The sequence below is a fragment of the Nipponia nippon genome, unplaced genomic scaffold (genome assembly GCF_047370975.1).
Source record: "Nipponia nippon isolate SJK-2023a ecotype South Korea unplaced genomic scaffold, ASM4737097v1 scaffold_3, whole genome shotgun sequence".
Classification (NCBI taxonomy): domain Eukaryota; kingdom Metazoa; phylum Chordata; class Aves; order Pelecaniformes; family Threskiornithidae; genus Nipponia; species Nipponia nippon.
Window position 1 is genome coordinate 55,533,455 of NW_028262347.1, and position 117,821 is coordinate 55,651,275.

At 40.8% G+C, this 117,821-nt stretch overlaps 3 protein-coding genes and 1 non-coding gene across 9 annotated transcripts; 3 read left to right on the forward strand and 1 right to left on the reverse strand.

Annotated features, from left to right (window-relative positions):
* Positions 1–4,623: 4,623 nt before the first annotated feature.
* On the forward strand, positions 4,624–62,183 carry UBN2 (ubinuclein 2). Of its 2 annotated transcripts, none has more exons than XM_087765273.1 (17): positions 4,624–5,185; positions 9,816–9,908; positions 15,921–16,022; positions 27,888–28,025; positions 29,218–29,330; positions 30,363–30,861; positions 34,375–34,445; positions 35,146–35,275; positions 36,601–36,719; positions 37,352–37,465; positions 38,835–38,978; positions 42,742–42,792; positions 44,168–44,210; positions 44,877–46,415; positions 50,437–50,683; positions 51,456–51,545; positions 52,761–62,183. In XM_087765273.1, the coding sequence occupies exons 1-17, from the start codon at positions 4,712–4,714 to the stop codon at positions 52,808–52,810; spliced, it is 4,017 nt and encodes a 1,338-aa protein (XP_087621399.1). In that variant the 5' UTR covers positions 4,624–4,711; the 3' UTR covers positions 52,811–62,183. The 2 variants fall into 2 exon arrangements, with proteins under 2 accessions (XP_087621399.1, XP_087621400.1); XM_087765274.1 differs by having other exon boundaries at positions 9,819–9,908.
* A 378-nt stretch (positions 62,184–62,561) lies between these two features.
* On the forward strand, positions 62,562–62,634 carry TRNAR-CCU (transfer RNA arginine (anticodon CCU)). Its single transcript has one exon. It is a non-coding gene; the product is annotated as a tRNA-Arg (tRNA).
* A 402-nt stretch (positions 62,635–63,036) lies between these two features.
* LOC104021715 (putative RNA-binding protein Luc7-like 2) lies at positions 63,037–102,428 on the forward strand. Of its 5 annotated transcripts, XM_087764605.1 has the most exons (12): positions 66,530–66,941; positions 75,209–75,279; positions 76,467–76,572; positions 77,003–77,097; positions 88,015–88,113; positions 89,010–89,120; positions 89,796–89,939; positions 90,992–91,168; positions 93,439–93,530; positions 94,412–94,441; positions 95,355–95,549; positions 100,831–102,428. In XM_087764605.1, exons 5-12 carry the CDS (start codon positions 88,018–88,020, stop codon positions 101,021–101,023), a joined length of 1,038 nt encoding a protein of 345 aa, XP_087620731.1. In that variant the 5' UTR covers positions 66,530–66,941; positions 75,209–75,279; positions 76,467–76,572; positions 77,003–77,097; positions 88,015–88,017; the 3' UTR covers positions 101,024–102,428. The 5 variants fall into 5 exon arrangements, with proteins under 5 accessions (XP_087620734.1, XP_087620730.1, XP_087620731.1 ...); XM_087764608.1 differs by lacking the exons at positions 66,530–66,941; positions 75,209–75,279; positions 76,467–76,572 and adding exons at positions 63,037–63,399; positions 63,544–63,670; XM_087764607.1 differs by lacking the exon at positions 76,467–76,572 and having other exon boundaries at positions 66,905–66,941.
* Positions 102,429–111,224: 8,796 nt separating this feature from the next.
* LOC104021660 (cytoglobin-1) lies at positions 111,225–115,034 on the reverse strand. Its single transcript, XM_009475258.2, has 3 exons — positions 114,940–115,034; positions 112,648–112,879; positions 111,225–111,393 (listed from the first exon to the last, which is right to left on the reverse strand). Exons 1-3 carry the CDS (start codon positions 115,032–115,034, stop codon positions 111,265–111,267), a joined length of 456 nt encoding a protein of 151 aa, XP_009473533.1. The 3' UTR covers positions 111,225–111,264.
* Positions 115,035–117,821: the final 2,787 nt, after the last annotated feature.

The following is a 117,821-nucleotide window of genomic DNA, read 5'->3' on the forward strand; positions in this document are numbered from 1 at the left end:
TTTTGAATTAAAAGAATAAAAAAAAAAAGATGAGGGGGAAGGATCCTGTAGATAAAAAAATTAGTTTTCCAAATGGTTTGCAGGGCATTGGTGCTTGGTTTTGGAATGCGAGGAGTTTTTTTATTCCTCGATTCTGGACCTGGCAGGAAGCAACTTAGTAAAACTGCAGGAGGGAAGACAAATTCAAAAAAAAGCACACTTGAATTCAAAGAGCCTCATTAAATAGAAAACGAGCAATGCCAGCCACATTGTTGGTGCAGTGGATTCTTGTAATGCAACAGCAGTTCTAGTAAAAGCTACACAAACACCATCCTACCTGCAGCTGTATCCTCTCCTGACACAGCAATGGAAGTTGCAGCTGCTGTGGCAGCAGTTTCAGTGAAAGGACCATGAGGATCAACAAGATGCCTGGTTGGACCATAAGAAACCAAGCTACCAGGAGGATATAGTGAGGAAGCAACCTGTGGAAAATGAGGATATTCTCACAAAAAAAAAAAAAAAGCCCAAACCTGGTAGAAGTATCTCTTGGAGACTTTTGAGTGGCTGAGACGTGACTGGCACAGGCATGAGCTGGCTACCAGTATAGCTCCTACCTCAACGTAGGTCCCAGTGCTCACCTTAAGCAAAGCAGAAGACAGACTGCCATCCCGTGCCACCTAAGCTTGAGTGGGGAAACTTATTATTGATATAAGCAGAACATGTTTTCCCCCACATTCCCATCCTAGGGCAACAGCCTCACAGCTCAGGGAAGTAAAGTATTCAGCCTTTGAAACTGAAAGCAAGCTCCCTGGAGACAGACACAACTGATCATAAGGACAGCTCTGCCTTCCGATGGGACCCTGGGCCAGCTGCTGTGGGGCGTCCAGCCCAGAGGAAGCCGTACAGGCAGGACAGCAGCTTCCATTAGGTCCAGGAGAGCAGCTAGCACTGGTCTGTAACGAAGCGGAGCATAGCTCTGACTCTAACACAATGAACAGCCCAAAAAGAAGAGAGAGTGCTAGAGGTTTGTCTCCCTGACAGAGAAGCCATCCCAAGCCAGAGCAGGAGGATGCCACCTGCACAAGGGTAGAGGCCTCTGGTGGCTCACTGGGCTGTCTCCGTCGTTTTCTGTATCTGAAACAAAGTCAGACCAAGAAACTTCCACTCACTGATGTGGCTGTAGCACCTGTAGTTCTGAGCATCCACTTTGTATGATCTGCTCATACTGGCTTTCACCAATGAAATAAAAAGCAGCTTCAAATTCACCTCAAAATTACTCTCTTTCTGCAGTTGTTACATTTTTTTTAAAGTCTTAACATGGCTCTTTCAAGAGACACTTTCATTATTAAGTGTCCTTCAGATAACATACAAAAGGAAGGAATCTGTATTCTATGTTGGACTATTTTAGCATGGTCATATCCTGACAGAAAGCAAAATAACTGGCAAAACATATCTAATTACTTTTTTTTTTTCTTAAATTTGTGCTCCCCTGACAAGTGCAGCACATTATACTATGTACAAACAATACCTGAGACAGAGCTTAATGCCAAAGAACAAAACAGGTAGCAGAACAGAAAAACAATGATGAAAAAATACAAAACTAACTCCTCTTGAAACTGTTTGATATGGCACAAGCCTGGAACTCTTCTGGTGTGTTCAAAACTAAATTCTTGGAGAACTTAGGATCTGGTGGATTTGGTTTGTTTCTTGGGAGTCTTTCCTGAGTACTTCCAGTATCTTAGAGCAAATGTAATGATAACATATTCCAGTAAATGCCATGCTTGGATCTGCTGCCAAGTTTCTTCATGATTTAGTTCAGATACTCAGATCCAGAGCAAGCTGTCTTTGGTAACTTCACTTTAAATTCAAAGATCCAGAACTACTGTTTGTCTAGTTGCATAAACAAATGTTGAGCCTCGTAAAAAAGATGTGTGCTCCAGATGCTCAGAGGTTAAATAACATATAAATATGAGGGTTTATTTGTCTAATTAAACTCCCAGAAGAGCAAGAGGAAGGGGGGGTATATAAACAAACCAGTAAGTATCTACGAAAACCTTAGATGTGAAAGGCTGCTTCTACTATCAAAGTCTGCAATCTCATAACTTAGAACAAATGGCTACCTGGAACTATTTCCAAGAACTACTTCTGTTTTTCTCTGTAACCCTATCATGGGTCAGATGAGTTATTCCTATCCAGCTTATTTTTTTCCTTCTTAAAAAGCATGTTAAAAATCTGACTGGGATTTGCTTCCAGGTGTATCTACACTACAACCAAGATAATTCAAAGTACTGAATTCAGATACTTGCAAAACTCATTTTCTTGTGGGGTACCTGTCCTACATTCATTACTTCAGAATACATATCTTAGGGGACTGAAAGACAGAACTGAGTTTTAGGTTGGATACTTAAAACGCACATCTTCATCCCTTTCCAAGGATATGTCCAAGTATTACCTGCGAACATAAATTGTTGTGTTCCTGTTATTATTTCAATGTCTAGTCTCCCATCTGGTAATTGAAAACAAGCATTCAGCAGAGCTGCAGAAGAGCCCATGCACATAAGACTTTTGTTTGCTGAGCAATAAATTGCTCTTTTGTTGAGGAAAGCCCCCTTTCTACCATCACAAGGTTTAATGACATAGACTACCTAGAAACTTTGATGAGAACTAGAATTTTCCTGGTAGGATCTGCAGGTCTGGAGCTTAGCGATACTCACTCAGTGTGAATCCAGAAATACATTGCCTATTATGCACATCATCAGAGAGCTCTGTGCAATTCTCACCAGGAGAACAAGTGGGATTTCCAAATAATTTCATTATAACACTGAAAGTAAGTTTTTACAAATACGTTTATATTTGAGCTTGCTAGTCATACTAGAACATGCATGGTTTTAAGATAAAACAAGTCCCTTTGACTATAAAGCTCAACAAAGACTTTCACCCTTCAAAAGGAGACAGCCTACGTTTCTCAGATCAGGTCAGTCATTCCACTGACTTCCTGCTGTAAGCAGTATTCTGGAATGTCATCCATTCCCTGTTAGTGAAATCATAACTTTCAGTAACACCGTTCTAGTGCCACAGATCTTCTCTGGAGTCTAGATGAAAGTAATCAGTCAAGTCAAAAGACTTCACACGCAATGAGAGGAAAACATCAAGCAATCTGATGAATGCAGTTTGGAAAGTGGAGTAATGTGCTGCACAGAATGGTCTGCTATAATTATCCAAAATGATATAGATATGTAAATTGTTTGCTTTGCATAACATGAGTACCTTTTTAAAAAGAGAACAAAACCCCTCCTACCTAGTATTTCTGAGGCTACAAAAGAGCAAAAAATGACACCGCCTTTCTCTCTGCTCCAATGAAGCTGGGGAATACAATGCACATGAAGATGTTCATAGCTTCCTGAAACTTAGCAGTGCCTCGGTGGCACACCTCCATCTGGAACTACCAGCCACCAGTCTGTCAGTGTAGGTGGTGAGACTGAAACACTTGCGCTGTTTGCAGGCAGCTCTCGCTCATGAAGGAAGTCTCGCTGCTGCTCATACCCTGCCTTCCTTGCGTTGTCCCCTGTCTGGAGGACAACTCTTCCTCACCAATCCACAACCAGAACTGGTACCCTACCGCCCAGGCATGGCCGCAGAACAAGCTACCTTCCCTCAGAGGACAGCCTGGCTACCAGAGCAGCGCCCGCTCTTCTGTAGGAGCAGGCTGGGGCTCAACCCCTTACGGAGCAATGTTGTCAAACCCTCATCTCCTCAGCCGATCCGGCAGCGCTTCGACGGTGCGCGCGGATGCCGCTGAGACAAGACGCGTTCATACCGTCGCCCTTGCAGCCTGGAAACAGCCGGTCTGCCCCGCAACTGAACTCTCGGTCGTGCTTAGGATTCAGGGGTGCTTTTTTCTGGTGACCGACCCACAGCTGCTGAACTCAAGAGGCCTCAGAGCGCCTTCCTCTAAGCAGGCCCGCGGGCCCGGCAGCCATCCCGCGCTCCCCCGAGAGGACGCGCATTGCACGGCCCCGCCAAGCGCCCGCTGCCGGCGGCGGGGGCAGCTCCCGTCCCGCCGAGGGCTCCCGCCGCCCCGCCAGCAGCGCCGAGCGGCCCGGGCCGGGGCTGCCCCTTCCTCCCGCCCCGCGCCTCAGGGGAGGGGGGGATCCCCGCCCCGGCCGCTCCCCTGGCGCCAACGGCCGCCCCGGGGAAGCCGCGAGGCGGAGGGGGAGGGGAGGGGAGGCGGCGGCGCGGCCGCCATTACCCCGCGACGCTCTGCCGGCGGGCGGGGGCGCCCCGGGGCGGCCGGGAGGGTGGCGAGCGGCCCGGCGGGCCGCGGGCCCTTTAAGGCGCCGGCGGCGGGCGGCGTGCACATCGCCAAGGCAACTGGGGGCGGACGCCGGCGGCGGCGGCGTGTAGGCGCCGGCGGCCGCGCTGACGTCGGGGGGAAGCCGAGCAATAACAACAGCGACGCGGGGCGGCGCGCCGGCGTCCATCTCGGCGGTGCGCCTGCGCGGCCTGCGGGCCTGCTTCTATTTATGTGGGGGGGCGCCAAGATGGCGGGGGCGGAGGCGGCGAGGAGAACGTAGGGGGCAGCTCCGACCGGGCGGCGGAGGGGGGAGGGGAGAGGGAGGAGGAGGAGCCGGTGGGAGGGAGCGCGGAGAGCGGTGTCACCGGGCGCGGGAGGCGGGGGCCGGCGAACGGGGGGCGGGCGGGCGGGGGGTGGGGGGGGCGGCGGAGGAGGAGGATGGCGGAGCCGCGCCGGGTGCCGTTCATTAGCCTGTCACCCGTGAGGCGCCGCGAGGGCGAGAGCCCGGCGCTGGAGCGGGAGCCGGGGGGCCGCGAGCCGGAGCCGCCGGCGGCGGCGGGCCGCGAGGCGCCGCTGTTGGCGCCGCCGGAGCCGCCGCACGAGCTCTCCCGGCCGGAGCCGCCGCCGCCCCGCGAGAGCGCCGCCCGCCCGGAGCTGCCCCGCGAGACCGGCCGGCCCGAGCAGCAGCCGCCGCAGCGGGAGCCCCCCCGGCCCGAGCCGCCGCCGCTGCCGCCGCCGCCGCAGCTACCGCCGCCGCCGCCGCGCCAGAGCAGCCGGCAGGAGCCGCCGCCGCCGCAGGAGGCGCTCCCGCTCCGCCAGACGGTCCGCCTGGAGGTGGTGCTGAAGGACCCCACCGAGGAGGGCTGCGTGGAGTTCAGCTACCCGGAGCTGCTGCTGTGCGGGGACTCGCGGGTACGGGACCTCCCCTTCCCCCTCCCCTCCTCTCCCCTCCCGCCGGGCCGGGCCCCGCCGCGCTTCCTCCTCCCCGCCCAGGGCCCGGCGGGCAGGCGCCCGCCTCCCCGGCCTTGCCGGTAGCGTTATCGGTCGCCCCGTCCTGCTCGGGGGTGGTCCCGGCCCGGCGGGGCGGCGCCCTGGAGGGGCAGTCCGGCGGCCTCGCCGTCGCTGCGGGCTCCTGCTGGGGCTGAGGGTGCGCCTGTGCCCGTGGGGGGCAGGGGAGGCTTCGCGCTTGTCGCCCCTGAGCTGGCCGAGGGCTCCCGGGTGGCTTTTCCGGGAGCTGCCGGCGTTTGCTGCGAGCAGGGGCGGGGGAGCGCCGGTGTCCTGTGCCCCGCTTGCCCCAGCTCTGCCCCCCGCGCCTTGCCCGCCCCGGGAGCGGTGGTGGTGCATCCTCCCTGCCTGGGAGCTCTTTCCGGCAGCTGAACGAAACTGTTCCCGTGCCGGTCTGTTTTCCGGATTGTTTGTAGGCTGTGTGCAGGTTAATGAAGAGTTATTAGCCTGGCTCTGCTGCAAGCTCTGAGAAGCAGTCAAGTGAGCATTAGCAGACTTGGAGATGAGTTTCTGCAGTGTTGGGGGGGCAGGGATGAATGAGAGTTAATGTTGAAACTATAACCTCACCTGTGACTGTTATGAACTTCATTCAAGAAAAAAAGTACTTTCCTTTTTCCTGTTCCTCCCAACCAGAAAATATGTGGTACTCGAACTACTTTTGAGTTTAAAGGAGAAAAGCTTGTGCAGACAACTTTAAGAAGCAAGCAGCATTAGCCAGTCAACTGGACCCAGTGTTCAAGTAAGGAGGAGAGGAGCGTGCCCTTAAGCTGGTCACACTTAAGCCACTCATTCTTAGTGAGTTGAGGATACCGGTGAAGTTGCACTTGATTTAAATAGTTGTGGCTCCTCTTAATTCTGGTATACAAACAATTTTAGAGAAAGTTTACATCATCTTGGAAAGGGCAGAGGGTAAGGAAATAACTGCTACTGAGAAGGTGGTGATAGCTCTGGTGATAAAAGCAAACCTCAGATACCAGTACTGATATCGCCATTGGATTTTTACATCCAGCACAAACTCAAGAACGATTAAAACCTCTGTTTTATGAACCAAAGTGTTTCTAGCTCATGATGATGCCGTAACTATACTTAGCAGCCTGCTCGCTTTTTCATTGTATAGTAGGAGGGATGTAGAACTGGATTGTTTTCAAATGTGGAAGGCAGAAAAATCAAATGACTCTGACTTTAATCCCTCTGAGATCTTCTGATGCAAGTTAAAAGGTTCCTTCTGCTCATCCTGTCCTACAGCTATTGTGGGCAAAAGTGCCAGTTATGACTCCTCTGAGTTGTTGTCGCAGTCGTCTGCTGCTCTGTGAAGTGCCATCTTTCTGAGCAGTTCCTTTATGAAGGTGAAAATTGTGTTCGTGTTTAGAAGTGATTCAGTATGTGGAGGTTGACTTTGCCCCTTGGCAGTTCCCAGTTCTGTAACTGCCTTTTTCTGTAGGTTGGTAATATGTTAATTACATAATCAGGGAAAAATGACTATGTAGTTCTGATGCAAATTTTGTATCTTCTGGGGGGCAGCATTGATTTAGGGGATTTGTGGTGTAATTGGGATCAGAGACTGCTTTCAAGGTAGAAATAGTGACTGAAATGCTTTATAAGAAATTGTGGAAGTTTTTCAGCTCTCTGTACAGTCCAAATTGAAATGAATGGATCATAGTGGCTTCTCTGTTGCTGCACTGTGTGGAACAATCAGCTGATTACGTAAAACAGTGTTATAAATTGTCATCTTTTTAAAAGTGATTCTGCACTTTTATTCTCGTTTAAAAACTGATGTGTACTTGGCCTGTCAGTAACTTCTTGTTATATGGTAGAAGCTGGAAAAGCTACTCTGACATGGTAGGGAGGACTTAAAATCTTGTATTAATCAGCATGGAAAGAGAGGGGAAACACATTTTATCCAGCAATAATATTACTGCATACTGGTTCCTTCATAGTTAAAGCGAATACAAGAGGAGAATTTGCTCTCCACAATGCAGGAGGCTTAGGATGACAGACATCTGTCTTTTTACCCTCAGACCAACAAATTATGTAACCTGTTCAAAGTCCTAAATAGAAAAAAAATTGTGAATGGAAAACTGATCTTGCTTGTGGAGTAGAATAGCTGTGGTGATTTATACCAGTTAATGCAGCTGAGAAAACTACCTTGTTAAAATGAAGCTTGACCAAGAAATGCCTGGCCTCTACCACTTCTCTGCAGAATCTGAGATTTGCTCTTTCCAAGGAGGTAGTAACTAGTCAGCAGTTAATGCTGTGGTTTTAAGTGGAGTTTTAGGTTTCTAAATTGGTTGTTGTTTTAGTAATGATTCAGTTTAAAATGAACCGTTCATATAAACTTAGCTACGCAAACTGTTCTTGTAGGGTGAAGATTGATTGGGTTTTCTGAAAGGTATTGTTGACTCCTTATCTTTTACAACAAATTGCTCAACTTCCTTATAACTATTGCCATTAAAGTTCAACATCACAAAATTAGGAGCTTGTCTTTCTATCTTGTAGTGTTGCTTGGAACTGGAGCAGCCAAGAAAGGTTCTCCAGAGGCAGGCTGTTCTGGGAAGGCAAGGACTGGTGCACAGGAATAACTTCAAACCTTGCTTTAATAGGTCTCTTAATTAAACAGTAGACAATCCCAAAACTTATTTGACAGGATGAGTGCAACTTCTATTTTTTTTTTTAATTCCAAATTTGGGTTTCTAGCCTGAATCAGAAGCTAGTGGAAATGTTTGTTAGAAACTCATACTGTCCCTGTCCTGCTTTTTGCCTTGATAAAGATACCATCCTTTGATAGGGCTGTTGGTAGAGTTCATCTTTTTGTAGGAATTAATTATGTAAAGTTTTTGGATGTGAGTAGTAAATTAGTGTGGTTGAAGAGTTTATTTGCCTCTTAAACTGGCAGAAGTGAAAGTGCTCTCCCTTTTCTGTTGGTGCCATTGAAGCGTGGTGCATAAAACTTAGCTCAAAGCAGGTGAGCCAGAAGCCCAAGTCGGCTTCTGTCAAGCGGGCTGTAAAGATGCTGAACTAGTAATGTCTAAAGTTACTGGAAAGTCTGAGAGCCATCCATCAGAGCCCTCAGAAACTGTCAAAACTAAAATTTGCTTGAATTTGAGATTCCAATAGTGCTTAACTAATCAAAGTGATAGTCAGCTCCAGCTTTGAGAGTTTGGTGGAGAGAAGCAAGTTAACACTTAAGTACTAAATTTTGCCTGACCTCTGGCTTCAACCTTGTCTCATTTCACAATTTAAAAAAATACGTTTGCCTAGAAGACGACGTGGAATAGGTTTTCCCAGCTAAAAGCAGAGAAAACGGTGTTGCGTGAATTGAGCAGTATTTTATATTTATGCCTGCAGGAAATATATGTGTAACTTAAACTTATGTTTCAGGATTAACTATAACCTCTATTAATTTTTTCTCTAAGTACTCAGTTTAGAAAATGTAAGATAATTATGTGGCGTTTGCAGTTTTGCTCAGCTTACCTTCCTCATTACATTGGTCTTGATACTGTTGAGCTAGTTTGTTGTTATTTGGTCATGTTTAGTCAATATATTGGCTTTTCATACTGTGGAGGAAGGATCTTGCTTTTCTGAACTTAGCGTTGCTTTTTGTTCTGTCTTAGTCTACCATAAATCTTCGTTTATTCATTGATGAGTGGTCCGTGTGCAGTAAAGTTAGTTGCCATCCATAAAGTTCCATAAAATGGAACTCCATTCCACCATATTTTAGCATCCTAGTACCTTCCCCCCCTTTCCAATAATTACTGTATTCTATGTGAACTCTTAACTTGAAGAAGGTACCCCTGCTTTTCTGCCATACCTTATTTCAAAAAAAAAAAAAGCACTATGTATACCCTTGATTACTGTTCATTGACAGGAATTGTGTCAGTGAAAACCTCTTTCTCAAAAAAAAAGGGGGGGGGGGGTACTTCCTACTTACTTGTACAGCTGGAATATTAAATCTCTGTTGTCCTTTTGGCTGCCGTAGTGGCAATCTTGTAGAATTCGTGCTATGATTACTGAAACTACCTGAAGAGAAAAATAACGCTACAAGAGTTAAAGGAGTTACATTACTTATGGTTGTAACTTACTGAGCTTTTTAGTCTTGTGGCTGCCTCCCTGCTGATTAGCGTACCAGGTACATCTTGTGTGTTGTAGCTAGAAGGATCACAGTGCCAATGAGAGGCACCAGTGGAAGCAGAAGTGAAAAGGAGCTGTATTTACAGAGAGTTCTTTCTCTTTGAACCTCAAATTGCCATAGTTCTCTCTTATGCTTATACTTTCACTTGAGGTTGTAGTGGAATGCTTGGGAAAATATAAATCTGAGTCTTAACTTTTCTGTTTGTGTTCTCATTAGAAGAAAAGTAACTGAATGATAACTGAATGGGTCAAACTAATTTTTAGAGAATAAAGTAAGTATTTGGACTCTCTTAGTATAAATTCTGACTGCTTAGTCATCAGCATTGTTTATTGACATTTATTAGGTTTTTATTAGATGCATTCTGTATGTTTCTTATGGAATGAAAATATTAACTTCTGTGTTTTTCAGAAGAAATCGGTTCACTCGGAAGATCCGTTTAATGATGAACAACGTGAGCGGCATGAAGTAGAAATGCTAGCCAAGAAGTTCGAGGCAAAATATGTGAGTTACTGTACCTGTATTAAAATATACAAATATTTAATAGTGATAACTTATGATGCTGTAGAGATGTTAACATAAGGGTTTTTTCCTGAATAGGGTTGCTAATGTAGTGTCAAATGACTTCTGTATGTTTCGGAGCTGACTGTCTCATTATATTTCATTTAAGCAGCTTGAAGCTGCTACAAGCTTATTAGGCAAGTCTGCTAAATAGATTTGTCTATAGGATGTTATAGCTTGTGAAGCTATTCTTGGAAAAGCTTCCTATATAAAAACAACTGAGTAATAGATGCAGGTCAATATTCATGATAAATACTGTGCTGGAGAAAATTTTTATGTAATGCTGTTGTGCACTATTGAACAGCTCTTCTGTTTGGGCTAAATACTGATGAATCTTGATGAATTTCTGACTAGTTTGGAATGCTTCCATAGGAAGTTATTGGTGAATAATAAGTCATTGCTTGATGAGTTTATCTTGTAGCTGTCAGCTGCCTAAAGATACTCTGCACCTGAAGGTGCAGCATGAATGACTTGAACAACACTAGGTAGTAACATAAAGAGGCTTTCACTAATAAATGAGGGTAGAAATCAGAAAATGTTAACTAAAACCACACCCAAACAGGTCTTTAAGAATTCATATGGGTAGGGTTGGGTGATTAATTCTAAGCTGGCAATCAAAACTCATCATCACGCTTAGGCATGTTGATATTCTGGATTGCTAATAGAGCACCTCAATAATAAAGAAGGGAAACAAGAACAGTCATTTGTATCTCTTGACATTAATATACATATTAAAATCTTTCTTGTCTGATTTATTTGGATTTTTCTTTCTGGCAAAGGCAGATTTCTCTGAGTACCCAGTCTATACGTTTTGTAGAAGTAATTACTATTTCAGGGCATGTTAGCTGTGACACATAACAAAAGAAACCCTTAAACTGAAAAGAATAGTCTTCGTTTTTTGGAGGGATTGACGGAACCCAGTATACCCAGTGAATTGAGAAGGCAGTTCCAGAATACTGTTTGCTTTTCATTTGAATGATAAATTGTTTTTTGAATGTGAGAGAAAAATGTTTCCACTGTACTTTTCTAGAAAACTCATTTCCATAATACAAGTTAAGGATTTTATAATGTCCTGAAACAAGTTGCTTAACTACAGCAGATGAAAGTCAGTGTAGAGCATGTAAAGCAATATATGTAGGAGGGAGTGGTAGTGGAAGCGATCTAATTTTACATATACATTTATGCATACATCAAAGCTAAACATGTACATTTGTGGACAAAACATGGTGTTATTAGACTTATGAAAACTTGAGTTCAATGCTCATTAATCGTAAAAAGGGGCAAATAGATACTTTTAACTATTAGAAAGCAGTAGGTAACAGAAGCTATTCTTTTACAACAGTTTAAATTCATGGTGCACTTGTGTCTTGATTACTATTTGCCCTTCTGATTTCTTGCCTTTCTCTCATTCCTGCCATACCTTATGTCCCTCGGCTCTACAAAATTCCGGGAAGGGGAATGTTTTCTATATAAAGAATAACTTATTAGGTTAGGGCCACTAGGCATGGCGAGTGGCAAGGGATTAATATTCTTGTGTTAGATACTCCGTGTCCTTTCTCTCTTCCAACACGAGAACCATCAGTCTCTACTTAGCATCCATGCTTAGAGGAATTGCATCTCTGGACACTGACCCAGTGCAATTGATCATGTTCTGACAACATCCAGCCATTTTCTGATTCTTGTGGTGAGATGTTCACTCCTTAGCTTAAATTTGAACGGGGATCCCATGACGTAGATACCTGTTCTCTTCTCTTGAACAGTGCTTTAGTGTAAAAGTAATTATTGGTTGCATGAGAAAGAAATATAGGTTTTTTCAGATTTGCAGCAAGTACTATATCCTCCTTAAACTAATTAGGTATTACTTACCTATATCCATTTTAAAAATGGAGTCAAACAACCTTTTTAATCCTAGCATGTGTAGCAGTACTTCTGAAAAAATTGATGCGTGAAGAACAGTCTTCCTTGAAGACTTCTTACTTATTTTCAGATAAATTCCTGTACTCATAAGCAAATCACTACAGTATTGGATGTATCTTGCAGATACTAAGAAAAAGCCTATGAATATATATATATTTTTGTAAAAGAAGATGCATAAAGTTAATATACCATTTGTTTACTTGATTATTCAGAACTTCTTTGAAATTTCTGCACTTTTTAAACACCAGCATAAAAATCTGTTCTGAATGGTTCCCATTTTCATTCTTTTGATTACTGTTATTCTCTAGACAAAGTCAAACACTGTTGTAAAAACATGATATTGAATCTCAGACGATACTGTACATAATATAAGAATTTTTATTGGATCAAAACAAAGGTCCATCTAATGGATGGTAGCATAGTCGTCTGACATGAGTGGAACCTCATACTTGAAAGTGTAACAGAGTAATTGTGCATTGATATTACTTCACTGTGCCTGTCTAGCAATCTGTGGCTTAATTTCTCCCAAAGCCAAAGGCTACGTGTTTAACTACCCTTCGTATAGCTTTCTGCCATAAATTTCCCAGATCGTTTTGCATTCACTGAATTTCACGTTGTGTTCTATAGCACTGAGTACCATGATGATTATGACGTATGAAAACATGCTTTGTGTTTAAACCTGATGAGTTCACTTGGTGCTCCATAGTTTCTGTAGTATAAGAAACAGTGAAATATTTCCTGTTCTTCAGCATGCTGCATGTGATTCTGATGCTATCATTTAAATTCAGTCCTTTCGTTCCGCAGCTGAAGCATCTTCACATTCTGTTATTGTACAGAAGCAGTGTTTTTTACCTTTAAACATCCTTGTTGGCTTACTGTTCCCTTTTTTTGTTCCAATTTCTTTTTTTAAATGAAAGTATATTAATGGTAGGATGCCCTGGTTTATCAGTGATATAATGATGACTTCTGCTTTTGTTCTCTGTTTCTTTTTTTTTTCTCCCGTAAGTCCCAATTCTGTTCTTTTTTGACCACTCTTGATTGTTGAGCAAATGTCATAGAACTGTGTGTAACAACTCCAGTGTTTCCTGAGCAGCATAACAAATTGGGAGCACACTGTATTTTTTTCTTATTTGGGTTGTATTTCCTTTGTATGGATTACCTTGCTTTTATTGATACTGAATTCAATTGATGATTTATCATACTAAGTTTCGAGCAGCTGTGAGGTCTTTCAGTGATTCTTCAGTTGTCTTTTTTTATTTACTATCCTCAGTAATTTCTGTCATCTCCCCCCCCCCCAGCTGTTAGCCCTCTCTGTTGCTTCTAAAGATGAATGAATACATATTCCTTAGTGATTTAACTGATTACTCTCTTTGCCAAAATTAAATATTTATTCCTACCCTTTCTTTTGTAGCCTTAAGCCAGACATTAATTTGAGTGGACCTTCCTTCTTATCCCGTGATATGTTCTTGTCTTTAAAGATCTTTGGACCTTTCTCGAAGCATTTAAAGTACTGCTTCCTTCTACCAAAATTCTTTCCTGCTCTGGAATGTATATTCTTGTGCCTAATGGTTCTGTTCTTTGTAACGTCTATTAATTTGCCCAATACAGAGATTGGGTTTACTGGTTCACAGACTCTGCTGTGGCCCTTGGAAGATTCTTCAAAAATCGGCATTGTATTGGCCACCTTCTAGTCCTGTTTGGCAAAGGTTAAGTTACATGCCACAGTTAATTTGTTGAACTCATATTTGAGTTTTCTGAATACTTGCATGAGTATAGCCTCTGGAACTAGACATCTTAATTTGCTCTAGTATCATGACTGCTTATGTTCTGAGACAAAAAGGCTGGAGGAACTCTTGGGAAAGGTGAAAAGCTTCAGTGGTAAAACTTCCCTGAACTGCTGCGTAGTAAACACCGATGCAGATAATCCCTTCAGTTCTTCTGCTGTGGTCTTGCATCCTTAACATCTTGATCATATGGACTCTAAACACACTTCCTTAAACGTAACTGGGCAGAACCAGGCCTGAAAGAAATTCTCTAACTATACATACAATGGTTCAGATATTTTCATATGTTGGAATACAGGTTACTATTTTAATCTTGCTTTTATCCATTTGGCTGAGACTTCTTTTTTATTAACTTTGTTCCATATCTGCACTATGGTTTTTATGAATAACAGGCAGTCAGAATGTATTGAGAATTTTAAAATTTTTTTAATACCCATGCACTGAAATCATAGAATCATAGAATAGCCATTGCTGCAAAAGAATTTAGGACTTGCAAACAAGGATGTTGATGGTTACTTGGGCTTAGCAAGAGATGTGGCACAGAGACGGATTGCATTACACATCAGTGAGATCAGTAGAGGTAAAGTATAGTTTATGTAGCATTCTTCAGACAGCTTGCTGGTACCTCAGTCAGAATCATGAGAATTACAAAAGCTTTTGCACTGGAGTTTTAACAGAATTCTTAAGTGCTACCTTTATTTTTCTACGATTTTTTTTTTCTTCTCTCATCCAAACTTTTTTTAAAAAGGAAAAAAAAAGTACTGCGTGTTTTGGGAATATGCAGTCATTTAGGTGGTTTACAAGATGAGTGACTGTAAGGGATGATAGGACTGATAGGAAAAATTAGGAATACTTAGCTTGGAAACCTGAGGCTTTGAATATAGCTTGGAAACCTGAATTAAAACCGGAATTCACTTTTGAGTTTTTTTTTCTTAGGGCTATTGCATTTGTTATTTAATTATACTTGAGAGATTTCTGTTTTCTTGCAAGAGCACATGCTTTACTTGAATAAGTTAAATAAATAGTTAATAAGTTAAATAAATAGTTGAATAAGTTAAATAAATTCACAAACTTGAATTCTTGCAAAATGTTAAAATGGAGGTGTTCAGATGCTTACGCTTCTCATAAAAGAGCAAGGATGGAACCTCTTTTGAACAGTGTCTGCATACTCATAGTAACAAGTGGGTTGTGATATTTGGATGTCACAACTGAAAAGACTCGTACTTATGCTAAACATGCTTAGAACTGTAGAGTACAGGCAGAGAAGTTTCAGGAGCAAGTCGTCTTGAATTCATGGAAGAACACTGGTTACCCTTTTAGTGAAGGTGGTGCCTTTTGGAGAATTTTATCTTTGAAGACTTTTATGTTGACAATTTTGACAATATATGGGAGTCAGAAAACTTAGGCCTTGTATACTAAGCAGATTCCCATTTGTATAACTACGTTTAGATTCCCTGAATGTTTGAGCTGGGTGTGAGTTTTTATTTGACTTGATTTAACAATAAAACTTTCATATGAGAAAAGTACTTATAGGTTAAAATGAAGTTTACTCTCTTCTGGAGGTAAGTGAGCCCGCAGTCTGTGATGCAGCTTCTGGCTTTAAGTTACTCAAGTAACCATTTCATGTCCAGTCCTATTGATTGAGGTGACAGCTCTTGCATTTCAAAGGATTTTATCTTAATATGTTTTTCTTCAGTTAGGTCATATGAATGCTGTAACATCTTGAAAACTTATAGACACCGTATCTGCAAGTACCAGATCAATATTTTTCTGTTTTGACTTAGGCTTTGCTTTTCTGTAGAGAAGCAATCCATCTTGTGTGGGGAAACACTTTACTGAATGCTAGGCTATCAGTATTTTCCTTCGTAGGGACTCTTAACATACTGAAAAACTTAACACTTTCTAAATTATCCCAGGCCTTCTATCAGTAAGTCCTATCACTGTTTTAAAGACATAGGACAGTGAAACATCTCTAAAGAGGAAATGTTAGGGAGATCTTGGTCATGCAGAAACCAGGTGGCTGGTGAATACCTTTCAGGGATGATTCTGGTGAGCCTGTAGTAAAGCATGTTTGCCAGAACTCGTTCCTGTATATAAGTTTTTATTAGTCATCTAGACCATCTTCAAGGAAGCATCCAAGGAAGCAAAACTGCCAATTCCCTAAATGACCATCCCTCCACTGCCTTATGTTTTGTAGACTTTAGTACTTTGCTTCCCCATTTCCCAAATGATAAAACTCTTGCTTTGTTTTCAGGGTGGAAAGCCCCACAAACATCGGAAGGATCGCCTGCAGGATCTAATTGATATAGGTTATGGTTATGATGAAACAGACCCTTTCATTGATAATTCTGAAGCGGTAAGTAGGCCTCATCAAAGCAGCAAGAAGAAATAAGACAATGCTTTATTTTTTTGATAAAGAAGAAAGGTAAGGGAAAATATTTTGTGCCCATGTATAACTGGTATGGATCCCAAGGGCATGCTACTTTGGGAATCCAACAAATGATTGTATTTGTAGTCTTATTAAAATATTATGCACTGCAAGAATTAAGAAGGGTATTGCTATATCACATAATTTTCCAGCTTTAGAAATTAAATTTATTTTTATTTGTGCCCTTCATTTACTGTGGACTGAAATTACACTGGCTCTGTTTAGTTTCTTGTACTAGCTATCTGGATTATTAATAGATTACTGGTGTTAGATTTCCTGCATTAGCTCAGGAAGCTATTCTGCTCTTAAAAACCAATAAGAATAGGATGGTTATTCTAAACATTCACTGAATATGTCTGAAAAGTTTGAGATAAAACAGCTTGGTTAAACAGCAGGATATTGCAGCTTATTTCGTCTGAATAGTTTACAGAAATGAAAACACATCTTGATGTAAAAGAAAAAGGTATTAGTTAGGTGCAGGCAACATCAGGGATATCAGGAGGTTTATAAGAGGGCATTTGAAGATATCTTAGGGGTGATATATGAAATTATGAAAATGAGGAAGAAGTTTGGAAGAGGGAGTGAATGATATAAAAGTTTGGAAACCTCCTATAATTCTCCTTTATTAGATGTCAGGAAGAAGTAGGTGTACTGTTTAGTCAAGTAAAAACGAACAAAAAAAAACCCAACAAAAAACACCTGACACTTTAGCCAGCCTTCAGTTTCCTCCACTGCTGAGTGACACTGGACAAAGCAGCAATGATCTGCTGCTCTGAACAGGAGGGAGCTAAAAGTCTGAGTGGGAGAGAAAAGATGATGAAAAGGAGTCGTAAGAAAAGAATAAGAAAAGCACAGAAGTGAAGCACATTGCTTAGCATACATTATGTCAAGCCTCCATTTGAACGTGGTAGTAGATCTGGGAAATTATAAAACTTTGTAAAGAGCTTCTGTGAACAGAGCTGTGAGTCTTCTAGCATATAGACGTTGCAATGAATGTTGCCTTATGAACTGTGTGAGTTGCACACAAGGCATGCTGAAGAACTGATACCTTCTTCAGCAAAAGAAGCTGAGCTGTTAACCACGGTGGATAGCAGGCTGAGCTCATCTGTGTGTGGTGTTAATTTTTAAAGTAGGTCTGAAGGCACATGAACAAGTTGCATGAAAAGTGAGTTTGCTGTAGATGCTTATTGTAGCTTTTATTAATTTGTCCTTTTCCTTGGTCTAGATTAAAATTTTAGTTGAACTTGCCAATATTAAACTGTCCTATCATTTTCCCTCAACTTTTGGTTGTGCTGCTGGAACAGTATTGGGGCCTAAGCCTTGGTATGTCCTTTCCAAAGGTCAGATTCTGATCTTCAGCTTAGTAGGAATAGATGTGCTTCACTCGTGCTGAGAAACCACTTGAGCCTATAGGCTCTGGTTTCTCACTGTTGGTTAAATTAACCATCCTCAGTTTTGAAATTTTATGATACAGGACTCAAGTTGTATCTTGTTTTTTCTGGATCTGTTCTGACCTATCACAGATCTGATATGTGATTCAGCTAACTTTCAGTACTTAATAGTACAGGTCTATATCAAAGATGTATGTGAGTCTAGCAGGGTTGAACACTCATGAGTGTATTGGTACTTTTCATACTGTGCCTCCTTCCAGTGCTGTTCTTGTTACCAGCAGCAGATCCATTAGATTTGCAGGAGCATTTCCTTCTGATATCTCTTGCCAGACTCCTTGCAAGAACATACAAAAGGCAGTTGTTAAAGGACCAGATGGTTGCATCATGTGGTAGCTGTGGAAGCTACTGGGTAGAATGGTGTATTCTCTGAAGATTGCTCTCCTGAACAAATCATAATGCCTTGTGTCTGCATTACAAATACAGACTAGTGAGAGGCCATCTCTGTTTTGCTTTTATTGCTATTTCTATACAGAAAAGAAGAAAAAAAAAATGCAGTGTGCCAGCTGCAGTCTAAGTTGCTGTTGCAGAGCTTAAGGGTCCTGTAATGTAGGACTTAAGTGCAACAAAACCTCTCATTCCATCTCAGATGCAAATGGGAAGTGTTCAGAAAGAAAATCTACATGTCTGGCTTGCTCATCTTCTGTGTGACCAGCTATTAAATCACCATGTACCCTGAGAAGTGTCAGAGCCAGGCCCAGCCTGGACTTACTTCCTTTTGGAAGATACACTTTCGTACATATAAAAAGCTATAATATCCTGGGCACAAACACATGAAAAATGAGTATGAGTGCCTCTTGAATTGCTCCAGGATTGGTGTCCTGTTGTCTTCCTCTGTATTCCAGAAAAAAAAATATAAAAAGCTTCCTTAGAATTTTAGTCCTTTTTCTTGTCACAGGTGTGAAAGAAATACTGAGCTCTCTGGCACTGAAACAGATTTATTCCATGGCCTTAGAGGTATTTTCCTTCTGAAACAGATTTTGAGGTAATGCCATCAAATAGTATTCAAGAAATCAAACCAATAAAACTCTAAGCCTGTTTTTATCAGACACTGTAATTGAGTTAAAGCATTCTGCTTCCTTTGGATCCATTTCCAATTAAGCAATTTTGTACATGTAACATAGGTACATATATAACAAATAGCATATGTAACAGAGCATATGGGTCCTCCAAGGATCCAGGAAGACAGTTGTTCTGCTTGTTTTCTTGAGGGCAGGGATCAGGGTCAAGTGCAGGGAATCTGCTAATGGCATGATTCTCAGGTAATGGATTTTAATGGGGTTGGAGTACAGACAGGTACAGGACTTGCTTTTCTGGAGGAAGGTTCTTGAAAAGTGTTGATAGAAGGGAGCTTCTCCTAAGCAAAAAGATTTTTCTTGTCAGACTCCTCAAAGGGCACTGGTACCTGCCCTGATGAATAAATTTTGGGCTGCTTAATAGGCTAGGTTGCCATTGTTTACCTTTTGTGAAAATGAAAACCATGCATGAGATTCTTACAGATTTGCTTTCATTGTTTACTCTGGAAAGAATCAGTAGTTTCCTACAGCATAGTAAAGACTTTAGCAGCATGGCTGCATTAAGACCATCAAAGACCTTGTGGCTACTGAACACAGAAAAGTAAGGGCTCTTCATTCAGTGGGCTCAAACATGAAGCCACCTAAAGGAAAATATTGGAGAAAGGTTCTTGGGTTTCTTGGGTACGTATTACCCTAAGCAATGCAGTCATTTCCTACCGCCCATCTTCCTTCAGACTTGTCTGCTCTTAGAGGAGTGAGTACATAGTTACAGGTTGCTGTTTGCTTTGGATGTATCTGGTGTGTATGCTATTCAGTTTTTTACCTTCCTGACCTCCTTGGAAAATTTTTAGCTGGTCCTTTTGGAAGAAATGGCTTTTCCTCTCTGAATGCCATTACAGGCAAGTGGGAAATCCATGATTCAGTCTACACAGTGTATATTTTTGAGTTGAGCATTTTGACTGTAGTCAGTGGGTTGTGAATTCTTCATTCCAGAAAAACATGTAAATCAAGACCATCTTACTGTTGTTTCTAACTGCTATGTAGTGGTTAGTCTTATGGCAAGTCCTAATCGTTGCTTATCTTAATGAACCTCTGTGGTAAATACCAGTAAATGTTCATAACCTGCAAAGAAAGCTGTCCCTCCTCAGTGTTTCTACTGCTTTGATGTTGAAAATACATTTTGCTATAGTGTAAACTGCCCAGAACTACGCTCTGTGGAATGGTATTCCTGTAGATTTCTGCTTCCCCTCTATTCTTCCTGCATGTGCACATATGCATACACATGCGTATCAGCCTGGTTTGGCTGGACTACTCGCTCTTGTGATGACCTCTGAACATTTGGTTGTTTGAATACCTTCCTGACAACGTAAGCTTTATATAGATAGAGATTCCAGGGGAATACAGTGCTCTCTGAGCTTTCTGCGATGTAATATAGAACAGGGATCTGAAGTAAGACACTGTCCTTAGTGAAAAAGTATGCAATTTTCTCTTACTCAGAGGTAATGAGACTTGCACGTCCAAAACAAAGACCAGCAAGCGCCTTCCCCCATGTTGGGCAGATGAACGCAGAGGAAGAACCATCCACCTAGAAATCTGTAAGCAGTGCAGGCTGTCTTTTGAAGCAGCGATACCAGGTAGCCACACTGACAGGAACTGAAGCAAAACATGAATGCCAAGAGCAATGAGAAGCATGCAGTTCAGTACTTCGGACACCCAGGGCCATATGTCAATATTTAACTCAGTCTACTATATTCCTGGTTCCACAGCAGCCTTCTAAACACTGGTGTAAGAGTCCTGTGCTGCTGGGTAGAGAAAACTAGCCTGCCAATGGTTTCTCATACATGGAAAGCTTCTCCAAAACAGGTACTTCAACTTAAAGGAAAGATTTCTTTTTCTTCAGCTACATCTTGCCTCGAGAGCTCAGACTGTCTTAAAAGACAGCCTTTCAAAGATTGTATGTTGATTTTAGTAATTCCGAACACATTGTAAAAGAGTTGCTCTTTTTCTGTCTGGGTTCCCTAGAATACTTTCCACAATTTAAGAGCTTAGTCTTTGCAAAAATTCTGTGTCACGATATACAGTTTTCATGCGTTTTGAGGATAAATTTGATTTACTTCATCTTGTAATCTCCAGGCTTATTAAAGGGGTGATAGATTTAATATCCTCTCCTCTCCCACCCTGGCTTCCCCTCAAGAGTTCCTGCTGTTATGATCTAAAACTTGAAGCTGATGGATTGTCACTAAGAGCATCTTGCTCAAGACTCCTGAATATCTGAGATGCTTTTTCCCAGTGAGAACGGTATCTATTTGGGGAATGGGAGAGCTCAGAGTGTTAATGGTAATTTTTACCTTTTTTTGTGAGGTTTTGGGGCAGATGTTGTTTTAGGCCAACTTGATGTTGCTCTCTCATCCTTCCTACTCAAAGGAGCTTGTTCTATGCATAGCTATGGAGAGCAGTGTTGTTGCTTGAGAAAGATAAATGTCTCCTGAAAAACAAACAAACAAAAAAAAAAACCAAGAACCCCAACAAACTATCAAGCCACCAATGTTAGAGGCATATATAGAAATATGCTACATAAGATCCATTATTAAACATACTTTCACATTGGCTTGAGAGAAAAATTTAACATTGCTGCTTTTTTCATGTGGAAAAAGCTGCCTTTGCAGACCTCTATCACAAACCTCATCCACACTGACTAGAGTGCATTAAAGCTTTTTTTTTTTTCCTTAAGGGATCCACTTACTAGCTGTTTCAATGGCTATGGATTTGTGTGCTTGTGTTACTGGTCTGTATTCCTTGTTCATTGTCACTTTGCCCAGTCTTGCAAGTTCTGTGTTTGGGGAATAGTGCTCACTTAGCTGAGTGCACCATGTCACCTTTAATAAAAGATGTCTTGCCTGCTTCCCAGGTGTCTTCAGGGTAGATCTGCCAGTTGGCACCTGACATGTCATATGCATTTGAGTGAATACAAGGGCAAATCTCAATTAGAAGATTCTTTCTTTGCTTTTTATCTCTCCTCACCCCAAGATAAATAAAGGTGTAAAGTGGAGTACCAAACAAATAAAGCAGATACTGTTCTGCTTAATGTAGAACAGGCATGTTTAAACTATATATCCAGCAGTCCTCTAGTACAAGAACCATTATGCCTAGAGGGACAAAGGTGGTTGAATTTGCAGAACAAGTCTGATGTTTGTTAAAGTAATGGTAATGTTCTCTTGCTCCTGCAACGTATCATATCCTTTTTTTAGGAAGGAATAAGTAATTTCTTATTTTTTTAATCCTGTGTTCTGGCCTAGGTTTCAATCAGGTAGTTTAGGACTGTTTATGTATTTAATGACCTCAGTGGGACAACTGGGAAACTGAAAACTCAGCATCTGCATGGTACTTGAAAAAACCCAAGACCTTTGTAGTACCATTGTTTAAATTTGTGCACATCAACAATGTAAGCATAAGAAATTATTAAGAAATAATGATGATTATAGGTGTAGCAATTTCTTGCTTTTTGCTAAATTTAATTTTTTGAAGAGCACAAAATCACTTTTCAAAGTAACCTGAGCTACTAGAGGGGTAGATCATGGCTTTGGATCAACTGTTCTTCATGGGTAGATGAATTTATTTAAGCAGCACAAGGAACTTAAGTGTTTTCCAAAAAAATATACAAACAATATGATTATTAGTATAATACAAAGGGGGGTTTATAACATGGCAAAATAACAGATCTTTGCTAAGAGCATTTGTCTTAAGTGTCATATATGGTAAGTCTGCTCTTCATGTTAAATGAATGGAAAAGGAAAGCGTAACTTTTTTCTACAGAATCTCCTAGTAATTCTGTAATATGAAACCTGGAGAGGTTAAGTAATACATTGCATATTTATTTGTAATAAAAACACTGAATCATGTTTTCAGTGGGGGTCAGAGCTCAATCTCTGAAAAAATTGAGTTGAACAGATAAAGGTGGTCACATATTTTATAACTTATTGCCTTGAAAATATTTCAGCCTAAGAATGTAATCTCGTTGCACTGAAGGTCACTTAAGCTAATAGCCTGACTCAGGTGACTGGTAGAAGGGTACAGAAGATGGTCATGGTGAGAACAAAACAGGGCAATAGAGAGAGAGAGAGAGAGGTACTTCTCTCAAGGTGCTCTGGTAGGCTGAGGGATTACAATATCCTGACTACTAAACTAGGATTCTCCTAGGAGACTATCCTATCCTAGTCTAGACTATCCTGAGCCAGGTATTGTATCTTTATTTAACAGTCTGTTATGTTTTTTTCTGTTGTGCTTTGGCTGCTGTCCTTTGCCCCAGGATTAAAAAAACAAAACAAAAAAACCACCACAAAACAAAAAAACACACACGCAAAAAAAAAACCCAAACAGCAACTTGCCTATGCACTGTGGAAGAACAACCTTCTTTACCATGGGAAAGTTCTTTCTGCTTGCTTTTTGATGTCATCTTGGATTAGAAAAGCAATATATTGTTCCCCCTTAACCTTGTTCAGGATTTCATTGTATATTCTATTATGCTATTTTTCAGAAATATAGTTCTGTTTTTTTTGTTTGAAAACTTATCCTTAAAGGATAGCAAAGCCAAAGAGTGCATTTCAGTTCTTTGTGTCTTTAAGAAGCATAGAGATCAATCAATTATGTGTGAAGTATTTTGAAGTATGTAGTGAACTGTATGGATATTCAGTCCATTTGATTGAAGCAACCATATTCGACATAACTTCAGGAGCTTGACTTTATTCAGTGGGCTAATGATGATCAAAAAATAAACAGCTCTGCGCCTTCCCCCCCCCCCCCCCCCCCAGCTGGTTAGAGTCATCTCAAAAATAAACTGAACAAGGAACAAAAATGATCTCTGCATCTCTGCTTATCTTTTATCTAAATAATGCCAGTTTCACAACAATAACGTACAGACTACATTTCTTAAAACACTTAGACATGTTTGCAGCAAATCTTGTTTCCAGGACTTAATACAGAAGTGTTAAAAAGCCTTCTCACATGTATACTTGTCCTGGGTTTTGTCCTTTGTCCTTTTATAGTATAGGCTGTTCTCTGGAAGGGAGCTGAATGAGGAGGATCATGATCAAAATATCTGAGGATAATGATCAAAATAGTTGAGGATCATGATCAAAATTTCTGAACAGAAGAAAAGACAATATAAGATACTGCTATATACTGTCAGTCTGGATTTCAGAACTGAATTGGTATAATGCATACAATTTCACTGTTCTTGATATAATAATGAAATTGAAACTGGTTAACTTTAAAAAAAAAAAAAAAACTAAATTATCTTTCACACCTAAACATTTAATTAGATTAATGGCACTAGAAGCATAGCAATGTATCTCAAGGACAATAGCTGAAAATAACTTACATACTGATCTGCTTTTAGATGATCAGATAATGTATCAGTCTTATTTTGTTACCTGCAGAATAATTCCATAATCTTTTGTGGGACAAATCCATGTTCACAGGAGTCAATCATATATGAAGTCCTGTCTGTTTGTAGGTCTGAGAATTTTAATTCTCAATCTTGGAATGTATAAGGAAGAGCAGAACCTTGTAAAGGGCTTAAACTGTTTTCCTTGATAGGATCATTTCTGTAATTTTGTACGCAGAAAAAGCTAGTGCAAAGCAAAAGTCTTGAAACCAGAAGACTTAGAAGTTGCAAGAGCCACGTTCCCTTTAACTGAGAGTCCTGAAGAAACTTCAGAATGAAGTTTAATCTAGCTGTTGCCAGTATCTTATACAATCATATTAAAATTTTCTGTTCAGTTAGGGCCCTAGAAAATAGTAAGCTTACGTCAAAGGAGGGAGTACTAGGTACACTGTGGTCTGCAGGCCCTGGTTTTAGGTAAGTTGAAAATAAAATGAAACATTGAGTTATAAGTTGTACCTTGTTCAGTAGGCTGAGGACAAATTGAATTTTTGTAGGGAAAAGTAAACTCTCAAAGGTTAAGGATAACTGAATGTCAAAAAGGTCTTTGAAAGTCTCACTAAATTCATAGTCCTCAGCAGAAGCTGTTGAAACCTCAACTGGTAAGTTACACATCCACAGCTTGCTGACCTTGTTTGCCTGCCGGCTGTTATGGGATAGTTTTGTCCATCTGTATGTTGAACGAATTTTGCCTTTCTGGTCACCTTGTTCTATGGATCTGTGCCGCATAGCATGTTGATCATTCTAATCATCTCCTGTGATTCATGGCTTCCTCACTTGTGGACTGTCTTTAATCTTTACTTTTTCTTGTATGTTCTCTGGGGCTTCCTTTACTGCTCTGCAGCCACGTCTTTACTGTGTTTCCTTTACTTGTTCTTCACTTATGATAATGGTCCCAGCTTTGACTGTGTGCTTTCTCCTTCCCACTTGGCGACTACTGTATTCTTCTGTTTTGATCCCATGCTGCCCCAGCCTCACCAATTCAGTTTACACCCTGTCGGCTCGAAAGGGAAATGCCTGCTCTGTCTGTTAAGCGCTGTGGATAATAATTTCTTTCCCTTTCATCTTTCTTGTACGTAATGAAGCTGGTTCTGAGAGCTGTGGAAAAACATCAGATTTCTCTGAAATTCTTACCCAGCCTCCACTCTCAAGTTTACTTTGTGGGATTGTCCTGGTCTCTTAAGATGAATGACAAGTCCACAGCTAAGCCACTTTGCTTTCATTTTGTCCAATTAATAGTTTCTCCTGCTTTCTTGCACTAGTCTTTCATATGATCTTAGGGTATTTCATAGATCTTGTCACCACTTTTTCCTTTCCCTTCTTGTCTTTCTGTGCTGCTTGTTAAGCCCTCCATTCCAGGAAGATAAAAGGTGATGACTCATGGAAATTTCTAACTACTTATTCAGATCAAATCCACATAGGTCTCCAGTTCAGGCTCTTTCACCAGCTTCGTTGTTGAAGTATACATTCACTGTTTTCCTCTTCCGGATAACTCTTCTTCCCATCTTAATGCTTTTGGTAGCCCAGATTTTTTTCATTCTTAAACCATTTTATCTTCAGTATATTTTGCATGGCATGTAGGGGGAAGTGAAATAAGCTGGTAGCTGACACTCCACTTTGCACTGTGTGTGTTCCCCTCATGTAGGTGATCTCAAGTCTTCAGTTAATGTTGTGGCAGTTAAAGCTGCCTACTAATTTATTCAGCCTGTTGAATTCTGTCTTGACAGACATGCAGTAGAAGGCCTGCAGGTTCAACTTCAAAATAACAAACACATTGTTTCCTTCTCAAGTATCTATCTTAATTCTTAGTCATTTGGCTGTGCTACCAAACATTTATCGCAGCTCAAAATCGACTTTTTCCTCTGCCAGAGTGCATACCTCTGAGGTGTGTCAAAATCCTACCCTTTCTTTCAGAAGAAGGGCAGAAAATTGATTCTTAGTCATTGCGCTGTTATTGTGTCTTTCTGGCACTTTTGTAACACTTTCTAGGTCCTGTAAATGCTTCCTCCTTATCTTTGTTGTGTCTCAGGCCTTCTGTTTTTATGCTTCCAGACAGACTGTAGCTTCCAGAATTGTATTTGTTGCTTATTAAGTTCACCATCTTACAATTTTCAGTATTTGAAATCTAAGACCGGTAATTCAAATTTGGAGTCGTTCAGGACAACATTGTCTTTCTGCATAGTGATAATGGCATTGTCAAGGCAACCCTCCCTCGGTTCTCTTACAAACACTTGCATGGCTTGCTTCGTTGATACTTATGCATAGAGCTAGAATGAAGCTATTCATCCTCCTAGCCTCTTTGAGAGTTTGCTATTAACAAGATATTTCCTAGAGATTAACAGTTTTCTGGTAATACTTGGGGGAGAATGTCATTCTGAGGAGGCTGCTGGTCATGAAATAATAGAATTAATATTGTCTTCCACTATACTTAGTATTGACCACTTTTCCTATGTCTTTGGATTTCAATATTTTTGAGATACAGCTTTGTAATTCTAACTTGGAAATTCCTTTATAAATACTAAGTGCTTTTCAAAATAAAATGTGTATAAGAGTTTGAAATCTTTTGTGGTTTTAAAACTGTCTAAACAGGGTGAGAATATATATCTGACCTTCAATGAAACAAGTCCTGGCATTGTGGTATTTGTATGAGGCAATGTCGTATTCAACAACCAAAATTGGAAATAAGCTAACAGATACTGTGGCTAAGTTTGTCATGTCTAGGATAGCATTTTTAACAAAAGAAAATTTCAGAGAACTTTGTAAGAGAAGTAGGTTTTTGAGCAGGGCACTGTGGCTAGAGTTGGTACTAAATGTAGCATGTGTTGGAACATATGAACACATCCAGTGCACTGCAGAGATTGATATTCACGAAAACTGTGGCAGTCTTAATGAAACAAAGCATATAATCTGAGAGGGTTTTTAGGCTTAATTTACAAAAACATCTCTACTGTCTTCAGTCCTATGCCCTGGATATAACATCCAATTCTGTAAAATTCTGATATAGATTAGGCTTCTTCCACTGTGATACAGTGATTGTTCATCTTTTTTGAAAATATGGAAGAAATAGGTTCTGAAAAGAACTGTAGCTATCATTTAGAGATAACTTAAAGGGCCTGTGATAAAAGTGTATGACTAACAGAAGGTAACTTAAACTGCACATTGTCTAATAAAACTGAAGGGTATTCAATAGAAGTATGAAACTTGAAATTTAAAACCAATAGAGGCAGGTTTTGGTGGGGTGTGGGTTTTGGGGTTTTGTGGGGTTTTTGTTGTTTTGGGGGGTTTGGGGTGTTTGTTTTTTGTTGTTGTTGTTTTTTTACAAAATTTGTTTTCAACCAGTGATGTTGCTGGTATGCCTATAAGGCTGTCGTAGACGAAAACTAATAATTCACTATGTGCCTGCCTACTTCCTGGACAAAAACAACCAGTGAAAAATCAAGTGAAGTTGCTCGTAGGCAGGAGGTGTATCATTGTTCATATGGTTTATGTATCTTGAGATCTAACATCTAGCATAATGTAACATGCTCTCAGAGACAGAATATTGGGGGGATAACGTTTAAAAGTTTTTGGTTTTGTCTTTTTTTTTTTTTCCTTGGGGAAAAGCCTCTGTGGCCATCCTCATTTCCTTCAAAAGCAGTATTTTAGTGGTGTAATCCTGCCTTCTTCTGAAAAAAGGGCATTGTTTTGAAAGTAGAACGTCTTTGTTCTGTGATATTAATGTTCTGTGCCTTGGCCAGTAAGTTTTCAATAGCATTACTATCCTGTTTCTATTCTAGCAAGCTTTGCTGTGTACTTGTATATGATTTTTCATGTATAGGGCCTGGTAAATGAAGTACGTATTCATTTTATTAAGAAATGCTGATAAACTCATTTTCTTTTTCCTGCCCAGTATGATGAATTGGTTCCTGCATCCTTGACAACCAAATATGGAGGATTTTATATCAACACTGGTACACTGCAGTTCCGCCAGGCATCTGACTCAGAGGATGAAGACTTTGCAGAAGACAAAAAGCATAGGCCACCTAAAGTGAGTTATCTTAATTATGCTTTCTATACAGAACTTACAGCTAGGTTGACATTGGGAAATATTTGATACTCTTAGAATGGCTCAGCTGAAGAGGCTGAAAGCAGAATGATGCACAGTACTGTTTTATTGGATTTTCTGTTTTGTGGCTCATGTACTAGCATTTGGGAAATAACTGTCCACAGGCTGTCCAGTCTTGTAAGACTAACCATCTGTTTAGGCAAGCTAACAAGTTGTGTCCATCCATCTTGAAGTGACAGATGATTCTGTAATTTTACAGGAATTTTATTATATGAGATAAGAACTTACATTCTCCAACACTGCTTTTATGGTTTTGCACAAAGCTCGCATGATTTGAAATTGTTCCCAATATTCAGAATAACACTTAAAACAACGTATCTGTTAAAATAAACTTGGTGCATAAGAGTAGCTATATTAAAAAGTATATATACAGTCTTTCCCAAACAGTGTGCTGTCCTGTGTACTTTGACAAGTTATGATCAATGTGAATGTAATTGCTTGTGTGTGACGTTCACAAGTTCCATGCAATTCCAAGAACTTTCTGCTTTCTGATGTCCTTTCCTGCTCTATAATTATTTAAATTTAATATAATTTTAAGGGTCTTGTATTGGATCTGACTGGGATGGAGTTAACTTTCTTCATAGCAGCCCTTATGGTGCTATGATTTGGATTCGTAACTAAAATAGTGTTGATAACGTACCAAAGTTTTGTCTGTTGCTGAATAACATTTGCACAGTGTGAAGGCTTTCTTTTTGCCTACCCTGCACCAGCAGGTAAGCTAGGGATCAGCAAGAACTCGGGAGGGGAGACAGCTCATCTGAATTGGTCAAAAAGATATTCCATACTATGTAACCTCATACTCAGTAATGAAACTGTGGTAGCAGAAGAAGGTGCGGGGCATTCAGTCTTCCAAGGTGGCCATTGCTCATACTGGCTGGGCATCAGTCTGTGTGTGCTTTAAAGTGTTTTATTGAAAACTCTGAATTCAGTAACTGTTTAAAAATGACTAATCATTGAGACTTGTCAGTAACTGCAATTGCTGCTAGGAATCCAGTGTACTGTTTGCCTTTACACACATTGAGGTATTTTTCCTGGCTCTGAATTGGAAAGTTTCTTGCTGTAAAAGTCCTTTAGGGTGGAAGAATCATTGTCCTTTAATTGATCTCTCTTCTAGATAGCAAAGTTGAAAGAAAGTGAAGATCATGGAATGAAGAAGCGCAAGCGGAAAGACGAAGGGACAGAAAAGGAGAAGAAGCCTCGGAAAATGAAAGTTCCTAAGCAGTTGGGGTAGGTTTCTTACTTTAGATGAACCTTTGAATTGTATGTAAGGTTTGGTTTCAAGATTGTGTGCCATAGCAAGATTATCACAGCTGTTCAGAACATTGTGTTTTTAAACTATAATTAATAGCTAGTAGATTTTGGTTTGGGAATTTGTGTGGGTTTTTTGCATTAAATAAGTCCTACAAGCTAATTTTTTTGTCCCCCAAAATTTTGAACAAGGAATAATAAAACAAGGAGAGACAAATTATAGAAAAGAAATTTTGAGTCTGAGTAGCACTATCCATCATTGTTCTACCCAAAGTCTTACATAGCACTAAGAATTACATCTTCGAATGAAAAATAATTTTCTTCCTAGCCCTTGGTTTTTAATCTGGAAAACTATATACACATAGCTTGATTATTCTACATGTTTCTTACGAACTTTGTGTGTGCTTTTCTGAGTTCTGAGGCTAGCATGGAAAGATTAAGGTGGTGGGTTTTTTAATTGGCTTCTAGAAAACTGTTATTGAGTGAAAGTTGTCTTATTCAAGTCGGTATTGAAAATTTACTGATAGTATTTTTCATCAAGGTGATGAATTGGTGAAAAATGCTCAGTTTAAGTAGCATATAGATGTTGAGCCTGCATGCATTCTCTTAATTAGCAATTAAGAGAATTTTTTAACATACATGGTGTGCCTAAACTTAAAAGTAACCTACCACCATTCAGGAGTCTGAGAGTCAAGTTTAAGTATTTCAGTAACAGCTGTGAGTTTAACAACTGTGCCAGCTTCTCCATAATTAAATTGAGAAGTCAAAAGTAAACAACCTTTGCCTTGATGTGTATAAAACTTAGCAACACAAATCAGTTGGAGAGCATGAAATCATGTGACCAGCAATGGTTTGTGGTAGTTGATAGAATAGTCTGAAGATGGAAGCACAAAGTACTCACTTCTTCCCCCTGATAATTTTTTTAATTGTACTAAACTCCCAGATTTTTGTTAAAGGTTACTAAGGCCTCAAAAGTCACATGCATTCTAATGAAAGATTTTTCTTCCACAGAGTAATGGCCTTAAATTCACACAAGTCTGAAAAGAAGAAAAAGAAATTGTATAAAGATTCACTCTCTCTGGCTGCCATGATCCGTAAATTTCAAAAGGAGAAGGAAGCCATGAAGAAGAAGGAATCTAGTCCAAAACCTCCAGTGACTGTTGCAACCTCTACCCCTAGTAAAATTCCTTCCTCCTCTCTCAGTGCAGGAAACGATATCTCTGACTTGAATCTTAGGATCAGTGATCCTGTCCTCTCCATTTTTGGTAGCACAAATGAACGTGAGCTCCTGCAAGAAGCTGAAAGTGCCCTGGAGATGCTGGGAGACATTGACTTTGACAAGTTGCTTGATGGCACTTCTGATGGCAGCCCAGTATCTGAGCTGTCAGGAGAAAATGGAAATGTCACTCAGGCAACCTACACCTCTCAGGTCATGACACCCAAGCAGGTGCCTGCCCTCCCAGAAGGTCTGCCTATGCTACTTGAAAAGCGCATTGGAGACCTTCGAACAGTAAGTATGAATTCACTGATACGGGATTGCATTCAAGAATCTGAGAGAACAACGAAGAATAATTAGAGCCTAGGTTGTCATCCTTTAATTGCTTGCTGAAACTCTAAAATGTAGAATTGATCTTAATGTCAGTCTTTAATGGCTGTATTGATACTTAGATGAAAATGGGCAAGGAGATGATGCAGGTCAATTGTTAAAGCAGTGTTTATTTCGCAGTGGAGACAAGGTTTTCTAAATCTGTGTACAGTAACTTGTAATGTTTGTTTGGATTTTTCCATAATGGAAATGTCAGTGTTACTTTAACTTGAATTATTAGTTGGTGAAATGGATGGGTGCTTCCTTACTTTGGAGGAGGAAACCTGAAATATATGATTGCAGCTTACAAATCAATGTCTTGAATGTTTGGCTTTGTAACATGAATGCTAACTTGCCAGTTTAAAAAACAACAACAACAACAACAGTAAAGAGCACCAAAAAACACCACCCAACTACAAAAACAAACAAACAAACAAAAAACTCCACAACCACAAAACTGAATATTTTCTTATATTTTCGTTTGGAAGGTTAGAATGGAGTCCAAACTCATCAAAAATATTAAAGTATTAAATCCACAGGTTACAAACATCCCAATAGCTTATTGAAAGGGATCAGAGCTGTTAAGGTATTATATACTCCTTGTTTCAGTTGTGGATGTTATCTTAAGTTGAGAATAAATTTGTTGTTTGATTGTCCAGGTTCTGATATATTAAAGCTTTTCCTTACTCAGAATAAAGTGCAGCTTTTCCTTACTCAGTAAGTTTTGAAAAAGCAGTTCAAGTTACTACCTTTTTGGAAAAAAACAATTTAAACAGTAGCAGAGCTTGCTTTGCTACAGGTTAGAGTAATGATAGAACGTAACGTTTATCTTACCTATATGTAAATGTCGTATAGTGTTCTTAGTTATTTTTAAATGTGCAAAGCTAAATACAGCCAAAGGGTTAATATTTACTAAAGTGAGAGAGGTGAATTTGTCTACGTTTGAATATTCAGGTTAATTTTGCTGTGAATCAGCAATAAGTTTCTAGCAAAACTGTAGAACAACTGGATTAGGCCAAAAGTCAGGAAGTGTTAGTGGCTCGCCCCAAATTCATGCTGCTTCACTGTATGACAAGCCCCACCCAGTTGGAAGAAAGCTTTAATTCAGTGGCTCTTGGAAAACCTAACTCTTTCTATCTTCTGCTGTTGATAATGTCTTCTAGAAGTTTGGTGCTGGCTGAGCAGAGCATGTCTACCCATACACCTGGGGAAAATCTAGATTGTGTGTTGATGTAAAGATTGCAACTTCCTTACCTTCTGCAAATTGCAGTCAACTGACACGTTATCAGTGGGGGAAAACATCTAACAAGCAGGAAAAAAGAAATGGGTCTTGTCAAATACCTACCAGGCACACAGCTTTAGTGCTCTTTAGTGCAAGGAAAGCTAAGAAGTTTATAAAGCTGTAGGAAAAAGCTTATGTTCCATGAATAGAGTATGATATATCTAGATAAAAAAAAAAATTTAGAAAGCCACTGACTAAATACAATAAAAACCTCCTGACTTCCTTTTGTAGATTAATATCTTCTAGTTCCCTAAGTGGGCAGTTCTGAACTACCATGACAGAAGACAATATTGTACACAAGCAGGAAAGTAATAAAATGGTTTTTTTTCTATTGTCAAGGTAACTATCAAGATAATCTGTCTGTGAGGGAAAAAAAAAAAGGAAAAAAAAAAACAGTTCAGTGATAGCAATGCAGTTTTTGAATCTGCCAATGTTGCTCTCTTCAAAAGCCAGCAACGCTGTCCAGTATGATAGTATAACGCTGAAATCGCCTTTTAAGGTCTACCTGGGACTGACATGTCAAAGCATATCTTTCCTTCCACTTTATATAAACCAGAAGATGATGATAATCCTTGTGTTAATTATGCTTAAAGATACCAGATTTAAGACTTTCAAACTTGTCTTTTTGGTATCCTGTCACTTGTAAACATCCATAACTTTTCTAATTTTTTTAGCAGGACAAATGCTTCAGTATTCTTAAGCAGTTAGTACCATCCCCTCAGCAGCTGAATTTACAGTAGAAAGTAGTGAGCAGAATGCAGTCCTTACAGGAACTTAAACTCCGGTATCAGTGTTCATAACTGAAGCAGTAAAGCATTCAGACAATGGGCTACCTTATGGTTTCTGATAAGAGTGTCACTCCTGTTTTCCTGTGCAGTGTAGAGTTTACAATTCAAGAAAATATTTTTGTTTCAAACTTAAATGGGTCAGTTACAAAGAGCAAGAACAGTGAGTATTTCATAGTAATAAAGGAATTTTATCAAGTTAACACTTGCATTTATTTGTAGTTTTTAGCTATGTTGTCACAAGTCACTAAAATTTTTTTTAAAAGGCAGAATTAGAGATTTTTAATTTATTTGAATATTCAGCCTCATAGCATGTTGGCTGCCTCTAATGTTTGTCAGTCACTATAATGATACCACACTTGCCTATTTTTCTGCATGCATATCCTTTTCCAGCTCCTTTTGGATATTCACTGTCTGGTCCCAGTGCCAGAATATAAGATGAAACTAAGCCTCTAAAAGTGGGTTTGTTTTTTTTTTTTTTTCCTCTTGACTTCTGTAAATCTGCAGAGTGGATGAACACTAGAGAGAAGATCTTACTGATTTTTGTAGAATGGTGCAGGGAATTGGCTTTCTCCTACAAGCTGTCATTGTTTGTGAAAATAAGAATCTAGGTGATAAGAACAAAGATAAAGGGATTCTGCATGGGAATTCCTGCGAGATCAGTAAAAACTTCTAATAAAAGGAAGTGTGTGTAGGAATAAGGCTGTTCTCCCCTCTCTTCCCCCCCCCCCCCCCCCCCCTCCCCCGACTCAGGAGGAGACCAGACAAACAGAGATATAGTCTAAAGATGGTGAAAATGCTGGACAGCACCAGAAAAGAGGGATGAGGTATTCCTCTAGCATACATAATCCCTTTGTAGGAATTGCAATGAAGGATTGAGATGGATCTAAAAAGGCTGGGAAGTTGTAACTGCGTGAGACACATAACAGAGGTAGAAAAGGAGCCTTTCATAGACTGAGAGTAGGGATGTGATGATGATCTTGCCTGCTTGACTTGTCAAGCAATGCTCCTCTTTTTAAAGCAAACAGGGGTAGTGGAATGTTGCTGGTGGTGAGATAATAAAACATCTCTACCATTTTCTTTCTTCCTGGTTCTTGAAAAGATAAATGTGTTAATATCAGTGATCCAGGCAGATTCTAAATGGAATGATTGTTTGCCCTAGAGCAAGGCACTTTTATTTGAGTATAATAACAACAATCCTCACCTTTTTTTCTAAACAGCTGAGTATAGTTTGGTTTTGTTTATTTTTTCCAAGTAATACTGTTCTCTGGAAAACAAGAATGTGATACATCTGTAAAAGTAAAGATACAAAGCTTGTTAGGATAAAATGCTCTATGAACTTTTGGATACTCTTTATTGCTGTATTTTCAGGCCGCCAAGATGTTTGATGAAGAAGGCAGGAAGAAGTTTTTCACGCAAGACATGAATAATATTCTGCTGGAGTAAGTGCTTATCTGTACAACCTTCCCTTTTTGGAAAGGGGGTGAAAGGAAAAGTACAGAAGAGGAAATATTATTGAGGTTGTTCCAACAAAGCCCTTAAAAGTCAATGAAGGTAGATCAGTCTAAGCTAGTTACTAGCTAAAGAGATTTATATATGAATACAATTCCTGTCATGACTATTTGTCTGTCTTTATCCAGTGTAAAGTGTTTTGTAGTGCCCTGTGTCCTTGACTTCATGTGTAAAAGTCAACAAAACTCCCATTATTTCTTCCTGTTCCCCACTTTCATAACTCAAAACACCTTCAGCTTTCGTGAAGGAAAATGCCAGCTCTTTTCACTCTGTAATCCTTCAACTAAGCATTTGATATAGAAGGTTTGTATTTTAAGAAACAAAAAATAATCTCTAGAAGACTGTAGCAGTCAAAATTGTATCAAGATTGATGTGCAATGGTGGGTGTAAACAAAATTTGAATGACGGTGTTCAGCATTGCTGGAGATGTATGTATATGAATGTTTTCTTGCCATTGATTAAGACTTCCTCCTTTTGTAAAAAAGTTTATCCGAAAGTGTCCCAAGCTGCTATTTTTAGTATGCATAGGTAGAATATATTATGCATACAAAGCTTCCTTAGGTTTTTGTTCAGGTGTCATATTCATCTTGGAGTGCCTCACCGGTTGACTGTCTCTTGTTTCTTTGTCAGTATTGAGCTACAGTTACAGGAGATAAATCCTGCCATCCGCAATGGAGTGTACTCTCACCTTGAGGCTTTTGTGCCATGCAATAAGGACACACTGATAAAGCGCCTGAAGAAGTTACACCTCAATGTCCAGGTAATAATGAGGAGATTAGCTCCAGCATGAGTCGGTTTTGTAATAGTGATGAGGACAGAATGCAGGAGAGTAGAGCAACAGCCATACAGTCTCCAGTAAAGCAAAAGATTTTTTGGATCAGTTGCTAGATCAGCTTAAAAGCTTTTTTTTCTGTGTACCTCCTATTGTCACTACTTTAGCAACAAATACTTCAAGTATTTCAGACCCTTTATTTGAGAATGAAGTGCTTTCATCTTGAAAGCTGAGTACAGGGTACATATCAAAGTAGCAGAACTAGAAAGCCACAATAATCATGATTATGACAGGCTAAAAAAAATACTATTGCATTCACTTTTGTGTCAAGAAAAAAGAAAGGCTAGATGGATAATAGATGACCTAGCCTGTACTGTTTGTGCAAGTTTGCCCTTGTGGCTAGGTCTTACAGATACTTTATATGTCACTTGCAGTTGCTTTTCTCTTAAAAGAATGTTTTCCTATTGAATAAAAAAGTTATCTGTGATCTGAAGTATCTGGCCCAATTCTTTAGCTGAAATCCAGGACTAAATCTTGCAGAGGATCTGAGGATCCTGAAAGCAGAGGTCTCAGAACTTGCTAAGAAGGCAAACAGGTGCGTTTGCTATTTCTAAGCAGTAAGACCTAATAGCACATAGTATTCTAGTTCTTCTCAATATGCAGTTATGATGAAGAACGTAAAGTCAGAAGATGTAGGAAGAGAATTTAAAACATGTAGGGAAATATATAATGTATTACTTCAAACATTAAAGTTCTTAATAATTGGAGACAATTCTAAATACATAGTCCTTACCTTTGAGGTACGTAAATTACACATAACAATAACCTAATACTCAGATAATCTAATACATATATTTTGTTCATTACCTAGGATGTTTTTATAGAACAGAGTTTTTGGAGACTTGATTAACTGGATACTTATTTGCAAGTGTTGAGATGCTCGTTGGTCAAGTCATCTTGCTTTTTCCCTCAGGTTTCCTTCCCTTCCCTATTTCAATTAAAAAGTATTGTTTAATGAGATCATACCATACTGTTTTGGGATATTCATGATATGTTTCCTTGTGACTATCTTTTCACTGTTTCTGGTCTCAACACTTACATGAGTTGTATGAGAAATTTCAAGTATGTGCATTTCCATAATGCTGTTGCACCTAACAGGATTCAAGTGCCATGTAGGAAATGGCTGTTGCAGTCAATAGTTAGTACTGGGAATATTGCCTCAGAGATGAACAGGAAATAATTTTTGTGAAACTATCTGAAACACTCTTTACACTGCATCTAATAGGACTGCTTTGGTGTTTCTCTTTTCACAGGATGACCGCTTGAGAGAACCACTGCAAAAGCTGAAGCTGGCTGTCAGTAACGTCATGCCTGAACAGTTATGCAAGTATCAAGAGGACTGTCAGGCCCGCAATCAGGCCAAGAATGCCAAGTAGGTATTTCTGGAGCCTGTGCATGCCCATTCTAGAGTCCATCTGGAAGTCTGTTTCCATGTTGTTCATTCCCTGAGCTCAGCAAAGTAGTCAAGTCCAGTTTACAGGTGTCTAAGTTTTGAATTGTACAAAATACTTAGTTTTGTGTAAATCATGTTATTGCCTGACTCTAGAAAGAAATTCCATTAACTGAATGAAATAGGTCTTGAGAGAAAGAAATTATAAACTGTGAGAAGGATACTGGAGATTCTCAGAATGCTGGATTAATGGAGGAGGATGGTGTGTTCAGGTTCTTGATATACTTGTCCTTGTTCATTGTAATAGTTTCCCTCGTAGCTAACTAATTTTAGACTTGGAAAAGCATTAATAGCTTGATAAGCATCCTGCCATTTCCCAGTAGATGAAGGTTATAGCCAGCATCCTTGGTAGCATCCATGCAGTGTGTCCTTTTCCTGTGTCTCTGAGGACCATGAAGCAGTGGGGAGAGAGATGAATGGGTTACCCTTTCAGGAAGGGTATAATGAGAATCTGGAGACAGGTCTTCCCCCCCCCCTAAAATGACACTCCTTTCTCAAGGAAACATTTTGTCTGTGTTGTATATCTATAAAGAAAACAATTATTCTAACCATAGGCTGCAAGCGGAAGATGAACGAGAGAAAAATGGATCGGAGGAAGATGATGATGAGAAACCTGGAAAGAGAGTTGTGGGACCCAGAAAGAAATTTCATTGGGATGACACAGTGAGGTGAGACAAAACTACCTTTTCCACCAAGAATTTTCACTGACTTCATAAAGGGATCTCCAAAGGGATGTTACTACATGATACCGATTAATAAATAATTGTTCTCAGAAGTACACCTCGGAAGTTTTGGTGAGTGTTGGGGCTAAATAGGCAAGCTAGAATGCTGCAATGGTAAAACACCCTTTTCGTTAACTTGAAAAGCAAGATCATCCTATGTCCAACCCTTTTTTCACTGCTTTTTTATCTGCTTTATCCAAATACATGAGAATTTTGCTCGTCCTAGGACTTAGAGCCTCTTTAAGCAAAGAACAGATGTGTAAGCAGAGTTATACCTGCTTCCCACCGTTCTAGGAATAGGTCACCAAACTCTGTCATGCAACGAGCAGTAAAGATTTCTGCCACAATAGGGCAGACCACCAAAATTGGTGATGCTCATTTGACAAGCCTCCCAGTCCCTGGGCAAGCCAGCATTGAAAATGCATGAATCTTAACCCCTCCCATCCCCTCTGAACACAAGTTCTATGTTATCTCTTAAGAGCAACACAGATTCTCGGCTGAAATGATGAATTCTTACTGTTCTGTTTCCTAGAACAGATTTTACTGAAAACTGAGGTTACTATTATTTAAATAATCTAGATAGGCTTTTAAGCAAGCTGGTCCTTCTAAATTAGTAATTTCCCATGTAAGACCTAAGGTAATTTTAGTATAAGTATGCATATTATTAAAAGGGGCTGGTGGACCTCTCACAATGAGTCTTTTTAGTATGTTAAGACAACAGGGAAGCAAGCTTCATGGAACACATACAACCAGTATAGCTTGGACTGACCTGGAGGGAGCCATATTTAAAGAAGAGATATTTAAATCTGTTGGTTTTTTTTCATTCAAGAGGCTTGGAAAGGCCAATGTTACTTAACTGTGTGCACATTTATATTTTTAAGGACAGTAAAAGGCAGCATCCCTGTCAGAAAGAATCTTCTGTTGAACTATTCAGTGTAGAATGGATTTCACTTGCTTTCAAACATTCTCCATCTTAAATGAGACAGATCACTGTGAGCAAAGTGAGAGATGTTTCAGCTATGAGGAAACCACAAAGAAAATGTAAAACCAATTACAACATGATAGTAAGGATGAAATAAAAATGAGCCATACAGTCTGTTGGAAATGGAGAAGTGACAGTGACAGGTCATACCAGTTGTAGTAGCAAACTTGTGCAGGGGCAAATGTCCAAAAACCACTATTGAAAACGAGCTTTTCCTACAACTGGCAATGGGCAGCAGCTGCATAGCATCGGTGCTTCCATTTCTAGCCTTTTTCTGCTGAGCTTTTGAAAGGATTATTTCTTTCAATGTATTTATTGTGTTTCTTTCTGCAGGTCTCTGTTATGTAATCTTGTCAAGATCAAGCTGGGATGCTATGAGCTAGAGCCAAATAGAAGTCAGTCTGCTGAAGATTACCTCAAAACCTTTATGGAAACAGAAGTGAAACCACTTTGGCCTAAAGGCTGGATGCAGGCAAGGTAAGATACCTGCTTTATATATCTATTCATTTTGGTGTTAACTATTTCTTGGGTCTTATTTACTATCATGCATGTGACTCAACCATGTGCTATTAATATTGGTTAAAACTTCAAAATATGTCAGTGGAACTGGAACATTTTAGAAGAATGAATGTTTTTCAGAAGTTAATTTTCTATCTTGTTTGCAAGTCTGAGAGCTAAAAAAAATGACTGTTTTCCTTGGAGACCTATTTGCTTTTGTCATCTGCTGGAGACTGAATTTACTAAAGTTTATAACGCAGTGCGTGATGCTTCATTTGAGGGGGAAGTATGAGGTGGGAGGTAACTGCTTGGGAAGCTCTTTCTGTGATATAGAAAGTGATAGTGATATAGAAAGCAGTTTTGCCCGTATGTTGTAAGCAGTCTGATAATGCAGTGTGACATAGACTTTAACATTATAAGCTGGAATTTCAACACCAGAGTTCACAAAATGCTAAGGTTTGTGTTCTTTATTTCCTGTATGCAATTGGGATGCTCTGTGATGCTGCAGTTAAAAATACACCAGTTTCTTAATGAAGACTTGTACTTGCTTCCTACTGACTTATTAAGAGGAAACAACCATACAAAGGGGAAAAAATAAAATTAGAGCAATGGTAATCATTGTGAAATGCAAATTTGACAAAGTTTTCAAACGCTTTGAAGTGGAAGAAGAGAAGCAAATATAGATGATGTGAGTTCTTTCCTTATGTAGCACCCATTGCAAAAGACAATTTCCTATCAAATCTTGACCTAACTGTAAAAGCTAAATGATATGACAATAGTAATCAATTTGCTCAAGAATACCTTGATTGTAGATCAGTCAAATCTGTATCAAGCTGTAAAAATAACTGTACTGAGATATTTCCTAGAATAGTCAGTGTAGAAAACGAGGGTGTAATAAGCTGCTTGTGAAATAGTAACGAAAGGAACAAATGAAGTTTTACACTTCTTGGCATACAGCTGACTTATTTCTGTTCAGGAATCTAGTTTTGTATAGTAAGTATGCTGATGAGTGAAGTGTTAATCTCTTATGAAGATTTTATTGGAGTAGACGAGACAAGGAGTCCCAGTTTAGCTTAAGAACAGATATGGAGGTCACTGATAGTGGCAAAATCGTTAAGTGATAGCGTGAGGTCATCCAAGAATACACAGAAGTGAAGCATGTTAAAACTTTGTATTTGAAAGCCATATAACATATATGGTTCTTTTCTTTCCATGCAATAAGTGTGCTGAAAATTGCCTTTTAAACTATCTATAAAAGTGGTTTCAACAAAAAAAGACAAAAAACCAAACAAAAAAAACCCCAAACAAACAAAAAACCAAAACAACCCATCTCCCCCCCAAAAAATAGAAAACAAACAAAACCCAAGAGCTGTCTGATCATAACTTTCTGTTGACCAGCAAGACTTCATTTACTAACTGGGCAGTTTTGGTACCATAATGATTTACAAATTGTCCTGTATTTATGGAGAGGCGCTTCCCCGCTTTCTGTTTAGGAAGTGATGTATTGTAATTTGTAGGCAAACAGTTATGCATGGAAAGAGGAAAAGCAAGTAATTCCTGGAGTCTGACAGTGGTAACTCCTAATACAGCACATGTTATTCATATGCTGGATGCTCATCTTTTTGGGATGTTAGCATGGGGATTATCATGCTGAAGGCTTATAATTTTTTACCTTTATATGTGGCCTCAAGTGAGAAGGAGCTATATAAACTGGAAAAAAACTTAGGCATTTAATGTTAAAAATGGCCTATGGACTAAGTATTTCATAAGGAATTCTTACTAATCAGAGTAGGTCTATGGTACCAGAACTTTGTGGGTTCAGCCCAGAGGAAAAATGTCTTGCTCTTTCAAAGTTAACTGTATTTAATATTCCTCATGGCTTAGTATAGAAGCATGAGGTAAGGTATCGATCGTAACTTTAAATTGCACCTCATTCATTTGTCCATGTGTATCACAACTACCTTTGTTGCGTGAATTTTCTGTGTGTAACAGGAGATTGTTTTATTTATATTCATAGATTTAGAGAAATACTTTTTGTCCTAAAGGATCCCGAAGCCTTTTCAGATAATGTAACAGTCTGTTTTGTAACTGGGTTGCATATTAATTCTGTTTGTGTCTGAAAAAAGCCTGCAACCTAAATATGCATATGTTCAAAAAAGAAGTGTAAGGAACAGGAAGTCTGTTTCTTTTAATCCCAAGAGTTTCATCATCTTTGGAGGTGGTCATACAGGTAGGCTTGCAGCACATTTATTTTGTACAGGTCAAACAGCACGCTTGACTTGAAATCATGATCACAGTGAAACAATCTCATACTGGTCTCTCTCATCAACTTTTACATCTAAATATATGTATGCAATGGTGGGATTATTTTCCCAGCATGTTCTTGCTTTGGAACATATACTGCCTTGTCCTTCTTAGTACCATATCTTTGACTTCTGTTCCTGTAGCAGGTACACTATTGTCTTCAACCTTTAAGGATGATACTACAAATTACTGGGGCCTGGAATTAATTTTGGATTTTCATTCCCAAATGAAAAAGACTAAGGAATAGACAAAATACCAGGAAGGAGGTGGGGAAGGAAATATGCTGGAGAAGTTGGGTAGGTCAGGAAGTGGCACATCGAACTTGTAATGAGGAGCGTTCCTTTTGCTCCATGATGTTCTTCATAGGCATTCAGTATGGAAGTTAGTATGGTGAAGAAAATGTGAAAATGGAGCTGAAAGTGGAATCTGAGAAGTAAGGCATTGGAACTGCACTGAGAGGATGTCAATGTTTTCTTACCAGATTATGTGAGATTTGTGGATACTTGAATTTTTCATAACTATTGCAGCTCTACAGGATGTGTTATCAGTGGTGAAAAGCTCATGTTTAGACAGCTGTTCGCGATGTGGTCAGTGCTAGTGTGATGGCAGTGGTATAGGAAAATCTTGTCTGTTCTAGTTTGCCTACCTGGAAACAGAGAATGGGACCAAGTTTTCATTAACTGTCTATTTAGAGCTACATTTGGGTAGCAAGCTGTAGGATAGGTACAGATCAGGAATAATTTTCATTTCCCACTTGTCAGCTCGGGAGTTGATAACATGGAAGTAAAAGCATGTGAAGTGTTGAGATCTGTCATACCAACTCTTCCCATTCATTGGCTCTGTAGTAGAATGTATGTGTAAGTCCAGTGTAATTGAAGTTGCAGAAATGGTACACAATGGCCTATACAAAACACTGAAGATAATTAGAAACAAGCTTGGCTACTGTATTCTGACTGTTTTCCTCTGTGCTTAACAAAAAAAACCCACAACAACAAAAAAACCCGAAACCAATCAAACACACCAGACTAGCCACAAAACCCAAACTGATAATCAATGTGTGGACACCTAGTGTGAAGAGTTTACAATAATCCTTAATTGGATATTTAAAATATTTCATTAGCCTTTGAGGAGAGAGAATTCAAAATGTATTTCTTCTGTCTAGCCGAAGGAGGTAATATTCTGTTATGTTGACTTCTGCTTGGCCATTTACTGAGGTATTTTGAATGTAAACCTGAAATATTTTTTTTTAAGCGTTCTTCTGTTTATGGCTGTCTGGAACTACATCATGACAGCAGTACAGACAAACTACCTACTAGCTGCTTTAGGGACAGATAATCAAAGTGTTCTTCCGAAAATTCAAGGATACTTGCTTATTTGGTGGTCATATGGTGGTTGTTCCTGTAGAATCACTTTGTTTCTTTTCTCGCCACTCTTTTAGGATGCTTTTTAAAGAAAGCCGAAGTGTTCACAATCACCTCACTTCTGCTCCGTGAGTATAATATTGACAACTTACTGGTGTCTTTAGGTTGTTGATAGGGTCTTTTCCCATCTTCATGCTACCTCTTTTTTTTTTTTTGGACAGAGGGGAGGAAAGGGAGATATTTTGGCATTTGTTTGAAGAGACTTACAATATTAATTTTTTTAATGGTTTAATTTAGACATATAACTGTAATGTTCTTGTGGCATTATATTTTAACTCAGTTATGAAGTGGCTAGATAACTTAAGTGGGTATTCATTCTTGGATTAACACGTTTTACTCAAAGCATTTCAAAGCACGATACACTACCTGAATTTTGCTATGCAGCATATTAAATTGAACTTGGAGACTGCAGTACTTCTTGCTCTTTTATTTTCCTCATAAATATCTCTGTAACCACAGAAGTCTGTGTATCTTAGCGCAATTTTACCTTCTTGATTTTCAGGCAACGCTATGTCCCTCTCGGGAGCTGCCTGCATTCAGCGGGATTCAAATAAACAATTATGACTTTGAATAACACCCAAATTGCAACCTTTGTGATAAATATGATTAACGTAGGATGTTTTTCTCCATAATAGCAAAACATGGTCTACCTACAGTAAGGTCTTTTTTTAACCAGGCATATTCCTAGTTGCTTAGGAAAGGAGAATAAATGACCTATAAGATGTAAATCTGTTGATCCTCTTGAAGAAATAGAAAGGAGAAAAGGTGTGAAATGCTTAACTTCTGATGGCTAATAATCCTTAACGCTGTTCTTGCTCACATAACTGCATTTGGTGCTATGGCGTTCACTTATGCTGCAAAAGAACCTGGTAGTTTGTTAAATGGCTTCTTGCAACAAACAGAAGTTAGATACAACTACTTCACAGTTCGTAAGCAACAAAACACTTTTTTTGGGGGGGAAAAAAGCAACTGTTTTTATGTGGTTTGAAATATAAATGAGAACACGAAGATACTCCTCAGTGACAAAAACATCAACGTAAAGTGAAATTGTGGAACTATCATAGATGACTTCAGTTTAGACAAAGCTCTGCTAAGCAGACAAACTCTTAAGATTATAAGAGGCTGAAATGACTTGATATTTTGAAGTTTCTCTAAATCAGAAAAGTAAAAAATAGTTCTCCTGATATATCAGGTTATATCAGTGATTCAGTGAATTTTGCTTCTAACTTACTTAGAGACACATGACAAAAAAATGGATTAAAAGTGTGCTTGTTCTCTTCCCCCCTATATTTTAACCCATTTTCTATTTCAAAGATATTTTATTATTAAAGCTGGACTTCAGTAGTCATCTTTCTAGTTTATTGGGATATAATCAGGGTAACAAAACTAAAATGACTTGCCTTTCTTTTGTCTTCTGATGAACATGTATCTCCTCTGTTTTAGGGCAAAGAAGAAGGTGATTCTGGCCCCTAAACCCAAAGTGAAGGTAAATGCTTATTTAGATATCTGAATTTTATATGACCATTTAATACAACCTGTTTCCTGCCTCTGATCCAGAAAAATTCTGGCAGAAGAGTTCCATCAGGAAATGCTGTAACAGCTTATTGACTTGGTGGTGTATTACTTTAAAGAAAGTACTACAAAAGACTTCTGTATAGCTTTGTAACTTTAAGCTGTATTAGTTTTTTTTAAAATTGACTAAGAAGAGGTACTAGTTCCTTTTAATGTGTGTTTTGTGTTTGTTTTCAGCTTGTATTAAATTTGGCAACACTGGAAAAATGTGTGGTTGGGAGGATAACATAGTAAGGTGATAGAGGTTCTCATTAGACATGACTAGGTGTTGTCTTAGTTCAGTAGCAATTTTACCTAGCGATCAGATTAGCTACCCTGTTCTTCACAGCACTGATTATTCTTAACTGTGTGGGGCACTTTTAGTTACGTGGAGCAACAGCACTAGGTTTTTAAATACAAATATTGAATCAGCACACAGGACTCCAACACCTAGATATCATAGGTGTCTTAATATGAAAATTTCAATAATAGATCTTCGGTTCATCTGAATGTACAGAATAATAGTATAACGCTAAAGAAGACTTTAGATCTACTCCAGAAAGGCTATTAAACCTGTCTTTTCTTATCTCTTCATTCTCAGGACTCCAGTCCAAAGAAAGAACAGAAAACCTGTATGTCTTCAGTCAATTCAAGTTGCGCTACTGTACTGAGTTCCAGCACACCTGTCTGCACCCCAGCCAGCTCTAGCTGCACACCAGCTCCAGAGACGATCTGCTTGGACGACTCACTGGATGAAGACCTCTCTTTCCACCCACCCTCACTGGACTCTATTTCTGATGCTCTGGCAGTTATAAATAATGGTGCCAAGGGATCACCTCTTGGGTCCACCATAGACACACAAACATCCAGACCTCGCCCTGGGCTGAGGGAAGAGAAACTAGCAAGCATCATGAGTAAGTTGCCCCTGGCAACTTCAAAGAAAGTAGAGCCCACTCAAACACCCCATTCATCAAGTCTTATTGCTGGTCATACAGGGCCAGTACCAAAGAAACCCCAGGACCTAGTTCACACTGGTATCTCTTCAGGCCTTATTGCTGGATCTTCAATTCAAAATCCTAAGGTTTCCTTAGAGCCTTTGCCAGCCAAACTACTTCAGCAAGGACTACAGAGGTCAAGCCAGATCCAAGCTGCTTCCTCCTCTTCGCAGACTCATGTTTCTTCCTCTAAGACCCAAGCAGCTATTTCCACCTCCTCTCAAAGAACCAAGGATGCTAATATCTTGGTATCATCTTCTGAGGCTCAAGGTGGTTCTTCCTCAACATCACAAGTGACAAAGGTGCACCAGCATTCAGCTGTACAACAGAAATATGTATCTCCTTTACAAGCAACTATTAGTAAATCACAGACCAATCCAGTGGTGAAATTGAGTAGTAATCCCAAACTGTCTTGCTCATCACCAGTCATCAAGGCTCAAGATAAGTCTGTAGTGTATCGCCTGCCTTTGTCTAATCCCTCATCTGGAAGCGGCTCTCAAGTGTCTCACCCACTGGTTTCTCGGACAACATCCAGCACCTCTACCTCTAGTAACTATTTAGCCAAGGCTATGGTGTCACAAGTTTCTTCCCAGGGTTTCAAGCCTCCCTTCTCCATGGCTGCCTCTCCCAAACCTGCTGCCTCTCCCAAGCCCACTGCATCTAAGCCCTCTGTGACACCCAAGCCCAACGCATCACCTAAATTTTCATCCAAGTCCACCTCATCCCCTAGGCCTGCAACAACACCCAGTTCTTCCAGTTCAAGTGCACTAGTTTCCCAGAGTAGTCACTCCAGCAACAACCCCCTTCATAAACAGACCAGTGGTGTAAATATCAGCAGGCAGTCTCCCACAATGAATTTGCTGCCCTCTAATCGCACCTCAGGCCTTCAGCCTGCAAAGAACCCTCAGGCTTCTTCAAAATTGCCCAACTCTTCTCCTTCTGGAACTGTTGGTAAAAATAATTTGGGTGGAGTTGGAATGAATGTACCTGCCAGCAGAGGCAGTAACCTTAACTCAAGTGGAGCTAGTAGGACTAGTCTTTCTGGGGGAGCAGGAAGTGGAACACAGGGTGCTACTAAACAATTGTCAACTCCACACAGACCATCTTCTGCCTCAGGGTCTCCAGTTGTAGCAGCCAGTGCGCAGGTACGCATCTAACGAGTTTACATTTAAACCTTACATTAATATTTATCACATACATTTTGTAAATATTCTTTCTTGCAATATCTTGATTTGAAAATGTGTCATAAATTTGAAGTTTATGCTTTACTAAGCGTTTATGCTAATACTGATGAAACTATTTCACATTAATGAATGTGTTTCCAGCTGATGTGAAATGCAAGGATCAGTGTGGAATGAATCCTCACTGTAAAATGTTGGTTGGTCTATGCTGTGGAACAGAATTCACTTTTGTTTTCTTTTTTCTTAAGAGCACTAGAAAAGGTAAGCTTTGTGTGGCCATATTTTCAGGGGATGTGGTATTTTCTTGCATTACTGGATTTGTGTATTTGTGCATATTTACTTGCGGTCATATGAAAAGGTGTCTTGGTACATTTGTTGCCAAGCTTCATGATTAACTTGAAAAACTAGAGTTCAGTTGCTTGTGGTTTGAGTATAATGCAAGACTTGTATTTAAAATTAACACTTGAAAGGGCTTTTCTTTAGTATTTGTGATTAAATGTATTTTATTTTGTAGGATCTAGTCAAATTGAATGAGACACGTCATTAATATATAAATATCCTAGACATTGTTTGAGAGAGAGCTTATGCAGAACTTTAGCACTGGAGATAAAACAAGTCATACAAAACAAATATTTTTAAAATACTGTTGTTCTAAAACCCATGCAAGCCTGTTACTTACCCAGAAGACAACCTGCTTTCCCAAGTTGTGCATTCTTCTTACTGGGAGTGATTTAATTACTGAGGTGATTTGAGGTTTTCCTTTATTGCCCTCTCTTAAGTAAAGTTAAGAAAAGCAATATTGCTGTAAATCAGAGTCTTGGTGTACAGCAAATGGAAAAGCTTTGTATTTTTCTGAAAAATGTACTTAGCTATTGCATGGTAGTGATGTATACTCAGCTTTTAGCAATGGTTTATAATCTTTTAGCTTGCTATCAACTTTTTCTTAATGCAGCTGAATAACAGGAAGAGGATGATTTTTATAAGGCATTTCTATGGTCTTTCATCATACTGTACCTTAAGTCTATTACAGTCAATAAGAAATGTCTGACAGGCTCTGACACAGCCTTCTCATTATTTTGGGTACTTTGAATGAAAAAACCCGCAACCCGTATGCTGTGTAAGGGCCACTGAGGTGCTGTGTAGGGCCTAGAGAAGAGCTGAGCCAGGTAGAGTGCAGCTTGAGTACTCTGGAAGGTGCTGTGGAGGAGACAACAAAGGCTACAGTGAATGGACTGGGAACAGAGTTGTTTCGTCCTGGTGCAATCAGCAGAATCCAGTGGCTACAATTGCTGTTATGTAGAAGAAAAAGTGAAATGCGTGTGGTAGTGCTTAAAGATGACGGACGAGGGAAATAAGTAGTATTGTGTTGGATGATGAGATCAATTCTGGCAAACCTTCCTGTAGTTAAAGGCAAGTAATGGTTTTTTTTTTTTTAGAAACACTGATCATCTGGGGAATGAAATGCATTTTGGCAGACAGTGATGTTGAGGAGGACTGGAGGGGGTGTGGTAGATAATCAAGTAACATGAGTGCATACTGTCATACAGCAAAATAAGGTGTGTTGGTACATAGGAGGAGGGAAATCGGCTAGAGGTACTGAGCAGCATATGATATCACTAAAATAATTATTGTGACTTTACATGTGGGTTTTTTGACACTTCAGGAGTTACTTTGATAACCTAGAAACGGTTTGAAAGAACGGCGCAAGGACGATAAACCATGGAATAAGGCTGTTGCTACTGTGCAGACTGAGGCTTAGTCAGTGGAGTACGTTCAAGAGAAGATTAGAATCAAATTACCTCCCAGTCCAAGTACACTGAAGGGGAAGAGATTTGTGATAACGGAGGGCTTTATTTAGCCTTAAGGATGTAATGGCTGGCTGCTGAACTTAATCAATTCCAGACTAGTTGTTAGGTACACTGTACTAAGGAGTTAGTTACCCCTCTTAAAACTTTGCATAAGACTGAAAGTGAATCTCCTTTCCATTAAGTGTTTAGGGGTTTAATTCCTATCTGAGGTGCTATTAATCAGTCAGAAGATGAGAATTGTACCTGAGTTGCTCATTAGAATATCCTGCGTCTGCTTACGTTGAAGATCAGACCAGATGATTTCATATGATAATAAAGATGTTCCTAACTAGGAGGAGTTTCCAAGAAGGGTTTCCCTCCTTTCTCCTTTTGATTGACATGGTTATTTACCAGTAATAGGCTTACACCTGCTGTAGCTCCACAGCAATCTTACTCTGGAATACTCTAAGTTACATCTTAGGAACACAAAGCCAAAGTAATGTAAAATTCAGCAATTATCGCATGTGATTTCCTTAAAAAGCTCTACCTACCATTAGTACTCTTGAGCAGAATCTGGCTGAGACTTCTAAGGATCTTTGACTCGGATTTACATGACGAGGATGAACCCTTTTATGAAGTACTATCATAGGTGAGATAGAAGCATCTGAACTGCAAGTCTTTTAGGGCATTCTCTCTACCTCTTTCCATCACTGGAATTCTCTCTCCTCCGTTTTGTGAGAATAAGCAAGGTCTTGGCAGAGCACACTACAAAGTTTCTTTCTGTTTTCAGGCATTTTACAAATCCACAGTTGCAAGAGATTGCTGTAGGGTTTTTATTTTGTTGCACAGTAAAGATTACATAGACAGTGAACAGTTGTCATTTTTTGTACATAGGCTTATTGTGAAATTAGTACTTTTAAAGGCAAAAGAGAATTATCACGTATGTTGAAGTTTTTAATCCATTTTTTTTTCTGCTTGCGGGATGGAGTATGTCTTGGAAGCTCTTACTCCTAAGATGACCAATACAAACACTTGCTACAAACATCACATCTGTAGTTGCTTACACTTACAGGGTTACTGTTTTAAAATTTTGTGTGTTCTCGTAAGCAGCAACTAACCTTTCTTTAGCTGCTTTCATCTGAACACCTTAAGACCAAAACTGGTAATAGAAACTTTATCCCCGCTAGGAGTTTTCATCACTTCGCGGTTTCTGTAAGTTGATATGACAGAACTCAAGGAGACTTCATTTTCATTTTAAGCTCACGTGTTCGTTAAAATGATTCTAAGTTTTGGTTTTAGTTAAGGCTTGCTTGTATAAATGCACAGGTTTGAAGTCCTGTTCAGTCTGAGTCTTTTTAATTCAAATATCTTAAAATATCTGAGCTTGAGTCTGATTCAAAATACTTCTATACTAACTGTTTTGTAGTAGATCATTAGAGAATTGAACATTAGCATATAAAATTACTATATGCATAGCAAAGGAAAGATTGTTAAAGAAGAATGAGCTGTTCTGGTGTTAGAGGAATTAATGCGATTTGGGAGCTGTTGTAGCTAAAATGTTCTGGCTAATCTTGCATTTTCATTTTTAAACTACAATGAATTTAACTCATGGTGACATATGTAGAGTGGAGAGATTATTTTCCTTTGCCTTGACATGTCCATACACACCTATACATATGTACGTCTGCATCTTGGTAACCTGCCTTCTCTCGAAGTGTGGGGGTTCTTATGTATGAACCTTAATGCTCAAAAATCATTGCTTCTAAGCAACCTCTTTAGAAGTAAAGCTCGTGTTCTGTTAAGACACAGATTTGGAGAGGAGAGAGTAATACTGTGCTTCTAAAGAACTTCAGATCTACATCTGAATGTCATATTATTAATCTAATAGAAGATGTTGCATTGGATTCTGATTGTAGACCCAGTGCATAATTAGAAAGCAGATAGAGGAAATTACCTGCAAGGCTGATGAGAAAAACATGAGAGAGGAACCATACTGGCATGTCTGAATCTGAGATGTAATTGTACTTGCTTAGCAGACAAACAGTGGGAAGACCTCCTAGGTGCATAAGTGGATATTTATTAATAGTTTAATACACTTCTTAATAGGGCCACGCTTAACAGAAAATAGTTGATTCTGTCTCCTTAAAGAATACAACTCAAAGCTTTAAAATCTTGAAGTACTCCTTTTCTTTGTACAGTCAACAGCAGGAGCATCATTACTGGCTAACGCCTCACCTCTGACTCTCATGGCATCACCCCTGTCTGTAACCAGTCAGAATGTGACATCTGCACCATTAACTCCTTTTGGGATGCTGGGTGGCCTTGTTCCTGTGACCGTGCCCTTCCAGTTTCCCTTGGAGCTGCTTGGCTTTGGGACGGACACAGCTGGAGTGACAACCACCTCGGGATCTACCTCAGCGGCTTTCCACCATAGCCTAACTCAGAGTGAGTGGAATTAGTTATCACACTGTGCTATAAGGCAAGATGCATCCCGAAAACAGAAATTAAGAAGGGAAGCAATAAAGCTCTAAGAAACTACAATTTGGTTCATGAGAATCCCGACAGGAGAGTAAATGCGATTTCTTTGCTGGTAAAACTTTGTTTATGTAATTATCCAAATGTTATGTATCGCCTTTGATAACTTACCTTCATTGTTACATTCACAGTACATATTTAGTTTTGAACATGCTTTTTTGGGTTAACTTTTAATCATCCCTTGTCTTTAGAAAGCAATACAGCATAAGTCTCCCAATGTCACAATACAAATAAAAGACTTAATATGGTGATTCCTCAAAACATCCTTAGGTCAGTAATCTCAGATATCAAACAGTTCTCTTAGGAGGAAGTATCAGCCAAGATGGCATTTATTTTTTCCAATTGCTTAAAAATAAATTCTTTAGGTTTTTAACCTATATCAATTTTTGGTCTTTCTGCTAAAGGAAATGATATGAAGAATTGCATCCCAGTAGCAAGGTGTGGTCCTTGCTCTGACTTTTGATTAACCTTACCTGTATAGGTCTGTTTCTGTTGACTTATTCCAGCCACCAGAATGCTATCAGGTATTTATTTTTTGTTGGTGAGATAAATCTTCAGAAATCTGTGCAAATTAGCATGCTACTATAGCTACACTATAAAAATAAAGAGTTCCTATTTGACAAAGGCTGCCTCTGTCCTTAAGATTTATTTTTAATCTTTGTTACTCTCCTTTTTTTCCCAGACTTACTGAAGGGTTTACAGCCAGGTGCTCAGCACACAGCAACGCTGTCTCACTCACCTCTGCCTGCTCACTTGCAGCAAGCTTACACAGGTAAAGACATTGTATTTTTCTTATTACTTATTTTTAACTTAAAAGCCAAATTTCTGCCCTAGAATGAAATAAAATCTACACCAGAACTGAAATTGGTTTAGAGAAGACACAACACGGACAAGCTTTGGTAGCAGCAGACAGTACGCATGCTATTGTAGCAGTATTTTTGGAACCTGAACAATTTTTTTTCTACTTGTCTTCAATGTCAGGAACAAAAGCATTCAAAAATTTCATTAATACTTTATTGTAGCAGTTCTAGAAACCAAAGTGTACATACTCAACCAGTGGGGAAAAAAGGAATACTACTTAATGGATGCTAACATGATTGTCTACAGGCTGCATAAAGTCTGTATTGGTGAGATTGTTTTTTCCACTCAATTTTAATTTCTCCTTTGGAGGAGAAACTGACCTTCCAGCTAGAAGCTTCTTCATGTTTCTTGTAAGAGTATATACATGTGTGAACAGTGTGATGGTTTCCTATGGAAGATCTGCCTTCCCTGGGAATTTTATCCTTGATAAGAATTGCATATTTCAACTGAGAAGAGAAGCTTGAAGTAGAACATCTCCTTTTTCTGTTTGCAAGGCTTAGAGCTGAAAAACTATCATAAAGCTTTAGAAGGTGCAGTTTAGAGTGTACTCCTTTCTTTGCCACCTGTAGGGTTTTTTGGGGGTGTTTTTTTGTTTGGTTGGTTTGGGTTTTGTGTTTTTTTTTGCCAGGAGAAGGAACAGGAAGGGTAGCAGTGGCTTGGTGGGGGTTCATCCTGTTCTCAGAGTCCTCAGCACCAAAAAACTGGTCAGTGTTGCTCTAAGAGGCTGTGAAAACAAACCAATTGGCTATATTTGGTACAACCGTGATTTTTTTTTGTCACAGTGAGTGCCATGGGTTGAATACTAAAAATACTTTATTAAAATATAAAGGCTTCTAAAGAAAGGCTTGATTTTAAAATTTTTTTCAGTATCCCAAGCTGCAATTTAATCTTTAGAAAGATGGTATCTTTTGGTATGAAGCCTGATATCTCAGGTTTCAACAGTGCTATTTCTGATAAATGAACTACAGAGAAGATGCAAAATCTTCCACCCCATAAAGACAATGTACTTTTTGATGATGCTAAAGCTGAATGTGCCAAATTCCTGTCTCTCTTGCTGTAAGTTATAAAAATAAAAGTTCACTCATGCTTTTGTTCTTCCCTTTCTTTTCCTGTCTCTAAACTACAGATGGAGGCCAAAGTAAAGGGGACACTAAGTTACAGCGGAAAAACCAGTGACTTCTGGACAAGCAAGGGAGCTGAAGCAGTTCTGGTTGGCTGACAGAATCTGCCCAGTTGGGAAAGTGCTTATTGTCACAGGGCTGCTGTTTCTGTCAATGTTTACATATTCTGATCCCAAGCACTGTGGTGAGAGGAAGAAGAAAACAATACTTGATCAAAGAGAGAAGGAAAAGGAGGACTGGTCCTCCTGGTCATGTAGACTGGTCATAGTTTGATCTTGCCTAAAGAAACAAGCTTTTTTATCTGCTCTGATTGGCTTTTAAAAGAAATTGATCGTCAAACCCACAGCAGCACAAACATTTTTTTTTCTGGGTGATGTCCAATGAAGAGTTGAAAGTGTGAGAGGAGCTAGAATAGGCTTCTCCATCCATTGTGTAAGGTGGAATCATCCACTTCATTTAGTGCCCAAAGTGCCCAGTGTAAGATTGTGTATAGGTCCTGAGCGTACTATGTGGTTGTGGACCAAAGGTTATGTAGAGTAGAGGTGGTGCTGGGATACTTTGCATTATAATTAAACCCTTACACAAACGCAGTTTCTGATACGGGCATTTTTCCAGCTTTACAAGGCTGTTTGGCTTTAGGGAGCCTACAGATGTATGCAGTCTCATTAGAGAGTTGTCTTCAAAAACAGATCTCCTGGTACATCGAGATGTGAGACACAGACTACTGGGAAATCCCTTGTTCCTTGTTTTGATATTTTTCTTTTAATATAAAGATTCTTATTTAAGGGAGGAAAGGCATGGAAATTTTTCCATTTACATGAAAAGGAAACCCACGTTTTATTGGTGAGACTAGCATTTCTTTCCCACATCTTTTTTTTTTTTTTTTAAAAGGCACACTGATTTTTCAGTCCTTCCATTTGTTAAACTTTCTTTTCCTTTGCCTTGTGCTTATCTGCTACTGAAATTAAGTAATGTTCTATTCATGTCTTTTATAAAACACAACCAGTTCTTTACTCATTCTAGATCTTCCTCATCTTTCATCTAACTCCTCCCAAAAGCCATGCATTATACTGATTTGCTAGTTAAAGAAAGCTGATTGTGACCTATTCCAGAGCCAGGTTAATACTGCTTCAGGCATTAGCCAAAGAGGAGTCGTTCAAAAGCGACCAGAGGTGCCTTCTCTTCTGGGGGCTGAATGGGTTGTCTCCAGCATTTTCAGCCCCTGCTGGCCTGGGGAGTTCCTGACCTGAACTCTTCCTTACATGGTAGCACAAGACTGCAAAGCTGGCTTTTTTTTTTTTTTTTTGATAGCAATACATAGACTGGTTCATTTGTAAGGTTAGGAAGTATCCAGCACATGTTGCACTTTCGACACTAGGACAGAACTTTGCTGTTGAGTCCCTTGCGCTGTCAGATAAAAGGTGAGAATGGCAGAAACTGAAACAAAGTCATAGGGGAAAGGAGCAAATAAAATGGTATGATGCCCTTCTCCTTCAACCCCGAAACATTCCTTTGATCAGAGATGCTGAAATTCGTAGTAGCTAGTCTTTCCAGTAGTTTGATTTGAGATTGAACCAGTGACTACTGGTTATCTCACACCTTCCAGAGAGACTTTGACCCATGGGTAATGAATCTTCAATGGTTTTTGCTAGATTAACTTATAGCTTTCAGGTTTCTTTTACATGTGATTTATTTTTCTTAGACCAGACGACAATTTCTTTTCTATTTAGAGCTCATTTTAATTTTATATAAATATATATACATATACGTGAATTTAAAATAATATATATTGTGTATTTAGTATAAAAATGTTGGGTTGAGCTCAGCAATAAATGTTTTTGCACAACACTTCTGTGAAAGACAGATTGAATTAAAATAAGATGCATTAGTTTGTTAATTTCACTCCACAGCATCTGCCAATTAAATGCTTTTTAGCTAGTGCTAATGTTTTGTATGTGGCATGTTGATTAGATAAGCTTGCATCTCTATCAAGGTTATTTACAGTTGAAACATACAGCTACGTAGACACTGGCATTCTTAATACTGTGCAAATTTTGTCAAAATACCATAAACTCTTTAGAATGCAAGCTTTATCTGATTTTTTTTTTTTCCTCTTTTCTCCAGGAAGGGTTGAAGAAAGACAACTTTTTGGGTTTTGAGGCCTAACAGTTCTGGGAGGATGCTAATTCTCTGAACTGTGTCAAACCTGATGCTTTTTAACAATGCATGTAGCTAAGGGAGTTGGAGCAGTGAGCCATCAGGCAGCAATATATTTAAAAGACCCTGTCCTAAGAGAGTTCTACCTCTTCTTTGTTTTCCTCATCAAGGCATCTCATTCAAATTGCCATCTTTTGTCTTCATACTTAATGAAATTTTAGATTGGGAGACTTGGATCCCTTTATAACTACAGCACAAATTTCCTTTCAACATTCCTCTCTTCTGGAAGTATGCCTCATCTTCAGTTGAAGAGTATCCTCTCTAAATCTTAAGGAGGGTAGGAGTAGTCCTGTCTGTGGCCTATCGAGCTTCTCAGTCTTGGGGAAAAAAAGTAAACTATATTTATTGTGGAAATAGTAGGATGATGAGAATAAAATTCACCGTACACTGTTCGTGAAGCCAGTTCAAACAGCGCCCCAGAGGGCAACTGTGTCCAGTCATTGTGCTCCTGAGCTTCTTTGGAATCAGCAACATAGCAATGAAAGGGTCTACATTCCCTGTTCCCTGTTCTCCCTGGTTAAACCTAGCAAGGCCAAATTAAAGGAAATAATAGGGTGGCTCCCAGAGACCTTCGCAGGTAGCATAAACAGGATGGGGAAGTGAAAGATTTCTGCAACGTCCAAATGCAAAAATAGGTTAATGTTTTACTATTTTCTGCACAGCAGCTCTTCTCAAGACATTTTCCCCCAAGTTTTTACTACTTTTTAAGGGCCTTTGTTAATAAATAAACTGTAGTTGTACATACTAAATAACCCTCAGTATTCACAAGCAATAAGAAAGCCAAGTAGACCTGTCTTTTCCAGACAGCAGGGCTGAACTTGGTTTGGGGACTGTATATGAGCTAACGCGTCAAGCTCACTGAAAGCCCCAAACAAATGCAAGCAATAATTTCAACCACAGGTTTTAGATGTTAAAACCGTCTGGGTAATATTTTCTGCTACATGATCCAAAGTCCCAAAAGTCGTGGTAGCTATTTTAAATCCTTTTGAGACACTTGCAAAGAAAGAAGGCAGGCTAGATGAAAAGCAGGCTGCAAAGTTTCCTGATACCTTCCTTGGACTATAACTGCAGCGTTCTCCCACTCCAAGACGCAAATGGCCTAAATCACTTTGTCCAGCCTTCTCTGTTGATTTGAGATACATGACTAATACTGATCAACTAAGTCACAAGTGTGGATGCTGTGGGTTTCACATCTGTTTTCTGCTAATCAGAAGTAACTTTTAATTACCTGGGTTCTGCTTCTTGTTTGAATCCGATCAAAGTTGTCTGATGCACAGATTTGGGGGTAGGACAGGTGCCAAGAGCCTGTTTCCTTCCCACAGTCCCATCACCTGACCCTTCCTCCACACTCCTTCTCCACTTGGTGCAAGACCCTTGAGGACATGAAAACAGAGAAATCCTGCAACTCTCCCAGGCTGCCATCAGTTGTGTGAACCATTAACCCTCTGGGAGTCATCTTGGACTCCAACTAACTTTATCACATTTGCTGCTACATTCGTAAAATGAACTTTTGGCTGTATTTATTAGCAAATTTTAATCTAGTTTACAGTTTGTTTGGTTTTCTTTTGAGTAGTTTTTGCCCAGATGGATTAGAAGTGTTGGGGTGTTTGGTTTTTTTTTTGTTTTGTTTTTGAGTGAATTGGTGAAGGCACAGTGGTCCCTCTTCTGCTTTTGTTTTGGACTTTTTTGAAGATGGCATTGCAGGGAAGACCTGCAGCCAAGCCAAGCTGTGGAAGGCTTCCTCCCACATCTAACTTTCATCTTCTGCTGAATTGGGGGGAAATCATTAAAGGGACACTTGCTTTTTGTTTGGGTTTGGGTTTTTTTTTTTTTCCATAAAATGAACCAGAAGGTGAAAGCAGTAGGTAAATGACTGATTAATTAACACTTTATGCAATTTTAATTTTATAGAAATTAAAAAAAGATTGGTAGATTTTGATTGGTCCTAGCTCTGGTGAAATGGCTGTTACCCTCCATGACTTACTTGATTCAGGCCTTTGTCCTTTGTTTAAGTGCCTTTTTTTTTTTTTTTTTTAATTTTATTTCCCTACCCTCTTTAAACTGTTCTCAGAGATCCTGAAGTGCTGGAAGGCATTTTGGAGGAAAATCTTAAGCTTGCCAAGATGGCTTTATGCTGTCATACTATTTTTTTCCCTTTTGTAAACAACAAAAAAAGTGTGTAACGTGTGTAACTTCATAGCTGCTGTACCATGGAGTTGGTTCTGTGTGCTTGTGCATTCTTTCTCTCTCACACTCACATACGTGCGCACACACACATATACAGCAATATTCCTGAGAAACCTGTTCATCCTTCTGCGTTCTGCTGGCTCTGTTAAACATTTTACTTAAAGGTGAACGTTTGTGCAAAGATGGCAGTACAATAAAAGAGTGTGTGTGTGTGAGTGTGCATAAATGTGCATGAGAGAAAGGAAGTGGCTAATGGGAATGAAACTTCTTGCATTTTTCTTTGAAGGTTTTAAATTTGGATCTTAATTAGGTCATGAGTAAAGCATTATGGGCCCTGTCTGGCAAACTTATTAAATACTGGACCACTTCACACCATTACTGAGTCTGAGGCAAACACGTGTGGCTGACAACCCCAAGGAGGTGGGGGGAAAGAAGTTTAAAATAGCAGTTTGCAACAAGGTTGAGTTGAGATGAATTGCAAGGAATCTTGTGTGCGGCTACTTACATCTGCTTGACACCAGTTATTGCAAGGATTCTCACATTTACCAAAGTTGTCACTTTCTACTGGGCATCGTATGTATGAAGGAATTTGGTAAAACCTGCAAGAGTGCAGCTGCTAATTGAAGTTAAACCTGGCTACGCTTCACATGCTGCCTAAATCATTCACCATGAAGTACTTTTCTAGTTGTACTTTTTCTCAATTTATTGAGATTGCATTAATGGTTTGTTCTCTTAATATAATGAACAGTAAGTTCATGTGTTGTTAGCTGCAAGTGAACCCTCATAATAGTGTCCGTGCTTGTTTCCTTGTTCTCTGACAAAATTAGCAATCTGCAATAGATTATCTAGTGATTTTAACGATTCTGTGCCGAGGATCTATCTAACTTATGGTTATTGTAAACATGCATACCTGAAATTAGCAATTCATTTGTTGACCAAATGCTAAACTGAAGGTAACATACGTACGCAGCACTAGACTATGCTAGTTCTGTGATGTGCTTCCCCTGGGGAAGATCTAATTTTGAGTTACAGGATGAAAAGGAAGCATTTACTTTCTGGAATGGGAACGGAGTGAAGAGTCCTTCATAAGCGGAGAACCCATCTAGAGAGCAGAAAACAAGATATCAAATGCAACATGTTCCTGTGGCAGAGAATGGCCTAACTGCTATTTCAGTTGTTAGCTTGTCTTCACATGTCTGAGTGAACCTGTTTATGTAAGCTAGGCCATAGGTGGATTTCTTCTACCAGTCAGAGATGATGCCAGTCAGAGATAGGACTATTGCTGGTAGCTCAGCCAGTTGGAGTGACAGTGAGGGTGCTTTGTAATCTGCCTAAGGCAGGTGCAGTAGTGAAGTTACTTCAGTGGAGGTTGCCACATCCACCTGTGGCAGTAAACTGAGCTAGCCTGGCTCTTCTGTTGCTGTTTAATTCATTTTGGGCACATGTGCTCGTTATCCTAGGCTGATTTGTGAGATGGGGAATCTACAGCTGGTGATGATGGTTGACTGTTGCAGTCTTTTTTAACAAATGCAGCTGTTGTGAAAATCTTTGTCTGCTGCTTAAGAAATCACTGCCAAAATAAGCAGCCAGAAGTATGCTTACTGGGCCACTGGAAAGATAACTGTTGTGTAGGGGAATGCTTTGTTTGTGGAAACTTCTGGTGTGGCTTCATCATCCCTTTTCTATGACCCGGTGATCCCTTGCTGCTGTAATAGCCTTTTGGGGCTATGGAAAGCCCTGCTGCTGCTGTGAGTTATGCTGAGAGATTAGCATGGCCTGGAACTGGCCCAAAACTGGGGAAGTACAAAGATTCCCTACAGCTGTTTTTGCACACTCCTCTTAAATAAAACTGTGCTAATCTTGTCAGTAGTCAAGGATATAGGTCTGTATTTTGTAGCCATTTTTGACAGCTATAATTCTACAGAGCAACTCTGGTAAAAAAAAAAAAAGTACATGTTTTGTATCTAGAAGTGAATTTCAGTCTCTTCCCTTGCTGTCATCTCCTGCTTAAATAATAACCATTAACTAGTACGTTTTTCTTTTATGATGAAGTAATCCAAAGCAAGCAGTGTATGCTATGTTTGACTCCTGTCATGCTCAATACTAAGGGGTTTTGGGTTTTTGTTTTTGTTTTCCCCAGCAGTGAGTGCAGATGTATTTCATCAACAGATAGTTATGTTTGTTACTGTCCTAGTACCAAGAGAAAAAGGGAGGGAGAGAATAAACCAAAACCAGTCAGGAGATGCCACCATCGCAGGCCAAACCAAGTAGATGCTGAGGCAGCCAGAGCTTCTTTGAGACCAGATTTCACCTGGAGAGTGGGGGAAGAAACTTTCTTTTGTTCTCAGCTTTTTCCAGATAAGGCCTTAGTTTGATTAGTAGTCACTAATATCAACTATGCAGATAAGTATTTACGTGTTTCAGTGTTACATGCATTCCTTCCCCCAGCTACCCCTCTTAACACATGTTGACGTTTTACCCAAAGAAAATGGAATATTTTTTGAATGTCTGTACTGCAGAAGTCTTTTTTGCTAACGTGAAGAAAGAAATTTGTATTTTAAAAAAGAAACCCTTTCACTGGTGCAACACCTAGTGTCAAGTGTCATGAAGTTGCTTCGAGAGGGAAGCTGAAATCACCTCTTGTGACAGGTTTTAGTCTGAGAGATTTTTTTTCTTAGAATATTCAGCTCTCAAAATTGGTTTAAGAAGCCGCAGCAATGTTTTTAATGTACAGATTGGATTTGGGGAGAAACTAATGAGACATCTCAGCTTTCCTTCCAGTATCAGAAGTGAATTAAATCAATTTCTCACTTAAATGAAGTTGCTTCTAAACGAGGGGAGTTACCAGCTACACGGTAGCTGGATCTTTAAATAAAACCTAAATCGCGATCCCCAGGTATTTATCACTGATCTTTTAGTCTTGTTGTATGTAACTACAAATAACAGTTTAGCTCAGAGGTGAGAACTGTAGTGTGTGTTTCATTGCCGGTGATTCCATCATGTAACAATTAGTACCATGTTCTTGCATAGTTCTCAAGATCCATACTGGAAATAGATGGAGAAATTTTATTTTTGGACTACTGTTTAAAAAAATTACAAAATTAACTACTACTTTTTACCCCCAAAAGTCTACTGAACAGCGTTATATTTTAGCAGTTAAACTAGTACCCTTGTTTTGTGATTTGTCTCTTGTAGTCTTCTTTTACTGAGGGTTAGAAGCATTTCATGAGTAATCCTTAAAATATTGGCATTCTCTAGCTTGAAGACAGGTGCTTATAATAAAAGGACGTCTGTGATGGTAACTTCTGATGATACAAAAGCACTATGTTCAGAATATTTCATTGGGGGAAAAAAAAAACCAGGTGTGGGTGCAAGTCCCTTTAGTTCTGCCTGATGAAGAGGCTCAGTCAAGAACAGAGCGTCCAAATACCTGCCTGCACAGCTCATGGTAGTGGGCATCATCCCCTCAACAGAGGTTTGGCCTTGGTATCCTTTTGTTTGGTGTCACTTTTAGTATAGATTTTATATATATATATATATATATATATTTTTATATATATATATATATATATATATATAAAAGCAAGTTTGGATATAGCCAGCTTAACTCTACCTGGCTTGCCGTGATCCCCAAGACAACGAAAGGCTGAAAAACAAATGGGCAGAGTGTTTTCCTGCCTTTCACTAGGTAGCTCAGAACAAACAGCTGGCCAAGTGTTTTGTTATAAATGGATGTTAATCACAGCTGGAATTCTTTGCATTCCTCGGCTTCAGACAAAGGAATGCACAGTGACTAGGAGATGGCGAACCTGTTTGAGTTGGTGATTCCTGTGATGCTACTCAGTCCAGCATGAATTTGTACGAGGTCACCTTCCTCCTGTTAATACTCGCATTATTTGGGATCATAGGGCTTAGTGATGGAGAGAGGATCCTATCAGCCGTGTGCTTACCTGATGAGCTCTCCAGAGAAACTCCCCTGTGAAACGCTCCCCTCTTGTGACAACAAGCCTGAACAACCAAATGCAGCTACATTTGGGTGGTTAGCACCGCTTTCATTTGGATTTTTAGGGAGGTGTGTTCCAATAACTTCAAGGGATACTGTGTTTTAAATGTGTGATTTCTTTTCCTCTCTCCTTATAAAACTGGACCTGAACGCAAGTTTGAGTTGTTGGGTTTTTTTTGTAATAATCTCAGGACCTGAAAGATTGTAGCATTTAGTGTGTCTTAAAAATGATGTACTGTACCAGCCATGGATTTTGTAAATACACCTGTCTCCCTTTTTTGTATTTTAATTTTTTAAAAGTGTGTAAGGCTCTTTGCCAGAGGAACTGGTGCCTGCTTAATTTCCATCCTGAACTGAAGCAGGAAAAGGAAGAAGCTGCTGCCACAAAAGCCCGCATCAGTTCCAAATGTGTATATTGTTCTGGTCAGTTTAATGGCTGTTAGTCTTTTGTTAGTTGGGAAGCCGGTTTGTTCCCCTGCACATTCCCTGTTGTGGCTAGCAGAGCCCTATAAGGGAGACTTAATTCTAACTCTCCTCTGTGTGACTACTTGATGTTTTCACTCCTTCCAGATACTCAGGTTTGCTATCCCTGAGAAGTCCGATGTTTTCAGAGGTCAGGACTATTGGCCCTCTGCAAGAACAGCTGGAGAGCATTTCTCATTTTATCAGTGCTTTGGTCCATTCACAGTGAACCTTGCAGATAATGCTGCCTCCACCTGTTCCAAGAGGGACTTGCCCTTTTATTTTCTGCTTTCCTGAAAGGAGTGCAAAGATTTTTTTGGCAGCAGACTTTGCTCTGGGATGCAACCTTGCTGGCAGACCCCTGTTCTGCAGTAGGAGCCTTACTCAATTCGGCGTAGCTGTTCCCTGTCCCTAACTGCGACAGGCTTTTTTCATGAGTGTACTTTTTTTTTTTTATGTGTCATGTGTCTGTGCTGTATTAAATAAAGAGGAATGTACATATTAGCCTTGTCTCTGTGATTTCTCACAAAAATAAAAAGGTAAAAAAAGTTTCACTTCACCCTTCTTGTTGGGTTTTTCATGGTTGGTTTGGGGGTGGGGGGTTGCTAGCTTTCCTCAGTCAGGGCAACCACGCAGGCAAGGGAAATGCTGGGAGCAAGAAGCAGCATTTTAAAACTACCGGAAGATCAGTACAAGAAGGGAGCTCTTCCCTCTTGGGGTGCGCTATTTCAAGGCGAAGCCTGGCGTCCGGGCCTGACGTACCAGCTCAAGGGAACCCACCTTTTCCCGCCCGCGCTCCCAGGGGGCTACGCGGCAGCCGCCTGCCGCTCGGCGCGCGGGGAGGCGCCACCCAGCCGGCGGCTGCGGCGCCCGCCATAAAAGGGAGGGGGCGGGGACAGGCGAGAAGTAGGCGCGCAGGAAAACGTCTCTCGCGGCAGCCCCAGTGGCCTAATGGATAAGGCATTGGCCTCCTAAGCCAGGGATTGTGGGTTCGAGTCCCATCTGGGGTGGGCGTTTTTTTTATCCCCCACCGTCTCCGGCTGAGGCGGGACGGCCGCGCTCCCCAACGCTCAAGCCGCGGCGGCGTTCCACGGCGGCGGGCCTGTCAGCCGCGGGTCGGCGTCTCCCGGGATTTCTGAGCGTCCCCCGTGGGTTCTAAGGCGCTGTAGATCGTTTTAAGACCGGAGAGCTCAGAAACAGGCGTGGGCTGCTCGGGGAGCGGAGGGGCCGCGGCCCGGCTCGGCTTCCCGCGGCGGGACGGGCCCCTCGGCTGCCTCCCAGCGATCCCGCTCCGCGGCCTTCGGCCGGCGCCAACGGCCCACGCGCGCGCCGCGCACAGGCCGCCGGCGGGTCGCTCCTCCCCCCGCCCAATGGCCAAGCGCGAGGCGGGGCGGGGCGCGCGCACGGGCCGCGGCACGGCCTCGCCGCGACGCTCGACCTCCGGCACTTGACCTCCGCTGATTGCGGGGGGGGCGGGTAGGGGGAGGCGATCGTTCCACTCGGCGCTCGATAGCCCGCCCTGGCGGAGCCGCCCCTCCACCCGCCCCGCCCCCCCGGCCCGAAGGCGCGGAGGGTGAAGCACGCGCGCGCCGGCCGCTTCCTGATTGGCCGCCGCAGCGAGGCGGCGGCGCTGGAAGATGGCGGCGCTGGGCTCTCCGCTGCGGACCTTGCGCGGGCTCCTGCGCGAGCTCCGCTACGCCAGCGGCGGGCCGGGCCGCCCCTATCGCGACACGCCCGCCTACCAGCACCTCGTCGCGGCCTTCCGCGCCCACCGGGTACGCGCCGGCTCCCTCCCCCCCCTTCCTCCCGCCCCTGAGGGGGCGAGGCGAGGCCGCGCAGCCCGGCGCGGGAGCCCGCGGTCCTCGGGGGGCGGCGGGGGGAGGTGAAGTCTCCGGGGCTTTGTTCCCTCCTCTCGGCAGGTCACCAGCGAGAAGCTGTGCCGGGCCCAGCAGGAGCTGCACTTCCAGGCTGCCACCTACCTCTGCCTGCTGCGCAGCGTCCGGGAGCACGCGGCCCTTCACCAGGAGTACCACGGCAAAGGGGAGCGCTCGCCTGAGGAGGTGGCCGGCCTGGTGGGCTTCAGGTTGCCTCAGCAGCCGGGAGGGAAGGGTTAGGATGATTGTGTTGTGTTCCCTATTTATTCCTGAATAAATGTCCTAGGCTACGGGAACGGCCTGGGCTTTCTCGTGTGTGTTTTCTGTCGGTTTTAGGTTGCGGGTGTGGTGTGAAAGAGCCATAACGGGGAATCCCGCTCTCAGTTTATCAGGCGTACCTGACACACCCGTTCAGTCTGAACGTGTGGTATGACAGGCAACCTCCACGGAGTGAGAGGAAGGTTGTTTGTAGTGGAAAAACATGACAGCCTTCACTGCTCAACTGTTTTGTCTAAGGGATTGCAAAGGTTCTTGGTTCCCCCCTCAAAATCTGTAGGTAAGAGAATTTGTCTGTTTACCGTAGGGTTTTCCAGCCATGTTCTGTGTGTAGGGAATTTTCTACTCTCCCAAGAGCAAAGGCCCTTTCTTTGGAACGTTAGTGGATTCTCATGAGCACTGCAGTAACACAAACCTCTTTCATCTTGAAGAAATGGTAACAATTCTAAGAGACAAACACTACTTAATGAATTACGTGTTTCTCAGTGTCTCTGAGCAGTCAGCTTTGTGACTGTAGGCTTCCTATGCTGTTCTTACATACTGTGAATCTCGGAAAAACTAAAGGGAACTGATGGCAGCCAGTTACATTACATACACAAAATAGGCTGCATTTTCTTGCTTATCTTGCAATCTGGAACAGCAAGTTTCTCTTTATAAGGAAAGAAATACTGGCTGGAATTGTTGCTGCCCTCTTCTCAGAAGAAGGTAGAATGGTACGCAAGATGTGTAAGAAATCTGTAATAAGGATGACTTATAATGGGTAAAAATGGGAGGCTTGTTAACATGGGGGAGAAGCTATAAGCAAGGATAACAAAAGAGTGCTTGTTTTTTTTTACTGCCAGGGAAAACAAAGTATTCTGTCAGAAAAGCATTGCAAATATAATTACTTCATCTAAATCTATATATTCTCCTTCCCCTGTATTTAAAACTCAGGGATAGTTTAATCCCCAAAGTAGAGTGGATAGGCACAATAGATCCTTAAAACTGGGGAGATCTGGGCTACTTAGGTAGCGAACTGCAAGTTTTAGGATTCTGTAGACCAAAAATCCAGCTTGCAATGCTTGCAGTGTCCCACTAGTTAAACAGTGGTGTTTTGGTGTTTTTTTTTGAAAAGTGTTGATATCACGGGTGGGAAAGTACCAACCTATTTGCAGCTCAGTAGATGAAAGTTATGGGAAGTCACCGTACCCTGAGAATGGCTGTGATGTATTTGTTGTTCTGTTATTTCATGCAGCTGCTGCATCCTGCAGTGTACTTTCCAGATGGACTAAAGGTTTGCTTCATCCAAAGCCTATAGCCAAATCTTGCTCCAGAAGAAAAATAAACGGCCCGCTGAAACCAGTTCTGGAAGAAAAGCTGATATTTGGCCAGAAAAAGATACTCTTTAAAGAGTACCTAGAGCTAAAGGTTGTATGATGTGGGTACAAATAACAGCTAAAATTTCTCAGTTTCCCCTAAACATACTAAGGTACTAAATAGAGAAAATTTTGACCAGTATCTGTATCTCTTCCAGTTACTTCCCCTTCAATCCAAAGTCATGTAATGACTAACAACAGTAAATTTATATGTTAAAAGAAAAAAACAAAGCTGGGACATGTTCTGAATAGCTGAGGAGCACTGGGTAGGGAATCTTTTCCTAAACGTGTTCTAGAAGACTCCTGTCTGAGCATTGCATCTTCTCTGCAAGTCCTTGTGAAATCCAGATAACTGGGGGTAGGTTTTTTAGTGGCTTTTTATGTTGCCTTTTCTCACTCATATTACGCTAACCTTAAAAGTCGAACACGACCCTGGTTGTGGACGATTAGAATGGACCCTCGTGACAGTCCTTGACGGCTTTTGGGCACTAGGTGGCAAGACGATGGTTAAGGAAGGGAGAGTCACAAAATGCAGGCGTTAGGGTAGACAGAAATTGTGAAAATACTTTTTTTTTTTGAGACTGGTCCTTGGTGCTCTGTAAGTTCAATTAGCTGCAACACGTAACGGTAACTTCAGTTTTAAGGGAGGTTCTCTACAAAGCGGGTATTACAGTGGCTTTTCTCACCAATGCAGCCGTAACGGCGCTTGACAGCTCGAGAGAAGAACGGAGCCGTTAAAACGGTGCTGAACGTCAGCCGGATAAAGGGAGTTGTCTTTAAGAGGCACATTCTGCCGGCGCTAGCGCAGACGCGCGTACCCGTTCACGCCCGCGCCTACCGAGCCCCCGTGCGTACGCGCACCCGCGCGTTTCCTAACTTGCTCCTGGCCCCGGGTGAGCGTCCCGGCGAAGAGCCGGCGTGCCCCTCCCGGGGGGGAGTAAGCGGGACCGGGCTGTAAGAGACGTCCGTTACATAGCCCGGGTGCCGGTTAATTTCGGCTCAGCCACGTGCTTTGGGACGTTATAGAGTCAGCCGTCATGAAACCGTTCCGGTTGGGTTTCCCCTCAGAGAGGCAAGAACCCGGGCGCTGCCCGACTTCTGCTGCCCGGCAGCGGGCCGCGGCCCCCACAGCCCCCTCCCGGAGCGCCCGGCCCGGCGCCCCGCTGCCGCGGCCGCTGCAGACGAGGCCGAGGCCGCCGCCGAGCCGGGCACCGGGACGTCACAGTAGCTCCGCGGGGCCGCCCGGCCAATCAGCGCGCCCCAGGGGCCCAGCCCGGCGAAAGGCTCGACGGCCCAATCAGGGACCTCGCCGCGCGGTGCGTCACCGGCTGAACACCGCAGGCCGTGGCCAATCAGCGGGCGCCAAGGCACGTCCGCGCTGACGTCGGGGAGCGGACGAGGGGGCCCAGGGCGCGTGCGCCCGGGTTTCCGTTACCGCTGGCGCGCGCGCGTGGCAGGCGTGAGAGGAAGCGGGAGGAGCGGAGGGGGGAGGGGTGGCGGCGGCGGCGGCGGTGGCGGCGAGGCCGGCGCGAGGCAGGTTTCCCGCTCCGCCTTCCACCGGGAGCGCGAGACAGAGGCAGCGCCCGCTTCCCGCCCCCCCCCCCCCCCCCGCGCGGCGTCGGGGGAGCGGCTCCGCCCGGGCCCGCCAGTGACGCGAGGGGGAGGGCTGAGCGCCGCGCCGGGCCTCGGGCCTTGTAGGCCGCTGTCGGCGTGACTCGGCCGGGCCGGGCCGGCCCACCCGCGCGCTCAAGATGTCGGCGCAGGCCCAGATGCGCGCCATGCTGGACCAGCTCATGGGCACGTCCCGGGACGGTAAGTGGCCCCCGGCCGGGGCGGGGGAGGGGAGGAGGGGGCGGAGCCGCCGAAGCCCCGGAGGTCACGGCGGTACCGGGCAGGCCGGGCGGCCGTTCACCGTGATTGGCAGGCCCGGGGCCCGCTCCCTACCCCCCCCCGCCGCGGGGCGGGGCCTGCCGAGGCCGTAGGTCAGCGGCGGGGTGGGGGCCTTCGGCGCTGCCGCCCCCGGGGCTCGGGGGAGCCGGGCGCCGCCTCCCGCCGCGGAGCTGCCGGCGGCAGCCGCTGTGCGGGCAGCGGGAGGCCGCGCTGCCGTTTCAGCTGCTGTCTGAGGTCCGCTCCCCGCGGTGCCCGGCGCTCGCGGCGGAGCCGCGCCGCTAAAGGCGCGCCCGCCGAGCCTTCCCGCGCGGCTCCCCTCCGCGGGGGGCGGCGGTTTGCGCGATTCACGTCACGGGGGGGACAAACCAAACAACCCCCCCCAAGCCAACAGCCGCTTCGGTAGAGCAGGGTTTTATTTTTTTGTGCGTTGTTATAGTTTTGTCTAAAGTCTGACCCAAACCATCATTTCAGTCAGCAGGTGGGCATGGTTGTTGCTTTCTGAAAGAGAGAGTGTAATTAACCCGAGTGGATGAACTCTTTTAAAAACAAACAGGCCCCAAACAGCTAACTAAAAGCTTAACGTCTAGAGGCAGTAATCCCGAGAGGGAGGTACTCGATGTACAGTCAGGTTTCAGATCGCTCTGCGGTCACGTAGTGAACTGAAGATGATCGCTGTGTAAAGCTTCTCGGGATTTTTGTCAGGGTGCACGGCGATCAGCGTGAAAGTTTGAACTGGCAGTTGCCCATAAATCCGGATAGTTTGGGGGCTGCTGCTGGAAAAGAGCAGTTCCCGTTAATGCTGTGTAGTATTTTATTTATAAACAAGAGAATACTGCACCCGAGGGCAGAGAGCAATTAGAGATTATTTAAATGTTCTGCATGTTGTACTCACTCTTGCAGATGTGTTACGTGTTTCTTGAAGCTTTATGCTGAATTAATGGTTACCTGTTTTCCCGTGCACCGAGTAGGATGTATGAACTGGGATGTACCTTGGGCACGCTGGTCATCTGTTGGTACTGGGGTAATGTGATCTGACAGCTTTCTTTAGTATAATCTAGAATTTTAAATAAATGTAACTAGTTTTCACATACCCAGTATATTGTGAATGCTGAGTGCTTATAGTTGTTTTAAACGGGGATGTGATAATCTCATTGGAAAATTACTGTTCTGGAGAGATTGCCTTCCAGAGCAAGGCTGGTTAGTGAGCAGTCATCACGCAGGATCTGATTTCGGGTGTTTTTGTCTTGCCCCAGAAGGTTTTCACATACTTCCTGTTGTGGCTGTGTGTGTCTAAGTGCTTGGCAAAGTAACATTGTGCTTATGAAACTCAAGTGTTCCCAGTGTTGGCACTTAGATCGCTGTCTCAGAGCTACCTAAGACTACACGGAAGCTTTAAAGAGGGGGCGGCTGTTTGAATTTATGAATGTATTTTCTGTTGGGGGGTGGGAGAAGTGCGTGATTTACCTGTGATAGCTGCTTAAAAATGCTAAGTGACTAAGATCTGAACCAGGAAAAGCAATTTCAGACTAGATTTCCTTTAGCTTTGTGAGAAAGCAGTTATTGATAATTGTATTCCCTCCTCCCACCCACCCTGTAATTCCCAAACCGCGTATGCTGAACTGTTTAGAAACTAACCGGCTAGAGAGGAAGCATTTAAACAAAATTGGCAGAATGGGGAAGGATAAGGAGAACAGACTGTTTGCAAAACTGCCTTCCATTATTGGATTAAGTGGGGAATTGAGGATCTCAGTGTAACACCATTCTAGTTTAAAAAAAAAAAAAAAAAAAAAAAAAAGAAGTGGAGCATGATTTAAACCGAAGTGTGCACAGGGATTGAAAAGTATCCTTTTCTGTGGAGCTGGTACTTATTAAATTCAAGGCCAGGCTCAAGGTCATTGAAATATTGCTAACCTTGAGGGTAGTGAGGTTTGGAGTCATTTGGGTTTTTATGTTCCTATCACCTTTGACAAATGTTCTATTTCTAGCAATATGCAAATTGCAGCTTTTCATTAGAATGTGGCAGTTTTTTCGTTTCTTGGTAGATGGTAGCTCTCATTTCACCACTTGTCCCCATTGCCTTTGATTTTGCTCTGCCTAGCAACACAATAGAGTTTAAAATGTTTCCCAAAAAATAGTCTTTCTTGGGTGATGTTTGGTTTTTATGTTATTCAAAATTACCGAAGCGCTTTTTAATTGCCCTAGTAACAGAATTTTGTACTTTACACAGTTTGGAGTTTTTTGTTTTGTTGTGGGTGGGTTGTGGGGTTCGGGATTTTGTGTTTGGGTGGGTTTTTTTTTTTTTTGGAGGAGCCTAGAATGTGCAAGTTTAAGATTCTTACCTATATTAGAAAAGACAGATCTCTTTGGTGGGAATAGAACGAACTCAGATGTAAATTCAAAGCCAATGGTGGTGCCTGAATATGTAGTCTATATAATTTTTTTGGAGCTTATAATATCATTTGTAGAAAACAGGAACGTGCTCTGAAAATGGTTTTGAAAATTCCACAATGAGATGCTCAAACATGGTTTTAGGACATGAGCTGTAGGCTGTAATTTGTGGAAGTTTGTGCACACTCATTATAATAACTGGTGTCCCTGGGGCCAGAATGGAGAAGCTCAAAGGACGTAGTTATTAAATGTTTTTATGGATTTGCTGTTAAGCTCTGAGAACACCTAGAAAGCACAGTTCTGTATTGGTCAAATTGATTCAGACAATACCCACTGAGCTGTAAGAATATTTATGAAATCTAAACTGTGTTAGTAAGGAGCCTTCTCATTTCAAATGGAGTTGCCCAACGTGTAGCTGTCTAAAACTAGGTATGTGGCTCTGGGCCTGCCCCTTGCTGTCTCCTTTCCCAGAGGGCCCTGTGCTTGTGGACAGGGAGAACTGAGAGCTTTGTGACTTGCTTTGGCAACCTGCTTCCTCCCATGTCTGAATTTTGGCAGTGGGAGAGATGCACTTGTAGTCACACGGCATCGCTCAACGTGTGATGAACTGCTGCCTGGTACCTGCCAGGATGGGACGTTCAGGCAGCCTCTTGCCAGCTGCCTGGCCGAGTGCCCTGCTGCTCTGTGCTTGCCTTTGCTCATGTGGCAGACACCTGACAGAGAAGTGAAACAGAAGGGGCTTGGCAGATGCTCTTCAGGAGTTTCCAGTGAGTTGCAGTTCTTAGAATTCATCTGGGATATCTAAAAAGCAGTTGTATTGTTAATGTCATTATATTGGAATTGTTCTGTAAATGGCAGGTATGGTTCTGTTAGGCACCTGGAACAGCACATTATGTAAAAACAAGTGGTTTTTTAAAATACCTTAATTATACCTAACTTAAACATCTCTTGCACGCTTCTCTGACAAGAAGTGGAAAACTGGATTGGATGTGGACCATGCCAAAATTGGGGGGAAAAAAAAGAAGGAAAGTGGCTTAGATTTTGATGTTAGTAAAAAGCTGGACTAATTTAATATAGTCACGACGTCAGGTTGAAAAAAGTCTTCTCTGAAGTATGTCGTTTCAAGTACTGATAACCTGACACACTTAAATAAAGAGGCTTAAATATAAACTACTGAATACATAGCATGGGTTTCCCAAATATTGAGAAGTAAGGAGTGCTGAAGACCAGGTGCTAATCTTATGTACTTACATACGAATGTTTTCTTCATATTGTATTTTTACTGTTAGCAGTTAAACTAAAGGACTCTTTATTATATATGTCAGTAGTTAAAAGGTTAGTTCAAGTTGAATTTATTGTTGATGACCAGAGCTGCGGGAACTTATCACTCAGAAGGATTAGGAATAAGCTGATAGAAAAGTGTGATTTTTATTTTCTTAAATACTATTTTTCAACTGTAAAATTGGTTAAACATTTTTTTAATAATATGCTTAGGTAAACCCTGTTTTTGCCACCCTTGTTCTCTAGAAGACAGGAGTGATCCTTACGAATAGATTCATAATTGTTTTAAATAAATTGAGTCATTACAAATCGAGTGAAATGTTAACAATTGATATTAGTACCCCAGGATTTTTTTTTTTTTTCCCACAATGTAGCTGAAATGAGCAAAGATTGCCAAGTTTTGTTTAAAAGGCCTGATTGTAAAGGTCCCTAAATCAGCTTATCTTGCTTAACTGGTTCATTTTCTGCCAGGTCAGTTACCTGCTCTGCCTTGCCGCATAAGGGCTAGACTCAGTGTGAAGAATCTGTTAGAAGCAGAGGGTGGAGCAGGATCATTACTTCTGACAGTAGTGCAGACACAAAGCAGATCCAAGTGACCCTGGAAAAACACAACATCTTGAAACTGCTAAGCCTTGACTGACTGTTGCAAAGAAATGGGGTGGTGGTTTTGGTTTTTTTTTTTTTTTTTCTTAATAATTGCCACTGCATCAAAATTAGGTTATAGTCTAGAAATAAGAAAAACTAGCAAAGTTAATTAGATTCTTCTTAAGAGACAGGTAAATTTGTGCGTGCTTCTGAGACTTACACATGGTCATGAAAATGTTCTCCCAAGCATCCTAACAAATATTATGCTACGTGACTAGCAGAAAAATCTTTGGAGCCTTTAAATATACAGAACCCTTATGTATGAAGTGCCAATCAGCACCTCTTTTGCTTCACCTGCTGTCTTTTTGAGCTGAACTGCTGTGTTTGGGGGCTTTAACTCAGTTCTTCAGCTGTTACTAGCAAAGCACTTTTCTTGTTCTAGATCATCTTCTGGCATTGAAACTTAAAATATCTTTTTTGCATCTGTTCACGTCTTAATCAGTTTTTTTACTAGCCGCTTTAGTTATCCTTAGTAGTGGTTACTAATGTGTGACTTTTCTGGCCTCCTTGTTTGGGAGGAGTTGAAGTGACACCCCTGTGCTTATCTTAAAGTCCTCCTGTGTTTGGTGACACCCTTTATATGGTAACAGAGGTGTAATCTAGAACTTGTAACCCATTTTTTCATTTCTTTGTTTCCATATGGGATTATTGAAGAGTTCTCTGTGTGAGTGGTGGGTTGAGGTTCGTGTCTTCTGGGTACATAGATGTTGTTTTCCACTTTGCTTTACACTTGTAGGTGGAAGGTAGTATGTGCTTTTGAAGCAATACGTTGTTGTCCATTACTGGAGGACTGCTAGCCATGTGGGTAGCTTCAGGCTGAGAGCCAGGTTAGGGAGCCAAGAGTCTCCTCTGAGAGCTCTTCTTTCAAACACGGATCAGCAGCAAAGGCAGAAAAAAGCATTTTTGTATACACGGATTTCTGCAAAACCTACCCAAAACTGGTATCAGCTCAGAAATCTGAAAGTAGTAGCAAGACGTAAACTTCATGAAAAGATTCTTTATTTGTCAATCAGGAGTGATCAGAAGGCTTTAAGAGCAACGATCGTGTTTAGTGAATTGTGTGTTTTTGCTGGCTTTGTTACAAAGTTCTGGTACTTCAGCCCTTAAAAATGAGGGGAACAATGAAGGACTCAAGGAATTTTTTTACTCTGGATTTGGAACACTGTATGAAATGGCATTTGTGAAGAAGCAAATGGGCATGTTCCTACCTCATAGAAAATCATTCCTATCTTTGTTCCGCTTGTAATGCATTAGCTAAAAAATGATTGCATTACATTCTGCATTCACAAGTATTAGTTCAGGCATAGTGTAAACCAGAGGCAATCCTGCTTAGAAATGTATTATTCTAAAGCTGTTATGGTAAAGATACGTTCAGTGTTAGTGACAAGAAGAACAGAATTAGCTGCCCGTTCAGTGTGTAGCAGGGACAGGATCTTTTGTGACTGCATAAGCCTCAATTAAATAATGCTGTTGAATACTTGGTATACAGGGCTTGCTTTGCTGATGAAATTTGATATGCGATCTTTAACCTGATACTCCACCCAGTTAGAAGCTCTTCGTAAGTAAATCTTTCAGGGTCCCTTGCCAACATGTTGGGAATCATGCTTCAAAAATGTGAGTGGAAAGCTAACTGGTTTTGGTTGGTGTGGCTTAATGCAGGAAGTCAACAGCATGAAAACGAAAATGCACATTGCTGTCTCTGCATGGATTGCACCATTAGGTTGCGATTGGAGGTTACAGTTGGATTATAAAGGCTAATTCTCATCAATGCACTGGGATTGTTGTTAGTAGTATATTAGGATACATCAGGACAGTAAGAGATGCTGGATCAAATAAATCATTGTTATAATGCTAAGCATTGTTGATACATAAGTGTGCATTCTGCTGGTTTGTGATTAAAATATGCTGAACAGGAATGACGTGGAGGCTTGTTAATAGGTTAGACTTGGGAGTTCGAAGTGAATTGTATAGTAGAAGTGCACATTGTGATCTTAACCTCTGGATGTTCCTCAATCAGCAGTATGCATTGGTCTTGAATATTGATGTTATTTTTGTAGTCAGCATGTTTATATACAAACTAGAAAACTTCTTTTAGAAAGTTTACATTACTGCCATGATTTCTTTAATATTTGTGTCTGTAGCGTGCAGTTTCCTTATGCTCATAAAGGATATGAGCTGTGCAAGTGTAGAAATTTCCTTGATGTTTGGCTTTTTTTCTTGAATGGTTTCAATTCTGTTTCAAAGTTCTCCATTCACCTGGAAAGTAATCTCTTATAGAAATGTGGTTTGGGCCAGGTACTTTAAGTAAAACTAAAGCTGCTGCTTCTTGAGGAAAATGTAATTTATTTTTTCTGTATCTCCATGTAAATTTTATCAATCATGTGAGGTTTTCTTTTTTGATGGAGAAAATCTAATTGGAAACACAGGGATGGCTTATGATAATAGATGTTGACTCCTGTAATGCCCTGGTAAATTACTTTGATTTCTTTAATGAGCATGAGTCCTAAAGATCAAGTAGTTGAATACTCTGCCATTCTTCAGAGGCAGGGTTAAATAAGCTGCTATTCTGAGCTAATTTAATTATTTACCTATTAAAATAGAACTTGTAATAAGGTCTGAAATATCAGTCATAGTGTCCCCTTTATAAATGTTTAAGGATACTTCTAAAATTTAGATGACTGCAGCTATTTGTACCTAGATGTATTATTTTCTTCCTACAATATATATAAAGCCTTTTTTAAAATATTCATAAACATTGCTTAGCATTCACTTGATTGTTTGACTATACGAAGAGTGTATCAACCTAAGTACAGTTTGACAAAGAGAAGTAGTGTCTTGGTTATCTGATGTGCCACTGAAGTCCTTGGCTTAAGAACACATCTGTTCATGTTGTTTTAATTCTTAGAAGGCATATGCAAAAGTGTCTTTTGCTATAGGCTGAATGTCAGGTGTATAGTGGATCTGTAGATTTTTATTCTGCTCTCCCCACCCCCCAGCAACCCATGCAGACGCCAGGTCATTGCCTACTCGAGATGATTCACCTGTAGGTCAGCAGCAGAATGCATCTTCTGTCTTTGCCAACAGGTCTGCACTATTTAGGGGTATTGGAGCTCACAAAACTCATGAAGAAATAAAAGCATTTTCTTCTGAGGCTATCAGACTCTGGAATGAGCTGCCAGAGGGACACAAAATTCCATTATTGTTAGGACATAGTATATGACACCTTTTCTTTTTGATAAACCTTTCCTTCTGAAACAGCATAGATTAAAAATAAATGCAAATGTATGAAACTGCTTTTCACAGGAAGGAAAAGGTAAATATCTGAGTGTTCTGTGTATGGGAGCTTTTCTGAAAGTCTGTGGCACAGTGCAGAAAGAATAAACATTTAAAATGTAAATGTGGAACGTGTTCTTGAGGCTGTCATTGATCGGTTTCTGCTACCTTCTCCGCCCCCCCCCCCCCCCCCATGTTGTCTTATCTCAGTTTGGTAATTGCGATTATCATACTAGCCACTTAGATGAAAAAAGACTGTATTGCAGCTGTAGCATCAGTTCCTAGTTGTGGTAGAGGTACGAAAAAAGCTACGTCTACATGTTGAGGTAAAGTCTGTGAAAATACTACTTGCCAACTTTACCTAAGGAGCCATGAGTCTTTCAGCAATTTTCTGGTCTTGATAACTCCTTGACTCCTGGTAGGTTAGTGCTATTAGGCCATCAGTTGTCATTTTTTAAAATACTTTTCTTGATTTTGTTCATTTGTCTTTATATAGAAGAATCTTTACAGTCAACGTGTATTTCTAGATGCTGTGTTAAAATTGCTGGCAGAGTCTATTCTATACAAACTGAACAATCTGGCCCCTTGTTTTATTTATAAAGGTTCAATGTATCTTTGCCTGCCTACATCAATCTGCAAGGGAGTGTCAGAAAGGCCCCGCATTCGCCGAGCCGTGAGTTATCAATAACTTTTCAGATGTGTTAATGAATGTGGAACAAACGCAGTTATGTGTTTAAAAAAAATATGGATCCACCTCCTAAAAAGCAAAAAAAAAAAAAAAAAAAAAAAAAAGAAAAGCAAAAAAAAAAACAAAAAGAAAAACTCAGAACTCTTCACTGCAGTAGCAGGCATGATTATAAAGGGATTGCTCTAAATTTTTAGTAGTGTAAGTATAACTAAGCAGTAAGGTCACCCTCTAGAAAACCTATTGTTGAACTGCTTTGAAGCTGTCTTTAGCCTGTGGATTACATGTTTTAGCTGTTGTATCCTGCAGGCAAATTAAGCATGTGGTGTTTTTGGAAACTTTTTTTTGCTTAATAATCTGAAACTTGGCCCATCTGAAAATGTTATATATTAGCATCCTATGCATAGAACTGATATGATTAAAAAAAAAAATCTGATTACATAATAGTAAGAAAGGTTTTTTATTCCCCACTGTTGTAGTTACCTCAGTAATGAATTTGGCTTCTTGAGTTGTTTAATAGATTAAAAATTCTCAGTGTTGCAGGTCATGAAGCCATTAAAAACTTTAATAACTGCAAAATGTATCTACGTTCTTTAAAATATTTGATGAAATGGGGAAGGCTGCTATCTGAAGTCATTGTATGTCTGTCTCTTTTCCCCCCAGCAGCCATCCTTGCTTCAGTAATTCACCAGTAGGTTTTCAATGATTAGAGATTTTAACAAGTTGTTACATTTTAAAAAAATTAATAAATAGATACATTCTGAGAGAGATTAAGGTGTTTTATCATGCCTGTGTCTTAACAAGAGAGCCATAGCAGTGGTCTCTCTTCTGAATCTCAAATAGTGACAATTATGTTATGACTCAAAGGAAAACACATTCCTGCCCTCATTCCCAAAATACCAGCTGGTTACCTTGTTCTGAAGACTTTAGGTCTTGCTCCAAGATGTGGTTATTTAAATTTGCAATTGGTCCTCAGTGTGTGGGCAAGTTAATGTTTCTGCTGATGCAGGAACTACAACCTGCCATGATGAAGATATAATTAAGGTGTTCCCAGCCCAACAAACAGCATGTAGAAAAGAAAAAAAAATATGGCTTATGATACAGAGATATGCAAACATCTGTAAAATAATTTTGCATATAGGCTATGTCCATATGTTTGACTGACTTTTTTTCAGGTTTGTAAGCACTTAAAGTCATTCTTCTGCCAACTCTTTATGCTACTCCCATCAGAAGTAAGAGGGTGCATTGCATCCGAGAGCAAAATCATAAAATGAGTATCAGGTGGGATTCGGTGAAGACTCAATGTGTATCATTTTGTGTTTATGAGGCTGCTTTTATATGCTAATTGTTGCATACAAATACATCACTATTTCATGCAAAATCTGAATAGAACGTTATATAGCTCATTTAACAAATGCTGTTGTAGCAAAGTGTTTTTAAGCTAATGCTGTCTTTCTGGTTTCAAGCACTTTTCACGCTGCATTTTTGAAGGGGAAGTGTGAGAGGATTTTAAAATAGCATTATAGAGCATTAAAACATCTATTTGTGTTTTTGGTGTTATTTGGCAAAGAAGCATACAGTGTTTTAAGTTCTAGTTTCCATAGGCCTTCACTATGTGACAGGGCAATGTTAATGCTTTGCATGTAACCTGCAGAACATGTCTGGCTTCCACAGATTTCTAACCTGGAATGTGTTGATTTCTATATTGCAGGTGACACAACCCGTCAGCGAATCAAATTCAGTGATGACAGAGTGTGCAAGAGCCACCTTCTCAACTGCTGTCCTCATGATGTGCTCTCTGGAACTGTATGTAGCTAAATCTTGTGTTTTATTTAGATAAGAATGGAGAAATTGAATTATATTTGTTCTTAGTAGTATCTGTTTTAGCTTCACAGTTTTCAAGAAGTATCTATCTAGTGCTCTCTGGTACTTCAGAGGAACTCTTATAAACAACCAATTTATGGGTTATGAAGTTATTTTTTAGAAGTTTCCTATTCTATATGCGAATTATTACTTACAAATTCATCATTGTTTGCTATAACATAAAAAAAAAATCTAAAATATATAAGGTTACTTACGTGAATTGTGCTATAGCAAAGTAGTTTTAAGCTGGTACTGTTGCAACTAGTAGGAAAAAAGGAAATATAATTTATGCATAAACTGTGAAGTTACTTTCTTAAAACTTTATGTTGCAGTGAGAAATTATCCCACAAATATTTGTATAGGGAATATTTCTTTAGTGAAAACAGTTGAAAGTTAAAATAATTTCATTTCATTTCTAGAAGCTGAGATATATTGAACATCATGATAGTGACACTCAGTGTACAACATCCAGTTACTGTGCCATTTTCACAAATTATAAGGCAATTTCAAAATCTCCACTTATGACATTAATAACTTCACTTTTTTTGACTTGGATTTTTGTGTACTCTATAGTAGAGGTTCCTCTGCCTGACCATAGCAAACAAGGGGCTTTGACACATGCTGGTAGCTTTGTCAATGTGCCCGTGCTTTACCTTGTGGTGCCTGATTAAGGTAGCTTATTTTTTGTGAAAGGCAGGTGAGTTAGGTTGCATTGATTATTTAACCTAATGTTCCATGGTGTTAGAAGAATTAACAGTAGAGAGATGTAGTAGGATGATATGCAGAGTCTCGTGTGCCTGCCATTCTTAATGCTGCACTTTAGTAGCTTTCTTTATTCACATTGGCACATTTTCTTACCTTGTGGCAGAGGTGAAAATAAGTACTGGAAAACCTGTCTTAAGGATTATTTGAAGCATTTTTGGTTCTCTGTGCTGTATCATTCTAAATGGCTAACTTGACTGGAGCCTTTAATGAAATACAGAACGAAGTTCATTTGCAAAATCGAAAACTGAAATATGTAGACTTGGTAACTGATTTACCTGTCACCTGGCTTCTAATATGCTTTCCAAGTAGCTGCGATTTTAAATTAACTATAACGTTTTGGGTTGATGAGAGGACTTCAAACATGCATGCACCCGCTGATACTGTTTGCTTTACTGATTTTGGCACTTGTACTGACAGATCAATAGCTCCAGTCCGACCTTCTTTCTTCTTAAGAGTCCCCGCAAAAGTAGGCGCAACTGTAATTGCTAAGAAGCACAGGAAGAAGAGGCAAAATAAGCAGTAGAACTCAACAGAACTTAGCATTTGTCTTAATAAAAAAGGCAGTGGAATAGAAAAGACCCACTTGTTGAGCTTCTTCATAAGTCTTGTGGCTTTCCTAAATTTTTTCCCTATCCTTAAAGATACTCTTTACTTTTTCTTTTGTATAGCAAAGTTCTGTCATATCACAAAAATCAGGTGTCTTGAAGTTATGTGGTATGTTTGGCATATACTGAAGGTAATTCACACTGAAGATAATGCATCTTGCACATATTTCCTTACCTTCAAGTCATTCGTTTTTATAAGTGATAACAAATTGATAACAGTGGTTTATGTTTCGGTGCATATGTAGTTGTATTTTCAACTGTTCTGTGCATTACCGTCCAAACAAAATGGGGGGGCAGGGGGAACGGAGAAGAATGTCTTCCTCTTCACCCATCTGTTATGTTGTCCAGTGTTTTGGTTGTGTGATGAGCAAAATAGCTCATGGCTGGGGGAAGATATGGGACGTGACGATATGCTATAAAAACATACGAATTCATTGGTCAGAATCCACAAGAAGATACTATTAAAAGATTAATTTGACAGCTTTTCATTGTGGTCTGATTTCTATAAGCAAAGATTTCTAGAATGGCTGTCTTTAGCAAATAAGAAATGTTTATCTTCAGAACTGTAGAAGTTGTAGGTATCGTGCAATAATGCCTCTTGTGGTGCAGACTAAGCATGTAGGTTGGGCCCATTTACACAGTTTGTTAGTCCTCACTGAAAGTTCTTATCTGTCTCATACTGGATTCTGCTGCTGCTCCTGGAGTACTACATTAAACTACTTGGTGAATATCAATCTCTTTTTTTTTTTTTTTTTTTTTTTTTTCCCCCTTCCTAATAATGCAATTAGTCATTGGACCACAAAATAGGTTCCACAATGTAATTCTGGGTCCAGAAAAACAGTGACTAGTTTAATCCTTTTAGTGGGAGTAGTAGAAAGGGACTTATAAGAGACAGGCTTTATCTGACCCATGTCATGGTCTGCTGTTAATCTAGTCATGGGTCTGAAAAAATGGACCTTTGTCTTAATAGCACAGTTTTTAAAAGGGCAAGAAGCATGTAGTGTGACTAAACAGTTTATTGTTGATTTGGAAAATGACTGTGGAGCTTTCTGCAGAGTTTTGATAGGAAAACTTTGCATCTTTGCATTCAAGATCTGTAGGTAACAAAGATTGAGTGTTGGTGTGGGTTTGTTTGTTTGTTTGTTTGTTTTTTTAATTCAAATCCAGAATCTTATGCTTCTGAAAGAATAAGTTCTCTGGTGACATTTGATGAGGTTGAAGCTCTTCGTTGACTAGATTATCAGTAAAATATTGGACATGAATTGCCATTTTTTTGTGTCACAAGGTAATCTGTGCAATTCTTGTGCACTGCATATTACTGTTCCTGTCTGCAAAATGCAGACCTCTATGCTATTCCAATCCACCCACTCTTTCAAAAGCACTCAAGGAGGACATTCACAGATAATGCAAGACAAACGGAATGACTCATATGAGTAGGCTCTGTTAATTTACTGTGTTCTTTTCCTTAATGGCCAAATACACAAAACTCTGCCAAGGAATTGATTTCCCTTGACAGTAAAATCATGGTCCCCAGGCTGCAGTATGTATTGGTAAAAGTAGCGCACATATACTTTTCTTAGAAGACTGGAGACTTTGTTGTCCAGATTTCTCCATATATTATCTCTCTTATATATATCTCTCTCTCCATATATTATCTTCTTCTTAGATGAAGTGTGTGCTTATTTTTAAGAACACTGTATGAAGCCTTTTGTTATTGCTAGGCTTCTCCAGAACACTTGCAGTAGGTATTTTCCTCAAGTTTCTTTGATCAGATTTATCTTTTGGTTAACATTAGAAACATTTCAGGCAAAAAGCATCCAGACAAATAGTAAAGTTTTGAGTTTTACTAGGAAACTTCCATTGTCTAGACTGGCAACAATGTACAACTTCCTACTTTTTTGAGCTTTCTTTTGCACTGCTGTGTCTTGTTTCCTCAGAGTAGTTTGTATTTAGAGGAACAATAAAGTTGTCTTTAAAGGAACCCTAAATATTGGACTTAGGAGTGTAAAGCCATGAGAATTAGCTGTATTTTGAAATTTAATTATTTTTTCTGACTACTGTTGCCAACAGAACAGTTCATTCTGTGTCAGCCACCTTCTTCCACTTTTCTGGATAGGCTTGTCTAGTTGTCTGTTAATGAGCTTCAGCTGTTACCTACTTAAATCATGAGATTTTGGTTATGTTCCTATTTTATTTCATTTAGGGACATGGTTTTGTGCTACTAGGTTTTGTAGACTTGAAAATTCTAAGTCATGCAGTCAGAGGTGTCTCAGTGCCTGCAGGAGATGATTTTGTGTCACTTTGAGGAGAGACAGGGAGAGTATGGGTTTGGATTTTTTTGTGGTCTGCTTCTAAGGGCAATGGGAATAATGGGCTACATGGAAGACATAGGTAGAATAGTGAGTCCCAACAGTAAAAATGTAAACAAAGACAAAATTATAGCATCCTCCTTCAGTTTATTAAATTATAATTCGAAATCTATTGTGCTCTGTGATTATCTTTTTTATTTGAAATGCATTTTGAACATTTGTGTGAGGCGCATAGTAAACTAACTGGTAAGATCACAGAAATGACTTTGTGTTCAAGGTTGTAGAACAGTGTCTGTTCAGAACCTGCTTTTGACAATGCCTCTCACAAAAGCTCTTTTATTTTTAACTGACTTTTTCCATGTTTTGGTGCTCTGCTTTTTCATAATGATCACTTGGGCACTGGTTCACATGCATAAGTCAGTGGTTTAAGAGTTTACTCATTCATTTCAAGTTGAGAATTTTATAATGAGAGATTAGTAAGACTTTGTAAACCCTGGCTACTGGGACACAGTGAATAATTTACCACTTAAAGTTAGCAATTTTTATTTAAAGTCTTTGTCTTAAAGGGCTAACACTCTTTACCTTTTTTTTATCCTTAATAGTTGTTGATGATCAGGCTTGTTGTTGTTTGGTTTGTTGTTTTTTCTTTTTTTTGTCCCCAACCGTGGTTCTTGAGTTATTTTTCATCAGCATTACAAAGATGTTTGTTTATATTTATCTATATTATGAGATTAGGACAGAAGCTACATATGTAGGAGTCAGATTACTCCCTTGTAATTGTACAAACCTATTAAGTAACATTCTCTGGATGTAAGCTCTGTGCTGTCTTCAGCAGGTTTTCCAAGATGTATAAGAACGTGTTTTCTCTGTCTTTGTATGTTTCTGAATGAATAGCTGAGTACTAATGAAAATGCCAAGGTGGGAAGATTTAAAGCAAATACCTTTAATAAGGTTAAAAGTAGTAATGTCCTGAATATTTGTAGTAACCCGCTAGCTATCTTTGAAGAGCCCAAGCAGTTCAACACTTCTGCAGCATCTGGCTTTCTTAATAGCTTGATTGTGCTTCCCTGTTGAAAAAAATTCACAAATACTGTATGTGGTCTTGCAAACCGTGGTTGAGAAACTCCTTTCTGCTCAGTGGATTAACTTTGTATTGGTATTTATGTGTATTTGTTGAGGAACATTGCTGCTTGCATTTTATTTCTACAGACCTCAAAGTATGATCTGTCAGCTCAGTCCTGCAGTTAAGCATATCTTTAGGTGCTCATGAATTTATTGCACTTAGTTCTTCAGGACTCTTGCTGACTAAAACCATATTGATTGAGACCTTGGTTTAGCAATATACTTTAATATGTGATTAACTTTAAGCTTATTAGGGTGGAATTCAGCTCCGGATTAAGGCATCTAAATTTAGGTTTCAGCTGAGGAGCTAGGTGTTGAAGCTTGCACTGCAGTCAGAAGGGATGTAGGCAGTGGAGCATAGAGAGACATTCAGTTCACCTGCTACTAGGTATCCCTCTCAAGGTGGGCTGAGCCATTTAGGCTCACTGGCTATACTGTGTAGATCTCCTTTTACTGTGCAAGAGAAGTTTGGATAGTTCACACATCTGCAGATAGGTGTTAGTAAGGTGTTTTAATCTGGAGTTGATTTCTTTGCCAGTAGTCCCATTGGCTCAGTGGAACTATTTCCATGCCTAAAACTTAGGTGCGCCAGTGTGATTATTTGTTGTTGTGCTACAAAAAGCAGGCATTCTGCTGGAGGGTATCAGCTTTTCAGTTCAGGACTGATTTGATCATGTGAACTCCTTCGGCTTTGCAAATCAAATTAAATTAGGCTTGCATAAGCTACCTGGATTTGTAGCCTTCAGCTACATTCAGGTGATGAATTGTAAAGTGCTCTGTTGTCCCAGCAAGTGATCATGTCAGTCTCTTGAAACGTGTTCTTAATTTCTTTGACCAGTGCCAGGAAAGTGAACTGACTGTACCATATTCCATTTTAATGGATTTAATTTATCTCGGTGAAGGGGTTTTTTTTTGTTACCCTCTGTATGGTTATCTAACTTCAATGTTAATACATAGTCAAGCTATAAGACCAAATACTATGCAAACAATGAAATATTTAAAAATAAGAAAGACTTGCTAGCTCTGTCTTTCAGTGGAGATCTATTCTAAGGACTTGAAGTCTTCAGAAGTGAGAGTATGGTTAAAGGGAAGAATGTCTTTAAAGAAGTATTATACTTCTGAAGATACTTGGAATTTTCAATGGTTGCTAAGGATTTTAATAACTTAATAATTTCTGCCTCTTTTTAGCTCAACATTTTTTCCTGCTAGTGAAGTCCTAAAAAAGTTAACCCCGTTAGTGGAAGTCAGAGGACTTAAATCACGCATTATTATATCGTCCTAAAAGGCTCCCCTTCTGAACATGTACTGCCTACAAGAAAGGACGGGCTTTATCACAAGTCTAGAAATCTCTCAGAAATAAAATTTTCAGTGCAGATGAAAAGCGAGTTCCATAATAAGGAAGATGTCAGCAAAAAGTCTTATCTGCAGCTTCTTTTTATCAATAGCAGGGGTGTTCTCATACAGACCCCAGTAGTTGCCTTGACAATTTGATGAAAGGAGAGATCTGGTTCCTCTGATATAAATTTTTCAGTCATGTTAGATCTTCCTAAGCAAATAAACAAATAATAAAAAAAAAACTTCTCTTGCTGAATGTGAACTGCTTTGGTATGGGTGTCTTTATAGCTAGAAAGAATTCTCTACATAAACACTGCCCAGAGTATCTTCCTTCAAAACCTATCAAAGATGCATGCTGCTTTTAGAAGCATTGATAGTGTGTGCTACTATGTCACACTTGGGTCAACATCAGCCCTCTGGGTTTTAAGTAGCTTTGGCTTTTCTGCGCTCTTTTTGCACTCCATATAGAGTACATTCAGTAATCTAATCTCTGATGTCAAAGGAATGTGTTGTAAAAGTGCCAAAAAAGTTGTAAAAGTGCCAAAATGGGAATTTTGCTGTAGGTAGCTCAAGATCTGAAAAGAAAGCTTTCTTAATTTCATGTTTCAGAAACAGCATCACATCAGTTTAGTCTCCAGTTCAGTTGTTAGTGTCAGCTACTCTGACTGCACATTTATTTTACAGATAAACTCCAGATTCTCTATTGCCTCAGTCCTCAGCTAGCTCTTCCTTGTCTATTCATACTTAACTTGTATGATTCTCTTTTTTTTTTTTTTTTTTTTTTGGTACCTGATTTGAATGAAGCAGAGCTATGCATTATTGTTAAACCAAGTCTATGTAATCCTTATTTCTGTATTAATACCAAAGGCATTCTATCCATTTTGTGGATGGGATGACAACAATGATTACTAAATCATTTCAATATGAGATTGTTTGGGATGAAAGACCAGTTGTCTAAACCTCATCTCTGGGAAATCAAGTAGCTTTAGTTGTCCATCTAACACTGAGAAATAAAAAAAGTATTATAGAAAATGGTTAGCAAGTTGTTAGTAGAAGACACTAGTTTTTTAAGCGGAGTTCAGCAATAGCAGAAGGATTCCTGATACCCTGCTTTGCATGTGGTTGCCTAGACTATTTTCTAGACTAATCTTCAGCAATAGCTTTCACTTGTAAGAAAGATTCACCAAATGTAGGGATTCTCTGGTTTTAATCTTTGGTAAAAGTGCAGTAACTGCAAAAAGCCCCAAAGCATGCCTTCACATATTCAATAAACTTTAGTTATGTGTAGCCTGGGGACTTGCATGTTCTCACCTTTCTTTATTTGCTTTACTCATCAGGACTGCTCTGTAAATCAGTTTAAGCAGTGTAAGCCTGTCTGAAAATCAGTGTATCAACAGTGGAAAAACAGTTTATTTGCCTTCATTTGTAGCTCAGTGTCTGAACATTAGTCTCCCTGGTAGCCATCTGCTGTTTCAAATGTGATTGATGTTTAAATGGCTGACTACCTATGCTTGTTCTTTGCCTCTGGGGGAAGGCATGTCTTGGCACCAAATTGCAAGGTGGGCATGTGTCTTACTGTATCTTCTGTCCATTTCTATCTGCTGTCCGTCTGCTTTGCAGCTAGCTGTATGAGCCAAATTGTAATACGAGCTGCTCTGTGCTTATTATGGTCCTTGGCAATCCTGATCCAGCATAGACTTTTGACAGTAATAAATCATCCCCAAGATGAATTGTCTTTGCCTGATGTTGCGTAACTTATACCAACAGAAGTGCTTTTTAGCCTGATTTTGCATATAAAATGCAAACTGATTTAAGAGTTTTTAGTGTTTTTTTAATTTCTATCTACATTGGGATTTGCTAATAGAACTTTTAAGAAAGACGTTTAGTAGTAATATTTCTGCGAAGGTGCTTTCAAAGGATTAGCCAAGACTAGTACAGACTGTGTTAAGGAGCAGTTCCAACGATGATATAATTTCTTCAGCAGCAAAGCTAATGAAAAAGAATCCTGTTCTCTTGTACCTGCTTGTTCTTGCTCCCTGTTATGCCATGTGAGTGTTTATAAGGCTGCACTCCGTTGGATCAAAGAGGGGAAGGGGAGCCAAAATTTCCTGTCTTCTGATTGAGATATCCAGCAAAAACAAGTTCTCTGTAACACCCTCCTCATCTTCCAAAATTGCCATTAATATTACTGAAGTTATTCAAGAGTTTCTGAAGTGGCATCTTGATACCGTAAGAGTTCCTAACTGCTAAGTCCGCTATTCCGTTGCCCCCTACATATTGTCAGCATATCTGTTTGTGCAGCTGCCTGACAAGTTGGACAGAGGTACACTGCTGAAAAATTGCCTGTGTTTTTGGTTTGCTAAGATACGTTTTGCCCAGTCAGTACCCAGATTGTGTTCAACTGCACAGGCAGATGTGCCCGCAAGGGGTGGCGCCGCGCAGTGATAAAGGGAGGACAGAAAATTTTTCAGTAGGAATGCTGGCTCAGAGTAATGACCATCTTTTCAGGCTATGGATTTGCAATTCCCAGTAGAAGAAATCAGAAAATGTACTGTCTTGAGGAGGGCAAATGCAACCCGAATAGAGGGAAAAGAAGCATAAAACACATGTAAAGTGAGCAGTGTGTCATGGTAGTCATGTGAATTCTGTTTTTTTAGAGTGTGATGGAAGTTTGTCATGCATGTATTCAAAGTGTATGTAGATTGCATATTAAAATAGCATTTTTCTGATGCTATGGTGGATGTGTTTCAGGCTTTTTGTCATTGCGTTCAGATATATTAAAGTGTGTTACTAGCCTTATCTATGCATTTAGAACTGGAGTGCTTCACTTAAGATTGGCCTTGAGTTTTACAGTTAAACCTTAAATACCTTATCAGTACAAGTCATGAATCAGCATAAAGACAAGCTTTTCGCAATTTTAGAAGGATTAAGCATCTAATTTTCAGGTAATTTGAAAGTGTTCTTTCATATTGCTTTCCTGGTACTGAAGTACTTTCCTGAAGGAATGCTGCAGTTTAAATAATGAAGCATCTTATGACTTGGAAATAAACGTGTGTAATGCATTGCTCAGCTTCAAGGTCTTTGTGGATTTGCATCAGTTAACAAAATTTCTGAGGGCCTGTGTAGTTGCAAAAGGAAAAGCTAATCTTTCTTTAGCATTGCAGTCAAATGTTTTCCGGAAAACAGATTTACAGTGGCTGAAAGATATTTAAATAACTACAGTTTATAAAAAAACTTTCAAGTTCAAAATTCTATATTTTAACAATGTTTTTTCTGTCTCTAACATTTGAAATAAACCAACAACTGCTGTAAAAATGACTTTAATGGATTTGTTGGAACATCTAGCTGATGATTTGAGAAGTTGAAAGCAATTGATGTTTGTTTTCTTACTGTATTTGTGAGGCTTGAATTGCTACTTAAATGCAAGTATTTTGTTTACTTTAAAAAAAAAAAAAAGCACTCATTTGGCACAGATACCAAGTGACTTGCAGCAGTTTCTGAGTTAACACTCATCTTTTATTTACAAAACTCACAACACAAGTTATTAATGATTTTAGTTTCGGTTCTAGAACTGTTATAAACCTACAACAGTAACAGCTTTTTCCATCAGGGTTGGAACTTTCATTATGTGCTTTCAATGCTAAGAAAGGGTTAATTTTTCTTAGTATTAAGTGAGCAGTGCCAAGAGCAGACTTAACTGAAACTGTACTGTTTTTAAATGATGCAAATAATAGTCACTTTTGGTGATTATACATCAGCTTGTTCTTTTGCAGAGAGGGTGCCTTGGTTTTGTTCAATTTTGTTTCCATTACAAATTGCTTTTTGGAGTTTGTTTGGGTTGGGTTTTGTTAAGGGGTTTTTTTGTTGTTGTTTTGGGGTTGTTTTTTTGTCATGTGCACATTGCTCTGTCTTGATTACCAAACAAACTTTCAGGGAACAGATTAAATTAGAATTCCTTACGCTATGTGGTATGCAAATTTCAATTTAAAACCAGTATTTGTTACCTAATAAGATTCTGGATACTCAGTGGTGTTGTACACAAAATTAGTGATGCAGTCTGCTTACTTTTAAGTTCATGTTTCCTTCCTGCTCATTCTAGAACGGTTTTAGATTACAAGTAAAAGATGTATACTTTTTCTTCCCTGATTCTTGAACGTAGTCCAACACTCGGCTCATCTTCACTCATCTGCAAAATGTTTTGCTGGGATTTGATTTTTGGCTGTCTTACTTGAAACGCTTCAAGAATGGTTTTTAAGCAGCACTTACAGTGGCGCTGTTGTAGCTGTTTCAGGTGATGAATATAACTGGAACACATATCATAGACTGTGCAGACAGTTCAGATCAAGCATTTGACCATTTAATTGCCAGTTATTTGCAGGGACCTTGGTTCTCTTAAGCCGTTCTAATTCAATACGGGATGTCCCACTGCAGTAGCTTTTTTGAACTTTCAGTAAAACGACATTTTTGCAGGACATTAATGATATATGTTAATGCAAACAGCCATCGTGATAAGATAAGCTGTCCATTCTGTCTGCTTTTATTATTTCCTGATTTGTGCATGTTTGTTAAAGATCTGGTATTGTCTTACAGTTTTATTAAACTGTCCTTTCATTCCCACAGGGGAGATGATTTGCTTCAGAATATTTGACTGTTAAAGAAAATCAGACTAACTTCATTCCTTGTAACTCTTCTGAAAAGTTATATTGCTTTCCGTCTCTTTTCAGAGAATGGACCTTGGAGAATGTCTGAAGGTGCATGACCTGGCATTAAGGGCAGACTACGAAATAGCATCCAAAGATCAGGATTTCTTCTTTGAGCTTGATGTATGTATTTTATCTTAATAGTGGAAAGGAAGCATAATTTGTGTACCTAGGTGTATAAACTGAGAAACAAAAGTTAAGTTTTGGGACAAACAGAGGGAAAACTTTCAGAAAGTAATTTTATAGAAAGAGGCAGAGAAAGCCTTTGCACAGTTACATAAAAGATACATGTCTCTTCGTGATTATATGCGAGTATTTAATTTGTATTGGTAGTCATTTCTAGGTAGAACTGTTAACAGCCTTCCATGGAACAAATTATCATAAACCTGGGTGCTATCTTAGTGTTATCGAATAGGAAGCAAATGTTAAGGCTGTGTATGCTTTGAAGAGAGTCTTACATTCTGTGCTTATTGAAGAAAGTAATTTTGTATTGGGGATAACAAATCATATGCTATGTTTCAGTACACCATAGTTTGAGTAATACAGTTTTGAACTCCCAACTAGGAAGTTAGTCTTCACTGGGACAAAAAGGTTTGGGGTTTTTTTTGTTGTTGTTGTTTGGAGGGATGGTGTTAATATGCTTAATAGCTTCTTAAAACCCTAGTGAAAAATGTTACAGTATTGCATGTATTGACTGGGTGAGGTGAACCTGAATATCCTTCGAAGAATTTTAATGCATGTTAGAAATGCTCTCTTCTTCTTAGAGAAGACTTAAGGCACATTCACTGCCAAGTTTCTGCAAATACTTATAACTATGACAACGTGTAGACTATGATTTTTAAAATGTTGTGTATTAATATATGTGATTAGTCACCATAAACTGCTAGATTATTGTTTTACAAAGGTTTCACTAGTAAAAACTTATAAAAGTTAAATCTTTGTAAACCTGGAAGGTGTTAAGGCTAATGAAATATTCGTGTTCTTGGCAGCATTGATCAGTGTTCTTATTGATGTTTTAGGCAATGGACCACCTGCAGTCATTTATTGCAGACTGTGACAGGAGAACAGAAGTGGCTAAGAAAAGACTAGCAGAAACCCAAGAAGAGATCAGTGCTGAAGTTGCAGCTAAAGTAAGCATGTAAAACTAGTTACTGAAGTCTCTTTGAAGGTCTGTTTTTCTGAGGAGCCAACTTAAGGTTTTGGCAAGCTATCCAATCTCAGAATTCATACTGAAGAGGGGAAAAAATAAGACGTTCTCTCTATCCTTCCCAAAACTGCCTTTAAAGCACGGAGAGGAGAACACAGGGAAGAGACCTCTCTTACATTTTTGAGCTCAGGAAACTTGACTCTCTGTGATACAATGCCATACAAATGTTAGTAAATCCTACAGTTTTTGATTAAAACTTCATCCATAAAGCAAACAAAATTTAATGTGCTTTTCTCTAGATCTTCTAACTGAAAAAAACTTCTATCATTTTTCTGCACGTATATGCAGATGCTAGGAGGAATGGTTGTACAAATGCTGATTTTGCAAGACTATGTGGTATAGACAACAGTATGAATTAGTTGAAGTTTCTGAACAAAATCCTGCTCTGGAGCTGGTACATAGGCTTGGTAACTCGGCCTTTCTCTGTGTGTTTTTTACATGAGGCAACTTCTGTTTCAGTTGTACCTGGAGAAGTTATCTCTGCATGTTTCTTTTAATTCTATCCTACCAATTTTGCATATAATAACTCAGTAGTAGTTCAGATTGTTTTCCATAATTAAAAGCATTTCTTGTGTTAAGCCTTTCCTTGTCTTTCAAGGCTGAAAGAGTTCATGAATTGAATGAAGAAATTGGGAAACTGCTGGCCAAAGTAGAACAGCTTGGAGCTGATGGGAATGTGGAAGAATCTCAAAAAGTAATGGATGAAGTGGAGAAGGCTCGGGTAAAGAAGAGAGAAGCAGAAGTAAGTTGATTGTGTAAGGCTTGGGGGATGGAGAGGGCAGGGTCCAATATTAAATGGGTTGGCATCTGTGTAATGCAAGATGTCTCATCTGCTGTCACTTCCTTAACTAATTGCTTCATATAAAACTAAAGAATTTGCTTTGCAGCATCCCGTACAGTTAAAGTTTCTACCTTTAAATACACTCCTACGCTATTAAAATTATACTCAGTTCCATGGATGATGCATTTATCTTAGTTTAGCTGTATTGGCCAGTTATGTCTGTGTTTGTTGGACTGACTTACCTCGTTGGGTCTCACAGCTCTTGCTGTGGCAACCCTGTTGTGCCTTGTGGTGTCCTGGTGTGGCTCGTACTGGAAAGCTTCAGTGAAGTGAACCGTTGTCTTCATTGAAAGATGATTAGTTAATGGCCTGTGCATCAGGCAAGTCAAAATGGTCCTTGTTGTAATGTTCAGGTGGCAGAATTCACCAAGAGCTTTTCCATATCGTATTTCACCAAGATACTTAAATTTATAGAAACAAACATCTGTGGTTGTTTTAATGGTACCAGAGGCGTTGCTGGCAGCCTTGCTTGTCTGTCGTCTGAGTGTCTGTAGATAAATTTTGCTCACATAACTTGTTTAATTAGAGTCTAAAATGCAGGTAAGTTTCTCAGGAAACTATGACTGTTTTAAACTGGGTTCAGAATTAAAACTGGTGTAATATTTTCATCATATGTTAACATAGTAATTGTAGTGTTAACATGTATTCGTTGTTGCATATGAAAAAGTTGTTCATCCTTCTAAGTAGTATGATCTTAAGTAAAGGTAATAATCACGCCACTTTGTTTAATTTGCAAAACCAATTGCTAATGTCCTGCTTTTAAATATGTCCAATCTTCAAAATAAGGAACGTGCCTTGTATCTTAACGAGACAGTTGATTTATGAATAGTGTGAATTAACTAGAGTGTGCTGGTGTACATTGAATTCTGTTATCAATTTGTAGTATATCTTTGGTAAAGTGTTACCTTTGTATTTCTGTGCATTGACAAGTAACAGCAAATTGTTTTTTCTAGGAAGTATACAGGAATTCCATGCCTGCCTCCAGCTTTCAGCAGCAGAAGTTACGGGTTTGTGAAGTGTGCTCGGCTTATCTTGGTCTTCATGACAATGACCGACGACTTGCTGACCACTTTGGAGGGAAACTGCATTTAGGATTTATTGAAATAAGAGAGAAGCTTGAGGAACTCAGGGTAAATCATTCTGAGATTTTTGTGTGTGTGTATGTGTGTGCTCCGAATTAATTATTTGCCAGGCAACCTTAATGGAATATTTCTTTCTGGGCATGTGAATTTTTTTCATATCACTTTAAAATTTGGGATTTCATTAGTCTACAGAACACTAAACATTCTAATTTAATATCAGGTATCTGGATAATTTGATAAGATGACCTCTTTTGCACTGAGATATATTAAAACACATGTTCAAAGTAATGCATCTTGGGAACAAAGAGTGCGATTCTGCTTGTAAAATGGAGAACTGTATTTTGAACGACAGTGGTGTTGAAACATATTTAGCAGTCGTAGGAGGTAGCCAGATAAACTTTACTTTTGGCCAGTTGATTAGCTAAAAGTAATAATGAGACTCTTGAAAACAGAAGAACATGTAGTGGGCCTAAGTGAGCGATACTTATTTAATTAGGATAAAATGTTAATAGGGCTGGTGTTGAAATCCTCATTTTTTTTTTGGTACCAATACGTAAGGAGGATGATAACACCTGGCAAAGTTTTCAAAAAAGATCTAGAGAAATGCTTGAAGCTCTAACAGCTTGCTGTATGGTGAAGACTAAAATTCAATTTGTTCATTTTATCCAGACAAAGATTAGGAGGTGACTTTCATTCTGTAGGTACCAAGAACTAAAGATTCCTTTTTTTAAGTAATTTTTGAAGGCTTTTAAGCTTAACTGACAAGAGATGAAATAAGTAAGTTCCAACAACTCAAGGCTGTAGCTATCCAAAGTCAGAATACAAAAAGATACATCTCTTGAAGTCAGGCTTGCTATTAAAGTAATTGTTACAGGGAGGTTGCATGTTCTCTATAGCTTGAAGATTTTAAATCCAGTTGGAATATTATCGTAAATAACACTATCTTGACCAGAAATCGTGTGCTGAAAGAAAGACTTAATGGAATTATATTCTAGATTTTTGGTATTCAAGGGGATGGATTTGGATGCTGATGCCATTTATGATCTTAATATGCAAATTATGGAGTTCAAGGCTCAATTAAGCATTTAACTGTAGAAATCACTGAAGACAATAGCTAAACGAGTTGAAGCCCTAAAAGCAGAAAATGCCACTACTGAGTTTGAGTAAATTGGTTTGGTTTATATTTCATAATATTCCAGCTGTCTTGCATGGATACTGTGACTTACCTTTTGGAAAGCCCAACTCTTTCCGTTGACTATATTGGCAATTCAGGCACCTAAATATAGCTGCTGTAACTTAAACCTTAGATGCCGAGAGTAGATCATGTGTGCTTCCTCTCATCCCTCCATGAAATTATGCAAAGAGTCACTTGAACAAGAAACCTTGCTTGTAGTTAAATTACTGATATTGTACAAGGAAGTATAGATATAATTTGACATAAAGGGTTGAAATAACTGATTACTTACACCATTCGGAAAAAAAAATGCATGGATAATTATTTCACATTCCCAAAGCATCAATAAAATAATCTTTTGAAGTACTTCGCTAACAAAAAAAGAAAACAATAACTATCCCCTCCTTCCTCAGAGCTCTCCTCAGAGATCTAATCAAGATGCTGCTGGGGCAATTCCACATCTCAGAAGAAGGTCTTTACAAAGAGTTGAATTTCTTGCATCATGTCCAGAAGGTGGCGAGACTTGGGTTTGGCCAGATCTCCAGTTGTGAGTTCCACATCTGAGGGCCCTCTACTGAGCGTGCCTTGTCCCCAGTAGTAGTGAGTTCAACCTGGGGGCTATCAGCTGAAGCATCCTCTCTGATTATATGTCTCATATTCACAATACAGAAACAAGTAGCCTCAAAACTAGGTATCAGCCCAACCAAGTCCTTTAAGACTAAGGATTTCTTTATGTCACGGTGTAGCTGAAGGAGTTAATAAAACAATTAACTCTCCAGTTCTGATTCCTTTCTGCCTTTCCCCAGTGGCCAAAATGTGATAGGATTGGCATGGAAACTCTCACATTAAAGGCATGACTTGCTGCTCTGAATTTCCCTTCGTGGAAAACTTGATATAACTCTACATATTTCAGGTCTTCGTGTAACACCCATCTATTTGCTGCAGCTCTTCTGCAATAACTTCTGTTTCTTGGAGAAAAAAAAATATATATATACTGAGGAAGAGAGAGGGAACAATATACACAAGGGAAAGGGAATATACATGAGGGAAAGAACTGAATATTAACTGTCTAGATTATTTTTGTAGCACCTTCATCTGAAAAACTTTGAAATGTAACTTAATGAATATATTCCTTTGCTTTTAGAGGATTGTGGCTGATAAACAGGAGAAACGAAATCAGGAACGTCTGAAACGTAGAGAGGAGAGGGAAAGAGAAGAAAGGGAGAAACTAAGGAGGTAGGGATCTGTTTTAATCGCATATACATAATGACCTATTTAAGTTTAATGGGAAAACTATGATGTAGTTCACACACATTTTTAAATTTGCAGAATCACAATAGTCTGCATTCCTTGGAAACTTAGAAGGATTGAGAGTGAATTTTAAGTCTGACTCTTAAAACCTGAATTGTTTTCATAGAGAGCCTTTTTAAAAACTACAGATAGAAATGTCTCTACATATTTGAAAAAATGGCCTTTAAATGAGATAATTTTCAGGTGTATACCTTGTTTTGAGACCTGACAGATGTCAGCTTACACAAATGTGAATTTCTAACATCTGTTAGATGTTAGACATTTTCTTTATAGATGTTAGAAATTTTCCTTATTGGAAGTAGTTGAATGTATGACTGAGGAAAGTAATTCTCCGTTCTTCTATGAAATAGTTGCTTCCAGGCCTTGTGGGGCTAGAGTGGCATGGAATCTGAACTGCAGTCCTCTTGACATGTCAGCATCAGAGGTTAACAATGTAAACTTTGAAATCTTTTGTAGTCTGATAATACATGCCTGACAAGAAATAAGGGAGTACTGACTTGAACTGTAGCTTTTTCTGTGGGAGGGGTGGGAAAAAAAAGCAGATTAGATATTCTTTTGGGTTTAGTAGCATGGTGGGCTCAAAAATAAATAAAAAAACAACACACAAAACAGTTGTCAGAGGGATGTGTTTCCTGGTAAATGTTACAAAGATGCTCACATCAAATAAAAGGCCTTTAAATAATTGCTAGTAAAATAAGAAATACAATAACAGGTCAACTAGTTTGCTTTACTGTTACTAAGTTGTACTTTATTTCATAGTAAGATTCTGTAAGAAAAATTGATTTACTATTTTCCATTTATTTCAGGTCCAGATCCCACAGCAAGCATACCAAAAGGTATATAAATCTGCAGACAAGGAATACCATCTGTGAAGCCAGCCTTTCACGAGCTGGAACACTATAAGTTTGTCTAGCACTATTAGTTTAAGATGTCCATCTTTACAGACAAAGCATTCTGTTACATAGTCATCTCTCTGTGTGTTTATACAGTATTTATCACGATGCTACTGAGTTTATACGTGTATGTCTGTTTTGTGGCTACTACAATGCAATTTTGTCCCAAATAATGCTTACAACATAGAGAATTGCTCTTTGTTCAAAAGTGAAGCTTGTGGTTAATACCTCTTGGTGAAAACCCATGTTTTTAAAATCCTAAGCACCAGGTTAACTCTCAACAGATGACCCATCAATAGTATGAGTTTTCTTCCTAACCTACACAGTTAGGTCATCAGTGAGGTATTATTGCAAAGTGATGGGGGGGGGGGGGGGGGGGGGGGAGAAAGAAAATAAGGAATTTGTATGGTGTTTAGAACGTTCCAGACTAGTTTTATTGTAGTAGCTATGGGGGGGGATATACTCTGCTTTCTCAGAACATCATAATACATAGTTTCTGGAAGATGCTCGCTATCACTGCATCATGAAGTTCTACAACTTTGCCTGATGAAGACAAGATTTTTAAAATTTTAAAAAGTAGATTTTTTTCCATATTTTTAATTCCTTTCAGAAGCCCGAATTGGCTGTGCTGTAACCTTGCACGCAGTCATAAATTAACTGTAAAATTGTCTGCATTAGTCACAAAGAAGTTTAGGATTTCTAATGTTTGCCTGTGATAGGACAATGCAATAGCTCTGAACACTGCAAACCATTCTCTGTACAGATTTGCTTATGCATAGAGTGCATAATATTCAAAGTACACTGATAGAGTAGCTAGGTGAATGCAGTGTGTGGTTTAAGTCCTTTCTGTTCCTAGATCTAGGTCCCGAGATCGCCGCAGACATCGGTCTCGCTCAGCCTCCCGGGAACGAAAGAGAAGAACTCGCTCCAAATCCCGTGAGAAACGCCATCGTCACAGGTCTCGCTCTAACAGCCGCAGCCGGAGTCGCAGCCATCATAGAAGCAGGCATAGTTCCAGGGAGAGAAGCCGAGAACGCAGCTCCAAAAAGAGGTAAATGTTGGCCTAGAATTAAATGGCTTTTCCTAGATGCATGATGAGAATTTTCACACTAAATTAAGTTTACATTTAGCACTTGGTAATTTAAACACATTTTGAAACTGTCTCAGATTTCAATTACACCTTCAGCATATGTCATGCAGGGTTTATAATTCAAATGATTTTAGGATTTAAATCATCAAGGATGGAGAAATATGTGTTGAATGTGTTCAAGAATCTCATGGGCTCTTTGCCCTAAAAATGAGCTTTTTTTTCTTCCTGGAGCAGGTATGTGACTGTAGTCCCATTGTGCTCTGTAAGAGAGCATAGAAGACAGGGTTGGTCCAAGTCTTTTGTTTCCTTCTTCTTGTTGCAGATGGACCAAAAACTTAAATGTCCAGCACTCTGGTTGATGTAATCAGTAGTGTCTGGTATTTAAAATTCTTCAGGGTGTTCTTTAGTGTCCCAAAGTCAACATTTCAGACTCGGCAATTTCCATCTTGATTGTAGTCTGTCATCACAGCTATCCTAAAAAGCCTGCCTCTTCAAGGCATTCACAATGCCAGATTAGCAAATGTTCAAACCTGTAGTTTTTCAGTCTTAAAATAGACATTCTCCTTCAAATCAACACATTTAGTAACTTAGATGAACCAATGTATAGAGCATATGCTCAAACTGCCTTTAATTCTTCGACTTTGAAGTCCAGCCTTGCAAGACTCAATTTCGGTCCTTCAAAGAAAACTACAGATTGGTTGTTCCAGGATTCTCACTGTAGTTGTTCAGACTCTCCAATATGATATGCAGAATGCAAATGATTCATTGTCTTCTGTATGTTGGCAGAGAAATATGTAAGAACAAGGAAATGGTGTGCACCAGTGGTGCTATCAATAGAACAGTAGACCTGTCAGGTTCAGCTGCCAAAGGTGAATTGAAAAAGCACAAGGTGATTTGAAGATGAAGTCAGTGTCCTTTTGCAAGATGCTATCAAAGGATAAGCCCCTCAAGCTTTGTTTTGTGTGAATGAGTTAAAAAAAATATACTTCAGGGCAAGATTTCAGCCTGATGATATTCAGTACTGGAAATATTTCTCCTGATGTCAGTTCCTGCCCTGAAGGAATGAGACACACCTGTGTTGGAAGAATCCGTGGTACAAATAAGAGTTTTGCATAACTTGAGGGAAAAAGTTGCTGTGGCGTCATTAGCAGCTCGTACCTCTTATTTCTCTGAGGTCAAGCAAAATTTTTGCTCTTAAAGTATATATACTGTGTTTTGAAGAGACTGAAGAATCCTTAGAGCTATGATCTTGCTGCACTGGGACCAGGATAGCTATTGAACTTGCAGCCAGGCTGAATACCTCCTTTTTAGAGATGTCCTTCTAGCCCTTAGAGCTAGAAGCCCTTAGAGCATTCATTCACATGAATGTGGGAGAAGTTTTTCTCTTGAATACCATACCGCTGTTGATGCTAGAAGCCAAAATAAACCTGAACTTGCAGGCTCAAATGTATTAGACTTTGTTGTCTCCTAAGAACTCTTTTTCTAGTCCAGGGAAGTACTCGTTGCCAAATACTATCTTTTAAGTTTTTTTTTTTTTTTTGAGGAATTTCTTAAAATGCTGATATGAAGTACTGTTACTCAAGCCTGTCTTCCTTAAGCTCAAAACATTCAGTTGTCCAAGGAATTCTGGCCAAGACGACTCTTGAAAATAAGACACACGCCAGCAAGTTAACTTCTTCAGGAATGAGTTGTAGCCTTTTGATTTTGAATAATCAAATAAATTCAGGTCTGGAGAACACAGTGCTTTTGCCAACTCTTGCAGAAGAGCAGTGTGACACCAGAAGCAACAGAAACACAGCTGAAAGCTGCAGCAGTGGCAGCCCATGGTGCCACTAATTCTAGGGCCTTAAGAGAAGTGTGGAGCTTTGGTTGCTATGTGGGAAGAGTTGCATTTTATGTTAACCTAAAGCCTTCAGTGTGATTTTTGGGCTTGGTTAAAGTACTATAAAATACAGTTGTTATAGGCTGCTGAATCCTGCTGTAAAAGCTATTTATATGTCTGGGTTGTTTGGTTGTTTTTTTTTTTTTTTCAGTTTTGATTGCATCCATTATGGCTTCAGCATGTAAGCATACTAGACAGTTGGACTCCTTACTGGAGAAACTCTTGGCGTGCTTCTACTGGAAGTCATTTTCCCACTTTGTTCTGTATAATAACATTATCACAGGCAAACATGTGCTGGGTATTACTGTTTGCAGCAAACCATGCAGTTCCTTCTGGTTTTCTTGTCTACCCTTCAGAAAGTATTTTCCATAGAGCCTTTCACATAAAATGAAAAGCTGCCACCTCTGAGATACTTCTTCATTCTGAAAGTAAAGGGATGTTTATTGTGTGCTATATCTGAGAAAATTCTACAAATACATAAATTTTTCTGTCAAACGTGTTTTCTTTAATCTGTATCATCATTCACCATAGGAACAGGGGGATAGATTTAAATCTCTTAATGGCTGGGATCTCATTTCAAATTTATCAATATAAGGAGCGGCCCTCCACACTCTGTGGGCACAACTGAACGTACGCTAAGTATCTGGCAATAGTAGCAAATGTGTCTAAGATAATGGGAACCCATCTGCTAATAACAGCAATGTGTCCAAGGTAATAGGAACCCTGGTCTACCTAGGCTTGAATTACTGGCTTATCAAGAGCAGGTCTAAATAAAGTCCTCCATTTCCTTGCTGTTAGCTGGAAGTTCCAAATAACTAAACCGAATCATCTTTCATTTCATTAGAAACAAAATATGTAATTTGTGCTTCTTGATTTGGAATGCAAAAGTGAGTATTTGCAGTTAGATGTTGAGATGCATACTCTGATATGATCAATCGTGACAGCAGACCTAAATGTGGGTAAATTGAGAGATGGTTGTGTCAGCATGCTTGAGCCCACTTGCAAGAATTCATGTGACAAGGGCTAATGTACTCCCATACAGACATTGTAGGGACAAATAGAGTACCTGAAGTCATAAGATGGGGCTTCATTTCACCTGGCTTTAGATGACTAGATCAAATGTAAATCTCACGAGTGTCATTACAGACTCATCTGACATAATTTTGTGTCTATTTTAAGATGAGACAAATCATGCCTTAAAGTGTCTGTTTCATCTGCTGACTGTTAAGGAAATCTGGCTGATTAGCTTAGATGTCTACACTGCAGACATTTAAAGCTGAGTGGGATAGAACCCACTCTTAGCATTTAGACGAACTTTTTTTTTTTAATATCCTTCAGATCCTGGTTGATAACAGGATATTCTAGCCCCATGCTAATTCTCTGCTGTGGTAGAGAAGTGCAGACTTCATTTTCTTTTTTTTTTTTTCTTTTTCTTTTGAGGAGAAAGCTGGTGGGGGGAGCACAGGCCCATTTATTCAAACATCTTACCCTTTGGAAGGTTTGAAACTGTAGCTACATCTTTCCCTGCTTTCCTAGATCTGACTGGCTACTCTAGGATTTTCCCAGACTGCCAAGGCTGCCCTAGGATTTTTGTCCAAGGCTACTTATGGGTTTTTTTTGTCCTCAGACCCAATGCAGGCATTCACAGATGTTGTCTTGGAACCAGTATCATATATTATAACATGATTCATAGTTGGTGAACATGACAGTATGGATGCTGCCCACATATCTGGTGAAGGGGGCGGTTTCTGCAGAAGAATCCCTTTGATCAGTTAAGAAATAATGCTTTTTGAGCATTGTAGGTAATGTAAGTCTAGTAGAGATTCTGATTCTAAAGGCTATACCTTGCCCTTGAGAAAGGCAGGAATGGTATTTTAGTTCTAAGTCTCCTGGTAGTAATACTGCTTGCTAAAGCAATTGTATAAACTTTCACATCACTATGCTGTGATTCATTAAAGCCAGTCTTCCTTCTTGTCCGCTGATTAGACTCACCTGTAGAGAGATGGGGCAGCTGGACAATTGCATCTTGCATTCCCGCCAAAATGCATTGAATGAAAAGCCAGAGCTGTGGATGGCATCAAGTCCTATCTGTCTGCCTATTCTACGATTAATTACTAGAGTTAGCCTGAGTCAGGCAGTTTGGCAGCGTTGTTACTTCTGCAGGGGACTTGCAGCACAAAATATTTGTGAAACAGCTGTACTGACTCCAGTATTAACTTCTTCTTTCGCATGTAGGTCCTCTTCTTATTTGACATGTAGCTTGTGGTCTAGGAGTAATGCCTGTGGATCTCAGTGTTTGCAAATGCTAAGTCTTGCAAAACACTACATTGTAGGGAAAGTAATCTTTCCAGCTGAGGAACTGAAATGAAAGGTCACTTCTTTGTAAGCTTATAAAAGGAAATTAGTGCAGGAGCATTTTGCAGACTTTAGTTTTGAAGCTTTGAGGTGATGACAGTAACTTTCTGTAAGTGGACCAAACAGTACAGTCTCACTGTCCAGTACACCAGATTTTTTGACTAAGAAATTAGTGGCTAGCTTTATAGCATGCTGTTAAGATTTTTCTGTGCAAGTATATATTCGATTCTTTTATGATTGCAGTACATCTTAAAATGAATATGTGATGTTTTTCAGCAACAGGCTTAGGTGCACTCTTTGAGGCAATATAGAGGAGGATGTCTAATCCATTTTTTTTCCAATACAGGCAGCTCATGCAATTTAAAACTATGTGGATTGTTTAACAGAACAGCTCTTTTCTGGCTCCATTGTAAAGGCTTTGGAGATGCCTATTATCAGAGTACAATATCTTAAAATAACACCACCCCAAAATAGCCAAACCACACAAGGGATAATTCTTCTCATAAAACCTAATTATAGCACAGATTCCAGATTTGTTTTTTATTTGTCATGTAATAGCCTCATTCCAGAATTACACGAGTTAATTTCCCCCTGCTTTTAATCAAACTCCCATTTTTAAACACATTCGTTAAGTTCGTAATTTATACGTCTGAGATAGGCTAGACATTCTTCTTAAGCTAGAGACAACAGATGAGAAATTTCAGTTAAACTTCTGTTAATGCAAGCTTGAGGGCGGAGGTTGAAAATAAGAGTGAAGCACATTGACCTTAATCTAGGCTCTGTAATAAATGTGTAGATTAAATTCTGCCTCTATCAATATTTGTCTTTTGAAATTGCAAGTAGGAAGGGGAGAGAAGTAGAATGATTTCTGATGTCTTCTCATACACTTCTATTTATATAAATCTAAAGTCGGTTGGAAAAAGAAAAAAAATAAAAATCAAAATGCTGTTTGAGAGCTACAGATCCATAACTAACTTGAATTCTCAAATTTACTGCACTTTTCAGATCCTCAAAAGAAAGATCTTCCAGAGACAAAGAACGTTCAAGAGATCGTGATAGAACATCACGTGATAAAGATAGAAGCTCAAGAGAGAGGTCACCACGAGATTTCAAAGACAAGAAACGTTCTTATGAAAGTGCTAATGGCCGATCGGAAGACCCGAGGAGCTCAGAAGAGCGTGAAGCAGGGGAGATATAACTGTCTGTATATTCACCTGATCTCTAGCTTCCTATGGAGTTGCATACTATGGTTTAGTTTCCAGTTGTTCAAAGGGACACCAGTGAGCAGTTCCAGACACTGATCCAACTAGGTTAGATGTACAGTATATAAAAGTGGTTATAACCAAGTCAGAATTAAACCCCATCAATTAATGATGCCTAAAGCTGGGTCCTGGACTTCCACCAAGTTGTAAAACTTTTCTGAAAGATTTCTCTTTATTCAGGACAACAGTTTTATGTACCAAGATGCAGATCTCAATGTTTTTAATCTCCTTTCCAATACAAGTTAGTGAACAAATTATATTGTACTACTTGCCTTGGGTGCTTTTGAACCTTTATAAATTCTCCAATTCTGCTCCAGTCAAAACAGCAGCATTGCAAGGTTGTATTTTGGGGGACTTTTTTGTTTGCTTTTTTTGTAAGAGGGTGGGTGGATGGATATTAACTTTTACTCTAAGGTTATGTTCCCAGTGATTTCTTTTGTTTGGGAACCTAGGAGTTGATTACAGGGGGAGCATTTAGACAGGAACGTGTGCTGGAGAAAGCGGAAATGTCTTTTTACAGTGCCTATTTAGACTTGGAAATTGAACAGCTGTTGCATTACATCTTTTTTTATTTCTACTTAAATTTTGAAATCAAAGCCAGTCCCATATCTGTACCATTTGATTGGTATGTGTTCAATATATTTGTTTTTTTCCATAAGGACTCTTTCTGCTTTTTCTTGTGGGGTGTAAACGGCACATCCTTAATTGTATTAAAAACAAACAAAAAACCAGCAGCAACAAACAAAAATTAAGAACAAAAAATAAAAAAATAAAAAAGGAAACCACATTGTCCAATAACTTAACAAGGATATACTGGTCTCTTAAGGTGGTTACTTAGCAGTTCAGTCATTTAAAAACTAACATTTGGTTATTAAGAGTTTTTAACATGCGCATGTGTTCTAGGAGAAGCAATCTTTCTGATTACAATCCTGACTGTCCTGAGATCTTCAAAGGCAAAAACATGTGGAATCATAACAATCATGGCACAGCCACTAACTCCTTAATGACTGCAATTTCAAAAAGCAGTATTTCATTTAGGTGCAAGCTGCCTTACCATAAAGGGGTTGCTGTCAATTCTGTCGGACTGAAAGTGCTTTGGGGCATATAAATTATTAAGATATGCCCTACCCTCACACAGAAGAATTTACAGATTGGTAAGTTCTCCTTGAGATAGCACCACTGAGTTACTTAAGGGACACTTAAGAGCAGCGTTTGTAATGACTTACTGGGATTTTCAGCAGGTTCTGCAGACTCTCCTCTGTATCTCCCTAGTCCAAGTGCCTCTGTAGGCCCGCTACTTATGGGTGTGTAATATCACTATAAATTCACTGTGTGCATTTTTCCCCAGTGTCTTTTCTGTAGCCTCTTCAGTATGGTCAGAACACATGGGTGATTATTCTAACGCAGTAGATAATTCAGCAGTATTGGGGATGGCAGTGAAAGCTAGAACAGGACCTTTACATCTCAGCAAGGATTTGTATTCAACGTAGCACATACCCTCCACTTTGAATTCACGTCATTTTAAGCTCCTAAAGAAATACTGTAATAATGATGGCTAACACTACTTAACACTTTTTTTATTTACCCATTTGAAATCCGAACATGAGCTTCCTTCCTGGGAATGCTTTATGATTTCCTGCGTGGCCCAGCTGTGTGATGAATTTGAGTTAACAGTGTTTGTCCCTCTGGTGTAAACCTGCTGTATAAGTGCTTGCTAACATATGTTGTTACACCTTTGTTAATGGAATTCTAGTGGTGTGACAAAAGTCACGGTCATTTCTAGATGCATCTTGCGTAGCAGAATTGCCAGTGAGTGGATTGCTAACTCCTTTGGAATTCCTTTCTGGAATAAAAATATTCCAGAAATACTGAGGACCTGTCTCCCCCTGCAGCCAGCAACTAGAAATTTTGTATTGGAAAAGGGGAGTGGGGTGGGAATTTGCATACTGTGACAAAACGCTGCTTAGACTTCTTACTAGCAAATTCTGGATAATATGGCATTGATTTTACAAATGGCTTTTAATTCTAATTATAAAACAGTGATTGGATTTGGGCCTTTCCTTATTTATAGGTTTTTGTGGGGTAGTGAGCTTCATAGTATCCAAGTACCACACCAATGTTAAACAGAGAAGGTAAGTCTTTACATCTGGTATCCTGATAAAATAATCTGAATTACATGTGGAAATACATGCCTCATGACTGAAATGAGGACTGGAGTGCAGTTAGGAAGAGAACTGAATTAAGGCAATTGATGGAACACACTTCTGATGCACGAGATCTGGAACACCTATCGGAAAGGGAGACTGTTTTATTAGTTGTGCCCGAGTAGGTAAGGATCTTCCACCCTTCCATCAGAACCAGGCTGCCTTAATTTCCAGAGGGTGAAGCTGAGGTGTTCATCACCTCTGTATTTCCTGCAGACAGCTGAAGAGTGGTATTGACTGACATTAGTTTCCATGGTCAAAATCATGAAAGGGATCTGGGGGAAATAAATCTCTGTCCATCTCTGCTGCGTCATGTAAGGGAAAGAGCTTTGACACCAATCAAATAGTTTGGGCTTCATTACTTGTGGTCTTTAATTTCCCAGTCTTCAGTAAACGGTTCAGCGATTGTTAAATCTGACTTCTGGTCTAGAACCAGATCATAAATACAATGGTGAGATCATTCAGAAGATCAAGCCCCACTCAGCCCCCTAACCCAGATCGAATACGTCCTACAGGCAGGGATGTACTAGCTTCACATCACACTAAGTATCGTCTGTCTGCGCTGTTCTTACGACTTCCCACACCGAGCCCGTTTGCCCAGCTTTTCTCCCTTAGGTTGCTCGTTCAGCCATTGATTCCTACGAGATTGAGAGCGCCAGCGGCGGGGTGCTAGACCCACCGGAGGTCCGTGGGGGATGCTGCTGTGCAGTCATCTGCATTGTGAGCTGTACTGCTACTACTTCTTCACTAAGAGATCTCACAGGTCTGCAGGTCCTTGAGAGGGCCTGAGTGCTGAGAGTGCTTAAGGCCATTCCTATTCAAGGAAAATATCTTCCCTCTCCTGCCAGGAGGCTTACTGCAGCCTGGGAGGGGAATGGAGCTCCTGAGGGAACCGAAGGATGCTGTAGCTGAGCATCTCTTTGAAATTTTGCTGACACAGTTATAGCTCCATGGTAATTTTTATCAGACTGCAGGTGTACAAATTGAGTGAAAACAGTAGATATTTCATTTAAGTGTTTGAAATGCAGTGAGCCTACAAGCATTACTCTTGTATCTCAGAAAGCTCTCACTCTGGATTAGCCAGGGGAGCGTAAAACAGAAACAAGTTGAGATGGTAAGCTGCTAGAGGATGGCACATGACCGAAATGAGGTTCTGTCCTGAATGTATACGAGTTGTTTTTCCTGCTGAAGCCAGAAGAACCGTACAGTAAAAGTGATGTTTCCAAGCAAAGAGGTGCTTGGCCTGGTGCAGCCGTATCGCGTTACCCACCATCAGACTCGCCAGTGAAGCTGGTGGAGGAAGCTGTTCCTATCTGTCCTCTTGCCTTCTGTCAGGTAGTGAGTCTGGGATTTATCCTCCTTGCTACAGCCCAAACCCTAACCCTGGAGCCCAGCTGTCTGTCCAATCTATTTTGCACCAGTTTGTGCCTTTGAGGCACCCTCCATCCTGCCCCAGGGGCAGCAGGAGAAAACATGTGAACCAACCCCCTAAGCCAATGCAAATGGATGATTGTGGTAACCTTAAATAGCCTTGGGGCAGGGATTATCTGTTTAGCTGAAGGCAGTATGGTAGCAACTTAAGTCTTGAGACACCTGGGGCCAAAGCAAGACAGCTAAAGGCATGGGTGGGTACATCTAAAGAACGGTTTTAGCTATGGGACCTTCAGTATCGCAACAAGGAGCACCTGCGGTGCTGGAGGTGACTCAGTGAGATGTGTGCTGCCTCCTCCGGGACTGTTACAGATTGAAGCAGATTGCAGTTGCAGTCAGTATTAAACAAAGTGTAAATGCAGAATGAGCTGCGTGCCAGAGGTGATGGCAGTGTGTAGTGTGTTGTGTAAGGGTCTGATAACCCCCCTTGTTTTACTGTTCTCCATCCCACATTTCACGTGCCACCTTCTTCAGTGTGGTTGTCCTTTGTTCAGCATACAGTAGAGGCTAGTTTCTCCTGATGCAGTAGCTTATAAAAAGTGTTAATGCGATCTTCATTCAGTCCTGTATGGTTCTTGCTCTTTGTTTTTGGCTTTGATCCCTTTTTTTCTACTTGCTTCTTAATAAATTCTTACACTGCTACTGCTCATGCAATTTTTTAATTCCTCTTGTCACTGAGGCCTGGAGATCTGACTTTCACTGCAGCCTGCAAAACTGGGAAGCAGTGGACTGCTGGGCAGAGGTTGTATCAGCAGCTGGAAATACGGGGGAAGAGAGGAAGAAATGTTTGTTTCTACCACAGGCTGTCCTCTTTATCCCCGCTTTCCCATCGGCAGGCACGTAATGGACAGTCAGCAGGCAATTAGAAAATTCTCTCATGACTTGTCTCTCCTGGCTCTGGCTTTTCACCTCCTGTTGCTGGGGTAACTGCGCTCCCAAACCGCTTCCCCAGGCCCTTGGTAGTGCTGCGCAGAGCACCGCAGGCAAGCAGCGTCCTAGGAAATGCACCAGCGGGGAGTCGGGATTAGCTAGCAACAAAGCGGGACTGGCCCTGGGTCAAAAAGGGCCTGATGGATAGAAGGAACTGCCATGGCTGTACAGCCCTTTCCCAGGCTGAAATGATCTGGTGCATGCTGAACTGTAGTATTGATGGTAATGCTCAGTTAGGAGCACAAAGGTTAGAAATCGTTCCTGGTGCTGGCTCAGAGGGGCTGCAAACTTTCACAGCACCAGCCGTCAGGCACCACCCTCATCAAAGGCCTGCTCGAGCCTCTGCATATCCATCGCTAGAAGGTGATAACTGGGTTGGGGACTTTGCATTGAACTACTGTAACTTTAGTAAGTTTAGTAACTTTAATAAGTGCTGCCATCTTCCTAAGCTCAAACTGGTTTGCAACAGAGCAACGGGAGTAAAGAACTGCTGATTTCCAACAGGCAAGGGCAACTGCTGCCTTGATGGAGGGTGGGACTGTAATCCAGGTGTCAGCTCCAATGGTTCACAGCCATTGTCTTCCTTGTCCTAAAATTCTGCCTCTTCTTGTAACCCCATGCAAGGCTCCGCTGGTGGCCCGTGCTAATGGGAAGTCTCAGTGCGATGTCAGGATGAGCCTGCTCTGCCTGACAGCCGTGGTTGTCCTTGGTGGACAGCCTGGGAAGGCTGAATGGAGATCAGCAGCACCAGCAGCATGTCCTTGATTCGTCTGCTCCCATGTGGCTGTGCAGGGGGGAGGTGAAGCACCATGTTGTTGCCTGCAAGAGAGACACCACAGCAGTGCTTCCTCCTGGGGAAATGCATCCATGGACATCAGAAGCAGAAACCTGGGCTCTCCAAGGCAAGCATACAAAATATTCTTGCAGTACAACGGGGCTGCTATTTCTACTGTCCACTGAGTAAGCAAACAATTCAGTCTAGAATGCTGCTGGCTCACACCAGGAAAACAATCACTCTTGTGTGTCTTAGGCTTGTTTGATACTGATCATGTGCAATCTGACCAGTATAGCCATCCTCTGAACTGGCTCAAACCCACTCCACTGCATAAGCCAGAAGCGCTCTGGTATGGCATATAAGGTTAACTGAGCCTCAGTGATATCCTAACTACAAATATTCATTAACTCAGTGTTAGCTTCAGCAAAGGTAAAGAAAAAAAGGCATCTTCTCTAACATCACCTTTCCCTAAAGCAGGATGTTGTAATGAAAGAAAAAAAGAGAGATTTTACAATGTTGAAAACTGAGAAGGTTAGAATAGATCTGGGGGCATTTTTTGGTTTGGTTTGCAGCAGGAGTCACATCTGTGCTTATATGAGACACCTGAGCGCCATGCCTGGTGGACGGGCATTTGAGTTCGGTGGCTATTCTGTTCTTCCAGGGACCACTGGCTCCTAGTGCTGATTCAGACCTTACGATTCACTTGTCTTATCTCAGTATGATCTTCTGTAGGCAGCAATCCTTTCTCATCATGCATCGTGCCATTATGAGCCTTGTGGTACCTTCTGTTTAACCACGAAGGTGACTTGAAAGCCTACGGGGGCTCCCCTGCTCCTCTCCGGCTCTAACAGAGGTGACCACCCTGGCACCTAGCATGGGGTAGAAACATCGCTGCTCCCAGCATGTTCCCATCTGGGCCGTACCCTCACCGCCTTCTACCCACCACTAGGTGTTTTAAACAGCAAATAGAAGCAGCCCCTACTCTTTCAGTGTAAAGCAACACCTCTGAGGGCTGTATCTATAGCTATGCCCACTACAGCAAAGGAGCTCAAGCAGCCCTTCACTTCAATCACCAATAACGTGCCTTCCAGCAAGAAGAGTGGGTGCAAGGGAGGGTTTTCCTCTGGACCCTGCTAGAAGGATTTCCTAGAAGCTTCTCCAAGTCATCTGCAAGGTCTCTGGTCCCCTCTCTGGGCAGCCCCAGGATATCTGAGACGACCTCCCCCCTCTTGCTCACCTCGCAGAGCCTCTCTACTGCCCGTGCTCCAGGCAGGGGCAGGAAGGCTGCTTGGCTCAGGCTTTCTAGCAAGAAAATTATTAGTCTTAAATGCCTCAACAGCTAGGTTAACTGCTTCTGTAAAACACTCCCTGTCATTTCAAGTTGCCTTTGTATGTTCGTAGCCCTTGTCTCAGCATGATTTGGTGATGCTGTCGCACACCACTGGACTCTTGGATTTTATCCCAACGTTGATTTGTAGTTGTACAAGGATGCCTTGCAAATGCACCTTCCTCTGGGTAAGTTTCTGCTTTGTCACCACAGTGACTGAAGTTTTTCAAGTTAAATTTCTCTCATCTCTTTGCCTGTGATCCTTTATTTATTTTCTATTCCTTGTTCTTTCCCAAAGCTGCCCCCGTTGGAAGGTCTGAGTCCACTCAACGAAGTCAATGAACTGCATTTAAGTACATATGTGTTTTTACAGTGGTTAGGTAATATTTTGAATCAGGAAAGTGTTTGCTTGTCTCTACAAGGTAAAGTTTTGCTTGTGGGGATGCTTTTTTCCTCCAGCAGCATGACTGGCAAAGCACTTGGATGTTATTACCTGAGGGGATAAACTTCCTCCATGAGCTCCCTCTCACTCCTCTTCCCCTTTCTTAGTATTTTCTATGTGTTTGCACGGTTCTGGTTTAGGTCAGACACAAAGACAACTCCACAGCGCTTTTCATACTACTCATGCTATCTCACAGATTTGTCATCTCACCCAGACCTTCCTGGTGTCCCACAGGCTGTATGAAAACCATGACACTCGGTGTGAGGGCTTTGGTCCCACTCACTGGTGGTGCTCCATGGGAAATCTCTTCCTGCTACCTTTAGGTATGATGTTTCCCTTAGGTTTCTCTTCACAGGATCAAAGTTATCCCTAAGAATGCATACAATATGTATAGCACCACGTATTTACTGGTTCAATAAGTAAAGAGTGTGTTTGGTTTGCCTCCCAAGTACGTGAATGAATGTTGCTGTTTTGCAGAGGCACAGTGAGGTCCAAGGAAAGCCAGACAGGATTGTGCAGTGAGGCTGCTGGAAAACTGGGAATGCAGCTCAGGTATCCTCAATCTCAAGATGCCACCTGATCTATGTTCTGTTGGGAAAGCTTCCTGCTGTCCTTTGAAATCTCAGATAAACAAAGAAAAAAGGGTCATGTACTTCTAAAAGACTCACATCATACAAATCTTTAAAATCTAATGTGCGTCCCGTTCGTAAATGGATTTTTTTAAAATTCCCTCTTGACTTAAGCCTGAGTTTGTTGTTTCACACGCTTTGCTTTTGTTACATCTCTCTCTCCATTGCAGAGAACACAAGAGCCTTAAACCATCGGCCAGTGTTCTCAGGCCCCTGCCAGCCCAGGGTGTCTATGGCAATGACGAGCACGTCATTACAGCTAACCATCATCATGGCAAATAGTGCTTTTAACATGCATTAAAGCAAGTAAATAAAAAGGGGAAATTATTTTAAGCTTTTCAGAGTGTTAACTTTACTTGTACTGCCTCGAAGGGATTTGAGACTATAAATATTTTTTTACAAGTCTTGTTCTTTTCTTTCAATACGTGACAATGCTGTACAGTATTGTCGTGGTTTAACCCCAGCCGGCAACTAAGCCCCACACAGCCACTCGCTCGCTCCCCCCCAGTGGGATGGGGGAGAGAATTGGAAGAGTAAAAGTGAGAAAATGCGTGGGTGGAGATAAAGACAGTTTAATAGGTAAAGCAAAATCTGCACATGCCAGCAAAGCAAAACAAGGAATTCATTCACTGCTTCCCATCGGCAGGCAGGTGTTCAGCCATCTCCAGGAAAGCAGGGCTCCATCACACATAATGGTTACTTGGGAAGACAAATGCTGTAACTCCGAATGTCTCCCCCTTCCTTCTTCTTCCCCCAACTTTATATGCTGAGCATGACGTCATATGGTGTGGGATATCCCTTTGGTCAGTTGGGGTCAGCTGTCCCAGCTGTGTCCCCTCCCAGCTTCTTGTGCACCCCCAGCCTACTCGCTGGTGGGGTGGGGTGAGAAGCAGAAAAGGCCTTGACTCTGTGCAAGCACTGCTCAGCAGTAACGAAAACATCCCTGCGTTATCAACACTGTTTTCAGCACAAATCCAAAACATAGCTCCATACTAGCTACTGTGAAGAAAATTAACTCTATCCCAGCTAAAACCAGCACAAATATGCTTCTCCTTCTCCCCAAGCAGGATAAAATACCGAATCAACTAAGGCAGCCTGCCCATCCTCACTCTCTGGCAAGAGTTCATCTTCTGGACTTTGGGATTTCATCATCCTTTGCCAAACAAATGGGATGGGTGAAGAAACTACACCTTGAATGAAGGAGAATTCTGCATTTTTAACTGGTTACAAAATTGCTGTTTCATGGTCAAGCGAAAAGCTTCCCTTCCCACCACCCAAGAAGTCTGATTACCTCAAGTGTGATGGGTGCCTGGGTGGGAGCTTGAGCTGGTTTCGGTAAACCCCCCAGTACCACCAGTAACCGTGCACCGTAACCAGCTACTGCTCCTGCGCATCGCACGTGCCTTTTCCATGCTACAAATAAGAGGACGCATCTGCTTTCTCTGTGTTTATTGCATTACACTGAAGCAAAATGGCATGTAGTTATTTGCAGTTATTAGCTGATGATTTCACCACGTCTAAGGAATACAAGGAAAAGCAATTAAATAGTTCGGGACTCAGTTACCACTGAAGGGAGGCTCAGACCATGCGACAGGACAGGATGAGGGCAGCGCCGTAGAAATCCCACACTGAGCTGAGCCCGCCATGCCGCCCACTCAGCGGGGCAGCAACCTCCCTCAGCTGGATGCATTTTGAGTAGCACAGGAGCTAGTGAGCTCAGTACTATTGCCCTCTCCTGGGTACGTGGCCAGAACAATTTGCTGGGAGTAGCACTGTGAAATCCACGTGCTAGAGGTGTTCGTCCCTGCCCAGAGGGACCCAGTGGTGACCACATTCAGTGCTGCCATCCCTTGCACTCAAAGTTGCTCCGACAAACCTCTTCCCAGGTTGGGGAGCTCGACTTGCTCATGCAGGATGGGACTTTCCCTGGGTCTTTCCCATACACCACTTTCCCCATTATTTTAGTTCAAACACAAACCACCCGTGCCTCTTCAATAATGACCTCTACAAAGTCCCTGCAGATGCTTCAAAATGGTCTGCTGCTCGTCATTCATGAGAATGGAGAGGTGGTAGCTGAGATAAAGAGCTGCTGGTGCCTTGGTGCTGCTGGAAGGAGCAAGTCTTTCTCTCAGGAATAGCAAGCTTGAAGTCATAGTCTTAAAATGTAGTCTTCAAGGACGGTGGTTAGAGGAACCCACCTGGAGCACTGAAGCTGCAAAGCATATCACGATTTGTTGGTTGGCTTTGATGTATCTGCAGGTTTTATTTAACTGTAGAAACTCAGTTTGCTAAGGAAATTATTGACATTGATATCTACATTATATAAGCCTTTTTCTTGCTTTTAAAATTTTTTTTTCATTCTTCCATCTGTGACTGGAGGCCCAAAAGCAGCAAATCAGTGCTGGCAAAACGTTTGAAGAGCCTGGAGGTTGCACATCCTCACCAACCTGCCTCTTTGTAGACGTTGTTCAGGTGAGTGCAGATTTCATTGGTCACCTTCTCAAAGGAAGCTTTGCAGTCTCCTCCAAATTTCTCCTCCATCAGTTGCAAGATAATGTCACAGATAATCTAAACAAGGAGAAGGGAAGAAACAACCGGTGTGAATTTTCCTCCACATTAGAAGCGTAAGAACAAAATATATATTTTTATTTGGGATTCTTGGAGCGTGGAAAGGGGGTGCAAAAACAATTCAGTAGCATATAGCATGCAGAACCAGAAATAGGTTGTGGAAAATTAGGTGCATTATAGAATTCAACAAAAAATGCAGTCACCGTTGTTGTTGGGTTTTTTTTAACTATCCTGTATCTAGTTAATGTTGACTGCATCCATATACACAGTCACTTAAAGACTTCTGTACAGGACCAATTCACTTGGTCCATCTACTGCAATCCTTCTCCTGGCAGTGGACTGTCCCAAATGTTTAGAGGCCACGAGAAGCCCCATGTTTGACACCTATGGAATACATGGTTTGAGAGGGGTAAGTTTCTTCCTAATCTTTCCTGCTCGTTAGCTACCTAGCACCCTGTAGCAATGAGGGTTTGTAAGTATTTACAGACGCTAGGTAGCTGGTACACTTTGAAGCATCAACTCCTTTTCTGTGCAGCATTTATTATTTTGTGTCCATCTTTACCCTGAAAAAGTCTTTTCAGGATCTCTCCAGGCAGAAATCCTCACTTATTCTCCCACTTATTGAAAATTGGGCCCACTGCTTTGGAAACCACCTTCCTGGTGCCTGAGGGACCTTTGCCAGAAGGTGCCTCCTTTTGCATTTTGTGCTGTGTAAGGCAGACAAAATAGATACAAATGAACTCTGCTAGTGACCTTAGGGGGACTTGGGTGATTCACCTGATCCTGTATTTATTATCTGTGTTTATTTAGTGATGGCAATGCTGTTGCCATTGTTGCTCAATAACAGCTGCTTTAGTTGTCTTAGAAAAGCTTAGTTCCTGTTACTAGAGAAAAATAGACATCAAGGACTGAAGTCCAGTGTTAAGTGCTTTTCTGTGCCTTGTTATTAAATGACAAGCATGGGAATGCTGTTGCACTGAGAAAGCCCACTACAACTCGTGGGCAGCTCTGCAGCTCCCACCTGAGCAGACCTGCCTGCATCACATCTGCTGCACAGCCGCCTTCTCAGCAGACTCCAGACCTCTCACTCCTGCTATCTTCCACCATCAACCATCTCACCTTCCACCATCTCCACTCTCTGAAGCATATATATATTTATATATACAAAGTCTGTTTTCCTCAGTTCTACCCCTCCAAGGGGAAGACATCTTCCCATCACAATTACAGCCCCTGGGAAGGTGGCTGCTGTCTCACCCTAAAGTTTTTGGGGTCGATTTTCAGCTGGGTGGCGTGTTTCTTGCCAAGTGGGTTCACTATCCCAAGAAAAGCTTCGGAGTTGTCCAGGTGTTGCACCATGTCATTGATGGCGGTGAAAACCCTCTTGCCGTGGCCCCTGATCTGATCCGACTGTTTCATCTCTTCGGCGGAGTCCATGCCTTTGAAGTGTGTGAAGTAGGACTTGGTGTCTGGGTGCTCGGTAAACATCCTGTTGAGAAATGAGAGATGTCCTAATTTGTGGACCGAGGCATTGCTGCAGATATGGCTTCGTGTTCCAGGCCTTGTTTTATGCACTTATTGCCCTTTTTCCTTCTCTTTATTAGAACAGACACCTCTTTCCCCTGCATTTCTTGGTTCTCCTTTGCCTTTCCCATCTATGCACAGCCCCTGTGCCCACAGCAGCCTGTCCCCTTCCTCGCCTCTCCCCAGGGCACTTTTATTTGCTCACTCCACCTTCAAACCTACCTATCCTGAATTTATTCCGCTGCTTCTAAAGGAAACATTTCCTCAGTGTTGACTCAGTGTTAGGTGGAGATAAAATCCACAGAGAAGTGGGAACACGTTCACACAGGGTGAGTGTGACAGTGTGATATTCCCAAGGATGTTCTGGACAGCAGATATGTCCTCTGTAGTCTTAGTGGATGTTCTCATGGAGAAATGCTACTATTGGTTTTCCTAATTAACCCCTTCCAGGAGTCCATCCCAAAGCTTTCTTACTGCCTGTGATGGATTGTTGTTTGAGTACTGGGTACTGCTCATTTCGTTTATTCAAAAGTAACACAATTCAATGCCACTCATAAAGGAATTGCCTTTTATAATACATCAATTACAATAATCTTGGTCAAGCTCTTAAAAAAGCAGATTACTCTATTGGGTAAACCAGTTATCCACCTGAAATAGCAATAACAAATTCCAGATTGCATTTCACAGAGTCACAGAACAGACGAGGTTGAAGGGACCTCTGGAAGTCATCTGGTCCAAACCCCCTGCTCAAGCACGGTCACCTACAGCCAGTTACCCAGGACCATGTCCAGACAGTTTTTGACTGTTTCCAAGGATGAAGACTCTGCAGCCTCTCTGGGCAACCTCTGCCAGTGTTTGGTCACCCTCACAGTAAAAAAGTGTTTCCTGATGTTCAGAGGGAATCCTCTGTCTTTCAGTTTGGGCCCATTGCCTCTGGTCCTGTCACTGGGCACCACTGAAAAGAGCCCGGCTCTGTCTTCTTTGCACCCTCCCTTCAGGTTTTTATATACATTGATGAGATCCCCTTGAGCCTTCTCTTCTGCAAGCTGCACAGTCCTAGCACTCTCAGCCTTTCCTCATAGGAGAGATGCTCCAGTCCCTTCATCACCTTCATGGCCCTTCATTGGCATCTTTCCAGTATGTCCATGTCTGTCTTGTACTGGGGAGCCCAGAAGTGCTCTAAAGGCAGGGCTGGGTCTGTAGGACACTAAGGCAAAACCTTCTAGAGTAAATTACCCTGGAGAGCCAAGCCACTGGATGCTACTAACATTTTATAGCTGCATTTCTGACCCTAATTCTCCTCAGTTTGTGTAGACTGCAGAAGGAAAGAGCTGTTCATAACATATGTTGAGGCTGGTCCAAGAACAAGATGTGATATACAAGAAAGCCAGAGGGAGTGGTAAAGGTACGATAACCAGAAATAGTAGCTGGACTGATCAGTGTGTATGGAGGTGATGTAAGCCCCAGCTGAGACAGGGATATGTGAAAGGTGAATAGAAGAAACTTGTGTCTTACGGAAGAAGAGAGGAAAACAGAGCGAAAACTAAGAGAGGAAAGCCCACAGGAAGGATACAATACAATGAAACAGATGGGCTGGGGACTGGAAAGGAAAATCAGAAGAAAAATATTGAGGAGATGCAAGTTAAAAAAAATAATTAAAGGAGTTCGGAGGTAAAGGGGAAGAGGAAAATAGGCCCATGTTTTGTTCCCATTCTCTTTTATACCATACTTTCTTTTCTTTACTTGAATACATCACTCTTCTACTGGGGAGAGGGGTGGAGTGGAGAAATTGTTCTCGTCTCTTCCTCCTTTTCCACCCCACGTCACCATTTTACTTTTCTTTGTGTGGATCTCTCCTCTTGCCTGTTTCCTCCCTGAGGTGTGATAAACCACAGCAAACCAAAACGTTCCCAGGAAGGTGTGCATGAAAACTCATCAAGATGTGCTCCTAGGTCGTAACTCCATCCTTCTTGCCGTTCCTCCTTCAACCCTCTGGGATAGCAGCGGGATGGCCTCTTTCCTTACCTGACCAGCACAGTTGTCCCGTTGTCCTCAGCATCCACATATATCTTCTCCCAGGCACCACGGGCACTTTGCACCTCTGCTTCAGAGAACGACATGGTGGAGGAGACAGCTGCAACGAAGGACGCAGCAGGAACGAGAAGGACGGGGAGGTCCTGGTGGGGCCGTTTCTGCTCCAGTTCTCTCCTCGGGGCTCTCTAAATACTGCCCCAGGGATTTAAGAGATCTTGAATGGACTCTTTGTCTCCATTTCCCTCGGTCACATTTCTGCAGGCTTTAGAGCTGCCTAATCACTTTTAATCAGGAAAGAAACCAACCACATGAGGAGGGAGGACTAGCACTCTCTCTGTGGTGCCAGGTGCCAGAGCAAAGATTTCACTGTCTGAGGAGAAAAGAGAAAAAAGAGGGGTTTCAGTGGTGAAGAAAAAGATCGGCTCTCCTCCCCCCTCACCCCTGCCTAGGCCAGTGCTTGGCTTCTCTTTCCCAGGGGTGATTCTTGCCCGAGCACTAATTTTCCTCATTTGTTCCTGAGTGCTGCTGTGCTGCGGGCACCGTGGTGCCCTGCCGTCCCCTCTTCCCAGCACTTCTTGCTCTTTCAGTCCAAAGATCTCACTTCCAGCTCTGGCAACTCTCCCCAGTCCTGCTTTCATGCCACGGTCACTGCTTTCCCCACAGTCCTCTGGTTTAGCAGGGGCTCACCCCACGCTGCTCCCAGCCTTGGTACCGGGCAGGTGCGAGGCATCACCAGCCCAGAATGACACTGTTGTGGGGATGGTGATGGCAGCCTGGGCACAGTATCCCTGGCCACAGTGCCCTGGCAAGCCACGTCGTTTTAATGCAGGAGATAAATGGGTGCAGGACACCCAAGCTGGAAGCACAGGCATTTTGCTACCCTTATCCTCCTGGCTTGCAGTCGGGATCTCTGTCCTTTCCCTAAGCCCTACCTGCCTGGGAGGGAGAAAGAGATAAGGGGCAGGAGAAAGGCCAGTGCGGAGCTGGAGATGGCATGTATGGGCCCGTTATTGTCATGGTCACTTGGAACTGAAGGCAAAAAAAATCTTGGATTATCCACGCGGTGCCTGGGCTTAACCTCTGGCAGGAATGTTCTGGTTAAGTCCAGGGCACGCACATGAAATAAGGGCTAAGGGGCTTGAGGAACTGCTGCTGCTGCTGGATGCTGAGCACAGACAAAACCTTGTATTGTGTGGGATGGTTTAGAGGAGGGAAGGAACAGGCACGAGGGAGAAATGTGCGGCATGGAGAGCAAAACCAGCCCAATATCCCGGGGCAGAAGGAAAGTGGTGGTTGCAACCTCACAGAGATTGATCAGTCTTGGTGCAGTTATGTCCCACCGCTGCCAAGGGATGCCTCAAATATTTCACTGAAACCACCCCCCCTTCCCTCCCTCTCCCTTTTCACCACAGCAAACAAAGAGTGGTCTGATAGAAAGCTGCACAGCCTTCTGCTTTCTTATCCCAAAATCCTCACAAAAATGTCCCAGATTTCAGGAGAGCCCCAAGGGGGTCACACACGCTGTGCTGCTGGGACCGCTGCCTCTTTGAAGGCAAACACAAACCAGGGAAATGCCGGTCGGCCAAGCCCAGCTGCCAGCACAGGGACGCAGAGGAAGGAGCGAGGACGGCACCACAGGAGTTGGTGGTTCCCAGGCCTTGCGAGCCAAAACTGCCTGGGAGGAGCTCAGTGGGGAAAGCACCAGGTTTTCAGCTGAGAGCAGAATGCCCATCAGGTGCTTGTCATGGGTGGCCTGGGAGGGAGCAAGCTCCTGAAGAAAGAGCAGCACCGACTTTAGCCAAAGGGAAAGGGGCGCGGGCAGGTCGGGAGCATGGAAGTAGAGCTGGTTTTTCTTTGGGATGTGAATGTGGACGATTACTCACTTGCAACTTTTCCTCCTCTCTGTAGGTGTCATGTTCTCCTTGCAGATCCTGGTGCACCCTGACTTGCTGTGGACGCTTCTCGGTGGGAGAAGCTGGAGCATGGTGGTGAGCCAGGCTCTCTGGCCTGAACTGTGGTAGCAGTGCACATTGCTCAAGGATAAGTCTTCCCTCTTAGCTTTCTTAGTCTTTTCCTCTTCATGTCCCTTTTTGCCGTTCATTTCCCTCCCCTTTGGCTTTTGTTTGCAGCAGTTCGCAAGCAAACCTCAGCTTCCCTAAGGGACTTCTCTGCTCTCCCCAACCTTGCCTGGGACACTGCAGTATGGAGGTGCTCATTCACTCGATATATTGTCAGACATCCCGTCATGGGCCAAAAAAATACCCAGTTTTGTGTTCGGAAATTTCAATCAAATTAATTTATTGCCAAGTAACAAACCAACAAACACTTAGACACCTCTCTCCCCCCCCCCATCCTGGTCCCCCACCCCCGTGCCACAGGTTACACCCAGGCCCTTCAGTGAGACCGTGGGTGGTGCAGGAGCTGGGGGTTGGTGCGTGGGCGACCCTTTGCTCTTGCTGCTCCTTGTGTCCTATTCAACCGCTCCAGCATGGGCTCTTCCACCAGTCACTGTCCCTTTGGGTCCTGTACCTGCCCTGGCCTTGTCTCTTCTTTTTCAGCATTCACTGCCCTTTCTTAAACATGTTTCCACAGAGGCACCGTAAACTCATCTGGTTGGTCCAGTTTTGGGATGCAGCGGGTCAATTTTGCCTGGTGCCAAGCCAGCTGTGAGCAGCACTGGGCAGTCCCCGACCTCCTCCTGCACAGACAAAACAATGACGCCCTCTAGCATGTCACCGTGCTCTTTGTGACACGCTTTTCTATTCTTTCCTTTCACCTTCAGGTGTTACTTTCACTGTTTTGGAAAATTATCTTCTATTTTCCCCCTGCACGATTTGCCAAGTCCTTGTAAGATGAACACAGTAATACCTCAT

What these genes read in the sequence shown, in the direction of transcription:
- UBN2 (XM_087765273.1), top strand. Translation starts at nt 4,712, where the DNA reads ATGGCGGAGCCGCGCCGGGTGCCGTTCATTAGCCTGTCACCCGTGAGG. An exon ending in TGCTGTGCGGGGACTCGCGG is followed by an intron (nt 5,186 to 9,815) that starts GTACGGGACCTC and finishes TGTGTTTTTCAG; the next exon opens with AAGAAATCGGTTCACTCGGA. An exon ending in AAAGTTCCTAAGCAGTTGGG is followed by an intron (nt 29,331 to 30,362) that starts GTAGGTTTCTTA and finishes TTTCTTCCACAG; the next exon opens with AGTAATGGCCTTAAATTCAC.
- LOC104021715 (XM_087764608.1), top strand. Translation starts at nt 63,262, where the DNA reads ATGGCGGCGCTGGGCTCTCCGCTGCGGACCTTGCGCGGGCTCCTGCGC. An exon ending in GAAAGGGAGAAACTAAGGAG is followed by an intron (nt 93,531 to 94,411) that starts GTAGGGATCTGT and finishes CATTTATTTCAG; the next exon opens with GTCCAGATCCCACAGCAAGC. An exon ending in GAACGCAGCTCCAAAAAGAG is followed by an intron (nt 95,550 to 100,830) that starts GTAAATGTTGGC and finishes TGCACTTTTCAG; the next exon opens with ATCCTCAAAAGAAAGATCTT.
- LOC104021660 (XM_009475258.2), bottom strand. Translation starts at nt 115,034, where the DNA reads ATGTCGTTCTCTGAAGCAGAGGTGCAAAGTGCCCGTGGTGCCTGGGAG. An exon ending in GGGACAACTGTGCTGGTCAG is followed by an intron (nt 112,880 to 114,939) that starts GTAAGGAAAGAG and finishes ATTTCTCAACAG; the next exon opens with GATGTTTACCGAGCACCCAG. An exon ending in TCGACCCCAAAAACTTTAGG is followed by an intron (nt 111,394 to 112,647) that starts GTGAGACAGCAG and finishes CTCCTTGTTTAG; the next exon opens with ATTATCTGTGACATTATCTT.